The sequence below is a fragment of the Diceros bicornis genome, chromosome 18, assembly GCF_020826845.1.
Source record: "Diceros bicornis minor isolate mBicDic1 chromosome 18, mDicBic1.mat.cur, whole genome shotgun sequence".
Taxonomy (NCBI): domain Eukaryota; kingdom Metazoa; phylum Chordata; class Mammalia; order Perissodactyla; family Rhinocerotidae; genus Diceros; species Diceros bicornis.
The window spans coordinates 42210175-42353477 of record NC_080757.1 but is presented as its reverse complement, the minus strand read 5'-3'; the positions used below and the strand labels follow the sequence as shown (position 1 = coordinate 42353477).

General features: G+C 47.6%; 2 protein-coding genes and 1 long non-coding RNA gene across 8 annotated transcripts; 1 reads left to right on the top strand and 2 right to left on the bottom strand.

The window, feature by feature from the left end:
- Nucleotides 1-39802: 39802 nt before the first annotated feature.
- Nucleotides 39803-44911, bottom strand: LOC131417556 (uncharacterized). Its single transcript, XR_009222722.1, has 4 exons — nucleotides 44833-44911; nucleotides 44530-44702; nucleotides 41699-41839; nucleotides 39803-40847 (listed from the first exon to the last, which is right to left on the bottom strand). It is a non-coding gene; the product is annotated as an uncharacterized LOC131417556 (long non-coding RNA).
- A 1829-nt stretch (nucleotides 44912-46740) lies between these two features.
- Nucleotides 46741-61576, top strand: ETV4 (ETS variant transcription factor 4). 6 transcript variants are annotated; one of them, XM_058561107.1, is made up of 13 exons: nucleotides 46741-46912; nucleotides 47447-47557; nucleotides 47749-47842; nucleotides 48065-48112; nucleotides 54959-55012; nucleotides 56235-56358; nucleotides 56841-57002; nucleotides 57228-57496; nucleotides 59284-59358; nucleotides 59514-59582; nucleotides 59762-59934; nucleotides 60198-60299; nucleotides 60675-61576. In XM_058561107.1, exons 2-13 carry the CDS (start codon nucleotides 47498-47500, stop codon nucleotides 60897-60899), a joined length of 1455 nt encoding a protein of 484 aa, XP_058417090.1. In that variant the 5' UTR covers nucleotides 46741-46912; nucleotides 47447-47497; the 3' UTR covers nucleotides 60900-61576. The 6 variants fall into 6 exon arrangements, with proteins under 6 accessions (XP_058417090.1, XP_058417091.1, XP_058417088.1 ...); XM_058561108.1 differs by having other exon boundaries at nucleotides 56232-56358; nucleotides 56859-57002; XM_058561105.1 differs by having other exon boundaries at nucleotides 56232-56358.
- Nucleotides 61577-62652: 1076 nt separating this feature from the next.
- DHX8 (DEAH-box helicase 8) lies at nucleotides 62653-94405 on the bottom strand. Its single transcript, XM_058561104.1, has 23 exons — nucleotides 94197-94405; nucleotides 89607-89692; nucleotides 88988-89060; nucleotides 88590-88675; nucleotides 87613-87722; nucleotides 86866-87231; nucleotides 86293-86437; nucleotides 85996-86199; nucleotides 85234-85321; nucleotides 83421-83518; nucleotides 82017-82164; nucleotides 80755-80936; nucleotides 78769-78963; nucleotides 78060-78245; nucleotides 77728-77938; nucleotides 76908-77089; nucleotides 74592-74732; nucleotides 71512-71667; nucleotides 68508-68645; nucleotides 67623-67751; nucleotides 67246-67442; nucleotides 66605-66784; nucleotides 62653-65483 (listed from the first exon to the last, which is right to left on the bottom strand). The coding sequence occupies exons 1-23, from the start codon at nucleotides 94342-94344 to the stop codon at nucleotides 65264-65266; spliced, it is 3669 nt and encodes a 1222-aa protein (XP_058417087.1). The 5' UTR covers nucleotides 94345-94405; the 3' UTR covers nucleotides 62653-65263.
- Between the last annotated feature and the right edge of the window lie 48898 nt (nucleotides 94406-143303).

Below are 143303 nucleotides of genomic sequence, written 5' to 3'. Positions count from 1 at the left end.
CCTTCCCTCCTCCAACTGTTTGCCTGGAGTCCCCTGGGAAGAGAGAGAGAAGGAGATGAAATCATGGAACAAAGAGGATTAGAGCCACATTTCTTCCCTTCTCTACAATGGAAAACTCTAAGTTTGTTGGGAGAGGGGAGCATTTAGGGGAGCAGGGGGGAGCTTGATGAGGTTATGGTTTTGAAATGGGAGCCGTCGGGAACTGCCAATCTGACGGGTGACAAGGTTCTCATTTTTCTTTCTTCTAAGTAGGCGCTCTTCTTGGTTGACCCCAGTTTAGAGCCTCCTCTGCCGAGATGAGTCTGTCCTGTTATATCCCCAACCTACATGTGCCTCTTTCCACCTGGCTGCCCACTTGCCCGGGCACCCAGAGAGGAGCAAGTTACCACTTCCTAAAGGAGAAGGGGTTCCCCATGGCAAGAAGGGCGCCCAGCGAGTAGGAGGAGCCAGATGTGGGGTTGGAGGGTTTGATTTCATGTCCAAGTTCTGCCACTTCCCAGCTATGCAGACTCGGACAACTGCCTTGACCTCCCTGAGCCTCGAGTCTTCCTGTGTAAGTGAAAATGATCAGACCCAACTCGTAGGATTACTGTGACGACTAAACAAGATCGTGTCAGCGGGCGGATAAGAAGTGCTTTGGAAACCAGGCCCATCCCCAACAATTGCAGGGCCCAGAGCAAGAGTACAGATGGGGGCTCACCTGCACATGTCTAAATACCTAAGACCTAAAAATCAAGGTTAACAAACTCTGAAATGAAATGTTTTATCCTCCAACTTGACAAATATTCTCTCATAACAAACTGGAAGGCCAGGTCTGAATTCAGAGTTCCTGGACTGCTTGGACTTCACCGTGGAACACCACGGCATGGGGAAGCCGGCCTCTGGTCCTCGTGCCCACAGCCCATGCCCCGCTCTCTCCCCACCGCCAGCTCCATCTGCACAGCAAGGGCTTCATGCAGACGCGTGAGGATGGCCCAGCCCTAACGTCTAACCTGCAGACACACACATACACACACACACACACTGCAAACAGCTATGTACCTACAGGTACACACACTGGGGGCATCTGGGAAGGTTGGATTTGGAGGAGAAGCCCATGCAGATCCTGGAAGAAGACTCAGAAATTCCTGGGTTCCAGGTACGCCCACGTATTGTGGGGGGGGGCTGTTGGCTCTAGGCGGGCACATCCCCTTGGCCCCTCACGCTGTTCGCCCCGTGGAGAGGGGCATGGTGGGAGGAAGCTGAGTGCTCAGTTCAGGGGCCCCTTGTGCCTGATCTAAGGTGGTAGGAACTGCTCTAAACTCTAAAGTGATAATGAGTAGGAGCGATTATGATTCTCCCCCAAGGTTTTGGTATTTCTTTCTTAACTCTCTCTCTGATTCTCCACTCCTCTCTTTTCTATTTTCCTTCTGAAGAATTTGGGGATAATTTACACGCCAGCTGGTTAGAGAAGTGGGAGAGTAGCTGCCTTTGGGGACAGATGAACCAGGATGCCAGGAACTCTTGGGTAAAGTCCAAGGCCTCTTCAGGCCTCAGTGCTGCTAAGCATCTCTCTTCCCACATCTCTGGAAGACTTAGAGGCTTGTAATTTATTGTCTGAAAACAGAGAATCCTTAGAGCCTTAGACAAGAGCATGGCCAAAAACCTGGGGGGAAAAATGCTCTGAGCACTCACCAAGCACAATGAAAAATGTAGTGCTGGACAAGGACCTTTGGAGCAACATGATGATGCCCACCTGGACAGGAGATCCAGGCCCAAGGTTGGGCTCAAAGCCTTCCTGTCCCATGCCCCCAGGAGTGAGCTAGCACACCCAGGCCCTGGTAAGCCTGGAGTAGAGAGGAAGAGGCCACAGGGAGCAGTGCAGAGAGGATTGGATCTGGACCGAGAATCAAGAACCAGGTGCCTGGGCCTGGCTGGAGGGAGTGAGAATTCTGGGGAAGAAGAATATGGACTCTGAGACCCCAGACCTACAATCAGCTTTACTAATCCCAGCTACCAGCCGCTTGAGCTCAGGCTGTCCTTTCCCTCTGAGCCTCAATTTCCTCATCTGTAAAATGGGCATAATGGTGTCTTCCTCACAGAATGGTGATAAGGATTTAATTAGATAAAGCTGGAGATATGCTTAGCACTGTGCCTGGAATGGAGAAAAGGATCAATAAATGTTGACCATGCGATAGTTACTGTGATCACAGTGCCTGGAAAATGTCAGTCAGATGCTAGTTGAACTTGTATGACCTTCAGCAGATCATGTCCCATTTATGGGCCTCAGTTTCCTCATCTGAAGAATTTCTTTTATTCTCTAGAAACATTTTACTGTCAATGCCCAGAGTTTCCTGGACAGAAATAATAGCTAACACTTGCAGAGCACTTGCTGGGGGCCAGGCGCTGTCCAGAGCACTTCAGACCTATGACATCATTCCGTCCTCACAATCCCCTTTAAGGGGACTTCGATTCCCCATCTGGCAGATGAGGAAGCCGGGACACAGGAGGGTTAGGGAATTTGCCCCATGTCACCCAGCGAGACCCAGGAGGCTGACTTCAGAGTCCATCCTCCTGCTGTCTAATCTATGGTCCTTACCTGTCCAGATGGGCGCCATGCCTCTGCTGGAGCCACCAGGCGGTGCGTTTTGACTGATCCCGCTGGTCAATCCAGCCAGCTCACTGGTTTGGCTGATATTCCCCACACCAAACTAGTTATGGGGCCAAATTAGTCATTTCAGCCCTTGAGTCAAAGATCCTGCCTCAATGTGTTTACTTTCTGACAGTGGCACATCCCTTTGCCTCTGGGTTTGAAAGCATCAGTGGTAGGAAATGTTGAGTTCAAATTAAAATGGGAAAATGGGCATTCCTGCGATCATTTACATCTTAACCAAGCACATTGACCCACCTTGTCTCATGAGCACTCGCCATCACGAGGTGAGATACACAGGTCTGGGGATTGTTATCCCATTTCGCAGATGAGGAAACCCAGTCGAGGGCAGAGGGGTGCAGTCAGTTGCCTGGGATCTCACAGCCTGCTGGTGGAGGGCGCAGAGGCGAGATTTGAACCCAGGTCTGCCGGGGCACCATCCCGCATGTATGCTGCTGCCTGGACCATTCCGCCACTAACACTCTCTGAGGGGCTTGGAGCCCCAGCCACTCGGGGCATCACCTTGAAGGGTGGGAATGGCTGCAGACCATTTGGCTGGGCCTCTCCCATTTGCTCTGCCTTTTGGCAGTGATCTGCAAGGCTACATTAAGCGTTCTTTTCCGAGTTGTTTGTGGGCAAGAGAAGCCTGGAAATTGCAAGGAACGAAGGCACCTGGCTCCCCGCAGACGATTTCAGCGTCCGTCTCCTCACCTTGTTTATTTGTAAAATGGGAACACAGACACAACTGGTGTATGTTTTACATTAAACCAAATAGGAGCTTGCGGCATTTCTGTCTGCACCTGAGACATGTTTATACTGCTGGGTCCATTATGAATCTGTTTAATATCCTCCAAATTCTCTGAGTCCTTCCATCCCTGCAGCAAGGAAGTGGATAATGCCCACACAGGGAAGAAATTTCCAGGCGTTCAGACCTTAAGGTACATGAGTACTCTTTTTTTTTTTTTTTTTTTAGGGAGAAAACAGTCTGTGGCAGAAAAGTTAAATTCTTCCTGTTCAAAATGGTTTTTCCAATGATCCTTTCCTTGTAGGAAATTGGTTAGGTCCTAGAGAGATGCCAAGGAAGCCACCAGCTATGGGAGCCTGTGATCCACGCTTGTGGGAACAGTGTCCCTTTGCCCTGGGGAGCCTGGGATGGGGACATGGAGGTGAGTGACCCTCCAGGGCTGAGAAAGACTTCGGGGATCTGTATCCAGGAGCTTGAGGTCACCTGAGGGCTGCCTTGCCTGCTGGGGGCTCCTGGGAAGTCAGCATCAGACTAATCCGGCCGGATTGGGAACAGGCTTCCCACAAGCCTGCTGGCAGGAGCAGCTCCCTGCTTTCTGGCAGAACAGAGAGGTATTATTTTAGGGAGAAAAATGAGATTCTTGTTATTGCTTTATTCCTCCTGCAAAAATGTTGGTGTGTCCCAGCCAGGGCCAAGATGAGAGGTGAGTTGGTGCCAACAGAAGGGTGAGCTCATCGCATGTGGGGATATGAGGTGTTTCCAGCAAGGCACAGGGTGGAAAAAAAGCTCCATGCTCGGAATCCCAAATCCCTTGTCAAAGCAGAACTCTTTGACCCTCCCACCACCTCCCTCCTCTATCAGCTAGTCCCTCTGTCACCTTCCTTGTCCATCATCTTGCTCCTCCGTTATCTGAGCCCACTCCCATTTGATCCCTCTATCTTGTTGCATATCTGACCAAACACTCCCCCTCAGCGCCCTTGAGTGTCTGTGCACGTTCTCGTTTGGAGACTGCATGAAGGGAAGGGCCCAGGCTCTGGAGTCTAGGAGACCTCAATTCACATCCCATCCCCACCACTTACTGGCTGTGTGGTGTTGGACAACGGTCTTCACCTCTCTGAGCCTCTGGTGTTTCACCTGTTACCATATTATCTTGCAGCTAGATGGAAAGTAAATGGGAAAATATCTAGGGCATAGTAGATGCTCATTTAGTATTTCCTTCCTCCCTTCCTTCCCACAGAAGCAGAGGATATTGTATAATGAAGGAATTGTGAGACTGAGATTTATGAATGTCAAATTCCCACAGGACTCTGGGAAATATGTGGTCACAGGTTATCAGTTGTACTTGTCACCAGAGTCCTGGCATGGCCTAGGGTTGACACAGTCACTCTGAACCAAACCCAGAATTAAGAAGAGGGGTACCACGGAGCTAGGGGGAACTCCGCTGGTCTAAGCCGAGAAAGAAACAGTGTGGCCAGGAGCCCAGGCCAGAGAGGGCGGGAAACAAGATGATACTGGTTGGATAGAAGCAGCCTGAGAGTTGGGGAGCAAGAAACTCCATAAAGGGGCCACCAGGTTTCAGATTCAGCTTCAGTTTCAGCTGAAGTTGTACCAGCTGAAAATTCTGAAAGGTGAGAGTGCAAATGTGCAGGGCCCGTGGAATGAGTCGCCTGTGGAAGGACACAGAGCTCTAACTGGCACTTTGGCTGCCTCAGGCAAGGTCCCGAAACACACCCTCAAGCCAATTTCGATTTTCCATCTATGAATCACGAGAGGGGTATTATTAACAATGGGCCTCTGGAAACTTCCTATGAAAGAGCCAAATCCCTTTGTTTCTGTGTCGCCTGAAGGAGCACGTCTGCTATCAGTATGTAAATTTTGCAACATTTAAAATTTTATCACTTTCTGGAATTATCTTTTTAAATTTCACATCCTCTAAATATCCAGCCCCATGGGCAAAAACCCCAGTTGGCCTGCCCTGCTCATGGCTGTGGTAGGGGGAGGTGCCTCTGTGATAGAAACCGGATTGGTTTATGTCTAGCTTCCTGGATTTTATTTCTACTTTAACTTCTCTTTGTAGTTCATGAAACCTTTTTATTTTTTTTTCAAATCCATCCTGTCTCAGTTTTGCTAACGAAAATCAGAAAAGGGATTTGAATCCACACTTTGGTGAATGAGGGACAACGGGTAGACAAGAGGCCTTTAAGGGGCTGGAGTGGGGTGGCAATGGGACGAGTGAGTGACCTTGTATGGGTTGAGGTACAAGCTAAGATGCTGGAACAAACAAAAATAAGGCACAGGAGAGAATTTCATTTTTCTCTCATGCTATGGACCAGGGTTGGCAGGTAACCAGGGCAAACTCCAAGAGCTTGTCTGGACACCCAGATTCCTTCCATTGTGCTGCCCTGGTCTTCCTTAGGGTCTTGTCATCCAGGTGACCCCACATTCCAGCCCAAGGCAAAGAGGAGAGAGGAGGGGAGGGCAGGCAGCTTCCTCATACAGTTGTCATCGGAAGGTGACTGTAGCTTTTCTGCTTCATCTCATTGGCCACAGCTTAGTGATATAGCCACATCTAGTTGCAAAGAAGACTGGGAAATGTGGCACCCAGTGGGCCCCATTTGCCCACCTAAAACCTGGGGTGCTCTATTACTAAAAAGAAAAAAGCGGCAATGGATAACGGGGACAATTGTCACTGTCTGCCATAAACTCCAAGAGGAAAGTGATCAGGGTCACAAGTGGAACTCTGGGACCAACAGGCACTCTTGTAGAGATACTCACCGAGAGAATAAAGGAGGGTCTGGGCTTTGTTTTAAGGGAGGCTGTGGTAGAGCGAGGCAGGAGAGTGGGCAGAATATATTTCTCCACCCCAGTAACGTTGGGCTTGACCATATGACCAGTTTTGGCCAATGGGATGTGAGCAGAAGTGATAGTGCTCCAGTTCCAAGCCAAAGCCTGAAGGGGCACTGTGTATTTCTGTTCCTGCCATTCATCACGAAAGGGCACATCTCAAATAGTGGCTTGCCCAAGGAGATGAAGAAACTTGAGGAGCAAACCTGAGTCTAAGCCTGGAGCCAAGTACAAGTATGGTTGAGCCCCAGCAGAGCCAGCCGACCCACGGACTTCTGAGTAGGGAGACATATGAACGCTGGCTGTTTTGGGATGGCTCGTTAGAAAGAATTATTGCCGACAAACTGATTAGCACGGAGGATACGGCACCCTCTAATCCCTGATCCTGTCCCCTTCCTTCCTCCTACCCACACTTCTTCAGTTCGTTAACTCATTTAATCAACAGTCATTCACAATACCCCTGTCATGTGCCAGGCATGGCCCAGGTGCTGGGGCTACAGAAACCTTAGGGCACTTCCAGCCTAAGGAGAGGGAGAGATGTATAAATAAATGATGCTGCAACATAGCACGATATTGTGATTGATAATAAGAAATATATATTTGATCTTTGTCTCCTTCCTAGCACAGAGCTCCCAAAACCCTTGGAATTTTCTAAGTGATGAGAGTAGTAAATATGTCTTGTTATGTGAATGAAGTGACTTTTGGAAAGCCCCTGGGTCACCTAAGAATGGGGGTTGGTCACCAAAGGAACCGACTATGTTATTGGAGGGTTGGAACTTTCAGTCCCACCTCCCCTGACCTCTGGGGTGGGGGTGGGGGGGCTGGAGATTGAGTTCAGTCACCAATGGCCAATGATTTAATCAATTATGCCTATGTGGTGGAGCCTCTATAATAACCCAGAAGGACAGGGTTTGGAGAGATTCCAGGTTGGTGAACACGTGGAAGTGCTGGGAGAGTGGGGCATCTGGAGAGAGCACGAAAGCTCCTCTCTCCTTCCCATATACCTTGCTCTATGCGTCTCTCCGTCTGGCTGTTCCTGAGTTATAGCCTTTTATAATAAGCCAGTAATCTAGTAAGTAAAACGTTTCTCTGAGTTCTGTGAGCCACTCTCAAAAATTAATCAAACCCAAGGAGGGGTTCACTGGAACCTCCAATCTATAGCCAGTTGGTCAAAAGCACGGGTGACAACCCGGACCTGCAATTAGCATCTGGAGTTGGGGGGGTGGGGTGGCATTCTTGTGGGCCTGAGCCCTTAACCTATGGGATCTGATGCTGTCTCCAGGTAGATAGTGTCAGAATTGAGTTAAATTTGTGGGACACGTGGTCAGTGTCTACGGAGGATTGAGTTGTTTAGTGGTATGGAAAAACCCCATACATATTGTAAGGGTAAATACTGTAGTCAGGGCCTGTGCGAGCCGCTGGGTGAGGGGGAAGCTTGGCACAGGGCTATGCGGAACGGCAGAACCAGATCAGCTCTCCTTTGCTTCCTCTTGCTCCCAGACCCCACCCACAGCCCTCCTAGCCATCCAGAAACTTGAGGCCTCGACCAGAGTGTGTGCTAGACTCCAGGAAGTGCTACAGAAACAGCTGTGAATTGCAGACAGTTACTGCTCTTTCACAACAACAACCAATACTTTCTGGGCACTTACAGGAGCTACAGCGCCAGAGAGGAAAGGCACATGCCCTGTCGTCAAGTCGCTCGGTCTCCTGGGGATGACACTGAGCAGACAAGTGGTAATAACAACCAGACACAACCTAAAAGTGCGTCTGTGCCTCTGGGCAAATAATTTACCCACTCTGAACCTCAGTTTCCTCATCTTTACCGTAACATCCATCTCTCAGGGTTTGGGGAAGATTTGATGGGAGTGCACATGCAGCATGTCTGGTACAGAGCCGGGCACAGTGTAAGCCAGCAATCAATAGAAGGCATTCTTTGCTAACTAACTTGTGTGAGGCAAGTGGTAAAACTGTATGGAGAGAACACAGTCGTCGTGGAGTGGTTGAAAGAGTTCAGGCTTAAAGTCCAGCTCTGCCTCTTGCTCCTTGTGTAAACCCGGGCCAAGTGCCTACCCAGCGCACAAGGTCACTGTGAGGGAGAGTTGGACTAGTGTGACGTGCAGGGCAGATGGTTATTCTCATTACTAGACTTGTAGGATGTTGTTGATCAGCGTCACTACCATACCAAGGGACACCTTCTTGCCTATAGCGTTTTTTCTTCTTTTGAATTATTTCCTTGGGACAAATTCAAAATCCTTTCTCCAACCCTTTCTGCAGTTGTCAGATACAAAAAAAGCAGGGAGCAGTAAATCTCACAGCAGCTGGGGCCCAGAACCAAGTCATGGCAGCTCCCCTGCTAGGAGCTGCCTGCAGTGGGTGATCTGGAGCTGCTCATTCTAGCTGAGGCTCCTGTGCCAGAGATGACCTCATCAGGAAGGACAGTCCTCAGCATTGGGGACGGGAGGGGTAGGGGGTAGCAAGACGTTTTTAGCCTCTTGGGATTGCTACCTCATCCTAAGGGGAAGAAAAACTGGTACAAATGCAGAAGGCAGGCTTGCCCAGTAGTCCTTTGAGAACAGTCCAGAAAATTCCCACGGGAGTGTATGTATCACATCTCAGAGTGGAGTTAGAGGGAGGGCCAAGTGTTAGGGTTGGGGCCTCAGCCTTGGAATCTGCTGCATGAGAGGAAGTGCATGAATCAGTGTGGAGAAAGAAAGCAAAGGTCAGAGAAAGGGGCAGCGTCCAGGATGGGGGCTCTCCCCTGGATAGGCTTCAGGGGATCCTGGATCCCCAGAATTTTATGCAATATTTTGTGTGTGTGATCCAGATGTCAGCTAAGATCGATCCTTTGAGTTCCAATAAAGTCAGCGCCCACCCAATCCCACGTGCCCCCCTCCTAGCCCCTCCAGGGGTTCTGGGATCCGGCTAATGACTTTCCTGGTTTCACTGGCTCCACCGTCTCCCAAATTGGTTCAGTTTGTGGATCATCTCACCACCCTGCTTGTTTCACTCTGGAATGACCGGGACATGGAAATCAGCCCCTCTGCGTGACTATGACGCACACACAAAATCACTCATATACAAGTATGTTGCAGACTAAAGGTTCGAGGACAAGCAAGGTAGAGCAGACGTTCGTTTTGTTTCGATGTTGTTGTATTTGTATGTGTGTTGTGTGTTTATTTCTTATCTGCCCAATATCCCTTTCACCATCTGGTAAAAAATGGAGAACTGCTTTTCCCCAATTCCATGTTTTTGGAAGTGTCGCCATATACAGCATCCCAGCCCACCAACCGTGAGGGTGAGCACCTGACCCAGGCCTGGCCCAATCCAATTAAGGTGCCTCATCTCCCAGAGGCTGGGGTGGCTGAGCCGGCGTGAGGTGGGCCTGGGGCCATTTCCCAACTGTGTGCAAGAGGCCTCTCTACAGGAAAAAGAATGAAGCCAAGACCAAAAGAAGCCAAGCCAAGAGAGACCAGAGAAAAGGGAGGTGTCCTTTGAGTCCCTGAATTCACTTGAGCCAATGTGCGAGTCGCCCCATATGAACAGCGCTCCCTGGAGTTGTGCAAGTCAGGGGGACCATGGCTCCACTGTCAACTTCCCAGTTAGGGGAGTCAACATAGTCCATGTTTCCAGGTTTCTTTCTTAAGAAATTTGAGTTGAGGTTTAATCTCTTGCTACCAAAAGACTCAATACAGACAGGGTTTCCATCTACTCTCCCTTCCTGGTCCTCAAACCTCTAGCCAAGTTTGCAGCACGTTTTTCGGTATTTAAGTCTTGGGGAGGGGCTAATTTCCATGTCTGTCTGCCCATCCGTCAGTCCGAGTCAACCCAGAGCAGAAGGAAGGCAGTAACTGCCGGGTGTGAGATGATCCCAAACTGAACTGTTTTCTTGTGCAGAGCAAGTTAGTCACCCCTCTGTTCTGTCCCACCTTTCACAGCCTGCCCTGGGCCTAGAGCCCCATCAAGTCATTTTTCAAAAGAAGGCATTTTCTTTCCCAAAAGGAATCTGGATGCTAAAATAATTATATTTTCATAGTATGTGTGTATTTTTTTTCTATGTGTATTTTTCTGGAGAGAGGATTGGTAGTTTTCATTCAATTTTCAAAGAGCTCCATGACTCAGAAAACAAGATAGAAAAAAAAGGTGACAAGAGTGGGGAAGTAGAGAGGTCCCCATACTTTAGAGCAGGAGAGAGATGCACACTGCTGGATGGAAGCTGGAGTCAGACACTGCTGTTCTGAGGACAGAAGGGTCCTCAGAGGTTTTCAAACATCCTCATCCTTTTGTTCAAACAAAATCTTACAAGAAAACCCAATCTGTGAAACTGACAAACGGAGGCAGGGAAGGCAGTGAAGGGGAGGGGAAGCCTTGACTCTCAAAGACCCTAGAGAGGTCCTGAGGAAGGTTTTGTGAAATCTTTAAGACTCCTCGATGTACACTTTGTAAAATCCCTAATCTAGCCTAATTGACTCATTTTACAGATGGGGAAACTGAGGCCCACAAAGAATTGAGTTGCTCAAGTTGTCCAGCTAGTTGTGACATCACTGGGACTAGACTGCAAGACTCCCAGGCTCCAGTGGCCAGGACTCTGCTCTTCTCTCTGCCTGGGAAAATGTGAAAACCGCACTTTCTGCCCCAAAAGCTCAAGGTGGGCCCACAGTCCACAAGCAGGGGCCTGTCGCCAGTCCTGTCAAACGCCCCCCACTCCAGCCTTTCTGGGCAGGACACTGGGGTTCTCCTTCATCCAGGAGAGAGTTGTGGAGGAGGGGCCGGAAGACGCCTCCTCGCTCAGCTGGCAGCGCGTGTCCAGGCTGCGTGTCATCTATCAGGCCTGAGGAGGAGCCAGCGTGAACCTGGGGCCCCGGGGAGCAAGATGTGCTCGGGGCAGAGTCCCAAGACTTCTCACTTTACAAGGATGGAATTTCACGTCTTGTGTATTTTAATTAAATTTTTATTTTTATTGAATTTTAGCTAAAGTACCCCCACTCCTGCAGCTCACTCATTGTTATTAAAAACCATGACAAGATGAGGAAAAAAAAAACGCTGTCCGAGCGGCAAAAATGAGGCCACGTTTTAAAAAAGATCTGACCGCATTGTACACTTGAAACCCACTCCCAGCCTTCGAATGCTGATTCCGCCCCCGTGACTTCACAGATCGGATTTTAAGTCTGTGGCTTATTGCTTTCTGAGCCTCCTGGGGCTTATAGGATTATTCTGGATTTAATCCTTTAATAATTTTTCCTCCCTGCTGTCTGAGGCCTGGTTTTCCAGCTGAAATCAGCCTGGGTCAAACAGATTGCTTCCAGCCCTGATGGCCTCCCCTCTCAGACTGCTGTCCTCCATTACTGTAAGAAAGTTAAGGAGATCTGTGGAAAGATGACCACTTCTGGGACTTCCAAAGAGAAAGGTTAAGGTGCCCATTCTGAAGCTCCGGTGGAGAGGGGGAGGCAGGCATGCTAAGGCCTGTGCCTGAAGCCTCACACACGTTATCCTCTCTTCCTCACCACAGCCTTGGAGGTGAGTGTCATTATCCCCATTTTAGGACAAATAACATGCCTCAGTTGACACAGGTGGTAAGAAGCACAACTGGGCTTTGAACACTCGCCCGCTGATCTCGGGAGTTTCTGCTCTCTGAGCCACACCAGCTGCTGGGCACTAACCCTCTCCACCCCAACCGCTGTCCCTCTTAGCTGAGCATGTGGCTAGACGGGGACACCCCTGGAATGGGGAGTGGAGGAGCAGAGCCCTTGCTCAGCGAAAGCAGCCCTGGCAGCAACAGGGCGAGCGATGCCCCAAGCTGGTCCCCCTCACCCACATATTCTCCGGGACAAGCAGGTGCGACCCAGCTCTGAGTGCCCTGACTGAGCAGCCACTGTCAACCAGGCAGGAGAACAGACGTAGAGGAATGAACAAGACACCCGCCTGGGGCAGGAGCCTGACCCATTTGAACCAACATAACAGGCCGTGATGTTGCTGCCATGTGGGAGCCCAGGGCAGCCAACGAGCCTCTGACCTGCAGAGGTGGCCCCATTTGGACTCAGTCTTGAATGGATGAGTTGGATGTTGACCAGCAAAGAAGGAACAAGGGGACTGCTGAGCAGGGGCGACAGCTACAAGCAAAGGGGAGGAGGTATGAAAGAAATGGTGCATTGAAGAAACTATAGAAAACAGCTCTAAGTGTGGAAGAGGAAGGGGGAGCTACAGAGATGATTAAGGTATAGGATGAGTCCTCATAGTTTGGGGCAGGGGGTGAGATCTCGCCCGACTGTGTGGTTGGAGCATACGGTGGCAGGAAAGGCGACTGGTATTCAGACGTAGCTCAAAGGAAGGGACAGAGTCCCCGGTGTCCTCTCCTCATCTTGCATTCCCAGGTCTCAGAGGGAGAAAATCGAAATCCTGACTCCCCATTCCTCCTTCTGGCCTCTCTGCTGGCAGCTGAATCAGTGGCCCTCCTGTTTCTGGCTTTCTGGGAGGCCTGTAGGGAAAGGGTGGGGGGTGCACTCATTCACTTCGATTGAGGTGATCCCCACTCATGACCCGGAGAGCCCCAATAACCAGCCCTCCTGCCCAGCAGCCCCTCTTTGGAAGACAGCAGCCAGGTCCTTAAAGGGCAGGCTCTGTCTGCCACTCTCCTTCTTCAGCTGAGCTCTGCAGCCAGTAAGTCGGTTCTGTATTCACGGTTCATTCAATCAACAAACCTCCAGTGGGCAACTTCACTGTGCCATGCACGGTGCTAAGCGTTGCGACATAGAGATAAAAAAGACAGTCCCAGCCCTCCCTGCAGCAAAAGGAAAAGACAAATAAACAGGTCCTTGCAACCCAGCGGGATAAGTTCTGTCAATGGAGGTGCTCACAAGGGGCTTTAGCAGCACTAGAATTCCTGGGATCTCATTAGAAATGTAAATTTGCAGGTCCTGCTCCAGACCCATTGGTACAGAATCTGGGGGTGGGCCTAGCAATCCGTAGTTTAACAAACCCTCCAGGTGATTCTGATGTAGGCCAATGTTTGAGAATCAATGAGCTATAGGAATACAGAAGAGAGAGTGGTACTTAGCTCCGAATGGAGTGATGGGGAAGGCTTCCTGGAGGAAGAAATTCCTGCAGTGAATCTTTGAGAACAAGGAGCCATATGCAGGGATAAAAACATGTCCCAGATGGATGAAGCTGTGTGTGCGAGAGCCTGGGTGTTTTCAAAGAAATACAGGGTGGCAGCTTGGCAGCTGGGTGCCTAGAGATGAGGCTGGAGGGGCTGGGAAAAGAAAGAGACAGTAAGAATAAAAGATTTCAGAGTTTCTGAGAGAAGGAAGGGTGAGAAAGAGAGTTGGGGGTGAGCGGGTGGACCCCATGCAGTAAACAGCCCAGCCTGAGCCGTGCAGGACGGATACCCGCAGGGACCCGGAAGCCCCCCACCTCGCCCACAAAACTCCTCCGTTAACCAAAACGGCATGACCTCATGTGTTATGGCTGCGAAGGCGCGGGGGAGGCCAAATCCGGTGTTTGTATTGAAATTAATTGGGGGCTCCGTGGATGATGGAGGCTTTGAGGAATGCACGGGCCTCCGATGTGCTCCCGCGAACAATGGTGTCGCTTACGACCACCGCGGCCCCCGGTGGCTCACAGCTGCACGTCCACAGCCCTTCTCGATGAAATCATAATCATAGACAGAAACGAATATTTAAAACCCAAAGCAGATACCTACAGGGACGGGGGATGCGGAGGGCTCCCACAAGCACCCCAGAGCTATTTTTAGCCTAGGAAACGGAGCCCCCATTTTACCAGGGTAGCCGCTTGTCAATCAGGAAAATCCCACCGCTCACCCTCAGCCCTGATTTATGGTGATTCAGAGGGGAGATGCTGCCAGGAACAGGGCTGGGGCCAGGAAAATTTCATCTGTCTGGAATCCGACAGGAAAAAAGAGGCCTGGAAATTTCAGAGGAAGCTGGGATCTGTGCCGGTTACAGCGCCTCTGTTTGTGCTCGCTCAGCTGGCTCCTGTTAGCGAGTTAAGGGTCCGCTGAGGAAAAGCGTCAGGCCAGGTTTTTCCATCACTCCAGAACCTTGAGCTTGATCCCCAGGCAGCCGCTGCTCCTGCGACCTCCGACCCCAAACAACAGGAGCCTTCGCCAGGTTCCTCCCGGGGCCCCCAGCCCTGGGCCGCATCTTAAATCAACATCTTTGTTTTTTCTCTTTTCCCTTACCAAAAAAAAAAAAATGATAGCGAAGTCATTCTATCTTTTTTGTTGTTTGTTTAATCAGACTTTTAGCACACTCGAGAAGCCGGGTTCCATACGACCACTAATTAATTCAATTTAGTTTTCATTTCCTCCCCTGGAGTGGCCCAGCTCTCCCCAAGTGGCCTTCTCACTTGTCCTCCCCAGTGCTGGGGCACCAGAAGCCCCTAACTTCCAAATCTGATGCTATGAGCTCTAAAATGAAGCCAGGGATTCGGGCTCTGCTCAAAATCTTGCTGCGTAGCAAATCCTAAAGGGGCAGACAAGATTATGTCCTCTCCATTCGTGCATTCGCTCATTCACTGAGAGCCTATTTGTGCCAGGCCCTGTACTAGGGGTGTAGGGATGGGGTGGGGAGTGGGGGATACAAAATGGGCATGACCGGCCCACGAGGAGCCCAGTTTGGCGGAGGGCACAGCCCTGTAAATGAAGAACTACAATACAGAGGAACAAGTGGGATAAGCAGAGGAGACCCTTGGGCTGGTTCAGAAGGTAGAGGAAAGGGGACAAGGCCTCCAAGGGGAAGGAACTGTGTATGCAAAGATAGAAAAGCAGGAAAGAAAGAGGACCTGCATACACCTACGCCCTGAGGAGCCTGGTGCGCCTGGAGCAGAGATGGGATCCGAGGGCTGGGCTGGCTCAGGAATGGGCTTTGTTCAGGGCATTGGGACTTAAGCCAAGGACACTGGAGAGTTTAGCTGGGGTCAGATGTGCATTTGTCCAGGTGATTCCGGTGGCACTGTGGAAGCTGGGGTGCAAAGGGGGTGAGGCTGGAGGCAGGGGAACCAGTCAGAAGAAAGGCAGGGCAGTGGTGATGAAGGGGAGGGCAGGGTTTAGAAGACATTTAGAATCCCAATTCTGTTACCCTGGTGGCTGGCAGATGGGAGCTGTTCCACAATCAAACACCAGTGTGCGAGGGGAAGCCTAACTTCCTAAAGAACCCAAAACCTCATGCCACAACCTCCGAAGGGCAGCAAGTGTCCAGGCCCGCAGTTACTTCGTACAGGCTGCTTGGGCCTGTGGTCAGCCAGGGACGCAGAGGAAGTGAGCCCCCGGGGCCTGGCACTGACCTACAGCTGCCCATCTTGGGACCCAGGGTTTCGGGTACACTGGGGGAAAGCCCTGAGGGACTAGTGAGGCACTTGCCTGGGGCACAAAATTTAAGGGGACACCCCAAAACTCAGAAATCAAGAGAGAGAATATTTTAATGCAGCCTTTTTTAAAATCAAAATTAATGCAAAAATTCGTGATGAACAAAATAAGAAAATTTAAAATAAAGACAAGACCCAACCTTGCACTCAATCCCCTGCTCATCCACCTCACCCTAATATCAGCCCTGGTTCCAATAAAACTTGATTTTAAAAAGCAGGCAGCCAGCCCATGGGCTGTAGTTTACTGATTTTTTCCTAAATACTGTGTTAAATTTTAATTCTCTTGATTACCGAGGGCTTTGGTGCCCCCTTACCTTTTAGGCCCAGGAAATGCCTTACTCCCTCACCTTAGACCTGGGCCTGCCACAGAGGGTGCCTTCCTGGAATACAAACCACAGCGAAAAGACCTCTGGCCTGCAGAGAACGACGTGCCCACGTGCATTCAGCTTGAGATCACTCTGATCCCACGTGTGCTGAGGGCTCCATGCTGGGCAGCAACTCCAAAGCAAGGGGCCCCACAGATCCTGGCACCCTGTCACTTGGAAAATCTAACGTTCCTGGGCACCTGGGAAGAGTTGTGCAAGCTTTCTAAGTTCATCTGCAAAATGGAGAGACGAATGTTTATTTATTGCTTTTCATTTCAAAGAAATCGAAGTCGGCCCAAACCCAGGATCTTTTGTACATCCAGTCACCAACCCCATACCACGTGCCAGGCACTGCCCTGGGGAGATGGTGATAGGCAGCAAATGAGAAATGTATGTCCGACCCCCTACTCACCACTGCAGCTTATACCCATAGATTAGAAAGAGCTGGGTCCAAGCACAGACTGAATCATTCATTCATTTCTTCATTCATTCGTTCAATAACAGACATCCACTAAATACCTATATATGCCTGATGCTGCTGGGCATTGGTTGAATTGGAAGTGATCCTTGGTCTCAAGGTCCTTGTAACCTAGTAGAGTCAGACAGACAGAAAAATGCCTGCAATATGGAGTGATGTGTGCTCTTTAGAGACGAAAGAATGTGGGGATTTAGAGAGGACAACTCTTTAGCTGACAGCGGGGGAGCTTTTGCAGAGCAGGGCCTTGAATTCCATACAATTGTGCCAGACAGATGGACTAGCGCTTTTCACACAAGGACCTTGTCTTAGTTCGTTCGGACTGCTATAACAAAAATACCACAGACTGAGTGGCTTATAAACAACAGAAATTTATTTCTCAGTTCTGTAGGCTGGGAAGTCCAAGATCAGGTTGCCGGCAGATTTGGTGTCTGGTGAGGACCCACTTCCTCGTTCATAAATGTCTCTTCACCACGTCCTTACATGGCAGAAGGGGCAAGGGAGCTCTCCGGGGGCTCGTTTTATAAGGGTCCTCCTTCCAATCTCATCATGAGGGCTCTACCCTCATGACCTAATCACCTCCCAAAGGCCCCACCTCTACACACCATCAAATTGGGGATTAGAATTTCAACACGAATTTTGGGGGCACACAAACATTCAGTCTATGGCAAACCTGTACGTATGTGCTAAGGCAGAGCATGAAAGAAGGCAGCATGATTAGAGATGGGGAGAGGCATGGATGGCTGAGCAAAGCGTGCAGGAGGAACAGTGGTGGGAGAGGGAGGTGGTGACATATGCACAGCATAGACCATGAAAGGCCCTGTATGCTAAGATAAAAATTTGGATTTTATTCCATGGGCACTGGGGAGCCATTGGAAGCTTTTAGGTAGAAAATGACATTTTTGATCTGTTTTTAGAAAGAGAATGCTGGCAGCCGTGGAGAGGAGGGATTGAAGCTGGAAGTGTCTGGAGGTAGAAAAGTCAGTTGGGATATTTTGCAATAACCCAAGGGAGAAATGATGAAGGACTGAGCCAAGACAGTGGTGGTGGGGATGGAGAGAAGGTATGGAGTTAAGGAAATTTCTGATAAGAAGCTACACAACTTGGTGACTAAGTAGATATGGAGGGTGAGGAGAGGGAGGAGTCGAAGTTGATTTCTAAGTTTCTGATTTGGGCGATTGTACGTAGTGGCTACAGCAAACAAAACAGGGAAATACGGGAGGAGGAGCAAGTTGGGGAGCAGAGGACGTGCTCAATTTTGGACTTGTTGACACTGAGTGAATGGGAGACATTCAGCTGAGATGACCAGATGAGATATGATGGCCTCAGGGAAAAGTTCAGGCTGGAGATGCTGCTCTGTCAGCCAAGGGTATATGGGCTCAAGTGAGCTCAGCCAGGGAGGGTTTAGAGGGAGAAGAGAGCTGAAGACGAGAGGCCGGCAGAGGAAGGATGGAAAGAGATGAGGGAGACCAGGGCCAGCAAGCAGATCCGGGAGGAAGAAGAGCAGGAGAGAGTGATATCCAAGGGACGAGGAGAACTGATAAACTAAAGGAGGAGAAAGGCTTCCATGCAGCAGAGCGGTAAGGGCATGAAGACGAGAACCAAACCGTAGTTTAAAGACAAAGAGGTCATTGGTGACTTTAGTAAGAGCAACTTCAAAACCAACGAAAATCTGCATTTCCATTTAACCCATGGACTAACACACCCATTTCCATGGAATGGTGGGAAGAGGGTTGAGGAATCCATGAGAGGTGAGGAAGTGGACGGCTCCTTCAAGAAGTTCTAGGGATGGAGAGAGAAGGTAGTGCCGTGGGACAGGCCCAGTCTGGAGGTAGTGAGAAAGAGAGTAGGTCTTATAAAGCTAGAGCCTTAAGTAGAGTTTTAGGATCAAGCGGAAAGGCAGTGGAGAGAGCAGTGAGGTCCCAGCTGGGCTGCACAGGAGTGCATGCTCAGGCCCCAACCCCAGGGGTGCTTGTTAAACAGGTTGTTTCTAATTCAACACTCATTTTCTCACAGTCGGCTGAGTTTCCCCAACCAGAACCCCAAAACCTGTTTTACCCATAATCCACCAGAAGAATAGTGCAAATGATGCATGGAAAACACAGTCCTTGTTCCAGCTCAGAGCTCTAGAAAATATCTAAGGATGCTGGAAGGAGGAAACTGCATTCCCAGGAGTGGGCAAGATGGACCTATATTCTGATCTGTTTCATTTATCTGCAAAGAACAGAGACCCACTTAAGTCACCCCAAGGAAAGGAGAGTTTGTGGCAATGACACATGTAGTAGGGGTCCAGACCAGAATGCAAATGGGAAAGCCCCAGAGAAGGTGGCCACATTTGGCCCCTGTCTTGTGGTTGCTCTGTTTCTCTCCGGGCATTTGTTCTGTTGTCCTCTCTCTGCCAACCAGCTTCCTCCACTCCGTTGCTTCAGCTCCCGTCTAACTTTGGTTTGCGTGAGGCTTTGGCTTTTCATCCTCAACCTCACAGAATCCCCATCAGCTACTATCCCAGCTGCTATCAGGTCCAGCCTCTATTTCCCAGCCAAGAGTGAAGACAGGGGGCTGACTGGCCCAGCTCCTGGTTCGGGCAAGGCCTTGGGTCACTAGCCAGCCTATGGTTGCCTGTCTTTATGTGAGGGGCCCACCCCTGCTCCAGTCTTCGGGAACAGCAAGCAGGGACCCAGGGACCCAGGACGCCTCCACTCCACACTGGCACTTCCTAGAAGCTGGAATGAGGGCTGGGCAGGCAAGCACCCAAAACACATCTAGTACACTTAACCTCTGCTCCTGTCTAAACCAGCTGATACGGTCTGAATGGGGGGATGAGCGGGGATGAGAAATGATGAGGTTTCAAACCACCATTCAAGGGTTCTTAAGGCAGTGACCACTACTATGGACCTTTGAGATTATCACATCAAGACCAGCAAGTAGATTTGCAGCAGAGAATCACGAAGGAGATGGTAGTGAATGCTCCTTGCTCCCACGACTCACATCATGGCTCCCTCTACCCAGAGATGAAAAGAGTTGCCCCCTTAATGCGCTGGTGTCTGCGGGCTCAGGGTGCCCCTGTGCCCAGTGCTCTCCTGCCTGCTGACTTGGTGCTGGCCTCCTGCATGCCACTTCCTTCATAAGTGCAAGGCTTTGGGAGATGTGGAGTGGCTGCCTGAGGGTGTGCACTAGACCTCTGGCCTCAGGCCCACCCAGCAGAGTGTCCTGTCCCCAGCTGGGCGGGAATGTCACTTAGCCTTCTCTCCATCCTCAGCCTCCTCCTCCCTCTCCTCCCACCTCCGCCCAGCCCCTGACTGAAACAGACAGCCTGCCGAGGGCTCTACCAGAAATACTGGCAATCCTTTCAGAAGTCGGAAGCATTCCAAAACCAGACTCCAAATGCCTTACCTCCCACATCCTCCCACAGCCCCACCAGCCTGTCCACCTCTTGGAGCAAAGAGTTAGAAACCAGAAGTGCGGAAAATGACTTCAGCGGACATTGCTCAGAGACCTGCGCACCAGAAGGGGAGCCGGGCTGTGGAGGGGGCCAGAGAGCAGGGACCTTAACTGACCCCTCACCCTGCCTGCATTCCGGCTTCTTTCTCCCCCAGCCCTTTGGGCCTCCAAAGCCTTAGCTGCACAGGAAGATCCTGTCTTCCTTAGAGCAGGCGGAATGTTCGCCTCTGCTATTAAAAGAACATCCGGTAACATTTTAATTGAAAATTTAACTCTAATTATTCCAGCTGACCAGGAATGCAAGCAAAACCATCTGTGATGCTGCAAATAGATACACACGTGAAAAGATAGAAAAAAAAGACAGAGAGAGGCGAAGGCTGAGGACCAACGAACCAGGTAACCAGGACAATTCTCGTACTCACAGCTCAAACAGCATCTCTCTGCCTCTCAGGAGACCCGGGGCTACTACCCCGAGATCCCTCTTCCCCCTAAATCTCCCCTAAACACACTCGCATATGTCCTTCCCCCTTGCATGTCCCCAGCCCTGTACTGGCCCAAAGGTCCCTGTTTCTTGTTCAAATCAGACCTGCAGTCAGCAGATTTTAATGTTGTGAATCCAGAAGATGAGCTGAGACTGTCCTCTTCGAGTGGTGCTTCACTCCCCACAGGCACGCAGCAGGGTGCAAAACAGCCCGAGAAGCCACAAGAAACAAATGTGGTGACAATCATTTACTGGAATATTTGGCAGGGAGAACCTTTGTTTTCACATAAAATCAACCCAGAGAGATTATGAGGAAGAAAGCGACACTTGCACAAATTTTTAACCAAGACACCATCTTCAAAATCATGTGGTCTAAATACGATGTGGTATCCAGGGTTAGGTCTTGGAACAGAAAAGGACATAATGGAAAAGCTAGTGAAATACAAATAAAGACTGGAGTTTAATTACTAGTAAGACCGATGTTAATTTCTCCATTTTGATGAAAGTACCACGGTTATATAAGATGTTAACACGAGGGGAAAGTGGGTAGAGGGTATATGGAAACACTGTACGATCGTTGCAATTTTTCTATAAATCTAAATTACTCCAAAATAAAAAGTTTACTTAAAAAAAAAATCATGTGGCTGCTTCTGGCTCCCTGGCCCCTCACCGCTCCCCGGCAGCACAAGTTCACGATCACCTCCATCAGGGGTCCTGGAGTAGTAACTGCTGAGAGCCCCTCAAGGACGAGCTGGGACCAGAGGCAGGATGTGTGGTCATGGGCAGGACTGAGCCAGCTCCACCACAAGGGAATCGTCTGCAGAACCACAGACAGACCAAAGCCCTGGAATTCCAGATCATTCCAGATCTACAGGACATTTGTTCATTCAATAAGTGTTTATCATAGAATGTGCCAGGCATGGTGCTAGGCTGCTGTGAGAATGGGAATGTGGGGGAAGAGGGATGCAGGTACAAAGTTGAATGAGACCCGGAGAAACACACAGTCTCTGCCCTTAACGAAGCAGTGAGGGAAACAGATGTGCTCCCCACACAGTCACTATACTCAGCAGTGACTGGAGGGTGGGGATATGTGCAAAGCCTGTTGGGGTGATCAGGGAAGGCTTCACGGAGGAGGTGGTATGAGCTCCAGCAACTGTAGTCCAATTGCTCCCTGTGACCTAAAGACAGCCACACCTGATCCTCTGGCTCAGGCAGCTGGAAGGAGGAGTCGAGAAAAACGAGGGCCACGCTCTCTGCAAATATGAGTGTTGTAGGCATCATAAAATCATCACCATCATCACCATCAGACTCTGATGGCCCAGTGGGAGGCCAGGGCCCTGAAGGGAGCCCCTGGTGAGGGGAGAACAGGCCTGGAGGAGGCCATTGCCCAGGGCTGCCTGAGCCTGCTTCCCATACCGCAGCTAGCAGGGCCACTTGGGAGGCAGGCAGGGCGTGTTGACACAGCTGGGGAAGAAAGTCTTCCTCCGCCTCATTAATCACTTCTGCACAGGAGCTCTGAGAGAGGGGCACCCCAGGGGCATGGGCTAGCTCTCACCAGGGCTCCTGGGAGTGGAGGTGGGGCGGGGGGTGGCCTCAAGCCTGGAGCCAGGGGAAGGTCTGAAGAGGCCAGGATGGCATGGAGGAAGGCTGCCAGGCCCCAGGAACCCCCAGGCCAGGGGATTTCCCAGCCAGGATGTTTGTCCGAAGAGCAGCAGTCTTCCTGCCCAGAGGTTAAAAACCATTTCCAGCCACGGCTGGTAACCCCCTAACAGGCAGGTCCCAGGAGAGCCATAATTTTTTTTCTTTCTCATTTGGCCAAGCCAGAGTCAGCTGCTTGCCATGCGGTTCCTGACCCTCCCTAAACTCTGCCCAGGGTGTGTGTGTGTCTCAGAGGATAACATGAAGGCATCAAGTGTCACCAGCCTTTGCTCAGAACAGAGAGAGGACCCATCTGAACCGGAAAACTGTTTTGAACATGACAAGGGAGAGGATGGGGATCCAGTGGAATTGTTTCTTCACGCATTGTTTACTATTCATTCCACAAACACCTACTATGTGCCTGGCACTGTTCTGGGTGCCCAGAAGGCAGCAAAGAGCAGAGAGAAGGTCCTGCTTTTCTGCAGCTTCCCTTCTAGAGAGAGGGGCAGAGAATGGGAAAACAGCATGTTCACGGAGTGGTCAGGAAGGCCAACGCCATGAGCCCAGACCCAGTTTCCAGAACTGCCCTCCCTGGGCATTTTCTTCCTTTCTCCCTCACAGAGGTCTCTCCCCAGTCTGAACCTGGAGGCCTGAGGCTGGACTGGCAGCTGGAGGACATGAAAGCCTGTGTCGTCGGGACTCCCCTGGGGCCCTGCGTGCTAGAAGGGTGAAGGAAGGAAGGGCGGGCATCTCACCTCCAGTGTAATCTTAAACCCTCTGGACGAGCAAGTGGCCAAGTGGCCCAGGGTCTCTGCCCTCTCTCCACTGCCCTGGGGAGCCAAAGGGTGTGCCCTCTGCCTCTCTTTCTCTCCCTGCACTCCTCTCTCCTTCCCCCCTGCATTCTTTCTCTTTCTCCTCCTTTCTTTCTTCTCCTCTCCGCCACCCCCCCATCCCCTGTTCTCTCCCCCCTTTCCCTTCTTCCTGTCTCACATTTTCCTGCCCAGGAATCAGACCCCAGACAGTACCTAGGAAGTCTGCGGCCTTGCCTAATAGAACCGTAATAGTCCTCGGGGAGGCGCGATAATGACATCCTCCTTAAATAAAAGGACTTAATGGAGATTTCCCAAATTTGAAAACCACATTTCCACTAGCAACCTATTCAGCAAGTGACTGCTCTGGAAAGGAACTCGTGGGAAGCTGCAGCACGGAGGGGGCGCAGTGGGAGGAGGGAAGGAGTCTGTGCAAAGAACCTTCTGCTCGGGGACTTTCCATGGCAGGACCAAGCACTTGGCCTGAGGACACAAGTCATAAAAGTGGGCCATCTCAGTCCTCCCCCACCCTAGTGGGCCAACCCAGAAAGAGCAGAAGCTCAGAGTCTGGAAATCCTGTGTGACCCTGGGTGAGTTGCTTCACCTCTCTGAGCCTCTGAGCCTCAGCTTTCCCAGCTGTGAGTTGGGAATCATCACCATCTCCCAGCACCACCCAGTGAGGGTTGGGCCTTTAGCACTAACCCAGTTCCTAACATGTAGCAGAAGCCAAATCAAGTGCAGGCCAAGTCTTAACAAATCTAGCTAGCCTGGGGTCCTTCTAATCCCATGAAGGAGCAGGCACACCAGGGCCAGGCCACTCATTCACCCTGGATCTAAGAAAATTGGACCAGACTATTGCAGGGGGAGGAGGGGAAAATCATGGTTTTCTCATTGCCTCTGTCACTAGGAGACTAATTAACGGTAAGTGAGGTGCGGAATATATGATTAAGATCTTGGGGACTCTGGGATCCCACAACTTACTTTGGGTAATCGTGTAAAACTTTTTGGGCTCCCATTGGTGCCTCTGAAAACAGAGATGCTAAGAATGAACCGAGGGCTCTCAAACCCTTGTAATTCCCCCTCCCCAAGCAGAAAAAGGTGATGGAAAGAGCAGGACACAAAAGTGTTGAATGATGAAGCAAGTCTGGAGTCCTGGATCCGTGGAAACCCAGCTCTGCCACTGACTTGCTCTGTGATCTTGGGCAAAGTTCTCTTGGCCTCCATTTCCAGAGGTGTAGAATCATGAGATTAGGTGATCTCTAAAAGAGTTCTAAAAATAATTTAAATTGGAAGTAAAATTCTGCCTACATGGGCCTCTCTGCAGCCCATGGGATGTGGTATGTTTGCCAACACTGCCACCTTGTGGCAGAAACACACAACTCCCGGCTGAGGCCTCAGCTTGGGGCCCTTGTGGTCAAAGCCACCAAGGCCCTGCAGGTCCAGGCACCCCACGACCTCATCCCCATCGCACAAGGGAAATGCATTCCTATCAACAGTGGCTCTGTTTCTAAAAATTCCTCTCTTACAGTTTGTAACATAGGACACTTATTTTTGCAAATATGATCATGTCTTGGAAGAGGAAAGGAACTACCATTTGCCAGTGACACTGGTAAATATGTTAAACAGATGTTATCATGTTTGATCCTGAAAACAATGCTGTGAGGAAGATATAATTGGCCTTCATGTTACAGATGAGGAGACTGGGGCTCAGAGAGGTGAAGTGACTTGCCCAAATTCACACAGCTAGAAAGAGATTACCCTGAAACTCGGAGAAAGATCACCACACTCCAAAGTTCAGGCTGCCTCCCCAGGAATGAGTAGCTGATTTTTCTCAGGTATTTCGGACTCCATATTCACAGGCCTCTTAATGTGGGGAGTCATTGAGTTGAAGGGGATGAGGGAAAGAGGTCTCTAAGGAACATCCCCATCCTGCTCCTGGGATGGGAGTAAATGGATCCTCGCCCAAGGCTCTGGGCTCACCAGGCAGACCTGAGGCACATCAGAAGCTTTCAGAATGTCCCCTGAAATGCCAAAGAGAAACCTCCAGATCCTAAAGAAGGCACAAACTCATGACTCAGAGGAACCAGAAACTCAATTTGTGTGTCTGTGGCATGTTTGTCAATGTATTCTGTCACCGCTAGTGGAAACCTCCCCGCCACCTCTCAGAGGCCATGACCAACCTGAGGTGGCGAATGAAGACAGAGACCCGTCCGGTTCTCATGCTCTCAGGAAGTGGTTCTCTTCCTGGTGCATTCCTGCGCCTTGGCAACAGGACAAGCCCAGCTCCAAAAACGGCTCTGTCATAGAGTTGCTTATCGGTTACCTCCTCCAACACATTAGAACATCTTTCACAATCTCCACCAAATGTAACCACCCCCACCCCCATAACAGCTGACACCCATGAGGACTGTGGGTACCACCAGGAGAGATGGAAGGAGAGAGCTGCGTCCCAGTCTGGAGATATTTGTCTGTAATTGTCTTATCCAGTAATCTTATCTTATCCTTCTGGGCTTTGTGGCCTCTTGGGGCATAAACACACACCCACAGGCCCTGGAAGTGTCCCAAATAGACCAGGACACTGCCAATATCTCCCCTGGAGCCTGCTGACTCCAGGATGACATAAATACTGTGGCTCTATGACTCTACACCTTCCATAAGAAGACTGAAACGCTCAAAGATTAAACAACAGCAATAACAATAATAATAACATATAAAGGATGCATGTAGTCACTGGACACAGAGTCAACCAGCAAAAGGCTTTGTCTAAAGACAAAGGAGAGGAGGAAGAGCACAGCCAAGGTCTTGCTCCCTGCAGCCCTCTGCCCCCAGGCCATCCCTATCCGGCTCACCCCAGTTCCACATAAACATGCCCTCCTTTAAACTTACTCTAATGCTTTCCATTCACTCACGATACATCAGCACAGCCAAATGTCCTTTATTTAAGACATTGTCACTGTTGAGCATGATATGATAGTGACATTCCTTACCAGCAGCCCTCACTCCGTGAGACATGCCCAGCAGCTGCTCACAGACACAATATGTGCAGCCTGGCGCAGGTGGTGATGGTGGGTGTGGGACAAGGGCCCAGGGTGGGCTCTATAGCATTCCCGGAACCAGCACACACCATTCTGAGAGCTCCGTTCCTGCCCGTGTGCTCCCACATTTTTCTGAGTTCAACACAGCTTTACCCTGAAACCCACCAGCACACCACGATATCCGTCATCCCCCACCCTACTTGATCACAGGGAGCTTGAAGAGCCGCTGAAGCAGAGTGCAGGCCAGGACAGTTTCTTGGGGACAGCTTGCATTTCTTTGTAAACCCCAGAGGAGCAAAGCCCCAGCGATTGGCAGGGCGGTGTCAGCAGGCCTGGCCTTGGGTGAGGCATTGCCCTCTGGCTCCCCACACCCAGGTCAGAATAGCTGTTATAACTGAGGGAGCAGAGAGCCCCCCGCTCCTTTCCCTGTGGCCCAGAGAGGTGTCATCTCTAAGGGCAGCAGCCCTGACAGAGCCTCAGACCAGCCCCACCTGCTGACCATCTGGTAGGGAACACACGCACCCACAGGACCCGCTCCAACAGGCAAACTGCACAAAGAGCTCAGCACACCACGGGCTCCTCGGTACCGTCTGGGGAGACGTGGGGCCGAGCAAAGCTGCAGGAGCTGCAGGCTCCCGTGCTGAGTTGGGGCAGAGGCAAGTCCGGCCTCGAGAGGGTTAAAAACCCACTCTCAGTCCATGGCTCTGTTCCAAAGGGTCTCCGTTAACACCAGAGGTCTCCTGATATCTCACTCGCTTTAATAGATTTTTCCCATTGACGTCTCAGTTTATTGACTATCATTTCCTTTTCTGCAGGGGAGCTATTTTCTGGGTCACTGATCCAACCAACTTAAAAGGGGTTGCATTGATTAGGTTTTATTGGCGGTGACTTGCACAGAGATGAGCTGACTTGCTCCTACCTGCTAACGGCTCCTTTGTTCCCCCTCCCAGCCCCCACCAGTTCTGTTGACTTATGGGGGGGACACAGTTGGAGCACTTAGGTGCTGGGCTTTATGGAGTGATAGGGAACTTCTGGCCGCATTGCCCCAAGCTCTCTGCGGCATTAGGGTAAAGGCCATTAAACACACACACACAGAGGAATTCATGTTAGCAGAGCTTGAGTCAAGACAGAAGCAAATCCAGAAAGTCACCCATTCACTTAGTGAGCCTTTACTGAGCACCTAGTGAGTGGGATAATCATAAATAACGCCTTAGTAACATTCACAGGGTGTAAAACTCTTTTGGTTGTATTCTCTCACTTGATGCTCACAACTCTGAGCTATAAATAGAATGATTATTATCCCTACCTCAAGCATAAAGGACCAGAGGCTAAAAGAACCCGCCCTAAATCACACAATGAGCTAGAGCAACCTCAAAACTTTAAGCCTCCCATTGTCTGACTCCAGAGTCTCCATCCTCCTCTGCTGAGAGCCCAAGGGGATACCAAGAGGGATAAGGCAAAATTAATATTTAATGTAACATATGATCGTGTATGTACATGCAGTGCACATGCCACTAATAAACAAGGAAGGCAATGGGGCAGAGGCAGGACTAGAAAGGCTCCAGTGGGCATCTGGTTCAACTCCCCAACTACAGATGAGAAAAAATGAGTCCCCGATGTCAAATACGTGCCCAATTCATACAATGAATTCATTCATTCATTCATTCATTCATTTTCTGTGCATATACTCATGTGTTCTCACGAGAGCTTCCATGGCAAGCAAGTACTTGAGTGCAGGGGACTAGCTGGTTGCTTGTGGGAACACTCATCCGAGGAGAGATAGCATCTGTCCCCGCAGCCTTTGATCCTTCTCCATTCTGGGTCACTGATCTAACCGTCTTCCCCACAGGCCTTCCTACCCCAGCCTGTGACCACATGCAGAGCAGCCCATCTCCAGCCAGGACCCCAATGCACCAAGTCCCCCGACTTGGTCTTGGTCGCACACTGGAAGGCCCCTCCAGTCCCACCTTTCACCCTCATCTTGTGCTCTTGTAGACTCAAGTAGACCTTGTCTGAAAGGACAGCCACTGCTGCCCAGAGCCCTTCTGAAACAAAGTGCCAGGGTGTGTAGAACAAGAATCGATGAGAAAATTCAATTCAGCAGCCACGAGTTAGGGGTGCGTGTGTTTGCAGGGTGAATCTTTGTGTGAGGACTTTAGCAGGCGAGGGGTGGCATGGTGAGGGACCAAGTACGTGTCTGTGTGTCTGCGTTTGAGGCCCGTGGAGTTCGTCCTGTCTGTTTCCCTGCTTGTGTGCTCATTCATTCATTCAGGAAGCTTCTATTTGCCCGGCATCTCCTCTGTGGCAAGCATTGCACTGGGATCCGGTGATTCAGAGATGAACAAGACACAGTCTCTACCCAGGAGAAACTAGTGGCTGAATGTGGGAGAAAAACACATGTGCAAAGAATTACAGCTGCGTGTGGTGAGCACCACAGTTAAGATATTTGCAAGGGAGAGGAGACAGGAAAGTAGCTCATAAAACACATGTGAGCTGAGTTAAGGACAAATAGGATTCACCAACTAGGCCAAGAGTGAAGGAGGATGTTCCAGGCAGTAGAGAGAAACATGCAGGGGCATGGTGTGCTCTGGAACTAAACAGTCAAGTTCAAGGGAGGAGCCCGCAGAGGTAGTCAGGGGTGGATCTCCATGGGCAGGGTCTGCTGCTGAAGGCTGTGACTAAGGGAGCTCAGTCAGGAGGGGGTCCAAGAAGGTGACATTGGGTGGAAAGAGCGGAATGTTCTTTCTCAAATCTGGTTAACGAGATCAGCTCTTTTTCCCAGAAAGGCCCTGAAGACAGGCCCTTATCTTTTTGGTCCAAGTGTGAAACTCCTTCCAACGGAGAGAAGTTCTCTTCCAGCTCTAGCTGAAATCACCATTTTTCAACCTTCTTCACCTCTCTCTCTCCCCTTCAGGCCCCTGTAATGCAAAATCTGTGTTTTGTTCCCTGTGAATGAGAGAATTAAATCATCTGAATTAAATAAATTAAATAAATTTCTTCTCCTAGGCAGGAAGCTTGGCACATTTCAGAGAGAATTCCAGCAAACCCTCCAGAAACAAATAGAGGGCCTGAGATCCACCCAAATGAGCAACAACTAAAAGGGTCGGCCAGTTACCAGAACCCATTTTCTCTGCATAAATTTGCAGCAATCAAGGGACGTGCATTACAAAAACACATAAAGGCTGTTCTCCAGAGGAGCAGCGGCGGGTGTGTGCCAGGCACTCGTGCCAGAGAGCTGAGTCCCAGCATCTCCACGCGTGGCACACGCTACACACGTGGGTACACACAGGCCCCTGCTAGCCCCCATATCCAATCTCCAAAGGGAGAAGAAAGCTTCTGGGCCCTGTTTTAAGGTGATGCTCACACACACAAAACGTCTCACACATGGACAAACACAATCATACTCACACATATACACACATCTCACACATCACACATATAACATACACACTCCCAGTCACATCCATGCATAGGTACACACCCACACTGCATCTCTCACACACTTACAAACACAATCACATCCATGCAGAACACACACTTACATATAGACACACAACACATATACTCACACATACTCACTTATACACAATCACAACCACTTATACATACACACATCCCATGCCACACATACATTCAGTCACAAATACACTCACTCACACGTACACAAACATCTCACACACTCGCAGATACCTCCCACTCATACATTCACAAACACAGTCATAACCACTTGCACATGACACACCTCACACCACACAGATACTCATACACACACTCACAAGCACAATCATACTAAACTCACACACGTACACGTGGCCACACACACCCGCACATGTATACTCGCACACATTGTGCTCCAGGGAAGCAAGACTAGCACCTTCTCCGTGCAGGCAGAAGACGCGTATGGGCCGGCCTCAGCTGCACTGCATGTCCAGTGGTGTCTTTTGCTGCCCAGCAGAGCAATAGGGCTTGGGTGACGTCAGCATTGCCTTCCTCTTCCTGCAACTAGACTCACCAAAAGTTCACTGTTTTTCCCAAACTGCCTTTGGAGCTATTTTATGTACAGCTTATTGGAGTAGAACATCTGTGCCCAGGTCATAAGTACAGGTTCGATGCCTTTTCACAAAGATCATTCTCAGATCAAGAGGCAGAACATTTCCTGAACCCCAGAGGCCCCCACGTGCCTCCTTCCCGGGGTAACCACTCTCCTGGCTTCTAACAGCATAGATTAGATTTGCCTGGTTTTTAACTTATATAAATGCACTCAGAAGTTCACGTGGACGCCCATAATGACATCCACATCAATGACACCACAGGACAAAGAAAACTAGGACAGGAGTGTAGAGTAGCGTTTGTCACTCTGTTTAGACAAAGGATGAGGAAGGGCTTTGAAGAGTGAAAGTGCACTCTACAGATGCATGGAGTTCTCTGATCCATCACGCGAAACTGGCCGCCCAGAGTCAAGCCAGACTTCTAACTGCAAGACGTGGAAACGGGGACGCGAGGTACAAGGCTCTTCGCTCCTTGGGCATTTTTGAAAGTGTGTTGAAACCACAGACTCGGGTGATCTGGGTTGAAGTCAGCTTTGCCACTAACTCCCCGGGTAAGTCACTTTGCCTCTCCACACCTGTGCTTGCTCACCTGTACCACAAGGGGAGAGTGATAATAGCTGAACTTTCTTGAGCACTTGCCACGTAGTCCAACTCATTTAACCCTCTAGACTGGGGGTCAGCCAAACTCAGCCCCCCACCTGTTTGTGTACAGCCTGCAAGCTAAGAATCATCCTCACATTTTTAAATGGTTTGAAAAAGATCAAAAGGATGATATTTCATGACACATGAAAATGATATGATATTCAAATTTCAGTGTCCACAAATAAAGTTTTATTGGAACACAGCCATGCACATTCATTTATATCTATGACTGCTTCCGGAGTAGCTGTGACAAAGACCTTATGGGCCACAAACCTCACAATATTTACCATTGGCTCTTTATATTAAAAGTTTGCTGATCCTGCTCCAAACCACCCTCACCTTGGAAACTCTCTTTACCATCCCCATGTAACAGATAAGGCAGCTGAGACCCAGAGAGGTTAAGAAACCTGCCTGGGGGGCCCAGCTAGGAGTCAGAGGTCTGGGCTTAAGTGCAGGTGGGCTGGCTCCAGTCCACCCACTCCAGGGAGCTGCTCACCATATGTGAGGCCCTCCAAGGCAGTGGGCATGATGGTGTTGCCTGGTGAACTGCAGAGAAGGATAGAAACGTGAGATAGGGGTCTCCCTAACCTCCTGGCAGGCATCAGTGACTATTCTACACTCACCCCTCAGACCAAAATGCCCCAACGCTGCACACATAAAAACAGCCAGCCCAAAGACCCCCTGATTAATTAACTAGGAATTTTCTACAAACTTCTACCTCAGAGGCAGAGAGTTGAATTAACCATACTCTCCACTCATGGCCTGTTATCATAATTAGTCTTTGCAGGGCCCTCTTCTTGGTTTCATTCATTCATTCATTCATTCACTCTTATCCTCATAGCCTAGGTCCATATGATAGTCTCTCTCTCTCCATTTGCTGCGTTCTTTTTTTTTTCTCACTGAGGAAGATTCTCTCTGAGCTAACATCTGTTGCCAATCTTCGTCTTTTTTTTTTTTCTGGCTTGAGGAAGATTAGCCCTGAGCTAACATCTGTGCCAATCTTCCTCTATTTTGTACGTGGGTCACTGCCACAGCATGGCTGACGAGTGGTGTAGGTCCGCGCTCCCAGGATTTGAACCCGCGGACCGGGGCCAAAGCAGAGCGTGCTGAACTTAACCACTACACCGTGGGGCTGGCCCTGTTGGCTGAGTTCTTGCAGAGTGGATAGTGTTACTTCATACGCATGTGGTTTGTTATTTACATAAATGGTAATATGTCATATCTCCGTTTCCCACTTTTTTTCCCTTGGCAACATGTTTTGCTCTTTGCTCTCCTATTGAGGTATAACGTGCATACAGTAAAGTGTGTAACGTGCACAGGTCTTAAGAATGAAGCTCAATTTTTTATCTCTGTATACACCTGTGTAATCTTTCATGTCTTGCTTCTTTCACTCAACTTGGCTGGGAGATTCCTCCCTGTGGTGTGGGTTGCAGTAGTTTGCTCTTTTTTACTGCTGTGGAGCACTAAGTTTTTAAGATCTAGCCATGTGGCTCTGTGTACACCCAGTCTGGTGCTTCTCGCTGCTGCTCCGTGGCGCCTCCTCCCCATTTTACCTTTCCACTCTCCCAGGGATGGACAGGCAGGGTGCCTCGGGAATCATCCTCATCCATCTCCCCTTATGGAGCCGTGTGAACATTTCGCTGCGATGAATACCTAGGAGCAGAATTGCTGGGGCACGGGGTCCGGGCAGGCTAAAACTGACAAGTTCTACCAAAGCAGAAGGAGCTGGGAGAAGGAAGAGCTGGTGATCCTCCCCACCCCATTCCCCCTCACCCCACTCCCCCTCCAGGGAAAACTTTCAGCTCCTCCTAGATGTCCTCTTGCAGGACCCAGCTAAGCGCCTGGCTTCCTGAGTGTCACTGCCTCCATGGCAGCCCGCGCCATCCTGCTGCATTATAACAAGACGATAATCAATGAACTGCTAACTCTATTGCAATAAAGGAGTGAGCCCAACCTTATATAATTCTTTTTAATTGTTTTCTCACATTACAAGGGTTTTTTTTTTGCTAAACTTATTCCGCCATAAGTTATGTCGTTTAATTTCTCAGAGTGCTAATAATTTAATTGCTTCCTTCCTGCACACAAAGTGCCTGTACTGTCCTCCCTCCCCGGCGTGGAGATTATAAAACGGAGTTGGCAGGAATACCTAAGAGGGGAGTCTCTTCGGCGGCAGGATTTGATGGGAAGCAGCTTTCTCAGAAGTTAGTATGTGGGGCTGGGAACCTGGCTGAGGACTTCAAAGGGGCATGGGGCCCCGCCCCACCTGCCCCCCGCTAGGCTAGCTGGAGGGGGCTGGTGATAATCACAGGGGAGGAGAGCAGGAGAAGGAGCTGAGATTAGAGGGGCGGGATGAGGTAAGGCAGCACTGAACACAGACAGTGTCCCTGTACTGAAAGCTGGGATCCATCTGCAGCAGGAGGGATTTGATCAGACTCAGAGATGTTCTGGACAGTGAGGACTCTGAGGTGCTCACTGGACCCAGGGCAGAGTGGGGAGGTGACAGCTGATAACAAGAATTAGCATCTATTGAACACTTACTGAGAGCATGACACTGTGCTCCCCATATCGTCTCAGTTTATCTTCACACCCAACTCTGAGGTTATTTTACAGATGAGGAAACTGAGGCAAAGAGGGATTAGCTTGCTCAAGTCCCCATAGATTGTTGGTGGTGGAGTGCTTTCATCTACCACAAGGTAATGCCTCCGCCCTCTGTCTGTGTTGAATGATGGCGTCATGTCTTACGTGGTAAGAGAGGGAGGTATAGGCCTTGGGACAGGATCAGGGATGAGCTTCTCTTAAAGGTTCCAAGGCAGTGTCCTCCCTTCCTCCCTCTGCCCAAGGTCTAATCATCAAAGCTGCTTTCACACCCCTAACCCCACCTCCAAGACTCCTCCTTGACTGTAAGATACAATCCAAGCTCCAACACAAGGTCTCCAAAATGTTCACACTCCCCAGCCCTCAATACCCAAACTCGTCACCACCCTGGCACACATATTTCCTTTCGTGCTTCTGCACCTCTGCAAATGCTGCTTCTTCAACCTGGAAACTTTTACCCTCCCCTACAGATGAAATCTCACAAGGCCTAGCTCAAATACTTCCTCTCCACTCCCCTGGGTGGAGCCCCTCTCTCAAATCTCCCAGGACACTCCGAGCACATCTCTCTGGGAGGGAGACCTGGTCTGCTATATTGTTGGCATGAGCTTACTCAGCTGTCTCCCCTTGCTACTTACCAGCTCTGTGACTTTGGGAAAGTTACTTAACTTCTCTGAGCCCCAAATATGTGTGATGTGGAATAAGTGAGTGACACATGTAAAACGGTTAGCCTGGCACGTGGTGAGTGTTGAGCGAAAGTCACTGTTATTTTCAGCTGTCGTTGACTATGTATTCCCATCTCCTAGCACAGTGCCTGGTATGTAGCAGTTGCTCAATAAATGAATAAAATGGATAAAATAACTAATTAATTAATTAATTACCTGCCACCCCCTCCCAGCCCCAGAAATGCTGCTGTTGGTCCAAGCTTGGGGCCCCAGATGTAGCATCTATTTGCTGTTTCCATTAGCCTGGTAATTCCTCTGGAAGCCAGGGCCCCAAGGGTTCCACATAAATTAGCACCTTGTCCCCACCCAGAGAGTGGGCGGCAGAGGGCATCCTGAACAGCAGTCACCAGGCGTGGGCCCTGTCCAGGATGTCCTGCCTCCAGGTGTGGAGAACCCAGAGCTTCGCCACCCCAGATCACTTTCCTTACCACTTTCCATTCGCTGGCTTCAGTTACAATCTCTATTATCTGGAACCGGGAGTCCTCAGTTGGGACTCTGCCTCCTTGCCCTGCTCCTTGGGATGGCAGTGTCTGGGACAAGCCTCGTGTTGTCTGTTCTCAGTCTACTGAGTCCACTGATACAGTGAAAGAGCACTGGACAGAGAGTCAGAGGGGTTCAGACTCCAACTGCCATTCCTGGCTGTGTGACCTTGGGCAAGTCACTGAACCTCTCTGAATGCCCAGGTTGTGGTATAACGTAGAGATGGGTGAGACTCAGCAGTGTAAAGACAGAGATTATTCTGATGGTCCCCTTTCGCTGTGACAGCTGCCTGCCCTGGGAGACTGAATGGGGGGGTCAGAGGTAAATGCTTTGGGGTCTCTAGAGTTTGAAATCCTGAGGGGCCAGGAAAGAGGGGCGGAATACAGAGCCACCACCACTAGCCACAGAAAGGTGGGTGACTTGGAGGGCACGGGCAGACACCTCCTACCAGGGGTACCCATGGGACAAGGCACCGTGAGTGTGACCTGTGGCTGCCATGTTCCCCCTTCACATGAAGTTGCTGAAACTGGCTTTGAGCAAAAAGCACAACTCACTCCCCAGAACTGTCTGAGCAGAGAAAGTAAGCTTAACAACTCCTGGAGGAGGTCGGGGGTGGGAGGGGGTGAGGGCAAAGTCACCGAAGCCCCTCCCTCCATCCCAGGGAGGAAATACACATATCAGTGTGGTTCTGGATTCCTCATCCTCAGCAGAGAGCAGCAGAGACCAAACGAGGGCCTGACACCCCACCTGTGAGTGTGAGGGGCCCAGCACAGAAGGATCTCCAGGAAAAGCCACTGCTGAGCAGAGCGGGAGCTCAGAGCCTCTTCAGACTAGAATTGGGGAAGCCCCCTCTGGGAGAGGCTCCCCCACCGTTGTGTTGACACACACCTCACCCAGATTGCCTTTGGTGCCTCGAATTTGAGTTGTGAGAAGTGCTGTTATTATAGCATTACACTGCCACTCCTTACTCACCTCCCCACTAGACAGGAAACCTCTGGTGGGTAGAGACCTGTTTTACACCTCCGTGGACAAGCCCCTTCTCCCAGCACCCACTCACTCCTTCCTTCATTCACAAATATTTATTGAGCACTGATGTAGGCACCAGGGACCCAGGTTGGATGCCTGAGGTTCATTCTTTTGGGGTGTCAGCTGCTAAATCTCCAAAGTTTGGTCTCCCAGGTTCCCAAAGGTAAAATTTCACCACTTCATCTGAGAAGAGGGCAGTGGGTCCAGCCTGCTAAGGAGAAGCCACAAGCTGTATGCTTGCAGAGGAAACCAGTTCCCTCTGTCCTCCTTCCCACAGCACAGGGGTGTGATGGCCCCATGGAAAATTCACAAGCAGGATCTGGAATCTCAGCAGGGGAACAAGCCCAGGCTCCATTCAGGGGAATCCCTGCCACCCAGACTGAGCCTGAGCCCTGGGAAGGGTGTCCAAGGCCACTGGTGTGCACAGGCCTGGGCAAGGTCAGGGCCGACGGGAACCTCCCTTTCTCTCACACTGGCCTGGAATTTCTCACTCAGCTTTGTGGACAGCCAACGCAGACATCAGGTCTGGGGCCGCAGAGCCAAGATTCCAAAGAGAAAATTCCAAGGCAAATATCTCAGGGCTTTTTAGTCTCCCCACTTCCCACAACTCCCTTCCACGCCACCCTGGAATCTTCCCCTAATCTAGCCTTGTGCTTCCCACACTCCTGCCTTTGGTCCTGACATCCCCTAGGTCTGGAATACCCTCCCCTCCAGCCCCACACCTGAATCCTACCCACCTCAATGCCACCTCAATGTGTCTCCTTTGAACAGCCAAGTTCAGGCTGTGGTTAGGACTTTGGCTTCTGAAATCAGACAAGCCTGGATTCATAGGCTGGCTCTGCCCCTTCCCAGCTGGGTGAACTCAGACAAGTTCCCTCTTCTCTCTGAGCCTGTATGTTCCCATCTATAATAAGGGGATAATGACAATCCCCTCCTCCATAGCGTTTTTGAGAGGATTAAATGATTTTACACAGGCTTAGAATAGTGCCTGGCACCTAGTAAACCCTCAGTAAATGTTAGCTATTTCTATTTTACTTATCACATTCTCCCCATAGCAGAGAACGTCAATCTTCTCTACCCGAGGGAAGCTCAACCCACAGATGGAACTCCATGGCTATGTGTTGAATGAATGAATGAATGAACAAATGAGGAGGGATAGGGCCAGCACTGCAGGTGTGAGCTTTCAAAAGAGTTACCGTCAGTGCTGCTCAAGATGGTCTCCTGGGGTTGACTCCACCAGCGACCCTTCTCCCTTTGGTCCCGAGGAAGTGCCACCCAGGCACAGGGTCTTCTGCTCATCTCTCTGACTCTGGGCTATTCTTCAAGGCAGGTTCCCAAGTGCCTCTGGCTGCCTGGCCTCCGCCACGTGGGTGCAGGAAGGAAGGGGCAAGCACAAAGCATGCTGCTTGAACCCCTTCCTCGTAGGTGGCAGAGGGAGGGCAGGGGCCGACCCCAGTGGCATGGTGGCTGAGCCCTGCCCTGGGAGAAGCTGTCACTTCTCACCCTGTGGACTCGGGTCCAGAGCCCATGGTGATGGGCAGGGCTCTCCCCTGAGGATTCTCAAATCTGCTTCTCCATCTCGTTCTGAAAAAATCAGGCTTCAGGAAGGAAAGAGCATGGTGTATTAGGAGCCCCTTCTTTCCCTTGTGCGGGTCCCCCATTCCCACATCCCTGAGGGCTCTGGGAAGAAGCAGGGAACTGGAGCCAGGTGGATATGTCACATGGAAGCAAAGTCCCAAGCCCCTGCCTCTATGTCACCTAACTCGCCACCCTCCACCGCTGGCTCTCCTGACCTGGGAAGATGTATCTCCAACCGTCCTTCTCAGCCCCCTGGGCAGGGTCCTGCTGGTGAGAGGGATCATGCACTGCCTTTGCTCCTGACTCACCCAGAGATACTCGGCCACTCCTTAGGGCTGCCCTTCTTTCAATACGGACTCCCACTACCTGTGAATTAGGTCCTCCACCTACACTTTAGAGCAGTGCTCGGCGAACTTTTTCTGTAAAGGGCCAGAGAGTAAATATTGTAGGCTTTGCAGGCCACACCATCTCTCCTGCAACTGCTCAACTTGCTGTTGTAGCACAAAAGCAACCACAAACAAATAAGCACGACTGGGTCCAATAAAACTATTAACGGACGCTAAAATTTGAATTTCTTATATTTTTCATATGTCATAAAATATTTTTCTTTTGATTTTTTTCCAATCATTGAAAAAGGTAAGAACCTTCATAGCTTACAGGCCCTACAAAAATATACTGTTTTTAATAAACAGGCACTGGGCCCGACTTGGCCCACAGGCTGTAGTTTTCGAGCCTTGCTTTTGAGGCTCCCGTCCTTCTATGTCTCTCCAGAGAGCATCCACCCTCCACAAACTCAGTTCCAGGGGCTGCGCAAAGTAGCCATCTTTGATTCAGCCTTAACAGGCCATTTGCAAAACCCAGACTGTTCCAGGGGCTTGACTGGGTACCAGAGGGATGTACAGAAAAGGAGTAAGGCACTCAGCCCACCCTCAGGGAACTTCTAATCCAATGGGGGATCCGAGACAAGACAGAACAGGATTCTAATACAAGGTCGAGGAAGATGGACATCAGGAGACAGATCTCACCTTGTCTGGTGAATAAGTAAGTGCTCTGCAACTTGCATTGAGATAGTGAAAGAGAGTAACTGGCTCCCTAGGAGAACAAATGTACCAGGAAAGATTTCATGGAGGAAATGGCATTAGAGATGGACTTGAAGGAACAGGAACTCCAGGACTGCTGCTGTCACCCCTGGACCCTTCCTCCAGGGAAAGGGAGCCCTCTGGCTTTTGCATTAAAACATTGAGGTACAGTACAGTTAGAGTATAGTTACTCCCCACCAGGTAATGGGCTCCTCTGGGTAGGGGTAGGGGCCTGACTCAGTTCTGAGCCTCTGGACCCCAAGAACATGTTTTTGCACAAAGTACATTTTGGTAAATGCTTGCTGAGATTGAGTTGAGGTTGGGGTTAGGGGAAAGGATGACAAAGAAGATTTCTGATGGAAATTAGACCTAATAGATTGGGTTGTTGTGTCTATTTTATGCAGCTCCCCGGGCCCCTGGAAGACATTTCCCACGGAATGTGCCAGCTGTCCTGGGGACAACCTTAGGGTCTCTTAGAGGGGACTCCTCATGCTGAAGAAATTACTGCAGCCTTCTGACTTCTTGGAAATGAGAGTGAAGCAGTCACTATTACAACCTGTGTATATGCGTGCGCACGCACACACACACACACACACAAGGACCCACAATCCTCCCTCCCCCAACAGCCACCACCTGCCTCTTAACTGGACCCCCCACTTCTCTGCAGAAGAAGGTGAGGCCCCTTGTCCCTAGAAGCTTGGACAGCCCAACAGCCACTGCGGACTGGGCCCTGGGGGCCTCGAAGCCACCCCCCCTAGAATCTAAATTAGCCTGGCCACCAACACCCAGTAAATGAGAGAGGCCGCTGCCTCTAAGCTGGCATACCAGCACCGTGGTTAAGCAGTTGTCAATGCTTCCCCAAGACAGCAGCATGCAGAAGTGGGGTGGGAGGGACTAGTCAGGACAGGCTGAAAAGAGCCACCCCACCCTTACAACCTGTACCCCACTTGCTTTCTCCCTCTCACCCTGGCAGCCTTGCCTGACTGATCTCCCTGAGAGGAGTTCTCAGGATACTGGAACTCAGCCCCTCACCCCATGGGTGCCTTTGACTCCATAGCTAGCCCAGCACTGCCCACATGCCCTATGTCCCATCCAAACATCAGCCCATACGCTGGGAGCAGGAGAGGCCTAAAGTGGAGGAGGCAGTGAAGTGAGGGTGTGCAAGGGGAAAGGGGCAACCACAGAGACCTTGCACATTTGTGTGGGTGCACCCGCATACAGAGAGAAATTGAAAAGGGGGCTGGTTCCTGTTAACTCAGCATTTACGACACATTATCTCTAGTCCCCTAGCTCCTGCAAAGTAATTGAAATCACGAGCCAAGGTAGAAAGTATTATCCCCATTGTACAGATGAGGAAACTGAGGCTCAGAGACGTTGACTCACCCGGATCATGAAACCAGTCAGAAGCACAACCAGACTTTGTCCGTCTCAAATCCTGTGCCAGGTAATCAGACTAAGATTGTGTTTAGGGGTCCAGCAAAGCAGAGGCACCAAATTTTTTTTTCCACGGAAATACTTTGTTATTGGTAGTCAGGAGAAAAACAAATCTTGTCTGGACTTCCTCTAATTTATTCTATTTGTTTATATTGTTATTTTAAATTGTATGGGAGGCAGAGGAGTGAGCACGACTATCTTAACAGTACATAGAACAACCTCCAGAAGTTCTAGTCCAACTGCATGAATTGCTTCTTGAACTCCTTGCTCTCTGGTTATGCCAGGCTCCATCGGGACAGAATTTCTTTGGCTCTTGATCCGTTCATGCCATGGTGCTCACAGTTCTACACCCTTTTTATGAACAAAGGAGAGGGGATTAATGTATGTGTGTGAGGTCTGCAATTGTTATATGCATGGTCTGTGTCACCAAGAATGCGCAAGAAACTGAACATCTTGGCTGCCTCTAGGAAGAGAAAATAGTTTCCCAGGGGAGAGATTCTAAAATTTCACCAGAGGGGCCAGCCCTGTGGCGTAGTGGTTAAGTGCGCGGGCTCCGCTGCTGGCGGCCGGGGTTCAGATCCTGGGCACGCACTGACGCGCCGCTTCTCAGGCCATGCTGTGGTGGCGTCCCATATAAAGTAGAGAAAGGCGGGCACAGATGTTAGCTCAGGGCCAGTCTTCTTCAGCAAAAAGAGGAGGATTGGCATAGATGTTAGCTCAGGGCTGATCTTCCTCACACACACACACAAAAAATTTCACCAAAGAGCGTTATATGACTTTTAAATTTTGTACCATATGAATGTCTTACCTACTCAAATAAATAAATATAAGTTTTACAACATTTATAACATCGTTTTAAGCAAAAGAGACATAAAATAGCTTCTGTTTTCAACTCTGCAGATATAGCTGGGATAAGAAAAACAAAAGTCTGGTTACTACCTTGTAGTGAGGCAGAGACAAAAATACAGAGAACCAAATGCAATTTAAAATCTCACCAAATGAGATTCATGCAGAATAAGGATCCAGCCTGGGAAGCCAGGAAAGCGAGAGGGAGGGAACTGGGTAGAGAAGTGATGGTACCGACTGGGGAGGTGGGGGAAGGGGCTCCAGAGGCCAGGCCCCTCCCAGCATGAGTGTGCACTGGGAACTGGGGCGAAGGGAGACAGTTAAAGGGAGAGGAGCAGAGCTGAGCGATTCTTGCCCTTGAGATACGCCAGGAAGTTGAAGTAGGGACAGAAGGTGCAGCCGTGAAGAACCAGCCCCTCACACATTACTGGAGCTTCAGGGGTCCCTTCCCCAATGAGACTCAGTTTCTTTGTCTATAAAATGAAGGGTTTGGCCCAGAAAAATCTCCAGGTGCCTCATGGCTCTAATATTCTCTGATTTGATGGCTGCAGCCTTTCTGCAAACGTGCATAAAACAGATTAGTTCTAGCAGTAGTAAAAACAAAACTGAAAATCAGATTTATCATTTTAATTAAATATACTTTACATTCTCAATTTCTAGGGAGCAAAATGCTTCCCTCCCATCAGCTTTCCCTTTGTCGGAGACATTCATGTCTGATGCGCAATTTAAGAAAATGCCGAACCACCCCCTAAGAAGACACACAATTAACAAGACCCTAACAGGTATTTCTTAACAGGAAAGTGGGACTTGTAGGGGGAAAAAAGAACATAAAAAGGAAATGTCAGGGAGGGGAGGGTCAGGTGGGGTCAGGCTATCAGAGGACTGGGGATCAGGCTGGTAAGAACGACCTGCTTTTGTCTCTGCTCGGCTCCCAGAGGCAGCTGGGTGGAGTGTGGACAGGGAATCAGGAGGTGGGAGTATGGTCCCCTGGCCACGCTCTCACCCCCGGGTGACATAAGGCAAGTTGCTCTCTGAACTTTAGAGTGCTCAACTATAAAATGGAACTAACAATACCTACTTGGAGGAATGCTGGGAAAATGTAATAAGATAACATATCTGAACAGGCTTAGGAAAACAATAAAGTGTAAAGCATATGTCCGACACCATATTTTGGAAACTCAATTTGGGATCCAGACGTCTGGTCCCCATCTGCTTAGGTATTATGTCCTCTCAGCATGCGTCCCCCTCACATCCGTCCTTCCTTTCTGCCGTGCTCTTCCCGGCCCAGGCGCTGGGTCCCCACAGAGCAAGAAGAAAGCAGCGCCTTCTCCCAGGAGGAGCGTCATTTCCTGGGCTCTGGGCTCCACAGCCCAGGCTCGTAAATTAACAACTATGGCTGTAAATTACCAGATAAATCCGGGCTGGAGTCGCCAGCAGGATAGATGAGAATCAACAGGAGAAATAAATCTATGGCAGCAGCTCCCTGAGTCCCGGGACAGTGGGGGTGGAGGGAGTCAGGTGGGTGGCGACAGAAGGGCGAAAGAGTTTCTGTTGGGGGAAAAAAACACTCAGAAATAAAACCTGGAATCCCCATCCCTGCCACCACTTCCCCCCCAGAAAGAGTCCAGGATGAGTCAAGTCCCCAGGCTTCTGCCAGCTGTGGGGTTCCCTGCCGCTGCCTTAGCGAGCTGGGGCCTCCACTCAGCTGCCCATTATTCTTGATGACAAGAGCAAATACAGGCACTCTCGCAGAACTGAGGAGAGACGAAGGGGAATACGGCGTTTGATCTTTAAAGAGAGCAACTGCCTTCCCTTGGCAGAGCCCCGCCCAGTGGGAGCTGTGGCCCCTCATAATTCAAGTCTGCACTTAATTAAAAAGGGGAGCATCCTGGACTCTGCCCAACTGGCATCTATTCCACGCGAATCCTTCAGCCTGCTGACATTTGTCCGTTTGTCTCTCTTTGAGAGAAAGGGAAAAAATTCAAAAGGAAAAGCAAAATCTTATATCCTGCAGCTTTCAGAGACAGCCTGTTCCTGAGCTGGGGCGCTTCGTCTCCAAGCAGAGGGTTGAAATCTAAATGAACAGGGGAAGAGACGGAACAGGACAAGGAAGGCTTTGCATTTGGGGGGAGACCTGAGCGGCTGCAGGCAGCAAATATGACAAGCTGAAGTCACCAGCACCTTCTGAAAATAAAAATTACTTTCTTTGGGCCCCCCTTGGTCTCTCTTTGGCCTCCCAGACTCTTTTCCCAGCTTTAGGCTCAAGCTTTCCTCCTGGACAATGTTCCAGATGAAAGGAGGGCACATTTATTCAGCTTTGTTTAAAAATATTTAAATGCTCCTCACTGGGTTTCTGATAAGTTCCTATTACAGCTCCCCAAAGGTGACTCCCCGGCAGAAATCCTAAAATCAGCCCCTCGCAGGGATTGGCTTGGTCCCACAGAGGTCACTGCATTCACCCATCTACTCCTGAGAATTTCACAGCTGTCACACCCAGATGAGGGTCTCTGGGGAATCAGAACCTCCCACCTCAGATTCCTGACTGCGGGCCCTACCTGCAGTAGCAGACCCCTGGGGAGTGAAGCTGGGGTGATCCTCTCCTCCTTGTTCTCCCAAGGTTCTTGAGGACATCCCAGCCCCACAACACTCAAGGGAAAGACAGGTCTGGTCCCCACCCAAGGCCTCCTTTTTCGGACTTTTCTAGTGAGACAGCTCTCCTCTACCTCTGGAGTTGAGCAAGACATCAGCTTTAGCCGTGCCTTCCCTCTGTAGCCCGACATGCTCCCAGCCAGCTGGCTGGAGGGAGGGTCCCCTTTTCTGTGGGGTCTCGGGAGAGGTCTCAGGCTAAGTGGAAGGGGGAGAGGAACAAGAGAAGCAGTTGCTTCACCCTCCTCCAACCACATTCTCCAAAAGTGGTGCCTTTCCAACCATTTTTAAGGTAAGATCTATTGACAAGTTCTATGATCTTGTAAAGACATCTGTGATAAAAGACATTAGGACAGTGGTTCTTAACTCCGGGGTTGGGGGGTGGGGGTGTCACAGACCTGCTCTGTGATGACCCTGACAAAAGCTAAGGACCCTCTCCTCAGCAAAATGCACACACACACATACACACACACACCAGGTCAGGCAGTTGGTTTCAGGGGTTTGCACATCCATAGATGCCCGGTTCAGAACCCCTGCAGTTTAGAGGAAGCAATGTGAAAGTGGGCCTGTGAGACAAGACAAAAGGAAATCCAAGAGTGGCACTGTTTTTAGTGGTCTTGACCCACCAGCCCATGGGGAAGACCCATGCTCCCCGACCCCCACTGCCTGTCCCTGCTCCCTGGTAACAGCTCCAGTCTGGGAGACACTAAAGGGACATAAGACACCACTTAACCCTGTTGTTTCATCTATCTGGTCTTCTGAGCTGTCTCCCTGGGCTGCCCTCTGAGTCCCACCCCTCAAGCCTCTGGGACTCTCAGCTCCTCCAGAAGCGGAGGAAGCCAGGCCTTTGAAGATGTTTCTGTCCTCCCCTCACAGTCCGGCTGGACAGATCACGCAGCCCCCTGCCACTACACTCTCTGAAGGCCGCCGTGAAGAGCCTGCTTTTATGATGGCTCCTGGGTCTCTTGGTCTGCTCCAGATGCCTCGAAAGAATAGCTTCCTTTCCCTTCCCAGTGCTCCAAACTTCCAGCTCCCTGAGCAAGCCCCAGGCCGCCTTTGAATGAACATTTGCATATCTAAAACCCACATTTACATTTTATAACTTAGACTCCTGGAAACCAGGTCAGAGTCCAGCCCCAATATACTACAGGAAAGGAAGTGTTTACCTGTGCAACCCCCACCAAAGGTGTGTTGGGGGGTGCAGGGAGTATGTCGTGCGTGTCCTCCATGAAGCTGTGTGTCCAGCAGGGGACTGTGCGCATCCTTAATCCGGTGTGTCCATGTGTACTCTCCTCTATCCGGCATGTTGTATGTGCCCTCAAAGTGTACTGTTTGTGCCTATGAGTCTGTTTGGGGTGCCCTCAGTCTGTTCAGTGGACCCTTGGAGTAGACGTGTGTTTTTGAGGCCTCAGTTTCCTCATTTGTAAAGTGGGGATGCCGCCTCACGGGACTGCTGTGAAGGTTGTGTGAGTTAATGCAGGCCGAGCACTCGCAGAAGTGCATGGCTAGTGGATGCGCTCAGTAAATGACGGTTATTGTGATGTGATTTCCACAGAAACCTCCAGCCCCTCTTCCTTCCTCTCCCCAACTACCTGGAGCCCTGGAAGAGGCTCGAATGTTCTCCCTGGAGATGTTACTGCTCTGAGCCTGGGGGTTGATCAGAGGCCAGGTGACAGCAGTGGCGGCAGCAGCAGTATCTTCTCTCACTCAGCCTGTGTGCTGAGCCGAGCCGGAGCAGGAGGAGGAGGGCCCCTCAGCCACGACCCTGGATGGGGAATGGGGAGGAGCACTTACTCTGCAGGGAGCCAGGGGCCCTTCCAGAGAAACATAAGAACTCAGAACCAGCAGGGCACCCCGAGAGAGCCCCCAACTGGAGTGCCCAGTCCTGGACTCACCGGAATCTTCTTCATTGTCATGGAGACTACATCAGTGCTGCCTTCCCGGAAGAACTCTCTGTCCTCCTCCCTCACTTCTCTTGGCCCTGAGACACAAGCTCCTCCTTAAACTGGTTGCAACCAGCCCAAAGCTGGGATTTGCTTGGGCTTGCCTCTCCCTCCTTGGGCAGGGTTCCTGCTAAGCTCAATTAGTTTGGTCTTTATTGTGCCTATTCACTGAACAAGTATTTCATGGGGCCCTCATAAGCAGGAAGCAGGCTAGGGGAAGACTTACAGAAGCAAAAGAGACCTCCTCTGGGCCCTGGAGAGCTCTCAATACACAGGGATGATTATACCATGAGGCAGAATGAAAGACATATGCACCAGAGACAGAGGCAAGAATGTTGTGGGGTCCTTAAGGAACTGATTCAGGCAATCTGGAAGGCTTCCTGGAGGAGGGGCAATAGTCATGAGCCTGAAAGAATATTTCAGCAGAGAGGAAAGGGAAGTTTATTTTCATTTGCCCAAGATGATCTCATGGAATGAGCCCTAAACAGCTGTTCTAGTCCCAGTTCTGACCCTGACCAGCTGAAAGAGCTTACAGGTATCATTTCCTTCTCGGAACCTCCACTGCCTCATCTGTAAAGTGGGGTGTTAGATTAGATGAATTGAAAGCAGCCCCTACTGGCCTGGGCTTTGGCTAGTCTCTTGTGTTTATCACAAACAGACAGGAAGCAAAGTCAGGCTCTCCTCAAAGGAGTGAACAGACTGTAGACCCAGAGAACTGTCTCAGAGAAAAGGCCTGGGGGATTTTGTGTCCTGTGCGTCCCCATGGCTGCAGCCTAAGCAGCCCAGCTCCCGTCAAGTTCCTGTCTTGGTCACAGCTGCCTGCCTGGCACCCAGCACTGTGCCTGGCACAACAAATGTTTATTGAATGAAGTGGTGAATGAATGAGGTGACAGAGACTATGATCAGCTTTTTGGCTAGAAATGGAACCAGTGCTGCCCCCAAATCATCGGATCCCTGAGGCTTTTGCTCTCTCATACCATGTTTGCGCTCAGGATAAGAGGAAAGATGGCTGAGACGGGCTGTACTTTCAGAGGTCCATGCTGGGGCCTCTGGTTTCTGCTGCAATCAGGAGAAAGTAGGTCACAGAACAGCTCTGCAGAGCACAGACCCTTGAGGAAAAGCCTGGATTCTGTGCCAACTTACATTTATTGAGTGCCTACTGTGTATCAGTTGTCACACAGCTTTAATTCATTTAATTGTGGCCACAAAGGGCTGTACAGGAGATTGTGGGGGATTGGGGGCTGTAAACCTTACCGTGCTGACTGAGTGACCTCAGCCAAGTCACAGCCCCTCTCTGAGTTTCATTTTCAATCTCTGTAAAATGGAAACAATAGAGCCACTTCGCCAGGTTATGGGAAGGAAATGAGCAGGTGGAAGCGGAGCGCTTCATAAATGCTAGTTATGATTGTTCCTCTGGGCACACAAGTCCGCTCGCCCCAGGGCGCACACATAGACACGTTCACACTTTCACGTACACGCAGAAGCGGAGACGTGTGCAGACGTCAGCTGGAGGAGATCGCCGAGCCTCGGACCCGGGGCCACCGCTAAGCCCCGCGGAGAAGCCGTCAGGTCCTCGGCTTCCCTCCTTTTCTCTCAGCTCTGATGAATGAACTCCGGCCGCGAGGAGTTTATTTTTTTATGAATGGGAGCCCAAACCGTGAATGAAGCCGGGAGCCAACCCCTGCGTTCTGATTGGCCCCGACGTCTGGGAAACTCCGCCTCCCGGCTCGGCCGGGCGAGTTTCCGGATTGGCGGGCATGCCTGGCCCTGGGGTTTCATTCACAAAAGTCAATGAAACAAAGGGAAAGGGGTGGGGGGGCCAGAGAGAGCCGAGGCCGAGGCGAAGGAAATGCACCAATCAGCGGCTCCCCCGGGCTCACAACTGTCGGCGGCGGCGCCCGGAAAACAAGCCGGTGCGCGGGGGACCCGGGGCCGGGGCCGTCTCGCTCCCGCCTAGCCCTGCGGCCCTCGGTGCGGCCCCGGAGTATGCTCGGGACCCCCCGCGACTCCAGCACAGACGCCCCGGCCTCAGGTGAGGCTGCGGGAGGGGGAGGGAGGGAGAGTGTCTGTGAGTCCCCCCTTGCCTCCAACATACACCACACTTTCACCGCCGCCTCCGCAGATTCCAGAGTCGGGGTGGGAGGCGCTGGGATTCAGGGTTGGAAGGGGCGCGGGAGTTGTGGGCGTGCGAATGGTGCGCGCCTCGCCTGCTCCTCCGCGCGCGCGCGCGCGCGCGCGCGCGCACACACACACACACACACACACACACACACACACACACACACACACACGTCTTATGTAACCGAGCCTGGGCATAGCAGGGCTGCAGAAAGCAGCCGAAACGGCGAGTCCGGCTCCCAGGAGCAGGTGGGACCCCCTTTGGCGGCAGGGGAGTGGTGGCGGCGCTCAGCACCGCAGGCGGAAATCTCCCCATCGCCGAGTGAGTCGGAGAAGTTTTGCCGTCGGACCCAGAGCCTCGGGACTGCCCCCTCCCTGCCGCCCTCACCCACCCCCACCCGCTGCCTTCCCAAGACGGTGTGCGAACATAGCCGCCCCCTCCCCCCAGGTCTCTGCCCCCGCGCGGGGCCCGGGCCGTGCGGCCGAAGGGAGCGGCCGGATGGAGAGAAGGATGAAAGGCGGATACTTGGACCAGCAAGTGCCCTACACCTTCTGCAGCGTGAGCGGCGCGCCGGCCTCCACGCCCGCCCCTGCCCTGCACCCCGCCCCTCCCCACGCCACAGCCCCTTCCCCACCGCCCCGGCGGGGTCCAAGGCGGCCCGGCCCTTGAGTCACCCCGGGACCCCAGCCCCGCCCCCGAGACCAGGCGGTTTCAGGGTGACTCGGGGGCATTCTTCCCCTTCCTCGCAGAAATCGTCCGGAAATGGGAGCTTGCGCGAAGCGCTGACGGTCCCGCAGGGGAAGCTCATGGACCCGGGCTCCCTACCGCCCCCCGACTCCGAAGGTAAAGAGCCAGAGAGACAAACTGCGACCCTCTCCACCACGCACACCCCAAGGGCTGATCCTGGAGCCCTCGCCCTTTTCCCAAAATGACTTGTCCTCCAAGGGATTCCGATCATTCTCCGTCCCTACCCCCCAAGGCAGGGGTCACCAGGGTCGCTAGGGCTCCCTCTCTCTCACTATCACCCCCACCTCACCTTCTCCAATTCCATTATTCACCCCTCAGATCTCTTCCAGGATCTAAGTCACTTCCAGGAGACGTGGCTCACTGAAGGTGAGTAGTTTTGAGACTATATCTATTATTGGGGTGTGCATGCTCTCTGCCCCAGTATTCCAACCTAGCCCACTTCCTCTCTCCCTGGCCTCCAGGAGCTCTCCAAGGCCCCCTCCCCAAGTCCTCTGCCTCTCTGTTCTCCGTTCTCCCCAGCTCCCAGTGTGGACACTTATATTGATATTTATTTTCTCTGCCCTGAGCCAGGCTTGTGTAACTAGGCCTGGGGATGAATCAGACCATTGTGTGGGGTATTTGCTTATTTGAATGGAACTTGGCCCCAGGCCCATTTTCCTGGTTGAAATTTTCATTTGCAAAGTTTGTTTGGCAGCGGCCACAGAGGTGTGTGTTGGGGTGTTGGGGTCGGGGGGCAGTGGTGTGAGGGACAGGAGGATGAGAAGAAGGAGCAATTAATTTGTTACCTATCTTCAGGAGTTGCCAAAACATTGATTTTTTTACTCCCTTGGTTTCTCTTCTTCCCAACTCCCAGCGCCAACCAATTCACTGTCTGAGCCAAAAGAACAACAAAAGTTTAAATAATTCTTTTTTGCAACACTTTGGCAAAGAGGGCGCAGGGCTTCCCCCCCAAATAGCCTTGATTGTAATTCTGATGGCAACTGATCCCCCCACCTCCTTCCTTCCTGAATTCCTATGCCCCAGGCACATTCCTCCTCCTGTTTGCTGGGGGGTTAGCTTCAAGCTGGCCGCGGTGGGGTCGGTAGCTGGGCCTTGGCTGGGTGGGGAAGTGTGTTCTGGGGGTCTGCTGGTTGGATTCATTGGTGTGTTTTGGGGGGGCCTGAGGGTGTCGCTGGTGGGGCTGCAGGTGGGAGGCCAATGGTGTTTAGACGGTCTCTGAGAGGGAAGGGTTAACATCCCCATCTTACAGACTATTTATTTTAACACTCTGAAAACCAAAAATCCACAATACTAGGAACACCTTTTTAAGGACTTTTTCTCTTCCTTAGGATCTCCCCATCTCTCCACTTGGGTATCTTAGGTGATTTTTTAAGCTCAAACCCAGCTCTTCTGGAACCCTCTATAAAAGCTTGGGGTAGAAGGGAAAGACCCCTGACTAGATCTTTGGAGTGAGACTAGATCTGTCTTGACTACTGTGGTATCCCAAAAATATGTATGTTAACAGGACGACTATTTAGCATAGAGCGAGCACTTAAGACATCTTGTGGAATTCATGGCTGACTGGCTGTGTGGGTCCTGGAGAGATCTTGGGGATCTGGGGATATTGTGTACATCTTCCCCGACTCTAAGCCCTGCGTGCCCAGCTCCGAGTTACGGGCAGAGCTATGCCCAGTCTGCCCATCCTCCTCCTGAGGTTCCGGAGCTGGGCTGGAGCTGAAGAACGCAGAGGTGTCAGTTTCCAGGGTTTCTCAAAGACTTCCTTTCCCAACGCCTGATTTCTTTCTGGCTTGCCAGGCTCCTTGTCTGTCAGCTGAGGGTCCCTGTGCTCCCCACCACGGGCAGCTCCTAGGACTGTGATCTAGGGGTAGGCTCAAAGGCTGGCATTTTGGCAGCAGCTGGTCCATTTGTGCCTGGGTTTGGAATGGGAAGGGGAAGAAAACGTTCTCATCTCTCAACCTTGGAAGCCCCACCCCTTGGCAGTGGGGGTCTAGAGATTGTATGTGTGTCTATCTGCATGTGTCGGTGTGACAGCGAGTGTGCGTGTTTCACGCTGCTGCCCTGGAAGTCCCTGTACATTTAAATCTAGTGGGTGGGGAGGTGGGGGTGGGGATCGCAAGGCGGAGGGGTGGGGGCCTGGGATCTCCTTGGTTCCCTCTCCTTCCTTCTGAGGGAGCAGCTCAGGTTCCCAGCTGGCGATGGATGGCCAGGCCTGAGGGGGGGATGCTGAGGCCGCTCGCTCCTTCTCACTCTCTCTGCGGAGACAGATGCAGCTGCCGGGGCCCTGTCCCCCTGCACCATCCCAGCACCACCCCAGCCTCCTCGCCTGCCTCTTCCCACCAGGTCAGTGACCCCTGCAGCCTAGGGGGAACTTTGGGGTGGCAGGGAGGGACTAGCTCCTTTGGAAACTTGCCAGTGGTGGGGCGCGTCAGTCGGAATGGGGGCCGGAGCCCAACCTCCCTCCCTGAGCTTGATTTCTTCCTAAAACCCCAATTTAGAGAGAAGCAGCGGGTCCTTGCAGTGTGGGTGGGGCTGTGAAGAATTTGGGGGATGCCCAGGTTGTATTCGGGCGGATGTGGTTGTGGTTGTGGTTGTGGGTTCAGAGTCCGGTGCCTGGGCATCATTGGGGGTGAGTGTGAGTGGGGCTCTGTAGAGGCAACTCAGACATCTTTGGGGTTGGGGTTTTTCTAGACAGAGTGGGGGGGTGAAGTGATGCCGAGAGGGCATGTCTGATTTTGGGGTGCCTGGGATCTGTTGAGTTGCTGAAGGAAGGATCAGGCTGCTGAAGGGAAACCCAGGCTCAAGCAGGCTGAACCCACGCTGTGCCTATGGTAAAAGATGTGCTGCTTCTGAGTAAGGGTTCCTTTCCCTGCTTGCCAGGAGCCCTCAGGAACCCTCAGAGACGATGACTTTGGTCTATTTGGTAGGAAGGAACATTGACTGTGCGCCATGTATGTCCTTTGTGTGAGGCTGGGGTCCATAACCTGGAGTCTGTGGATAGTTTGCAGGGGTCCCTGAGTCCTCTGATATTGTCTGTAAAATTGTTGCGGGTGCACCATACACAAAGATGGATTTTTCTAGGCAGAGAATGATCCATACCTTTTATGAGATTCTCACAGGGGTGGGTCTGTGCTCCTCTTTTCCTAAGAATCCCAAATCCTGTTTGCTCCCAAATCCTCCACCAAGGTCTCCAGCCCCCTTGCCCTTTGATTTTCCCCCATCGTATTCGTAAGTCCAAAAAGGGACCCAGTGTGTGAAGGGTGTGCATGGAGGATGTGTTTCACTCGGGTGCTGCCGTGAAGTAAAAGGAACTAGGATGTGTATGAATTCATGTGTATGCACGCTGGTGTCTCAGCACGTCTGTGGGGAGAGGTGGGGTTAATTCCCGCCCCTAGTCTTAGCTACAATGCCTCCTTCTACATCTTTCTGTCTCTTCCCCTTCCAGAAGGCTCTTGGGGACAAATGTCCCCTCCATAGATAGAGAACTGGTTCCTTCCAGTACAGAGGCTGCCAGGGTGGGGGCGGGGTTAGGGTGAGAGCCGAGGCCAGTGGTGACACAATGGAGCAGAAGCTCGGGAGAATACCTCCCCTCTCTCCACTGGGAGTCCTTAAGAGGCCCCTTCACACTGGGATTGGATCCTAGGAAAGGGAGAAGGTGATGGGGCATATATGGTGTAGGTGGGTGGCTAACCTGGGGGTGGGCTTAGCTGCTTGGCTGTTTTAACCTCCCAGTTCTCCTGGAGCCCATCCTCTTCTACTGACCCCCCTGTCTGAGGGACATTCCTTAAAATTCTCTTTCTCTGGGCATTATGCTGGCTTGGCACTTTTCCCTTCCCCTCCTTAATCATCTGCCGTGTCCCCAGGCAGATAAACTCCACCTTAGTGCCAGGATGGAGTTGGGGGCAGACCCTGGCACACTGGCTTGGCAGCCAACACTCAGCCAAGTCAACAAATAAATAAAGAGTGGCGTACACTCAAGACCAAACATGGTAATTAGAAATTCTCCTGCTCTCCAGGAACGCAAGGCTCACTGTTACTGTTCCTATTTCTATTCTTGTTGACAGTCTCTGAGCGACTGAGGCCCTGTCCTGCCCTTTTGGGAGAAGCCAGTGTTCTGGCGAGGGACCAAGCAGGGACTCAGGTTCACTCCACCACCCATTTTTGCCTTTGCTGATTTCTTTTGGCCCTGGGAAGAGGGTGGCACCACCTCTTTTGGGGTGTGATCTGTGTGCTGGGGGTGGCCTCATCTGGAACTCCTGGGGAGGGAGGGTTCTGGTCAAACCTTCAGGCCTGAAGTGGGAGGAGAGGCAAGAGGACCCGTAGGGCTCTCCAGTGTCATGTGAACTGGCCCGTGACGCCAGCAGGAGATGCCCCCAGCCCATTACCTCAATGGAAACTGGCAGTTAATGAAGCCCCAGAGGGGGCCCAGAGTGAGTGAGCCTCCCCAACGTTCTGCACCCCCCTACCCCTCAGGACCCTCCTTGCCTAGGCAGCAGGGAGAGAAATGTTGCTCACCCTGCTCCCACCACCCCCATCCTGCCACCTTTGGGGGTGTCACCCATGGTTGGACCAGAGGGCACAGCAGCATGAGCTTGGGCCTTGGCCCCTGGGCAGCTGAGCAGGTTTTGCTTCCTTCTCTTCGTCCAGTGTTTCCCAGCCTGCCTATTCCTAAGGGCCACCAGGGGCGCTGGTCAAAAATACAGACACCTGGGCTCCACCCAGGGCCTATGGAATGGGACTCTCGGGGGTGGGGACTGGGTACTTTTCACAAGGCCCCGGGGGTTCTTGGGAATGGCTGCCTTTGTCCCTTGTGCTCCTGAAAAGATGTGCACTGCCTATGTGTGTGTGTTTTTTGCAGAGGGATTTCAGGTCCTACTGATTTATTTGATCACTCTAGAATTGTTTTATGCTGACTTTTCATAAGTTGTTCTTTAGCTGCTGGGGCTTCTGATTCTTAAACCCCTCAACCCAATCCTCTGTCAAGAAGTCACCTATCTGTAAATGTTTCTTTAAAAGCCCTTGGCACCTCTGATATTTAAAGTAAGTTGAAAGCAATTAATCACAGCCAAAAGTGTCCCTTGTGAGATGTGCTTTCCCCAGAGGCCCTGCCTCTGATGGTACCTGGTGAGAGGAGAGGGGCCCTCCGCATGAGGGAAGGGCTGCTCAGTGAGGATCTCTTCAGTTCTTGCCCCCAGACCCACAGTGCTGGCTCCCACCAGCCTGAGGACAGGGGTCTTTTTATGTTTATTCACCTAGTCAACAAATAATGCATTGAGTGTCTATTCTGAGCCAGACCCTGTTCTGGGTGCTGGGAAATCAGATGAACAAAACAGATAAAACCTCTGCCCTCAGGGAGCTCGACTTTCTGGTAAAGGAGCTGGACAAAAACATGTAAACAGAAATTAATAAGATAAGTTCAGGTGGGGCCGGCCCCGTGGCTTAGAGGTTAAGTGCGGGCACTCCGCTGCTGGCGGCCCGGGGTTCGGATCCCGGCGCGCATCAACACACTGCTTCTCCGGCCACGCTGAGGCCGCATCCCACATACAGCAACTAGAAGGATGTGCAACTATGACGTACAGCTATCTACTGGGGCTTTGGGGGGAAAAAATAAATAAATAAAATCTTAAAAAAAAAAAAAAAAAAAGATAAGTTCAGGTGGCCACATGTGCTAGGGAAAAAATAAAACAGGATGCAATAGAGAGCCAGCAGGGACTGCTTTGGTTTGGGTGGTCAGAGAAGGCCTCTGAGGAAGTGACAAAGGGAGCTAAGACTTCAATGGCCAGAAAAAAACAGGCAGGCAAGGATCTGGGGAAGAGTGATCAAGGTGATCAGATTTGAGGACTCGAAAGGAGACCAGAGCTCTGGAGAGTAAGGGGCAAGGAGAGGCAAGTCAGAGAGTTAAGTGTTTCCAGACCATGCAGGGCCTTGGAGGCTGAGGGAGAGTTTGGGGTTCATGCTGTAAGCAAGGGAGAGAAGTGATTCAATTTCTTCCAGCTGTGTGGAGAACCCCCGAGTGTAGGAGGTGACAGGGGAGTTCTGAGGCTGTGGCTGAAATCCAAGGAAGAAACCATGGAGCCTTGGCATGGGAGGGAAGCAGCAAAGATGGGGGTGTGTACTTGTACAGGCTAGGAGGAGCTGAGGTGTTCTCCAGCTGTCTCTTTGTATCCTTCCCCCTTACCAGCCGTTCTCAACTCTGGTCATTTTGTCCCTCAGTTTCCCCACTGTCCATTCTGAGAGCAGTCTCCAGGGAACAAGAGACCCATCTCCTGGGGTTCGGTTGCCTCACCTTTGAGCCACTCTCTTCCTGGACTATCAGGATGTTCTTGGTGTCTACCTTCCCCTTCCTGCTGTGATCTCTTTATTCTTGAGAGAGGGGCAAAGTGGGCAAAGACTCTGGGGTCAGGGGAGGTACTCAGTTGTACACCCACCTGAAGGAGTTGCTGAAATGAGGATAAGAACTAGGAATCAAAGCCCGGATATCCAGGTTGAAGGCCGTGGATGAGCCGCTGTTCTATTTTAGTTTTGCTGCCTAATCCCCAAACCCAACTCCACCCACGCTGGCACTCTGGGAGTGCTCCTCAGACTCCAAGCTTGGGAAGCCCTCCTTTCTCCTAGTGGCACATCAAAGGAATGAGGCACCCTTCCCTGCCAGTGTCCCCAGCCTCCTCCCCTCTCCCATTGCCATCCTCTTCTAACCTCTCTTGAACCACCCTCTTAACTCCATTCCACCTCCTTTCCCAGGCTCCAGATTTCTAGATTTCACCTGGGAGGTTGTATACAATGCAGATGCCTGGGCCCAGGCCAGATTCAGAATCGTCTCCTATGATTCTAAGTCCACAGGATCTCACTCCTTATAACGCCTGCCCATCTTGGATGTGACTGCTGTGCGCTTGGAGGGAGTTTTGTAAACTCTGAGGGGGCAAGACTGTCTTCACTTCAGGAAAATGGAGGGAATAAAGACAAAGCATCTTGGAAAAGATTCTGGAATCTGCTCAGACAGGTTCTGGGAACTTACAGCCTTCCCTCCAGGGTCTTAATGGAGCCCAAAGATGGAGGGCACTAGGACCTGGGGTGGAGTTGCCTTCAGTCCTTGGAAGGCTGTTTTCCCCTTGGGCTGGTGCTAATCTGCAAGGCTGCAATAATGGTGTCCCCCAGGGGCTGCCATCCCAGGGTTCCCAGCCCAGTCTCACCTCTGACCTCTCTCTCTCTCTGCAGCTCAGGTACCGGACAGTGATGAGCAGTTTGTTCCTGATTTCCATTCAGAAAACTGTGAGTAGAGGGCACTGGGTAGAGGGAATGGAGACTTGGGGAGGGCAGGAAATGAGTCATGGGGATGGAGAATCACAAGAACACAACTTGTTCTCTCCTAAAGAAAAGAGTGAAGGGCAGGGCTCCCCATTCTTGGTTTGGACTCAAAGACCAAAGCAGCAACTGGGAGATGAAGATCTTGGTTCAAATCGGGACTTGCTCCGTCCTGTATGACCTTGGAGCAGATACTTCATCTCTCTGTTCCTCCATTTCCTTATTTCTGAAATGTGAGACTTGGACCAGTTCAGCAGGATCCAATTCTCCCATTCTAAGTTAGTTTCATGCAACTGGGGTGATTTTCCTCCCCAGGAGACATGTGGCAATGTCTGTAGACATTTTTGATTGTCACAACTGAGGGTGGGGTGCTACCAGCATCTAGTGAGTAGAGGCCAGGGATGCTGCTAAATACCTTACAATGCTCAGGACAGCCCCACAACAAAAAATTATCTGGCCCAAATGTCAGTAGTGCTACTGTTGAGAAACTCAGCTTTAATGTCAGATACTTTGCTCTCAACTATCTTCACCAATGAAATGAAACAGGACACAAATAATCGAAAACAGCCAATAACAGAACAGTTGATTGCAGGCATTTGACTCAACTGCAGTCTGAGACAAAATTTCACACTCGCCCAGCTTAGAACCAGCTCTTTGCTGCTCAGCCTGGCAGCTGGAGTTTTGTGGACCCAGCAGGGGCCACAGGAAAGGCCAATGTTCTTCACAGATAATTAGGAGCATGTGTATAATGTTAGTCAGCTGAAATGCAATTGGGCTAATATCCAACCTTAACCAGAAAAAGAGATTCTTTATAGCCCCAAATAAGAAAATACTTCTCTTCCTTGGAATTTTCCAGAGCACTCAGGAAAACCACAGGCCCTAGGTTGGAGGTACTCACTCCTACAAAGGTGTTTTTGGGTTTGAGGTTGCGTTAAATGTTGAACTTTAGACAGTTTCTTTGGTTAAAATTGGACATTCGCCTGATGTATAAAACCAGACATAATGTAAATAGCCAAACTGCTCTTAAAAGTGTCTGACTACGATTCTCTGAAAACTGAGACCCAGAGAGGGGATGAGGCTGCACCGGTCACCCAGCTGGTCCTCCAAGAGCAGAAGGTGTCGGAAGCTCTTCTTGCCTCTTCTGAGACGCATTCTGGCCTTGCTCTGCCTCCCCCCACTCCCGCAGTAGCTTTCCACAGCCCTACCACCAGGATCAAGAAGGAGCCCCAGAGTCCCCGCACAGACCCGGCCCTGTCCTGCAGCAGGAAGCCGCCACTCCCCTACCCCCATGGCGAGCAGTGCCTTTTTTCCAGGTGAGCCTCGGCCCAGCCCCCGTGAAGGGTGGAATGAGGGTGTCGGGAGGAGGGAGGCACCATGAGCAGAGGTGGCAGTTGAGGTGCAAGTTAGACCACAGAAAGGATTACCGAGCTCCTATAAGGGAACAATACAGCTCAGGATTTCCTCTGAGTAGTCAGGACGAAAAACACAGCAGGGAGCTCAAGGGATGTGTGTTAAGGCTGGGGCAGAGTCTGTTTCCACTGGAGAAGCCACTGTCTAACCCAGCCCAGTTGCTCTGGGCTGGGGAGAGGTGTTCTCAAGATTACATCCAGTTTCAGGATTGATGAAAGGAGAAAAAGTTCTCTTGGGGCTGAGTCCGGCTCATGCATTCCTTTCCTGGCCCTCTACTCTTCCTTCTCCCATAATCTTTGTGACCTCACTTCCCTGGGGATGAAGGGTTCAGAGATGCTCGCCCAGCTTCTCTGCCCCCTCACCCCTGTCTCCTCCTCAACTCCAGTGCCTATGACCCCCCTAGACAAATCGCCATCAAGTCCCCCAACCCCGCTGCCCCCGGACAGTCGCCCCTGCAGCCCTTTCCTCGGGCAGAACAACGGAGTTTCCTGAGATCCTCTGGCACCTCCCAGCCCCACCCTGGCCATGGGTACCTTGGGGAGCAGAGGTAAGGTGACCCATAGAACCTGTGGGCCCAGGGCTCACCAGTTTTCCCTCAATCCGGAGTGTTCTCCACTTGCCCTTAAGAGACCTGGCTTGGGGGTGGTAGGGAGGAAGGGATGTTCACATACCTCCACACCAGAGCCCACTCTGCAAGCTCTGGGAGTGGCAGGCACGAGGAAGCCTTAATTTAATATTCTGTTCTCTTCCTTCTCCATCCAACCACATCCAGCTCCATCTTCCAGCAGCCCTTGGATATTTGCCACTCCTTCACATCCTCTCAGGGAGGGGGCCGGGAACCCCTCGCAGCCCCCTACCAACACCAGCTATCGGAGCCCTGTCCACCATACCCCCAGCAGAGCTTCAAGCAGGAATACCTTGACCCCCTGTACGAACGGGCGGGCCAGCCGGCAGTGGGCCAGGGTGGGGTCAATGGGCACAGGTACCCAGGGGCAGGGGTGGTGATCAAACAGGAGCAGATGGACTTCGCCTATGACTCAGGTAAGAGATGCTCCCGGAGGAGGGGTGGGGAGTTTGGGTGGGATTGCTGGGTGGGGTGGCATGTGATCAAACCCAGAATGTCTTCCCACAAGTTTTTTACCTTCCCATCCCTTTACCAGTTCATATATTCGAACCACCTATTCACTTTTTTTCACAGATTCAAAAGAATTGTCATTTTTCCATCAGCAAACTTATATTCAGAAAAAAAGGATAAGTTGGATGTAGGTCCTTGCCCTCAGGTAGCTTGTGACTTAATAAGAAAGTTAAGGCATTTCTTTCTATTTCTATTTAGCAAGTGTTTGGGGTTTTAATTACCTACCAAGACCAAAGTACTGTGCCAGGAACATAAGGATGTGTCATTGGTCCCTGTCCCCACAGAAGCTTAAAAATACAACGGGATTTGAATGAAGAGAAATATGAGCTTGAAACCAGCCAGGCTCATAGTTCCCAATTGGAACACAGGGTTAATATATTTCCACATCCTGTTCAGGCCTCCAGGTTGATGGATGACCCACCATCCCAGCCAGAGCTGGGTACCAGGAGTAGGGGCTTCTTTAAATTCTACTTCCACCTGGCTATTGACAGGGGTGAGATGCACTCAGCATATTGATAAATAGCTATAGTTCACAGCCCCAACCGCTGAGGGAGGGCCATTCTCATTTAGGAAGTGCCCAGAAAACCTTGGCTTCTGTTACATTGTTACCATCCCCAAATTTGAGTTTAACTGCAAACTTGCATGAGAAAAATAAATTCAGAGATTAGAGCAGGCTCAGAGCTTGGCTAGAGCTTTCGAATTTCCCTTTTCCTGGTGCCTAGTCTTTTAGGGGCAGGGGGGTGAACCTGTCTCAAACCCCCAGGCTGCCCGAGAGAGAACCAGAATGGTGCGCCTCTCCTCAAACCCGGGGCTTAAGCCTGAGCCATGCCTGGCAGTGAGATGGAGGAAGGAGGAGGGAGACGCTCTTGCCGCTGACCTTCAAAGGATGTAGACCGGAGGAGATCCTGTTACATGCCCTTGAACTCCTGCCCCTCCCCCTTCAGCTTCCTCCGAGTGGAGTCAGGAATTCCATTCACAAAATGGAGGCATGAATGAGCCCACCCTCCCGCCTCCTCCCGGAGGTGTCGGGTTTCACCATCTCATTCGTAGGTGGGAAGGGAGGCGGGAGGGCGGGAAGGGGCTGGAACTTCAGTGGGTGGCTTCACACAACCACCTCCAGGTGGAGCGGGGAGGTTTCAATCCTACGGAGTGGAGTGAAAGGGAGTGTGGAATGTGCTCTGCTGACAGACCTGAAAAAACAGGGCCCAGTGCCCACTGCCTCTTCCCCAGATAGAAATACATGCATTCTCTCTCTCTGTCCCTTCACCAACCCCTTTCCTCCCTCTCCCACTTCCCTCCCTCACATGCACTGGGCTGGGAACCTGACCTGCTGACCGGACATGCACCCATTCCAAGGGAGTCTTAGGCAGGGACACCGAACCCTTTCCCCGGAGGTTCATCCCTACCCACCCCCCTCCTAAACTCACAGGAAACAGCTGCTCCCTGGAATCTTGGGCCTTGTGGAAAGCTTTGCCCAGTCCCAGCTGCTGCCATCCATGCCCTCAAGCTGAGGGGTTCAAGCCTCGTGCTCCCTCAGGGCGAGCTTCCCCTGGGATTTGGCAGTAGGCAGGCAGCTGGGAAAAGAACCAGAAGGCAGGCTGTCAGGAAGACGTTCTTGAATGTGTGGGACTGCTGCCCCCACCCCGACCCCAGCCACCTATGACATCACACTTGCTTCTTTCTTCCCCCCCAGACGTCCCTGGGTGTGCATCAATGTACCTTCACACAGAGGGTTTCTCTGGGCCCTCTCCAGGTGACGGGACCATGGGTAAGGCGGCCCTCTTCTTCCTGCCAAGCCCTCCAAGTTGAAGGAGGGAGTCCTGCCATGGGGGAGGGTGTCCCAGCCGGGAGTCCCTCTGGACTCTCTGGGGTCTCATATCGGTGAACCCCCAGATCTGAGTGACTCCCAACTTCCTCCTCAAGGCTATGGCTATGAGAAACCTCTGCGACCGTTCCCAGACGATGTCTGCGTAGTCCCTGAGAAATTTGAAGGTTAGAGAAGTTACTGTTCATGAGAGGGTTGGGGTCTTATCCAGGCCCTCTGACTGTCCCCTCAGGAGTCACACTACATTTCATGAGAAAGGGCCTGGAGAGACACTTTGGGGGCGGGGAAGGGGTTGCTTGGGGGACCAGAAGGCACAAACCCTACACCTGTTTCCCGTGTTGCCCAGGAGACATCAAGCAGGAAGGGGTTGGAGCATTCCGGGAGGGACCGCCCTACCAGCGCCGGGGCGCCTTGCAGCTGTGGCAGTTTCTGGTGGCCCTGCTGGATGACCCAACAAATGCCCACTTCATCGCCTGGACCGGCCGGGGGATGGAGTTCAAACTAATTGAGCCTGAGGAGGTAGGCCTCTCAGATGTCCCTACCTCTCCCCTCAACAGCTCTGGGGCTGGAGATGACAACTTGGGAACTGGTGGCACGTGCCTTCACCAGCATCATTACCTAACCTGAATTCTTGCCAAACCTGGGTCTGTGGGCTGGTGCTTAGTTGCAGGACCTGCTTAGCATTTTGTGCCAAGAATCTCAAGTGTTCTTTCTGACCTGCCCCCCATTGTTCTTCTGCTGAGCTAGCATCACCATCCCAAAATTCTATCTCCTGTCCCCAGGTCGCCAGGCTCTGGGGCATCCAGAAGAACCGGCCGGCCATGAATTACGACAAACTGAGCCGCTCACTCCGATACTATTATGAGAAAGGCATCATGCAGAAGGTCAGGGGCTAAGGGTCCAGGGCAAGGCTAGAGGGGCAGTGGCTGTGGGAAGATGATGGGGGCAGAGGTCAGAGCATTTCTCAGCAAGTTTGCAGGAGCAGATAATCAACCAGAGTCAGAGGGGACAAGAAATTATGGACAGTCCCGAGATTTCCCTCTTCAGAAAGTGCAAAACAATAACTGAAAAGCCCAAAGTATGGAGAGATTGAGATCAGAGGGGAGCAAGAACTGTGAAGGGAGTTGGCTTCTTAGAGGAACCAGCATGAGAGAGACACGTGCCCCATGCATCTGCCTGGACCTGGGGAAGGGCTGCATTCCCCATCCCTACGCTGACCTGGAGGCAGAGCTAGGCTGACCCAGCCCCTCTTCCCACAGGTGGCTGGTGAGCGCTACGTGTACAAGTTTGTGTGCGAGCCTGAGGCCCTCTTCTCTCTGGCCTTCCCGGACAATCAGCGTCCAGCTCTCAAGGCTGAGTTTGACCGGCCAGTCAGTGAGGAGGACACAGTCCCTTTGTCCCACTTGGATGAGAGCCCCGCCTACCTCCCAGAGCTGGCTGGCCCTGCCCAGCCCTTTGGCCCCAAGGGTGGCTACTCTTACTAGCCCCCAGCAGCTGCTCCCCTGCCACGGTGGGTACTGCCCTGTGTACATATAGATGAATTTGGTGTTGGGGAAACTTGCACTCTGAAACCCACAGATGTCTTTGGGGCAGTCCCCACTGGCCCGTCAGTCGCCCTGGCCCAGACTCTGAGCTGCTCACCAGAGCGGATGGGAAGGAAAGGTGGAGACACGGAAATGCAAAGATGGAGTCCCGGAGACTCCTGCGGGGTGCATCTCCGGCCTCTTCTTAGGTCCTACTTAGAGGCCCAAGCTCTACTCCCTCTCCCCCATCACAGAGAACAAGTTTGCTCTGTTCCGGGGGACAGAGAAGGAGCTTCCCCACGTTATCCTGGCAGAGAGGGGTGCATTGAGCTCCCTAGGTCTCTCACCACGGGGAGACAAAAGCCTGGATCCTGCACTCCGCTCAAAGCTGTGGCCCTGGAGGGTCCTGCTTGTCAGTTCTTGGTGCTCTGTGTTCCCAGAGGCAGGGGGAGGCTGGAGGAAGGAACGTGGGTTGGGGGTGGAGGGTGCTGGGTGGAGGCAGGGAGGGCTGGGCTCCTGCTCCAAGGGCTGCTTGCCTCTCCTCTGCGGTTTCCTAGGCCCAGGCCTGGGATTTCACCTCCACCTCCACCTCCACCATGTCTACCAGACCCTAATAAAGGCCCCTGCTTCTCCTTTTAGTGCTCCCGTGTCCTCTTTGCCGCCATGGGAAAAGGACTTGGGGTTGGAAAGAGCTCTGGCCTTAGGGCTGATGACCAGAGTTTGGGGCCTGACTGACACTTAACTTCCCACATGGGTTTGGGAAAAGACAGTTCACCTCCGACTTTTTCCTCTGAAAAATGGGCTCAATGATGCCTACTCTCTCCCCATCCCAGGATTATTTTGTGAGGATCATGAAATAATGGAGGGTACTTTGTAATGTGGCCCGGTGCCCCTCGGCCTCCTGCAGCCATCTCCTGCCCGAGTGGGGCAGGTAAGGCTCTGAGCTTTGAGGCAGGCCCTCCTGGGACTTCCTCAGGCAGGGTTTGCCCTGTGGTTTCTGTAATCACAGTTGCTTCCATGACCATGTTACACACATGTACCCCAACTCTGTGTCCCACCTCCTGCCGTGGCTCCAGGTTGCTGTTGTTGCTAAAGTTGGGGACAAGAGTTTGTATGGAGAGGATCTGGAGAATGGGAAAAGACGAAAGGCACCCAGGAAGAGGGGTCAGAGGACACCTTCTAGTGTCTTCTGAGGCAGAAGGAGACTAGATCTTCGGGGGTGAGGGGATAGGGAAACAGTATAAGTTCTCTTTGCCCAAATTTGGGGGAGACCAGAACCCTGGGGCCAAGTTTCCTGGGGGTGGGTGGGAAAGGTATGGCCGAAAAAGCAGTGACACCTAGAGAAGAGAGTATGACAGTGGATGTGACAGGGATGGTTGTGGAGGTGGGAGGGACAGAATGAGCCGTTCTAGATCCAGCACCTGTGTAAAGAGCTTCCCAGGAGCCTGGTTCAGGTAAAAAGGCACTCTCCAGTTAAACTGGAACCACAGCCGGGCTGAGGCTGGGCCAGCACCACCCTCAGTAATGCCTGGACCGCTCAACCGGCCTGGTACTAACGCCAAGACTGCGGCAGCCCTCGCAGGCAGGGATGCCTCTCAACCCACAAGTAAAAAGCAATATTAATTTTTTTCCTAGAAACAAAACATCAATGTACTGACTTCTACAATTTAGAGCAAGGAATAGAAAATTTTAAAATACATGTTTTAAAAAACATATATGATTTAATTCCACATGAAATCCAGGATATCACGGTGGGAAGAAGGTATAAAAGTCGGGTGGAACCCTGAGGCCCTGAGTAGTACATACAAGAGAAAGCAGCATTCTGGAATATGTCTCCGCAGGCTGAGACTGTGACCTCTGCCCTCTGAAACGTTCATTAACAAGCCACTCCTCATAACTCTTGGTTCAAATCCTTAAATTGGAGGGGACTGCTCCGAGGACAGCTACAGCAACAACTGGAGGAAATTCTTTGGGCTGAAGGAGAGAACCAAAACCAAATCATGCTCCTGACTGGATGAAGGTGAACCTGGGACTAGGGAGCCTGATCCAGCAGTAGAGCCTACACATGCCCCATGGGGATGGTGCCCCTCCACACACACAAAGGAGCACAGACTAAGCACATGTGCAGGGGCAGGAAACTCCTGAGCTAGGCTCCTACAGGGATGGGGTAAACAGTATACTTTAAGCGCCGAGAAGATTCCAGCTTCCTGCACGAGACCCACATCCTCTCCTGGGCTGTCACTCAATCTTGGGAAATATTGGTTCAAGGAAGAGAAACAAGGGCCTCACTGTGTGGGAGCAGCAGGCCAGTCCTTCCGAATCTCGCTGGGAGCCCCCTTCTCCCTCTGAGCAGGCTCAGCAATGCTGCTTACATGCCATTTCCCGACGCAGAGTCAGAAGATCAGACCCCAGCCATGTTGTCAGAGCAGAGAAGTGACCTCAGCTCTTGGGAAAGATGTTCAAGGAACACCCACAGAGCTGGGGTCCTTCTTTCTGCTCACCTAATGCAGAAAGATGACCAGCCCTGCTGTCTCTCACCTTGGCCTATTAAATATCCTCTTCTCAACCGCAGCTTAAATCCCAAACCTCCCTCCCTGGAGGTAATGATCTCAGAGGTGCCAATGCCGTCAGTGCTGGTCACTCAGCTGGGACAGGCGGGCTGCCAAACCCAGAGTTTGTTCCTGAACTAGAGAGACCTGGACTGGAATACAGACTGGGGAGCTGGGTGCCCAGCCTGCTTCCTTTTGGGTTCTTGCAGGCCCCTGCACTCTCTCTCCCCAGAAGGCCTTAAAGGTTAAGATGCAAAGATCCGCTGACCTCAATTACTGGCCTGGGCTTCCTGAGGCGCACACTCAAACAGAACTGGAGGCACCCACTCAGCTCAACGACGGGGCAGGGACCTCAGTCAGCAGACTCCTGGCCTGTACTCCTCTCCACTGGATTCTCTCTGAATTGTGCCTTCAGGGTGGTTTCTTTGCTGCCCAATGACAGCCTACCTTCCTTCATATCCTAGAATGTCATATAGTCTCTTTTAGTGTCTGGCGTAAAATTTTATAGTAGTTCTAACATTTACATCGTTTCAGAACTTACTAGAATGGGGATGAGGAGGCAGTGTGGGCCATAACATAACGATGTGCCCAATCCCCCAGGGGCTTCTCCATAACCAGGCGAGGTTCCAGCCTGGCCTGGCAGCATCTGCCTGATGTTCCTCCAAGTCAGGAGCTTCCTCAGAACCTTTGAGAGGGGCACTAGGAGGTGGCCATTCCCCAACCGCTCTAGGAGAAAACCTAAGCATGAGGCCCAGAGCACAGATGCTGGGGAGCACAAATTGGCTCTGAGAGGTGTTAGGTTGGTCTTCTGTTTGGGGTGGGGGAGGGGAGGCTTTGACCATAAAAACCCTTTGTTAAAAGCCCATCGAGGACCTCAGGGGAAAAAAATAAAAACAAAATAAAACAAAAGCTGTGTCATTATTTGCATGTTTCAAAAGGAAATAGGACACACTGCACACTGTGAGCGTGGTGGACGGGAGAGGGAGCCAGGGAGAGCCTTCTGTCCTCAGTATGCGGCATCTGTAACCACTCAGGCGCCCAGACTGGAGCGCCTGTGCAGTGGATGTGGTTAATCACGGGGCGATCCGCGGCAGAGCCAGGCTAGCGCGGGTGCTGAGAGATAAAGCTGGAGGTCTGGGCTGTGCGTCACTTTCCAGCCCAAAGAGGCCCCTGGCTCTGGTTTCAGGGGACTCTCCACCATGTGCACCGAAGCCACAGATACTAAATCTCCCCACCCTGAGCCCAGGCCAATATCCTAACTTTTCAGCTAAAAGAAACAGCCACAGAAAACCATTTTTGTTTCCTTAAGAAAATAAATATTTCCAGGAGGTTAAGCGAAAGTACAAGGGCTGGACAGGGGCAGGAAGTGGGGTCAACACTTTCAATGAGCTTTGTGGCTCCCTCCTCCAGAGAGCACCAGCTAGGGCATCAGGGCCCTCATCGCATAGGTGTCAGATGCTCACACCTCCCCTTCCCATCCTAGGGCTGCACGAGTTGCCCCTTTCTTGGAGATGATGCAGCATACCTCGTGCTGGCTCTGAGGCCCAGCTGGCCCCAGTGACTTGGAGTGGGGGGTGCTGGAGGTTCTGGTCAAACCAGGCGTAAATCCCTGTTTCTATTTTACCACCAGGGAAGAAATGAGAGTCAAGTTTAGAAAACACCCAGTTAAAGTATTCAGCAGCTGGACAGCTGTATCCACAGGACCAGCTTCTCATCAATAAGAGTGAGTCCAAGTCCCAGGCCGCTGCTGCAGGAGAGGCAGATAAGTCTTGCTTTTCAGCGCCGCCGGAAGGCCCGGGATATTCTCCAGGCGTTAGGCTCCTCGTAACGGTTGTACAAGGGTTCAAGACGCTGCTGCTTCTTCTGCTTGCTTAGCTTGGTTGGGTCAGAAACCTTGAAAAAGGCAGGAGCAAACTCCACAAGCCACCTGGGGTCGATGGTGGTGACTTCACGCATGTACTCCTTCGTGGTCAGCACCAGCTCGTGGTACACCACCCTGCATGGGGACAGACACAGGGCTCAAGTCTCCGGTACAGGCCCCACTCCAGTCCCCCTGCGCCCTGGCGGGCCTCAGCTAAGCTTGCATTTTACCCTCTTCTCTTTCCTGCCTGACCCCTTAGGAGACTGCAGTCTGTTCATGACAGCCACACCCCACTGAAGAACCTGCACACCTCTAACTAACAGAAAGCTGTCAGGATAATGTGTTCTAGTTCTGGCTCTGGCTCTGACTAGTTGAGTGACATGGAGCCAATCACATCCCTTCTCTGGGCCTCAGTTTCCTGTTCTGTGAAATGGGAGGGTGGTTTTTCAGGCTCTCTCCACAGAACTCCAGGGCCCTGAAAAGGAGCCTCAGGGGTTGCCACAAGGGGATGGAGATGGCCAAGGCTCTACATCTCCAACCTTCTTCTACCATGATGGCATGGTGGTTTTACATCAGTTTTGTATCAGGGTGGGTAAGATTTCAATTTTTTTAAAATGCTACTTGAAAAAAAATTTTTTTTTTTTTATGGCTCCTGCCAGTGTCTCAGTCCAGGGGACCGTCCCAACCCGTTCCTGTGTCTCTGGCAGAAGCTTTTTTTTTTTTTTTTCTGAGGAAGGTCAGCCCTGAGCTAACATCCGTGCTAATCCTCCTCTTTTTGCTGAGGAAGACCGGCTCTGAGCTAACATCTATTGCCAATCCTCCTCCTTTTTTTTTTCCCGGAAGCCCCAGAGGATAGTTGTATGTCATAGTTGCACATCCTTCTAGTTGCTGCATGCAGGACGCGGCCTCAGCATGACCGGACAAGCGGTGCGTTGGTGCGCGCCTGGGATCTGAACCCAGGCCGCCAGTAGCGGATCACGCACACTTAACCACTAAGCCACAGGGCCGGCCCGAAAAAAAATTTTTTTGAACCACCTCATAGATGATCTCTAAGGTCCTTCCTAGCTCTCACCCCTATGATTTTATTTCTCTCAAAACAACCTGATATTGTGCCAAATTCAGGCTTCTGCTGCTCTAGAAATATAAGCAATGTTAGAATTAGAAGTGCTGGGGGTGGGTGAAGACACAAAGCGCCAGAAGTTTTACAGGTTCTCTCTGCCCAGAACAGCCCCCAGACCCAGACCCTGCCCACCTACCATTCCGGCTGTCTGTTGAAAAGAGCACTGGAAGGATGGATGTAGACCACCTGCTGGTCGATCAGTGTCCGGTAACCCTCCTGCGGGTCTTTCTTGGCAGCGTTTCGGAAGAATCCACTGCAGATGGCCTTCTGCACTCGGACTGTGGACTTCCCACAGGAGACCACATCCAGCTTGTGTCTATCAGGAGAATAAATCAAGAGAGGACAAAGATGTGAGACTACTCCGCTTTCAGAGGTTCTATCTTCCAGAATGACGACACACAACACCCTATCTAGAGTCCCCAGAGTAGGCACCAGGACCCTCCTTCCAGCGCTAAGTGTGCTACAGGGACAGCTCTACACACTGGGCAAGATGGACGCAGTAAGACCCAGAGATTTAATTCAACTCGACTAATAGTGTTCCAGATGCTTGCAAACAAAGAGCATTTTTCAACAACAAATAAATCCTCCTCCTCTTAGGAACTTTCTGGAGTGATTCTCAGCTGCACCCTTGCCTGGGAGGAGTATAACAAAGATGGAAAAGCTGGAGGAAAGGGGTTATGTGAGGAGTCTTTAGCTTCCCAGGTACATAAAGAGATGAAGAGACACGACATTCAAGGAGGTTCAATTCAAACATGGGGAAAAGTCACCAGCTGTTACCTGTCCATTATGCCTAACATCTGCTTACGAATGTCCTGGGCCCGGCGCAAAGAACGAGCCTGGATGAAGTTCTCATAGCACCACGGGTTGGAGAACTTGTTGTTCTTCCAGGAGTTGTACACGGCCAGCAGGGTGAGGTGGTCCCCTTCGGTCTGGTGGAATTTGGCCTTCTTCTGATCTGCGAGGGCTTGTTTATCCTGTCAAGCAGTGCGACAGAGGATCATTTTCTGCCCAACAGCTACTAACTGAACATCCAGCAATTCCAAGGAGTCCTACATGGCCCCATCAGGTGTCCACATTAAGCACTGCAGGGGCAACAGGCTGATTTCACCCTGCTTCACCGCACCCCTATCTGCACGTGGGTCTGAACTCCCTACCTTGGGCCTGTAGAAGACATTCTGCACAGACAGCATGGACACGATGGTCAGCATTTCCTCACTGCAGCCCAGATGCACAGACATGATCAGCATTTTGCACAGCATTGGCTCCAGAGGGAACTCTGCCATCTACAGGGAGAAGAAGAAATTACAACGGTTTCCCCATGGAAAACCCATCTGGACTCACCAGTGTGAGACACGGGTCAGAGTAGGGAACAGACCACAGGAGGTTTACCCAAGCAGGATGATGTGGGATGCCTGTCTCTATCAGAAGAATGTTGTTGTTGTTGTTTTTAATCTGTTTGTGTGTGTGTGAGGAAGATTAGCTCTGAGCTAACATCCGTTGCCAATCCTCCTCTTTTTGCTGAGGAAGATTGGCCCTGGGCTAACATCTATGCCCATCTTCCTCCACCTTATATGTGGGACGCCTGCCACAGCATGGCTTGATAAGCAGTGCGTGAGTCCATGCCCGGGATCTGAACCTGCGAACCCCGGGCCGCCAAAGTGGAGCGTGCAAACTTAACCACTACACCACAAGGCCAGCCCCAAGTTGGTTTTTTTAATTTCCCAAATAAATCTCAACAAAATGTATGTGACCAAGAACATAACTACTGTTGGTATAGGTGGGAATTTTGCAGACATCCTTTAAAATCAGGGCTAGATTCAATAATATATCCTGAAGTAAAACTGACAGTGGATAGAATTTTTTTCTATAAAAAAGAAACTGTTTTAAGTGATAGTGAAAAATCCAGGTTAAAAACAGGCATCTAGAATTCTACTTAAAGCCTATCCAGGGACTCAGAGCTTGATTTTGCACAGAACAGAGTCTGGAAGGCTGGCCGGGGCATCTTCCCAAAAGCACTGGAAGTTAGGTCTGTCCCCTACCCTGCGGCCCAGGCGAGTAAGCAGGCCCTCGTCGTCCAGGGCCCCCAGCGTGTACAGCTGCTCCATGGCTGTGATCAAGGTTTCCATTGGTGGGGCATCCATGAAGTCAAAGGACAGCAGGTCATTGATGCCCATGGCCTACAACAGAAAGGAAGAAAGTGTGTGATTGATAGGCAAGCCTCACCAGTGTTAAATAGGGGGAGGCTACTTGTCACTTTCTTTCTTTTTATTTTATTTTATTTTATTTATTTATTTACTTCCCCCCTCCCCCAAAGCCCCAGTAGATAGTTGTATGTCATAGCCGCACATCCTTCTAGTTGCTCTATGTGGGACGCGCCCTCAGCATGGCCGGAGAAGCGGTGCATCGGTGCACGCCCGGGATCCGAACCCAGGCCACCAGCAGCGGAGCTTGCGCACTTAACCGCTAAGCCACGGGGCCGGCCCAACTTGTCACTTTCTTTCCTTTTTTTTTGCTGGGAAAGATTCACCCTGCGCTAACATCTGTTGCCAATCTTCCTCTTATTTTCCCTCCACAAAGCCCCAGTACATAGTTGTATATTCTAGATGTAAGTCCTTTTGATTCTTCTATGTGAGCTGCCGCCACAGCATGGCTAATGACAGATAAGTAGTGTGGTTCTGCGCCTGGGAACCAAACCCGGGCCGCCGAAGTGGAGCGTGCCGAACTTTAACCACTAGTCCATCAGGACTGGCTCTACTTGTCACTTTCTTTCCTGTTTCCTCAATTGCAATTAGGAAGCCACCAGAAAGATTATCAGTAACCTCCAGGGCTGGGCCGCACAAAACTCAGGCTAGTAGAAAGCATACACTTTCTCAGGAAACTTTAAAAAGCAATCCCTCAAAATGACAGTACATACAACTCAACAAAAAGACAATTAAAAAATAGGCAAAGGACTTCAATACACATTTCTCCAAAAAAGATATAAAGATGGCCAAGAAGCACATGAAAAGATGCTCAATATAGTTATCCTAATAACTAGTAATTAGGGAAATGCAAATCAAAACCACAATGAGATACCACTTCATACCCACTAGAATGACTATAATAAATAAAAGAAAATAAGTGTTGGCAAGGATATGGAGAAAAAGGAATCCTCATACATTGCTGGTGGGAATGTGAAATGGTGCAGCCACTGTGGAAAACAATTTGGTGATTCCTCAACAAGTTAAACATAGAATCACCATACGATCCAACAGTTCCACTTCTAGATATATACCCAAAAGAATGGAAAGCAGGGACTCACCAATTGCACACTAATGTTCACAGCAGCGTTATTCACAATAGCCAATAGCTAGAACCACCCAAATGTCCACCGACAGATGAATGGATAAATAAAACAGGGTATATACATACAACGGAATACTATTCAGCCTTAAAAAGGAATGAAATTCTAAAACATGCTACAACATGATGAACCTTGAAACATTATGCTAAGTAAAATAAGCCAGAGACAAAAGGACAAATATTGTATGATTCCACTTACATGAAGTACCTGGAATAAGAAAATTCATAGAGATAGACAGTAGAATAATGGTTACCAGGGGCTGGAGGGAGGGGAGAAGGGATAGTTTAGTTTAATGGGTACGGTGTTTCTGTGTGGGATGATGAAAACGTTCTGGAAATGGATAGTGGTGATGGCTGCACAACACTGTGAAGGTACTTAATGCCACTGAATTGTACATTTTAAAAAGGTTACAATGGTAATGTGTTGTGTATTTTACCATAATGAAAAAAAAAGATAAGACACCAGCTTGTCCTGTCTCTTGCATACTTAATTTCTACCGTGCATCCAGGAAGTGCTTCATATCGTGTTAGGTGGTAGGGATATGAAGGTGACTAAGATATGGCCCCTGCTCTCAAAGAGTTCACAATGGTGAGACACATGGACACAAAACCATGGCAATTCAGTGTGTGCCTGGCCCAGAGTAGGCATTCAATACATTTGTTAGCTAATTTGATGAATTGAAGAAACGAATGATGCACTACCCAAGTGTGTATAAAGGATGATGTGGGAGAACCTAAGCTTTCTGTGTCTTTCCCATAAAGTCATCGTGACAATAAACACGGCAGGTGTTCAATAAATGCTTATGGTATGAATAATAACTATCAGGAATTATGTTAGCAATCAAGGAGCCCTGTGCCAAGTGCCTTTACCTGCATTATCTCATTTATCTTCACAACAGATACGATTAACAGGCCCCCCTTGAGAGGAGAATACAGAGCAGAGGGCCGAGCAGATACATTTGTCAAGGACACACAGCTCGGAGCAGAAGTGTGAGCCACACATGCCTCTCAGTTCTCACTCCAGAGACTGGAGCAGGTTTTTTTCTGAAGCTCTGTTTTAGCCTCTGTTACGGGGAATGAATAATAAACTACCACAGAGCACTCCGCACCAAAAGTGCCAGGGCTCCAGGGTAGCAACAGTGTCAGGGGCTGGGGATGTCATCATCTGGGAAATTACTCATGCGGCTCCCCTGCCAAAAGAGGATAAGGGTGCTCACTGGGGACTGAGAAAGGAAGAGACATGATTCAGAATGAAAACCAAGCCCCCAGAGGGCCAGTTGGAAACCTGTACTGATGGTTCCCTTGCAAAGTTTTTGGACTGGGAGTTTTGCTTCCGTTCTAAAAGAACAGAATTGGATCTGAAAGCTAAAGGGTTGAGGGAAGTGTGTTTGTCCACAGTTTGGCACTGATTAGATTTTTCTAACATCCTTTTAGAAAATGCTCTTAACTAAAATCTTTTATAACCAAATATCCTGCTGGTTATTATGGTAAGAAAAAAATGTGCATTCACAGCAGACATGCCAACTTAGCCCCAGACCTGCAGTGGGGAGGCCGTTATCACAGCCATTTGCATTTCACTCAAAGGGACTGGTTCCAGGTTACTAAAGTATTTAACAAGGTTCATAAAACTGAGATTCATTTGCTAAGGCCATAGGACTGGGATGTTCCACCAACCCATTCCAACAAGACAGTGATTGCTACCTTGAGCGACAGCACAGTGCTGGCTAAGTTGGTTCTCTGGATTTCCGGCACGTTGGTGGTCAGCATTTCATCTCTGTAGGCACGTTCCGTGTAGAGCCGGTAACACTTCCCTGGGCCTGTTCTCCCAGCTCTGCCAGCTCGTTGCTTTGCCTGAGCCTAGAGGGGTGGGCATATAAAAGTAACATATCTGTTAAACATTGCTTAACAGCTTTACCCAGGAAATCAGTTAAAAGGGATACACTAAGCAACTGGCAAATCCGAAATGGGGTTTATTTCACTTCCTTTAGGACCATTTCCAAGACTACCAATGCTCTTACCATCCTCTCTCCAACACTCAGCATTCAGGAAAGTTTGCTCAAGTGAGGCAAATACAAGCAAGGTGAATGGAAGAAATATTGTAAAGATCACAGAAATATACCTTCAAAATAGTGTGGCACAACATAAAAAAGAAAGCATAAAACAAGATGGCAAAACACCATCCCCACAGTTATGACCAAAAATGTAAGTGAACTAAATTAATGTCATGTTAATCATACCAGTGCTGACTCCAGCCATTTTAAAAATCAGGTTTGAAAGACTCAATGACAAAAGGAAATGTTCACTCACACAGGTGAAAAAGCAAGCTATAAAACAATACGATACTAATTTTGTAAAAACAATCTTTATGCATATATATAAACTACCAGAAGGAAAAAACTAGAGAAAAATACCCTAAAATGTTAACTCTGATGGTAGGCTTGCAGATGAAATCTATTTTCTTTCTTTTTTAATTTTTTTTTAGGTGAGGAAGATTGGCCCCAAGCTAACATCTGTTGCCAATCTTCCTCGTTTTTGGCTGGAGGGAGATTAGCCCTGAGCTAACATCTGTGCTAATCTTCCTCCATTTTATATGTGGGATGCCGCCACAGCATGGCTTGACTAGTGGTGTGTAGATCCGCACACAGGATTCGAACCTGCGAATCCCAGGCCGCTGAAGCAGAGCAGACAAACTTAACCACTATGCCACCAGGCTGGCCCCTCAAATTTTATTTTCTTTACTTGATCAAATATCCAATATTGAACATATATTATGTTAATAATTAGGAAAATTAAATATTTAAACAAAAAATATACGAAACTGCATACTTACTAGTATTGCAACCATGAAAGAAACAAATGTGAAAAAAGATGGGCAAGAAAAACATCAAAATGATGACAGTGGTGGTAGCAGGATTACGGGTAATTTAAATTTTTTCTCCTATTTCCCCAAAATAATGTAATATTACTTCTGTTATTAGGACAGAAGGGTGCTGATTTTTGAAATTAAAAAAATATATAGTTTAGGGCTGACTCCGTGGCCGAGTGGTTCAAGTTCCGCGTGCTCTGCTTCAGTAGCCTGGGTTCACAGGTTTGGATCCCATGCACGGACCTACTCCACTCATCGGCCACGCTGTGGTGAAGACCCACATACAAAATAGAAGAAGATTGGCACAGATGTTAGCTCAGGGCTAATCTCCCTCAAGCAAAAAAAGAGGAAGATTGCCAACAGATGTTAGCTCAGGGAGAATCTTCCTCACAAAAAAAAAATATACACATATATATATATAGAGAGAGATTAGATATAGATATAGATGGTTTAGCCATAGGTTGCTAGGAAGCAGTGAATAGCAATCTGAAGAGGGCAATTTTCTGACAAAACCACCTAGCATCAGGATTCATAAATTTCTAAGTCAGCTTCAAACCAAAGGATGACTCGAGTACGAAAGGTCACTAACCACACGAAGGCAGGCAGCAAGGACACATGGTAGCAGACTCCACAGCAATCTAGAAGTTTCTGTCCAAATCAGGGAGGGAAAGCACAACTCATTTCTTAATCACTGTGAGTTGCACACATCACCCCAAGAAGTGGTACAGAGCACACACGCTGGAGCCAGACTGCCAAGGTTCAAATCCGGGCTCCACCAGCTGTGTAACCTTAGGCAAGTAGCTTAAACCCTCTGGGCCTCAGTCTCATCTGTGAAATGAGGCTAAGAATAGTATCTACCACAAAGGATCGATGCAAGAATGTAATGAGTTCGTGCATGTGAAAGTACCTAGGACAGTGCCTGGCACTTAGTAGGCACCCTGCCAGTGTTAGCTATTATTACTTAAGTTTCAAAATGAAAATAGCCTTATGGTTTTTAAAGATTACGAAATAATACATGCCTCTTGTAAGATACTAAGACAATAAATGAAAGTATAAAGAAAAAGTGCACTTCATCCATCAGCACAGTAACCAACAGCACCACCAAGAAATCACCTCAGCCGACATTTCGACTACATGCTTTCAGTCTCAGACACACACACTGCACAAGTGCACAGCATCTATTTTTAAACAAAAATTGGATTATATTATTCATGCTATTTTGCAGTTCACTTTTTTCAAGTAATATATCACAGGTATATGCTTATGTCATTAAATATAGATATACACCACCATGTTAATGCCACATAACATTCTGTGGCATGGATATACTATATTTTATTAAACTATTTCCCTTTTGGAGCTTATTTAGAATTTTTATAGGTTTCCTCTAATATAAACAATGCTTCAATGAACATCCTTTTCCATTACCTTTGGATACATGTCCACTCATTTCTAACTTTCACATATATTTCTAGAAGTGGAACTGTTAGGTTAAAGAAATGAACTGTTAAATTTTGGATACATTGTGGCCAAACTCCTCAAAAAGGATGATCAGGTTATTCACTTTTTAATATAATTTAGGCAGGAAATTATTCCACAATTATCTTATAAATTATTACTAGATATCTGTGGCCAAATACAGTATTTTAAAAAATAGTTCTTACCACTTGAATTAGATAATCCAGGGTGCTAAAATTCAAACTTTTTTTTAAATTTTAAGTTTTATGAGGCTTTTTAATGTGAAACACTAAAGATTAAGAACAAACAACACAAAATCTCCCTTATCTCATGAAAGCACCAAGTATCTTGAAACTCCACCTTTGAAAACAATAAAGTTCAAAATACAAAACCACAGAAAACTTCAGAAAGCCCTAACCAGGATTTTCAGCAAAGCTGTTGGTAGAAGCCGCCACACCTGAGAAATTGGAGTCACCACGAGCTGGTCGATCCCTGTCTTGGAATTGTAAACTTTCTGTTTCACGAATCCAGGGTCCACCACATAGTAAATGCCATCAATAGTCAGCGACGTCTCGGCAATGTTGGTGGCAATCACGACCTGCAGGGGAGAAGGACACAGCTGGATAATAATACTATCCCGCCCGGGGTACACAGGCTCAGCCCTAAGGTGTGAAATGGGACTTCTGAACTCAGACAACTTCCCAAAGGAGTGTGCCGTTCTCTCCCTCTCTAGGGAGTTAGATAGCATTAATCTCAGCCTCAAATGGGGAGAAGGGGAAGCACCTTCATCTTAAAGGTTAGGTTGGGGAGGGGGTGGTACCTGAAAGGAGAAGTGGAATAAGAAAAAGCTAAGGCCAAGCAAAGCCAATTTCATTTGGTGCAAATAGCTACACATCTCATTCTCTAGATCCAATGTTGATTACCACAATTTTAATTTTCTAGCACGCTGGGAAAGCAGAGATTTCCTGGCATCACATGTGCCAGCGCAAAATGAGATTTTTCTTCCCTCACGGGGACATCTGGACTACAAAATGGGCTGTTTGTGTATGTGGAACAAGAGGGAGATTTTTTTTTTCTGATCATATAATGAACCACGAGGCGGCAGAGGAATTTTCATGGTTTGTGTGTACACAGTAGTATATGTGATCTAGAATATTATTGGTCTCAGCTTGGCACTGCCACTGTTCTTCCACCCAGAGGTTCAGCTATTAAACACAACTGCTTGGAAAAATCATTGCTAGGAGGCACCAGAACATCTCACATCATGCCAGCACCTTACTGGCCCTGAAAGGCTTCTACCTGCCACAGAGCTGCAGAAGCCCTGCTTAGACAGAAGTCCAACCATCAGGAACAGAACAGAAGAGGAATCACCATCTTTTCCCCAACACCTGCTTCTCCTCCATGTTTCCCTCCTCAGCACCATCTTCTACCCAACTGCCCAAGCCAGGAACCTGGGAGTCATTCCTGACTTCTCCCCTCCACCTCCTGACACCCGCTATGTCCTGTTCATTCTAACTCTTTAATGTTATTCAAATTCATCTGTCTTCCATCCTAAGTATACACTCTAGAGAAATAAAAACATACGTCCACACAAAAACTTGTAAATAAGCATCCATAGCAGCATTATTCATAACAGCTAAAATGTGGAAACAACTCAAACGTCCATCAATAAACATCCTTTGGATAAACAATGTGGTACATCCACATTTTGGATACAGAATGATATTCTACAACAGAATATTATTCAGCAATAAAAAGAAATGACGTATTTGGGGGCCGGCCCGGTGGCGCAAGCGGTTAAGTGCGCGCGCTCCGCTGCGGCGGCCCGGGGTTCGCTGGTTCGGATCCCGGGCGCGCACTGACGCACTGCTTGGTAAGCCATGCTGTGGTGGCGTCCCATATAAAGTGGAGGAAGATAGGCACCGACGTTAGCCCAGGGCCGTCTTCCTCAGCGAAAAAAAGAGGAGGATTGGCGGATGTTAGCTCAGGGCTGATCTCCTCACAAAAAAAAAAAAAAAAAAAAAAAAAAAAAAGAAATGACGTATTTATACATGCTACAACATAGATGAACCTTAAAAACATGCTAAGTGAAAGAAGCTAGTCACCAAAGACCACATATTATATGATTCCATTTATGTGAAATGTCCACATTAGGCAAATCCATAGAGACAGAAAGTAGATTAGTGGTTTCCAGGGGCTGAGTAGAGGGGTGAATGGGGGGGGGGAGGTAGTGACTGCTAAATGGTACAGTTTTTGAGGGGCTGATGAAATTGTTCTAAAATTAATTGTGGTGATTAATGGATTAATCACCATTAACAATGATAATTAATGGCCACACAATTCTGTGAATATACTAAAAACCACTGAATTATATGCTTTAAAAGGGTGAATTGTATGGTACATGAATTTTATCTCAATAAAGCTGTTATTTTGAAAAATTCACCTGTCTCCTTTTCCACTGTCTCATACACACACTCACACACTCAGTTCTAGCTACTGGAACTGCAAGGCTCCCTGAACTGGCCACACTCTCCCGCCTCCAGGAGGGAGATGGCAAAAAGGAGAGGTTTGTGTCTAAGATTTTCAGCTTCTATTCTGCTTTAGGTGGGCTACACCATTCGATTTGAGGACTGCACCAGCAGTGCAGTTGTGTACCCCGCCTGTGTACCCCGGGCGGGATAGTATCTCCATCTTAAGCAAACCCCATGAGAGCCAGCTGCAGTCACCACGTGGTTTCAGAGCACAGGGGAGTTTCATTTCTGCCCAGTGTTACCTTTCTGCTGCCAGGTGGAGCTGGGTCAAAGATTCGGGTCTGCATCTCACTGGGAAGAGCAGAGTACACTGGGAGGATAATCAACTCTGGAACATCAGGTCCCAGGGATTTCATTCTTTCATACAGGATCTCACAGGCAGTATCGATCTCTTCCTGACCAGTCAGGAAGACCAGGATATCACCTGAGAAGAGAACAGGAGCATTAACTTGCTTTCTGTGTGTGTATTCTATACAAAGGTCACGGTGACATTACAGAACTCCAAATGATGGAACACACACTCAAATTTCGATCTCTAATAAATCAAGAGGCTTTCATCTATGCATGTTTATTCTGTTGTTTTTTTTTAATTTTTTTGTTTTATTTATTTTTAATTTGTGTCTATGCTTAAAAGAGGCATTTAAACCCTCCACATCATTATTTATATTTTCACCACCATTTCAAACATGCAAACTTGAGACTTAGAGAGACCAATATTTAAATAGCATTTTTAAAAGATGAGGGACCAGCCCGGTGGCATAGTGGTTAAGTTCGCGTGCTCCGCTTCCGAGGCCCGGGGTTCACAGGTTCGAATCCCGGGCACAGACCTACACACCACTTGTCAAGCCATGCTGTGGCAGGTGTCCCACATATAAAGTAGAGGAAGATGGGCAGAGATATTAGCCCAGGGCCAATCTCCCTCAGCAAAAACAGGAGGATTGGCAACAGATGTTAGCTCAGGGTTAATCTTCCTCACCAAAAAATAAAAAATAAAAATATGAGCAAAAAAGAACTCACATTAGGACTTCTGGCCTAAGAGGAAAAAATACTCTTTTCCCCCACCTGGTGGTTCTGTTAAATGGATCTGCATGACAGTGATCAAGCTGGCATCCAGATAGTCTGTCTCAGGCTCCTTTGTGTACAATATTTCCACTGGGTATGTTCGACCTGGGATGGTGAAGATGGGAGCTTCATAGAAGTATTGAGAAAACTTCACTGCATCCAAGGTGGCTGAGGTGACAATCAGCTTCATGTCCTGCCGTTTCTGAACCGTCTAAAGGGAAAGGTGATGGGCTTACTAAAAAGGACTACCCACAAAGGCACAGGTACTCAAAGCCAATTCCCAGAATTCAGTTACCAACAGGTAAAATAGTCACCAAAGAGCACCTAGTTACCTTTTTCAACAATCCAAAGAGCACGTCAGTGTGAATTGTTCTCTCGTGTGCCTCATCCAACATGATGATCGCATACTGAGTGAGGTCGGGGTCAATCAGGCACTCTCGGAGCAACATACCATCTGTCATGTACTTGATGACTGTTTCGGGGCTGGTGCAGTCCTCAAATCGAATGGTGTAGCCCACCTAAAGCAGAATAGAAGCTGAAAATCTTAGACACAAACCTCTCCTTTTTGCCATCACCAGGCAAGATTTCTGCCCAGTGAGACTGCTACTCATAACCCTTTTTTTTTTTCCTCCCTTTTTCTCCCCAAAGCCCCAGTAGATAGTTGTATGTCATAGTTGCACATCCTTCTAGTTGCTGTATGTGGGATGCGGCCTCAGCATGGCCCAACAAGCGGTGCGTCGGTGCACGCCCGGGATCCGAACCTGGGCCGCCAGTAGTGGAGAGCGCACACTTAACCGCTAAGCCACGGGGCCGGCCCCTCATCATCTTAATACATAAGAATTGGACCAAAATGTACAGTAATTTCTTCACAGTAAAATCTGCCTTGGACTTGATCCTGAACAGATCAATGATGACAATGAGAACTCTCTCTCCCTCAAGAGAAACCTGAAAAAAGGTAGTATTATTCCTATTTTATAGATAGAGATCTGGGCCTTTACACTTTCTTCAGGCATTTCCAGAACAGCTTCACTACCCACTTACCTCCTGGCCTAAGCAACAACCAAATTCCTCTGACACTCTTTTGGCCACCGACATGGCTGCCACTCTTCTGGGCTGGGTACATCCAATCTTGCCCCTGGAAGTGTAGCCCGCCTCCGCCAGGTACTGAGTGATCTGCGTTGTCTTCCCAGATCCTGTCTCTCCAATAACAATCAGGATTTGATTGTCATGAACAGCCTGAAAGCAACAGAATATAAATACGGTCATTAAAGTTTACTGCATATCACTCTAGAGTAAGATAATTAATGTTTACGTTCTAACACTAAAGGAGAAAAAGGGGACAGAACAGTATATATATGTTAAGATTACAAATCAGCGTTTAAATTATTTTTAATCATGCATAGAAAAAAATATTAATGGTGATTTTCTATGGGTGATGCTCTTTCTTTTTTTTTTTTTTTTTTTTTTGTGAGGAGATCAGCCCTGAGCTAACATCAGCCAATCCTCCTCTTTTTTTTGCTGAGGAAGACGGCCCTGGGCTAACATCTGTGCCTATCTTCCTCCACTTTATATGGGACGCCGCCACAGCATGGCTTACCAAGCAGTGCGTCGGTGCGCGCCCGGGATCCGAACCAGCGAACCCCGGGCCGCCGCAGCGGAGCGCGCGCACTTAACCGCTTGCGCCACCGGGCCGGCCCCTGCTCTTTCTTATTTTAACTGCATGTATAACTTAAAAACTTCAAATTTTATGGGTATTCTTTTTTTAACTGACTCATTTCTTTTCTTTTGTGAGGAAGATGAGCCCTGAGCTAACATCCGATGCCAATCCTCCTCGTTTTTGCTGAGGAAGATTGGCCCTGGGCTAACATCCATGCCCATCTTCCTCTACTTTATATGGGACGCCGCCACAGCATGGTTTGACGAGCGGTGCATCGGTGTGCACCCAGGATCCGAACCTGCAAACCCCAGGCTGCCGAAGCGGAGCATGCGCACTTAACCATTATGCCACTCGGCCGGCCCCCGGACTCATCTATTTTTTTTATTGGTTTTGTTAAATTCCTAAAAACATAAAGATGATGCTAAAAGCATAAACTATCACCCAGGTATCCCTGACTTTATATATACATATATATATATTTTTTAAGTATTACATGCACGTAATACTTAAGAATTCAACAGTAAATAAAAAAGGCACATAAAATGTTCTTTTCTACTGCCACTCTCAAATCTCCAGTACCTTATCCCCAAAAGCCATCTTATTTATACACTGTTTATAACACCAAAGGATTAGAATCAACCTACATGTCTATTAGTACAGGACTAGTTAGATAAGCCAGAGCACATCCACATAACAAAGCACTAAAAAAAACTAAGGAACAATTTCTGAGCTTTATCACTAAGGGGAAAAAGCAAGATGCAGAACAGTGTATATAATATGCCGCCATCTAGAAACACATACAGTACATATAAAACATATAATATGTCTGTGTGTATACATATAAATTTGTACTTGCTTGTATACATATAAGATATTACTGAAAAGAATTGCTGGAAACTAGTAAACTCGGTTCCCTAGGGAAGGTTTGGTGATCTTAAAATCAGATCTCCAGAAAAGGGAAATAAGTACCTGAAGCAAAGTCTTGCTTATAGGGGATCACTGGCCAAGCATCCCTATTTTTCTTATTGACCGGAGCTGCTGGTCCATGCAACACCATACTCTGCCCGCTTGGAACTGCTCTAGAGTCCCCCAGTTCAAACAGATTTATTTCCGCATAGGAAAAAAAAAATGTGTAAACTAATATATATATATTAGAAGCGGAGTATGTGCACTTAACCGCTTGCGCCACCGGGCTGGCCCCTATATTTTTAAAAAGTACTTGGAAATGTTCTGTTTTTTTTCCTATCCCCTTGGAAAAGCCATTTCAACTGTGCACATACCTGTCCAGCTAATTTCAATTAAAACATGTCATCTTTCTTTTAGAAAACATCCCCACTCCCTCACCAATACATCATAAAGGGGCTTCTGACCTGGACCAGCTGCTCCTTCAGTTTGTAGATGGGCAGACTCTCTCTCTGCTCAATGATTGACATCTGTGTCTTTTTTCCATAAGAAGCTTTATTGCCCCCAAAGGCATGTTTCTTCCACTCAGGAATGTCATTGGGCATCATCCCAATACCCCTCATATTGGCAGCAATCTGCCTGCCTTCCGCTGCAAAGGAAAACAGGTGACTTAGTATTATCCTCAAGCTACCTCACTGCCCCCTCCCCCACATTCAACAAATCACATTTCTCCAGTACATTTCTCCTCTCCACTACCTCCCTGTTCAAGCCACCATCCTCTCTCCTCTGAACTACTATAAAAGCCTCCTAATTCATCTCATGTGTCTACTCTTGCCCCATCCAATCCACTCTGCAGGGCACCCTCAATAATCCTTTGGAAATGCAACTCTGATCATGCCACTCCCCTGCTTAGAATTTTGCAACATTTCCCAGTGAACTTCAGAATTGAGCCCCAATTCCTAATGTGATCTAGAAAGTAAAGTCTTGGCCTGCCACTCCTCATCCCCCACCACTCGCCCATCACTCTCTGTATTCCAGCCACACAGCTCTTCTTTCCCACCTCATAGCCCCAGCACAGGCTATTCCTCAGCCTGGGACACACTCCCCTACCCCCACCATCCCCTTTGATAGACTAAGCCTTATTTATCCTTGGGGTCTCAATTTTCCCAGGGAAGTAACCCACCATAGCCCACTACATGACCTGTACCTCTTCATAAGGCACTGGTCATGATTTAACTAATTAGTTATTTAGTACTTATTTGATTAATGTCATCTTCCCCACTATACTGGAAGCCTCACAAGAGCAGGGATCATGTCTATTTTCCTCACAGCTGTATCCCGTTGCCTAATACATATTAATAAGTATTTGTTTCAACTGTATCCAGTAGTTAGTTAATATTTACTGCATAAAGAAGTATATGAAAAGGGAAGTTTCAAAGCTGTATTATCTTTAGAATAAAAATTTTTAAGTTATTCAGAAGAAAAAGTCAGCCAGTCTAATGATTTGACCAGGGTTACTAAAACATTTTTGGTTTTAAACATTTGTTTCAAAACAAAAGAAACAAAAAACATGCTTTAACTGCAGGGAAAAACCAAATCACCAAAGCCTAGACTGAAGGCTGTATGTTTTAGCCAAGGCTAAATGTATGTGCTGGCAGTGTCCCCTCCCTTTGTACTCAAAGGCTCAGAATTTTTTTGAAAAGTCCACACCCCCCTCCCAGTGTCCTACCATCAGGCAGAGGATCAACCCAGTGTTTGTTGAGTCCCATGGGAATAGAATCCATCTCGGCTTCCCGCTGGGCCTGCTTGAGTTCCCGTCTTTCTTTGGCCAAAGCACTCTGCATCATTGCTGCTTGGGAGAGGGAGCCATCAGGGTTCTAGGGCAACAAAGTACAAAGCAACATCAGAATGGGATCTCAGCAAGCACTAAATGTCCGGGAAATAAAATGTAGATGTTAAGCCACAAATCTAAAAAATGAGACCCACCTGGAAAAAAGTTGTTATGAACGTACAGATTACATGAAAAAAGTGGATAAATTGTAGCATATTCAAGAATGTGAATGAGGACAATGACAAACCACTGAAGGAACTGGGGATGTCTGGTTTGAAGATGAGAACCCCAAGAGAGATATGCCATATAAGAAAGGGATGAGAATTCTTCTGTATGGTCCCAAGAACTAAAATTGAGACCAATGTGGACATCTCAGTAAGACAGATTTTAACTCTGCCTAAAGAACTAAAGATCAGATCCATCTGAAGAGGGAACGGGTCTCCTTAAGGGCTGGTGAATTCCCTGCCACCAATAATGCCAAGCAGACGTGAGAACACCACATGGGAGGAACACTGCAGAAGGATACATGGGTGTATTACAAGCATTGTATGGGTGGCTGAGCTGGGAGACCTTTAAGATATACTTTTCCAAATCTAAAATTTTATCTTAACAGTTCTATGAATTCTCCTCCTCACAGCTCTGCCTTCCACAACACCCAGTGCTATAGTTTCCTACTGGGGGCCAGCCCAAGATCAAGTGAACCTCTCAAAACTGCCTTTGAGGGCCTGCCTGGTGGCACAAGTGGTTAAGTGCACGCGCTTCAGCAGCCCGGGGTTCGCAGGTTCAAATCCCTGGTGTGCACTGACGCACCTCACGTCATGTCATGCTGTGGTAACATCCCATATAAAGTAGAGGAAGATGGGCACGCATGTTAGCTCAGGGCCAGTCTTCCTCGGCAAAAAAAAAAAAAAAAAGGAGGATAGGCATCGGATGTTAGCTCAGGGCTGATCCTCCTCAAAAAAAAAAAAAAATTACAAAAAAAAATTGCCTTTGAATTTGGAAGGTAATGATTCAAGCCCTAAGGCCGAGGCAAAGGCAGTGATGGTAGATCCAGCCCTCATATTTATCTCTGTTTCCTCCCAAAACACACTAAAATGAGAGCCAAAGAATTAAAAAGGCAAAAGCAACAAAGCCAAGTCAACCTCCCATTAAAACAAAAATATTCTAGACCCTGACCAACAGTCAACACTACCTCCGTGGCCTGAGGTACTTACACGGCTCTAACAACGTGCTCTGAAAATGGAATTGTTACTTTTTAAAAGTTCCCTGTCACGTGCAGGTTAGAGTCCCAGCATTTCTCACCTTAACGATTTTAATAGGGCTCATGTCCATGCTTTGCTTGGTGTGTCCTCTCAGGAATGGAGGCTCTTCCTCAACCAGTTCGATCTCAAGGTCCTCATCTACAAGTGCCCCCCAAAAGAAGAATTTAGCCAAAAACAAAAGAGAAAAATGACCAATCATTTTCACCAAAACTATTAATTTCCACAGGCACCAGCAATCTTTATCAAAGAGAGCTCCCGAGGTGAAAAGCACACAACGCAAGTGAAATTCTACAGCAGGTGACTGCTTCCCCCGCACCCCCCGCCATTCCTAGGGCATCTGTGCTCCAGCCCAAGAACTGATCGGTGCTACCTTCAAAAGAAGTTAAGCCTGTGGAAAAAGTGCTGTCTGACATTCTAAATGGTACTAAGGCATTCGCCAACTAATTTCATTATGGAATAACTCTTAACCCACAATAGATTGGCAAAAAAAAATTAAGGTGGCAAAGACGTGGAGCAATAGGAACTCACACTTATGGTAGAAGCGTACAAAAGTCGCACAAAAACTTTAGAAAACAATTTGGACTGTGTGGTAAAGTTGAATATGCACATTTCCAACTACCCAGTAATTCTCCAACATATTTAGGAAAAAGAAAAGATCTTGCACATGTGTATTAAGAGACAAATATAAGAATTTCATAACAGTATTATTCATAAAGGTAAACAAAAAACTAGAAATAGCCCATATGCCCATAAAAAGTAAAATGGATAATTTATGGTAAACTTATATACAGAAATACTCTACAGCAATGAAAATGAATGAAATACAACTATAAAACCCAACATAGGGCCGGCCCCGTGGTTTAGCGGTTAAGCGCACGCGCTCCGCTGCTGGCGGCCCAGGTTTGGATCCCGGGCGCGCACCGACGCACCGCTTCTCTGGCCACACTGAGGCCGCATCCCACGTACAGCAACTAGAAGGATGTGCAACTATGACATACAACTATCTACTGGGGCTTTGGGGGGGAAAAAAAAAGGAGGAGGATTGGCAATAGATGTTAGCTCAGAGCCAGTCTTCCTCAGCAAAAAGAGGAGGATTAGCACGGATGTTAGCTCAGGGCTGATCTTCCTCACACACAAAAAAAAACCCAACATAGATAACTATCAAAAGAATGATGGTGAATAAAAAACAAAAAGAATTAAGTTCAAAAACAGACTAAACAACATGATGTTTTGGGATAGATATATAGATGGTAAAACGCTACAGAAAAGCAAGGAAATGATTAACACAAAATTTAGGACGGTGGTTATCCAGGGGAGGAAGGAGGAAGAGCTCTTCAGAGGGGGCATGTAAGGGCTTCAAAGGCGCTGGTAAACTTCTACTTAAGCTAGGAAATAGGTAGGTATGTTAATGTAGGTGTTCATTTATTATTGTTATATAAATTATATATGTTCCAGTATAGGATTTATTTTATAATTTTTAAAAATTGTTGGGTGCAGTTAAAAGTTGTTTCCAGGGCAACTCAGAGGTAATCTAGGTGGATCCAGGGTTTTCAGAACACTTACTAAGAACATGGGATCAAATTTACTCCCCGAAATACAATGATAACTTTCTATATCCTGAAAACGTATTATAAACAACACGTATAACAACATATAAATGTTTGTCAGAAAAATGAATGTTTTTGCTTTCATCATGGAGGGAGCCCCGTTCTTTGAGATGAGTGGTGAGACCCAGGGAACAAATGAGCTAAACCACCGGGTTAAACTATAAATCAACACCCCTATCCGATGGCTCTCAACATGCCAACTGTCTTCCCAATCCATTATCCTGCTCAATCCAAGTGGCTAGTTACCTTCTTCATCATCTACTTTAGGGAGAATGCCGGTCTCTTCATCAAAGTCTGGAAACTCTTCTTTGGAAAGGACATTGGCAGCAATCATCTAGCCAAAGGACAAAAGGCAGCATTTGTAACCAGCTAGGATTAAAACTGTCCTTTTGTAGGAGAGTTAGTAGAGAGGTTTCATATAGGAAACCAAGGTTTTTTCCTCCTCTGACCCAGGATTGCAGGCCTCAAACATCATATATCCCATGCCTAGGAGGCACAACAACATGTGCCAACAACATGGCCCAAGGGTCTCATTCCCAGGAAGATTTATCTGCTCCTTCCCTTGTTTCCATAGCATTCCGTACATTCCTTATCATGTAATATGTAAATCTTCACAACTATTTGTTTCAATCTATCTCCTCCACTGGACTTTGAGTTCCTCAAGGGTAGGAATTCTGTAGCCCTAGCATCTACACAGTGCCTGACACATCATGGTTGTTTACCTTGAATGATGAAAAGAACAAACATTTACACAGCACTTACCTCATGCAGGGACCAATCTAAGAGCCTCACTTCTATTAACTCATTTAACCCCCACGATGCTGCCACTGGCCCTGCTTTACAGATGAGGGCACTGAGGCACAAAGAGCTAGAGTAACTTGGCTCAAGATCACACAGCTGGTAAGCGGCCAGAAGTCACCCCAGGCTGTCATGCTCCAGAGCCCGCACTTCTAAGGACTATGCTACATGTTGAATGACTATGTGGCCACAAAAGCAAATGGCCCCAACCTGTTTGATCTCCCACTTCTCTGGGTCAGAGATGCGGGTGAGGCGCTTGCGCTCCAGTGAGTCATCCTCTACTTCGGGGGCACTGACGAGGGAGAGGTGAGTGGGTCTGTCAGGATTCCTCATTGAGGTCTCCTCATTGGTCTCCCCAACAAGATTTCGTCGTCGATTTGGGTTTAGATCTTCTCCGGTCTCTTGATCCACATCCTAAGGCACAAAAACAAGGGAGCCAGCTCACGTGCCATCCTCTTATGTTTCCTTGGCCATCAGATGTGGAAACACGCTGGATATCTCACCTACCTTCATGCTCAGGCTGGTCTTGGTCCCAGTGAAAGACAGCACCTTGACCTTGACCCTCTGGCCTTTGCTCACCACATCAGCCACATTGGCCACGCGGCCTTCCCGCCGGAGCTCAGAGATGTGCACCAGCCCTTCCCACCGCTTCCTGAGGGAGAGGCAGACACATCTGCAGCATGCCTAAAATACTTTATCCCCAACAGATTTCTACCCTTGTTGGAACTGAACAAAAGGAAATGATCTTACACAAAAGAAGAAAGTACCAAAAGGCAGTACCAAACAATAAAACAGTGTCACCACCCTCCCAAAGAAAATGGATGGGGGAGGGAGGACATGACACATTCTCATCTGTTTCAACCAGCAAAAGGCAACCAGCAAAAGGTTGAGATCTCCTGAAGGCAAAGGAAGGAATAAATGGCTTTATGACATTTCAAATAAAAAGTCAATTTATAGCAACCTGACATGACTGATTTGATTAAAGTGTCGTTAACCATTAACTTTTTAGAATGTGAAAATCCCCAGTGATAAAAGAAATTCTGCGCATCACTGGTGTGAAAGAAGAGCACCAGCCATTACCTCAGTCCCTCCAGCTGCACAAAGCACCCAAACTGCATGATGCTGGTAACTTTGCCGTTGTAAATGTCCCCGATGGCAGGCTCTTCTGGGGGAGGGCGGTCCACGTGCTTGTCTCGCCATCTGTCCACATTCCTCTCCCCATACTTGTCTCGGTCCTTCCGGTCTTTGAGGGGACTCTGACTTCTGCTCCTGGACCGATACCTAGACTTCCCTTTATTCCTCTCCCGGGTCCTGGAATGTGATCGAGAGCGGGACCGGTGTCTCCGCTTGTGGTCTCTACTGCGGTCACGGTCTCGCTCTCGCTCTCGATCGCGGTCTCGCTCTCGGTCTCGGCTCCGGCTCCGCTTCTTTTTCTTTGTCTTGTCCCTAACAAATCAACAAACACCTGTCTGAAAAAAAAAACCAGCCCAATTTCACCTTTGCACCCCCAAGCACCCAGCACATGGCAGGTGCCTACCGAGTGTTGAACTAAATTAGAGTTTCAACAACTATGACATCCATGCAGCCCAATAAACGATGAGGCCACCAACATATTCAGCCTCTTTCAACCCAGATTTCTATCTTCTGAACATCTCAGCATTTGCTGCATAAAAACTCTCCGCAGGGAGCAATGAAAATGGATCCAACAATATACTACATGGCCAGTCTAGATTCCGTCAACTTGCCCAAAATTTTGCTTGGCTGGTCCACAAAATTCAACTATCATGGTATCCTAAGCTTACGAAGGATAGGACACTAAGGACTAACCGGTGCTCAACGTCTCGTTGCTTCTCCTGGCCCGCTGCACTGGGCATCAAGGCCTCCAGCTCTTTGAGGACATCCACAGCGACCTTCACGTCATCCTCATCCAGCATGGTCTGCAGGGGCAGAGCCCAGCAAAGTTAAGAGGAGAGGGGAAAACAAATCAAAAAATCTGTACTTCAGGTGCATCTACAAATCTGACAGCCCCTCATCACTGACCACTTACGTGAAGGAAGCAGAGGGGGTGGAGATTTCCAACACAATTTGAGATAGAGAAGGAATGAGTGAAGGAATGAGTAAAAGCACGCAATGATTATACACAGAAAATAGATGTTAAAATTTTTAAAACGCAACTCTCCCTCTGCACTCCCTTCCCCCTTCACCTGCTTTATTTTTTTCTGTAGTTCTGATTGCTATCAGCTACATTATACACTTACTTATTTGTTTACTGCCTGTCTCCTCCCTACTAGAGGGGTTTCCATGTTTATTTCCTGCCCCCACCCCAATACTAGGATATAATCTCCAAGAGGGCAGACACTCCAGTCGGTTTTGCTCACTGCGGTATCCCTGGTACTTACAGCAGTGCTGGGCACATAGTAGGTACTCTATAAATACTTAACTAAAATAAAATTAAAAAATCAAAACACTTCCAAAATTAGACCTTCTAACATGTAACGGAGCAAAAAATCTAATTTCACACATTAGGCATCTGTTCCAGAACCTTAAGTTATTTCATACCTATTTCATATCCCTAATCACTGCTTCCCATAATTCTGAATCTCAATTCCCTTTAACATTGAACATCGTTCTCTGAACCTCTTAACACTATTCCATACACAGTATACACTCAGAGAGTGATCAAACACTTTCACTTTGAAAAATATGTTACAACGAAGGCGAACTTAAAATTAACAACTGAGACAAACACGCAGGGGTGTGGGAACATGCAGTTATAGCAGACATTCTCAAAATGGCATCAGTACCCGAACAGAAGGGTTGTCTGGTTGGCAAAGGACGGGGAAGAGCTCCTTCAGCTTTTCTTTTTCAGTTTTGGGTTTAACAACTGGATCTTGTTTCATTAAAGAGCATGAAGGGGTAAAAAAAAAAAAAGACACATTTAATATTCTTAATGGTTAACAAAAGAACGTCAATATTAGATTTGCATCAAAACCCTCAACAAACTATCTGGGTATGTGGCAGAGGGGTGCATCAATATTCATTTGGTTGGTTACATCTTATAATTTTAACTTCGTTTGAAGTCAAAATTTTACTAGAACATTTACTTGTTCAGCAGCTGTGGTAAGGGAGATAAACGCAATTTACAGGATGCTCACAATCTAAACCATTCTGGAGGCTGAGCTCATCTAAGCCATCTGCTCACCTTTGCTAGTAGAAGGCTTTGCTGGAGGCCGCATGGTTTGTATGAGACGCAGCAAGTTACTAATAAGAGAATCCTTTGAAAAGAAACAGAACAAAAATTGTCAGTCCCTGGATCAGTGCTTAAAAACACTAAGAAAAGGGATGTCCCTTAGAGAAGGGTGGTCATGCACCTGAACTTAGCTAACTGGAACAAATGAAGCACAGAATGTCAACCTGCCATGGCATAAACCTAGTAAAGTGGCTTCAGAGAAAGCTGATATTTAGGACTCTTTGGGGGAAAAAGTAATTTAGTTCCTTTCAACCATTTTATTTTCATAGTTTAGAACTACCTCCAAAACCTAGACTCTTGTTTTTGACTTTCTGATTCACAGAACAAGAATGTAAACACCCATAAAGACTGAATGATGGAAATCCTGTCCCATTTTCATAGAGAGGTGTCACAGGAAATCCGGCTACATCACCACTGCTTAGTGGCATGAAAATATTACTCACTTAATGGTTTATTTGATTGGTATATACACATTATCTCCTTTCTCTAGCAAAATCCTATATTAAATCTTTTCAAAATTTAAATTCGATAGTAACATTAAAATAAAACAGGGGTCTCCAGATATACACACCGTGAATTCTGCACCATTTTTGACCAGAGAAGCCTTAAAAGTATCAAAGCTGGTATTTTTCTCAGCAAGACTGATCACAAATTCAGCTGCAAATGAGAAAAGAGATTAAAACAAGAAGAATGAAGACATGAGCAAGAAATCAGTTTCAAGTATGTTAAAAACAAACCAATTAGGCTATCCAACAGTCATAAAAACCAAAGACCACCATCCAGGAAGGGTAAAGAAAGAGAATTTAGACTACTGAGATTATCCATGTGTGTTATAGTTAATTTTTATAAATGAAAAGAAGATATTACTACAAAATGGCTCACCAGGCCCTTGAGCGCATTTAAGGGAGGAAGACCTCCATATCCTAGATCATTGTATTCTCTTCTCGTGAAACTACTTGCTGTCACACTGCTATATAGATTCTAGAAGGAACAATGTCCAAAATCATGAGCATACACACACACTCTCACACACACACACACACAGACGTGCACAGTAGATGCTCTCTACAGTTTCTGGAAGGATAGACCCAATCTATATATGAGGACCAGGCAGCTGCTGGATGGTACAATCTCCAAGTTGATGAAAGACTCACTTGCCTCCCAAATTTTTCTCTACAAATCTGCCTAGTTCTTGAAATTTCTAATAGTAGAGCTATTTATTAATTAAGAGACTTTCAGGAAAGAAGTGCATTTTATGATAGGCTGAGATAATAAGCCTCACACTATGAGTCCCACAAGAATATATATTTTTTTCCAGTCTTTTTTGTGTGTGTGTGTGAGGGAGACCAGCCCTGAGCTAACATCTATTGCCAAACCTCCTCCTTTTTTTTTTTCCCTTTTTCTCCCCAAAGTCCCAGTAGATAGCTGTATGTCATAGATGCACTTCCTTCTAGTTGCTGTATGTGGGATGCCGCCTCAGCATGGCCGGAGAAGCAGTGCATCGGTGCGCGCCCAGGATCCAAACCCCGGCCGCCAGCAGTGGAGCGCGCGCACTTAACCGCTAAGTCACGGGGCCGGGCCCCCACAAGAATATTTTAATCCTAAAAAATGATAATAACACGGAAGAGCTGGATAACTAACTTACGAACTAGTACTCCATACCATTTCCATGCTGGAATTTGCCTTTACCTTTTTGATGACATTAAATGAAAGCCAAATGCCATCAGATGACGTGGACACAGCTTATGCATAACAAGTTAACAACAACAATGCCAAGGGTTAAGACTTGTTAACCATCTACTACATGCCAGGCACTATGCTCAGTGCTTCACATGGGTTATCCCCATGATCCTCAAAACAACCCTCATAGGTAGGTACCATTATTATCCCTGTTTTACAGATGAGGAGGCAGAGAGTTTGAGATGCTGACCTACCCAATAATAACTGGTGGAGCCAGGACAATCTGACTTCAGAGCCCACACTCTTTAGGGAAATGTGGAGGGAGAACTAAGTCACATGGTATTGGGCATGCAATGCCCAAAGCACTCAGTAGCACATTCACACTGCAGCCATCACTAATCAGGAATTTTTTTTTAATTTTCGAAATTATATGGGGGCATCATTACATTAATTGAACTGTCAAAAATAGATAAGTAGTTAAAAACAAGTTCATTGTTGAAAATAGGAAAAATAATGACACTGACTTAAATAATAGTACTTCAAGGTCAAAATCAAAAGAATCAAGTTAACAAATAAAACATAAAAGAAGCAAATATATACCTTTTGTAAATATTTATTTATTTATTATTTATTGTGCGTGTGTACATGAGGAAGATCAGCCCTGAGCTAACATCCGTGCCCATCTTCTTCCACTTATGTGGGACACCGCCACAGCACGGCCTGACAAGCCGTGTGTTACAGGTCTGCGCCTGGGATCCAAACCCGAGGCTACCAGCAGCGGAGCGCGCGAACTTAACCACTACACCACGGGGCCAGCCCCCTATACCTTTTGTTATTAAACCCAATTCTGACAACTTAATTTCAAGAAAATACTATCACATTTTTCCAATGTTAGTATTTCTAATGTTACTGGTTACGTAATTCTGTGCTTAACAGTGTGATACTGTGATTTATAAGAAATATACATTGGTCTTCATCCCCATTCCTGGCAGAGCTCCTAAAACTCTTGGAATTTCCTAAGTGCAGAGGATGAAGAAAGCATCTTTTGTTATGTTAATGAGACAACTTTAGGAAAACCCTAGGTAACTCTAGGATGGGGACTGGTTGCCAGGGGAGCCAACCAGGTGATTAGAGGGTTGGAGGTTTTAGCCCCACCCCTGACCTCTAGGGAGCGGAGACGGGCTGGAGATTGAGTTCAGTCACCAACAGCCAATGATTTAATCAACTGTGCCTACATAATGAAGCCTTCATAAACACCCTAAAGTACGGGTTTGGAGAGTTTCGGGTTGGTGAACATGTGAGATTTGGGGACAGTGGGGAACTCAGAGCGGATGGAAGCACCTCTATCCTTCACATATACCTTGCTCTATGCATCTCTTTCATCTGGCTGTTCCTGAGTTATATCTTTTTATAATAAACCAGTAATCTAGTAAGTAGATCTCCGATCTATGCTGGTGGGTCAGAAGCACAGGTGACAACTTGGACTTGTGATTGGCACCTGAAGTTGGGGGCGGGGCAGTCTTGTGGGCCTGAGCCCTTAACCTGTGGGATCTGATGCTCTTTCCAAGTAGATAGTGTCAGAATTGAGTTCAAGTGTAGGACACCCAGCTGGTGTCCAGAATTGCTTGGTAGTATTGGAAAAAACACACATTGTAACTGGTGTCAGAACTGGAAACAGAAAAAGCATATTTGTGGTTTATTTGCAAATTAAATGGGGTGTTTAGTGATATACAAGCCAGAAAATTATGAAGCTTATACCTCACTTTATTTTTGTATGTAATAAGGCTAACATCAAAACAATTTAACACTGAAAGGTCTCAATAATTTTTTTCTTTTTTTTTCTTTCTTTTTTTTTGTTTTTGTGAGGAAGATCAGCCCTGAGCTAACATCCGTGCTAATCCTCCTCTTTTTGCTGAGGAAGACCGCTACTGAGCTACCATCTATTGCCAATTTTCCTCCTTTTTTTTTTCCCCAAAGCCCCAGTAGATAGCTGTATGTCATAGTCGCACATCCTTCTAGTTGCTGTATGTGGGACACCGCCTCAGCATGGCCAGAGAAGCGGCGCGTGGGTGCGCGCCCGGGATCCGAACCCGGGCCGCCAGTAGCGGAGCACACGCACTTAACTGCTAAGCCATGGGGCCGCCCTCAATAATTTTTTTTTTCCTCTAAAAGGGGCCAAGGCATTAGTAGTTAAAACAAAAAGAGAAAGAAATGTAAGTTCCCTGACAGCAGGAATCTATCATGTTCTCTACCATATTCCTAATCCCCTGGTTCGATAAATATTTGCTGAATGAAGGAACATATTACCCAGACAAAGAGCAAACTGACAAGAGTGTCACCTCATTATCATCTACAAGAGGAGACTGAGGAAAGATGATACAGACAGGTACATCTTGACCAGGAGGCAAGAGAAAAAAGAACTAAAATATACTGGCTGCAGGGTGTTTTCCTAGGTGCTACACTGTCACCCCGTGAAGAGTCATTATCATCCCCAATGTACAGAGCAGAAAAACAGCTGCAGAGAAACTAAGCATCTTACCCAAGGTCACACACCTAACATCCCTGACCCCTCTTGTCACATGCCCCTTCCCTTCCATCTCTTCAATTGATGACTTCACTTCTTCATTTGGAAAACAGAACAGTCAAATGGAACTCTCTCTCATCTTCCTACCACCAATCCCTAAACTCATTTGCATCTACAACCACATTCTCTGTCCTCCTTTCTGTTAAAATGGATGAAGCATCCCTGTACCTATCAAAAGCAATCCCTCCACTCACACCCTTGATCCCATCCATCTCTTCACCTACATAAGGACTCTTGCCTGCCTGTGGCCTTAGCTCTAGGACTCTAGCCTTTTCCAATTCCTCAGTTTGGATTCTCCACGTGTACAGTTTGTCCCAAAATGTCTAATAACTAGTGTTTGAGAGACAGTATAGCATGAACGGTTATGAACACAGCTAAAGATACAGACTTCAAAAGACTTGGATTCCGGACCAGGTTCAAATTTGATATGTGATCTTGAGGGGGGTTACTTAATTATTCAGAGCCTTGTTTTCTTAATCTAGAAACAAATAATACTATCTTACATGGCGCTGTGAAGACCAAATGAGATAATGAACGTAAAGCACTGAGCATATCTGGCATGCAATGAGAAGCCAATAAATGCCTGCCATTATTATCACATCACCCTGTGGCTGCTGCTGTCGTTGTTAACGCTGTTTAAGCATCTGGCACGGAAAATAAAAAGCAAGCAGCGATGGCCGCTCCGGGATTCACTGACAGCTCTGAGAAATGGTTTCTAACAGCTCGGCCGGGTGGGCTCTCAAGCAGAGGTCACGGCCGCAGGTTCCCTGGGCCCAAGTCTCTGACAAAAAGAGAAAGAGACTCACACGGGGACACACACTCAGCCCATCAACCCCATTTCTCCTTCCGCTTCTCTCGCCCCAAACCCAGAGGCCGCAGGCACCTCCCCGGGCTCACCCAGATCCTTGTCGTTGATCCCCAAGTGATTGTCCAGCTCTGTGCACACCTTCGACACTAAAGACAGATACTCGAGTTTGGCGAGCTCTTCCGCGGGGCCTAGCTCCGTCCCGTTTACAGCTCCGACCCCAGCCACAGCCACCGCCATGGCTACGGCTTCCCTCCGCCTCCCCACTGCCGGCCTTAAGAGCTACTCCGGCCTAGCTCCAGCTTTCACTTCCGGGTCGGCGCGCATCCTTTTTGTTTACGGTAAATTGAAACCTCCAGGAACGACTCATGACGTAACCGGATGAGCATAGCGATCGGACAGGAAGTGCTTAGGGAAGGGACGGCCCAGTAGGTTACTCCGCTCTACGCAGGCGCCCTCTACAGGCCAGCGAGCCTCTTGGACCGCTCTCAGGCCCGGAAATGTTCGCTCTCCGCGCGCTCCCACCGTACGTCGGCAGAGGGCGACCGTGGCCTGCGCAAGGATCCGACCGTGGCCTGCGCAAGGATCCACCCGCGCCCGCGCTTTAGCAGCCTTGAGAAAGACAGAATTCAGATCTAAAAAAAGGCAAAACTCGCTTTACAGCGGATCCCTATATATCTGGGGCTTTGCCTCTTCGTGGCTCATGACGATCTCAAGCGACTCGGTAACAAACCAGCAAGCGATGGAGTCTAGTTGTGTTATTAACTCATTTTACAGATGAGGAAACTGACAGGTCCACTATCTAGCTGAGTAACCTTGAGCAAATTAATCTCTGGGGCCTTAGTTTTCTCATCTGTAAACTGGGATAAAGTTGTTCTAACTGAGTTTAGGTGATGAATAAATGAGATAACCGTGCAAGGGGCTTGACACATAGTAAACGCACTACAAATGGCAGTTAACTGTAATCCCACAGCAGAAACAATAGCCACTGTAAAGTCCGTCTGTCAAGCACAGATCGCTTCAGTCCGAGGCCCCTGAGAGCCACGTGGTTCCTCTCTTGTGAAAACTATTTTTCAACCCCGATTTTCTCTATGACAATACCCTAAGTCCTCCCAGAACTTGTTTCCCCAAATATCAGCTGTGCTATGAACCCAAGGTCATAAGCTCAAGTCTCCCAACTTTTACTCCAGATCCCCTTTTTCTTTGTGGCAACCCTATGGTGAGGTGAGGATACACACCACACTGCTCTGTGTGATGAATAAGGAAACCGAGGCACCCCACAATGAGTGGCCCTCTAATTAATCAAAAGGGAGGAAATCAGACTCTTTGCTTTTAGCTTCAGGCTACATTACACTGCTGCACCTTTGGACTCTGTTCCTCCAACATCTCACTATGGACCAAAGAATGGCAGACGGAGAAAACCCCAGAGCAATAGTTCTCACTGCCTCCAAGAGCTCCATGTTTCCAGGTTCCTAAGGAATCAGTACTGTACCCTCTGAGTTCTTCTCACTTTTCCCCATGAATGGACTGAAAAATCCTCTACTTGATTCAGTGTGCTCAGCTTGCCAGCTTGGAATTAGGATAGCAGGGATTTATTCCGTTTGATTTCCTTTCTTTGTGCTTCTTTGCCTTTAAAAAATGTATATTTATATTCTGCTATTCTCCAATACGTAACTGGAAGCGGGAAAAAACATGGAGTCTGTTTTGTTTTAAAAGCTCTACGGGAAAAAGGGCTATAGAACCATAATGTGTAGTAGTACCAGCAGTAAACACTGTAAGAATGTTTTTAATTATTTGAGAATTATTGAACATACATCTCAATAGTAAATATTAACAGCAAAACAATAATTTTTATTTATATGTGCCATTAACTGCATGTTTTCAGAAGCGAAAGTTTTTTATGTGATACACATATTTCCTGTAACACCAAGGAATTTTTTTGAAGCCAAAGGAAAACAAATAAATACATAGATACTGATAACTTGACAGCCCAAACACAGATGCACATGGAGTCCTCCTATTGTCTCTCTTCATAAGAGACACTGAGCCAAATGCAGTTCAAAAGTGAATGCATTCGAATTGTCTTTTGGATATAGTATACATATATATACTTTTGATATTATATCAGATATAATTAATTGCCCATTATTATTGTATTGCTTTCCTTGGACAGCCTCCATGGCCCTTTTAACATAGGCATTGATAGTTCCCAGTAAATAATTTACCTTCACAAAAATGTATTGAAACAAATAGCCTATGCTTAGTCACTACCCACAGCACCACCCATGATGGATAAGAAATGATTTCCCATCACCCTCCATGTAGTAACAAGGGCTTTGCTGTTATGCCTATTCCTAGACTGATATACATGTTGGTCACTAACTGCAATTCCACATTATTTCTCCTCTGTCCCAGAGACTGGTCCCAGCTGGCATCTGGGTAAGAACTTGGGGATTGGTGGAAGATAGGAAGCAGAGAAGAAAGTACTGAAACTCTTAGCAACCCTAGATTAGATGGGGGAGGGCAGAAATCATCTAAGTGTGTATAACTGAAAGGTGACGTCTTCAGAGAAGTTGGTGAGAAAAATCACAGTACTTCCTGTCACCAAAACAAAATGGTGTTGCTGCAACCAAGACAGCCCTGGCTTTTTCTGCTGGTGTAAAACTGGGATCTTAGGGAAACGCCTCTGCTCTGGAAGGCAAAATCAGAACGATTTGCTTCTAAGAATGTAACTGCCACTCAACTGTTACTGCGATTAAAGCAGGGAGACTTCAGAAAAAATGGTTCCTTCCTCACTGCTCTACTGGGGCCCTGACCCAACCCGAGAGTGTGGGAACCAACCTACAGACATTGATGAGGGGCCAGCCTGGTGCCATAGTGGTTAAGTTCACGTGCTCCGCTTTGGCACCCTGGGGTTTGCAGGTTCAGATCCCAGGCGTGGACCTACGCACAGCTAATCGAGCCGTGCTGTGGTGGCATCTCACATACAAAAAATAGAGGAAGATGGGCATGGATGTTAGCTCAGGAACAATCTTCCTCAAGCAAAAAGAGGAAGCTTGGCAACAGATGTTAGTTCAGGGCCAATCTTCCTCACCAAAAAAAAAAAAAAGGACATTGTATGAGAATGGTCTGAGCCCTTTCATCTGAGGCCTTCTCTGATAGGGACAGGACCCCAGAGAAAGTGAAGTGAGAAACACCCCTCATTTTTCACTCTTCGACTTTTCCCACAATTCCTCTCCAAATTTGAATCAATTCATCAAACATGTGTTGAACATCTACTTTGTGCCAGGCACTGTGGATGGTTCTAGAAAAGATCATTAGAAGTCTGAAAGGTAGTAGAAAAGCATCAGGGAAGAACTAGAATACTCTAAATGCTGCACTCGTGGCTGGTGGTAGAGCTGTGTTTATAACTCTGGTCTCTCTGCTGCCTAAACATGAGGGCAGGTGATTGGAAGACAAAAAACAAAGCAGGTCTGCTGCCTGTCATCTGAGGACAGCTGGGGGAGGCGAGGGGGCAGACTGGGGCCAGGGCCACCTCACAGGGCCAGTCCTGTTGCAATCCACTGTTTGTCTGCCTTATCTTCTAATGCCCAAGCACAGCCTCAATTTTTCCCAAAATGTTCCTGACCTAAAATTCTCTCTCTTCTTAGGCCAACCTGCCATCAATAATAAGGGATGCTTTGGGCTCTAAATTCTCCAAAGCTTTCTAGAATTAGGCAAAAAAGTTTCCTCCTCAACAGGCCTTTTCTTTTTTGTCACAAATTTCCTCCTTTCTCTCTCTCTTTAAGGGCTGTCTTAAAAATGTCAGGAAAAAAGGAAAAATCAGATACCCAGACACCCTTATGATATGAAGTTGTTAAGAAAATTTATTCTCCCATCTCCACCTCCTCACCTTCTGTAGGAATGGTAAGGAATTTTCACATATTTATTTACGAGTTAATCATCCCTTAAGGGACCCTGCTTCAGGATCTAGTTGGTATTTCTTAGACTTAGTTTAGGTTGGTTTTCTTTAAAAAGAAATTTGTTTAAATCAATATTATAAGTATAGGTGACAAAGTAACAAGTTACATTGGGCTTCTTTTTTCTCTAGTGATATTTAGCCCCCACCTCTGGGGTGGAGTACTTTTGTAGCTTAGCTTCTGGTTTCTGTTTGAAGTAATTCTTTAGGAATTTTTAAGTCTTTCCTCAGGACAGACACAAAAAAGAAGCCAAACCAAGAAGTGTGTTGATGGGAAGACACCAGAGAAAAGAGGGCCTGACGTTCTTTTTTGCAAGTCAAGCATGTAAACAAGTTCCCCGGGGCCGAAGGTCTCTGTTAATCTGCACACTCTTGCCACTAACTCCAAAGAAACTGCTCCCTGGAAAACTCCATTTCTTCCCCCATGTGAAGGAGGATGAGTTTCCAGCATGCCCTCCGTCTCGAATCTGGAGTGCCAGGGGGAGCAAGCCTTGTGTGCCCTGAGCCCCAGGTGGAATTGCTTTGGTGGCAGTGATAGCTGCTGCCCTGGTGCCAGAAGAGCTGCCTCTCTGTTTTGGGATTACAGTAATTATGGTGATTTATGCCTCCAGAGTGAAAATTAGCAATCTGGTGAGGTAACTAAAAATGAATGCATCTCTTCCTAGAGTTCACTCCACCCAGCTGAGCCACCAAATAAAGCCAGCATATGGGGCAATTAGGAAGCCAAGAGCCTGCTTTCAGAGCCCAGCAGCAACAGACAGAGTTCAGGGGCCTGGGGTCCCCTGCCTGGTTCAGTAATGATCACAAGTCTTAACGAGCATCCCCTTTGCCTCTCAACAGTGCCCCTGGCCCTCCCGTAAACACCAGTTCGTGGTTTCACCTTCAAACAAACTCTTTTGTTCCAGGACATCGCCATTTTGTCCCCTTTTGTTGCAAAATTGGCTGAGGGAGGGAAAGGGGAAGTGAGAATAAGCCTCCATCACGTGGGTATGTGTGAGGCAAAGATATTTTTCTTCATAGTCATATATTTGCTTTTACATGACCCAGAAAGGTTCTGATCTTCCCTAACTCCCACAGCCCACTCTCAAATATTGGTGTGAGTAGAATTTATACAAAAATTTTTGAAAGCCGTGGAGATCCAGTATTGATTGTTGGTCCTTACCACTGAGGCACAGGCAGAAATCTCCATTCTGTTTTATCACCACGGACTTGGACCTAACGGGACTTCACGTATAACAGGATCGATTGGGGTCATGCCGTCAGCTACTTGGAAATCTGGATTTAAATGCAGTATTCAATCACTTGTGTTTCTCATAAAGTTTTAGAGTTGGAAGGAATTTAAGAGGTAATGTAATGAAATTCACTCTGAGATGTTCTGAGTTAATTGGGGTGGGTGTGACCGGGGCATCAAGGGTTTTAAAAGCTTCACAGGTGATTCTACGTGCGTGTGGCAAAGTTTGGGAAGCACCGCCCTGGTCCCCTAAGGCAAGGTTTCTCAACCTCAGCACCCCTGACATTTTGGGAAAGGATTGTTCTTTGTTGTTGGGCGGTTTTCTTGTGCTTCGTAGGGTGTTGAGCAGCTTCCCTGGCCACTACCTACTGGGATGCCAATAGCATCCCCTCCCCCTAGTTGTCACAAATGTCAAAAATGTCTCCAGAGATTGCCAAATGTTCCCGGGGGAACAAAATCGTTCTGGTTGAGGGCCACTGCCCTAAGTTTTCAGTTCTCGTCCACCTTGACCTGTCGGTAGCATTGTGAAACCTCTTCTTCAGAAGACTCTCCTTAATTTGGCTTTCACAACCCTGCCCTCTCTGACTCAGTAAGCAAGGACATGTTGATATTCAACACATGTTTATAGCGCGGACCTAGAAGTTGCTCAGTCTCTTCTACTCACCTCCCATTGGCCACTTATCTGCAAGGGAGATGAGAAATGTAACCTTTATCATGGGCAGCCATGTGTCTAGCTGAAGACTGGGGTTCTGGTCCTATAGTACTTTCAGGTCATGTCTTTTTCCCATTTTCCCCCCTTCCCACTGGCTGGAAGTGCAGGCGTGGTAGTGTGGAGTCATGCTGGACCATATGAACAAGGTCATGACCCTGGAGTTTGTGGAGCAAAAAGATAGAAGGAGCCAAAGTCTCTCATCTCCCGGAGATCAGAGTAGAGAGCTGGTAAGTGCTAGACTGCTTACTCCTGAATTATTACGTGAGAGAGAAAGAAATACACTTCTGTCTGGTTTAAGCTACCATTATTTGGGTGTCACTATTATATCGGCTGAACCTACATCCTAATCAATACAGATCCAATCAAGTTTCAACTATCACTTCCGGCTACTCTCAGATCTATATCTCCAGCCCCCGCAACTCTCCCAAGCTCTAATCCCACACTTCAGTTACCTTTTGGAAGCTCCAGCTGGATGTCCAACTAGGATCTTAAACTTAGCATATTTAAAACCAAAACCATCGTTCTTTTTCCCACACTAACTCTTCCTGCTATTTTCCCTAATGCTACTTAAGAGGCATCCCCTTCTCCCAGTCACCCAGGCTCCAAATCTGAGATGCCTGCCTCCCTGATGACCTCTATATCCAATGACTAGCTCCCCAACAACCTTAGCTACCCCCACTTCTCTACATGTCCCATGCACGTCAACCAAACCAAACCATTTGCTAGTCCCCCCTCCTAAATATGCCCTGTGCTTCCAGAACTATTGCAGATTCTGTGCTTACCTCTACCCAGCATGCCCTTCTCCTTAAAGGCATGTCTGAGTCATCCCACAGAAGTCCATCCCAAAGCCTCGCACATGGTAGGCATGAAAATGTTTTTCAAATTGAAGAGATCAAATGGCTTGTCCAAAGCCACATGGCTAGCTAGAAATGTTCTGCTATATGATGGAGACTGCACATTCAGATGATAAATTATATTTCCTGCTTTTTTTTATTGGGCTGACAAGGTCATGAGGATATGGACTTCTTAGGAAAAGGTAGTGATTTGAGAAAATCTAAACTACAATTTAAATAAGTGTTCCACTATTTTGAGCCTTCAGCATACCATGCACTGTAATTATATTCGTGTGTCTGTGTAATACGAGCTAACGTTGAAGCGTTTTCTATATTTGCATGAACTAGATGTGAATCTTAGTCCAAACATGCTTCAGCTTGCCTGATTCCTTATGGGCCAGGCAGCATTTAGAATATGGAGATATTTTTCAGATTAAGAATCACTGTGGGATCCTCTGGACCAATTTTAAACAAATCAGAGGGTACCATGGTCAATATTTGAGCCATGTGGCCTGCTCTTACAATTGAATGTCTTTAGTCAACCTTGTTTATATGGCCATGTTTTTTTTACAGATTTTTGAGCCATAGGAAAAAGAAAGAGAATTAGTAATTATTGGGCACCTGCTTAGGCACAGGGCTGGATGCTTGAGTCATTATCATCACAACCCCAGGAGGTAGGGAGAAACAGCAAAATACAAGGAAGTGAGGAGACAGGCAGCAGAGCCATTTGGCCAGGTTCAAATGGTGGGGCCTCCAATTTTGATTGCTTTTCAGGAGCAAGTTTGAGCAGGGTTAGTTTAAGCCTCCAACTCTTTCTAAGTGCCACATTGCTCCCAATTGCCTTGGCCTGGCTTAGTCATTCACAGCTACCTGTAAATTCCAGCTGGGTCTGTGATCAAGAAACTGTCCCCTTGGCCACTTAGGAGAAGGTGCTCAAGTTGCTATCCCTCCTGCTCACAAGGAAACCTTTATTCCTCCAGAGGACAAGGAAACATGCTGTTTGGGTGGCATCCAGTTACTTCTATAAGTATAAAAGAAAGACTGATTAATTGCACATACTCTTGTATATTATACATTGCATATAAAATGACATATATTATTAATGTATTTTTATTATAGTTTTAAATTCCTGATTTATTAAAAAAAAAACTATTCCTTACAATTTTCTAAATTTTACCTTTCTGTCTATTAGTTTTAAATCTGGTTTACATAAAACAGAAAGATTTCACATTCAATTATGTTCTTTTATGCCTACACTAGTGTTTTTTGTCTTTTTGTCAGTTCTGTAGTAACAGTCTTCAGAACAGTTTGTATTTTTTAATGTTCACACAGTTTCATTTAACATTTTTAAAGGTATTGTTCAATTAGACACTGAATTCCAGAATTTAAGTTTTGCCTAGGAAATAATTTAGGTTTAAGAGTAACTGCTTTACACACTTTTGGTATCTCAAAGTAGATATTGCATGTCACCAAATTTCTCTGCATTAAGACATTAAAGTTTTTCTGGTTTGTCCCATTATTTTTCAGCCCCCAGTACTAGCTAAATCTAAGGGCTAGATGAAGGTGTCAAAATGTGAGAGCTGTATACCTTGTTGTGGCGTTGGACAGTATTATTAGTCCCATTTTTCATGTGAGAAAACTGAGGCTCAGGGAGGTGAAGTAACTGCATAAGTGGGTTAGCTGCCTGACTCACAGTGAATTTCCCAATCTCTGGGAATGGTTTTGTCTCTGCTACATGACACACCCCCACCCCGCCCCTTACCACAGTTGATTGGTCTATGAACAGACACTTGACTGAAGCCAGACCAATCAGACTTCTTCTCCAGGATTCCTGAAATTGTAACTGAGGGAAGAGACCAGGCCCTCTCTAATGGTAAAGTTATGATCCATGAGACACAAGAGCTACCAGAAGCCATGAGCACCTCTCTGGGGAGAAAGCTGGACAGAAAGAATAAAGCAGTGGGGAGAAAAAAAAATCCCAGAGAGGAAAGAGTGCCCTGGGGACATTGAAATCCCTGACTTCAGTTATCCCTGATTCTCCATGCCCTAGGATCCTTCCACTAGATCCCCGTTTTTGCTTAAACTGGGTCTAGCCGTCTTCATACAACGAGTAACTGGCAGAGCAGAGAGGCCTGGATCTGAGGGTCTGACTCCAGAGCCCACGCTCTTTTTGCTGCAGGAGATCAAGATCACCTGATCACTCAGATCTTGTCTCTGACAACGTGGGAGTGAACAGCACGAAGGCACAGAAGCCAGCCCTTGAAGTTCACGTGATTCACACACATATTCAGCCTCAATCTCCCACAGCGCGTGGGAAGCTGGTGTTTACACTGATGTTGTACGTTTCAAATGACACGTGCACCTAAGGGCATGGGTTCGGAAGGAAATGCAACACCCCCAGCTATGTGTCTACATTGGTCTTGGGTGGCATGGTGAATAATCAGCCCCATGAAGCCACACCCAGGCGAACTCCAACAGACTTGGAAGGATGGGAACGGAAAACAGAGGAAGTGGAAAATCAGAATTAAAGGCAAAGGTAACAGGCCTCCATATGGTTATATGCTTTGCTTCTTCCAAAGTATTTTCCCACACCTCTTGTTTTGGGTCCCGTGGCAGCCCTGGAGGGATAGACAGTTACAGTACTAACTACACTTTATAGAGAAGAAAACTGTGAAAAGACACCTTACCACAGTGTCAGGAGCATAGCAGGTGTTCACTAAATTCATTCATTTATTCATCCATTCATTCATTCCATGTGCTACCAATGTCCAGTGACCATTTGATGAATGAACAAATGTGGCTCAGGGGCATGAAGTGACTCGTCCAACATGGCACAGTTAATAAGGGGCAGAGGTGGCACTTAAACTTGTGTTGTCTCACTCTACACTTCACTACACGACGTTACGTCAGAAACTGAGCATTTCTAACCCCTTCATGAATTCATATATCGCAAGTTCAGAGACCTTAATTCCTCACTGCATGAGAGAGGCACTTCTCATGCCTGCCAGCCCTGCAGAAAGTTCTTCAAATAAATGCTTCCTGGCCCTAGAAATTATTAGTTCTTCTAGTATTGAAAGGTCCTGCTTCGGGCAGCGTGGTGGCACAGCAGTTAAGTGTGCGTGCTCCGCCACGGCAGCCCCCGGGATTCGCAGGTTCGGATCCCGGGTGCACAGCAACGCACTGCTTGGCAAGCCATGCTGTGGCGGCGTCCCATATAAGTAAAGGAAGATGGGCACGGATGTTAGCCCAGGGCCAGTCTTCCTCAGCAAAAAAGAGGAGGATTGGCAGATGTTAGCACAGGGCTGAGCTCCTTACAAAAAAAAAAAAAAAAAGAAAGAAAAGAAAGGTCTTGCTTCTCCAGCAAGCTGTTTCAGAAACCTATGACTCAAGCACAAAAATGCTCGAGACAAAAAGAATGATTCCGGCGAATGATTTATGGATCAGACATGCAGTCTCAATGCCCTTTTTGCTACTCTCAATGGCATATGAAGCTAATTCGAGGAGGCAGGAGGACATTCCATTGCCTAAGTCCCGTGGAAGTGAACACTGCCCTTCTATGGTAGGCAATCCAAGCGGTAGAAAACGTGATTTCTCCTGCTCAGCACATGAAGATGATTGAGACCTGACACTGCTTTATTCCCTTGTGACCAGAAAAATATCAGTTCAGAAATCACATGCATAAATTAGATCAAAACTGAAACAGGGCAGAGGCGTTGCTGTCACTCAGGGAATCTCCCCCAGCTGAGGTTGCAGAAGCTCTTCCTGTGCCCGCTGGGAGGCATCTGTCACCAACTCCCCCGGTACTTGACAGATGCTTCTCTTCCCTTGGCAGCCAGAATCAGCTGGGTGTGAATCGCTAACTCAAATATGTCTTGGACATTCGGAGTTCCTGGCTAGATTCCACCCAGACCCAATCCTGGGGAAATAAATAGAATAATCCCCATGAGAAGATGATTTGCTCTTCAGGGCAGACTCTTCGGGGTCAGCCATGCTCAACCTGGGATCCCCCTGGGCTTTGGAGAAAATGAGAACTCAGTCTTGTCCCAGGTCTCAGGGTGGCTCTGGGCAATTGGTGATTCAAGCCAGCAATCCAGCAGAGCACCTGAGCAGGGCAGGCTAAATGCTCTAGCAGTGTGGCTACCCTTTGATTGATCACCTTAAACCTCAAGAAAAGAAACTGGGTTGTAAATTGCATCAGTCCCCGCAGGTTGGTGAGTGGTCTCCAGAGAAATTATTGACACTCGCCAAAGTCATCAAGAGACTGACTTAGAAATCAGAAGGCCAAATTGACTGCTTATAATGAGGAGGAAGCTTCCCAGTGCTGGTACTCCAGCTTGAAATTATGCAGGCGCCAGGACCACATGGCCTTTTCCTCAGCTGGATTGTCCTAACCGACTTACTGGATGGGGGTCTCTTCAGTTTATAGAGTCACAAGGCCCTGAGCAAGCTTCTCAAGAGGTCAGCAGCAATCTTAAAATTTTATCCTTCAGTATTTAGCAATATCATTCAGTTTTTTTTTTATAATTTTATTTATTTATTTATTTTTTCCCCCAAAGCCCCAGTAGACAGTTGTATGTCATAGCTGCACATCCTTCTAGTTGCTGTATGTGGGACGCAGCCTCAGCATGGCGGGAGAAGCAGTGCTTCGGTGCGCACCCGGGATCCCAACCCGGGCCGGGAGCAGCCGAGCGCGTGCACTTAACCGCTAAGCCATGGGGCGGGCCCATATCATTCAATTTTTAAATCTCGTGTCTAGGAGTTTATCCTATAGGCACGTGCACATAAGCATGAAAAACTACAAGCCCAAATGCACGAAAATGTTCATTGCCACACTGCTTGTAATAGTCAAAAACTACAAACAACCCATCCCGGGGGAGATGGTTAAATGAATCATGGTACGTCCATACAGTGAACATAGGCAGCCGTGAATCGGCAGAGTGGTATAAACAGTAAGATTCCATTATTGTTTCTTTTTTTAAAGACTAGATGATACAGATATATAAACATACTTGGAAACACATGCTTTTATACATATTTAATCTGGAAAGAAGCACAAGAAACGAGATAGAATTAAAGAGGGACAATTAATTTTCTCTTTATATCCTTTTATATAGTTTAAAATTTTTATAATGGAGCATCTACTATCTTTAAAACTTTTTACACTATTTTTTAAAAATTCTATCCCTCAATCTTTCTTCAGAATGATGTCAACCCAGCATCTCAATAGGCCTCAGCAAATTGTGACTGCAAGGCCCCTTCCCTTCCCACAGTTGTACAGGGGGACGATTCAATCACTTGACCCCGTTATAGGCCAGTGATTCATGTGGTTGTATAATCATTTCTTCCTACAAACAGTGATGAGCAGAGACCTGGGTCAGTTAAGGGGGGACAAAACCACATTGTTAATGCTCCTTCTGATCATCTTAGAACATACTGTCAAAAGAAAGGATAGAGAGTTATCGCTTAATGAGTTCAGAGTTTCAGTTTTGCAAGATGAAAAGAGTTCCTCGGGGCCAGCCCTGGTGGTCTAGGGGTTAAGGTTGGCACACTCCGCTTTGGCAGCCCAGTTTTGGTTCCCAGGCAAGGATCTACAACCTATGCCACTCGTCTGTCAGTGGCCATGCTGTGGCAGCAGCTCATATACAAAAAAAAAAGAGGAAGATTAGCAACAGGTATTAGCTCAGGGCGAATCTTCCCCAGCAAAAAAAAAAAAAAAAAAGAGTTCTGCAGACAGATGGGTGGTGATGCTTGCACAACAACAAATGTTCTTAATTTCACTGAATTCTACACTTAAAAATGGTTAAGATGGTAAGTTTTACATTATGCGCATTTTACCAGAATTTTTTAAAAATGCATGTAGATAGCTACTCTTCCATTCAATTTCGTTTACTACATCATACTTCACACATCCATTAAATCAGGGTTTATTTTTTTTTAAATGATAACAAGAAAATAAAACAAAAACAAATGCCCTACCCCCTTTTTAATGCATTCTATCTAAAAGCAGAATCAAGGACAGCCACTGGGATTTTGGCAAATTAGGCCCACTCCCTCCTCAAAACAAAACAAGAAGTCCTTCTTATGACTCAGCTCTAAAGAGATCTTTTCTCCCTATTACAGGGTATTATTACTTTTTGGGTGTGTGTGTGAGGAAGATCAGCCCTGAGCTAACATCCATTGCCAATCCTCCTCTTTTTGCTGAGGAAGACTGGCCCTGGGCTAACATCCGTGCCCATCTTCCTGTACTTTAAATGGGACGCCGCCACAGCATGGCTTGACAAGCAGTGCATCGATGCGCGCCAGGATCCGAACCCTTGAACCCCGGGCCGCCGAAGCAGAGTGCGCGCACTTAACCGCTATGTCACCGGGCCGGCCCCTACAGGGTATTATTTTTAAAGGAAAGATTTTTGTAGGACACCAAGAAGGAAGCCATTTGTAACTCGCTTGTAAAAGACCAGGACAAATGAAAATTAATTGTAAGCCCTTGAGAGTGACAGACGAATAATGCACCAAAGTGCATAAAATGAAACAGTGCCCTTCCAGAGGGGCCTGAGCACCGATATCGCAGCAGCTTCTCCTGCAGGTAATTGTTTCCATGTTTTCTTGTCAGTCACCCGTTAACATCCAATTGTCTGGCCAAGTCACAGAGGAGATGCCTGACTCTTGCCAAGTCAGAAAAACCGGGGGAGGACGTGTGGCAAGTTCTGCACATAAAAGAAGTTTACTGACTGCAGGATAGTAATCTGTTTGGTGAGTGAAAGGGACAGGCTGGCCCTCGGTCCTTATCCTGATTTCCAGTTTAAATCTGAGCAGACTACAGATCTGGAAAAAATGCTTCTGTCCTCAGACATTCTGGAAAAATTGTAAGTAGGAAACATTTTGAAAAATCTTTTGAGCCAAGAAAAGGCGCAGGTCCACATCCCCTTTCCCACCCAGAGGCCGGCTGCTTCCTTTGCTGCTGCAAGGATTCTCCTAACTTAACTTCTCTCAGCCTCAGTTTTGTCATCCATAAAGCGGGATGATAGCAGTGCCTACCTCACATGGTTGTGGCCAGGATTGAATGAGTTAACACCGGCACAGTGATTAGCACAGAACCTGGCACTTGGCGCACAAGCAGTGCTAGAGATAACACCACTGTCACCATCCCCACCTTCATTACTTCAGGTGTTTCCACCTGTGCCAGCTCTTTGCCAACGCCATTCTCTCTCAGTCATAATTTATTGTTGATTTGGAAATATTTCCCTTGGCCCTGTTTTTGTCCTTGTCATGGATTTTCTCCATATGTTACCCAGTTTACTTTACCAGCAAGATCCTGACAAGGTCATTTTCACGATCCCCCTGTCTCGTTAGTGATCAGCGAACTGGATGCCACACAGCCTAGAGGTAATTATGGCTTTACTTACAAAATAGCTGACCTTGAAAAGCTGTATCTGAGAGGCAGAAGTAAGGTGACCAATCATCCTAGGTTGCCTGGGACTGAGAGGGTTCCCAGAATACGGGACTTTGGGTGCCAAATCTGGAAAGTCCTAGGCAAACCAGGACAATTGGTCACCATGAGCAGAAGAGCACAATATAAGCTCTGGAGCCTGGATTCAAATTCTGATCCTACCACTTCGTAGCTATGTAACCTTGGACAGGGCACTTAACCTCTCTGAGCCTCAGTTTTCTCATCTGTGGAATGGAGATAGTAAAAGTACCTACATGGAATTGTTGTGAGGATTAAATGAGCTAATAATGTAAACAGCTCAACATAGTGCCTGGCACGTCAGTACTTGCATGATATATGTCACCTACTATTAGTGACCAGACACAATCTCACTTGGATCTTTAACTGAATTTTGTTTGTTTCAGTACTTCACTTTTAGCTGAAAGCCACAAAAGCAGAACAAACCAGTATCTTCTTCCCCGCAAATGTACAGCCCAGGCTCAGTCTTTGGTGTCACGTTGGTTTTAGCCCAAATCCCCTACATATCTTGGGTGTACATATCTACCATTGCCAGCCAGGAGCCATCATTGCTAACGTTGATCACAACCACTCCCAAGCAAGCCCCCTGGTCCTGAATCAAGAAACATCCAATCATCTTTATACACTATTCTAGAATCACAGACCAGGACAATATAGCCCTTCCCTAACCAGAAAACTCCATTATTCAGAACCTCCTCTCCTCCCAAACATTCTAGTGTATCAAGGTATTCCTGTACTAAGGAAGCCAGTCCTCGTGATGTATTTACATCACAAAGGTAAAAGACAGTTGTTATAGGTTGAAATGTGTCCCTCCAAAAGATATTATTGTTAGGATTCTGCACCCAATTACAATGTGTGGGTATTTTCCCGATACCACCAAGCGATTCTCTGATTCCAGCTGGGTATCCTACAATTTAACTCAGTTCTGGCACCATCTACCTGGAGATAGCATCAGATGAGTTCACACTTCAGACACCACTTCAGACACCAATCGCGAGTCCAGGTTGTCACCTGTGCTTCTGACCCATCAGCTGTAGATTGACCAGCTATAGATCAGAGGTTCCAACAACCCCTCCTTAGAGTGGATTAATTTGCTAGAGTGGCTCACAGAACTAGAGAGACGTTTTACTTACTAGATTACCGGTTTATTTTAAAAGGATATAACTCAGGAACAGCCAGATGGAAGAGATGCATTGGGCAAAGTATGTGGGAAGGATCGAGGAGCTCCCATGCTCTCTGAGCACACCACTCTCCCTGAATCTATAAGTGTTCACCAACTCGGAAACTCTCTGAACCCCATCCTTTTGAGTTTTAATGGAGGCTTCATTACATAGGCATGACTGACTAAATCATTGACCAATGGCAATTGAACTCAATCTCCAGCCCCTCTCCCCTCCCTGGAGGTGGGGTAGGATTGAAAGTTACAACCCTCTAATCACATGGTTGGCTCTTCTGGCAACTGATCCTTAGGTGCGATCCAAAAGTCACCTCATTAAGGTAACAAAAGACATCCTTGTCACTCTCATCACTTAGGAAATTCCAAGGGTTTTAGGAGCTCTGTACCAGAAACGGGAATGAAGGCCAAATACTGTGTATATTTCTTATTAAAAAATCACAATATAGGGCCGGCCCCGTGGCTTAGCGGTTAAGTGTGCGCACTCCGCTGCAGCCCGGGTTCGGATCCCGGGCGCGCGCCGACGCACTGCTTCTCCGGCCATGCTGAGGCCGCGCCCCACATACAGCAACTAGAAGGATGTGCAGCTATGACATACAACTATCTACTGGGGCTTTGGGGGGAAAAAATAAATAAATAAAATTATAAAAATCACAATATCACAGTAGTCTTAACCCCCAGTCCCGTGAACATGACCTGATTTGGAAATAGGGTCTTTGGGGACGATCAAGTTAAGATAAGGCCATTAGCATGGACCTTAGTCCAATATGACTGGTGTCCTTACAAAAAGGGAAATTTGGACACAAAAGCAGACACACACACGGAGAACTCCATGTGGAGATGAAAACAGGGATTAAGGCAGTGCCTTTACAAGCCAAGGAATGCCAAAGATCATTAGCAAATCACCAGAAGCTGGGGAGAGGCATGGAACAGATGCTCAGTCATTGCCCTCAGAAGAAATCAACCCTGCTGACACCTTGATCTTGGACTTCTAGCCTCAAGAACTATGAGACAATAAATTTCTGTTATTTAAGCCACTCAGTCTGTGGTACTTTGTTGTGGCAATGCCAGCAAACTAATACAAAAGTGAACAAAATCTTTTAGTACCTACCACGTGCTAAGCCCTTTATCTTCATAACATCTCCTACTATGTGCAGAGCTCCATGTTGGGCACCATGAGGAGAGAAAAGATAAGGCATGGATACCAAGGAGGTATCAGGGAAGGCTCCCTGGAGGAGATGGACCTTGAATGATAAGTAAGAAGACATAGACCAGTGGAGATGAGGAAAGGAATAATCCAGGGGCAGGAATAGAACAGACAAGTACATGAGACAGGATAGAAAGAGCAGGAATTGTCAGCATTTTGAATTTGGTGGGTCACAGCCTCTGTGAAGGGAAGTCGTGGGACAGATGGTTGGAAAGGTAGATTGGGAGGCAATCCTCCAGGGCACTGAATGCTGAGCAAACAATAAAGAGCCAATAAACCAGAACCCTACTACCTGGAGCCCTTGATAAATTGGATGTTTATTTTGTTGCCATGTTGTTTTTGTTTTTTAAAAAAAAAAGATGCAAAGTTTTAAGTGATATTAAGTTATTGGATAGAATGCCTCTATTGAGACACAACATATGTGAAAGCTCCAAGCACAGTGCCCGGCACAAAGTAGGTGATCAATAGATACATAAGCTAAATTTTTTTAGTGTTAGTGAAAGAAACCCTACAATCCATGCTTCAGGACAGGAAATGATTCTGGATTAATGGAAATAGTCCTATCACAACCCCAGCTATCCGTGCATCAGACTTCTCATTTTTTCCAAAAAAGTTGTTCTCTTTAAGCCGGACACATCTGTCTGTGAGAAACATGATCCCCAGTTCATTCATTAACCAAATGCTTATCGAGAATCTTTAAGTGTCAGGCGCTCTTGCAAGCACTGATGGTAGACACTGGAAAACAAGGCAGAAATATCTCTGCCCTCATGGAGGTTCTAATGTAGCCAGAGAGACAGACAACAAATAAGCGAACAGATAAATAAATAAGCAGGATGATGTGTGACAGCAATAAGCGCTACGGGAAATATCAAGTGGGGTGATTCATTCATTCAGTGTTCATTCAAACAAGATGTATGAGCATCTGCGATGGGCCAGGCACTGTGCTAGGTGTCAATGAGCAAAACCTGAAGAGATCCCTGCCCACTGGACCTTATGTTCCGGCACCTAGATGTGATAGAGAGTGTGGGGGTAGAGAGAGGGATTCTATTTTAGAAGCAGTTGTCAGGGGAAGCCTCTTTGAGGAAGAGACTTTTGAACTGAAGGGGAAGTCTCTCCAAGAATCTGGGAAGAGAACAGCAGATGCAAAGGCCCTGAGGCAGGAAGGTGGTTTCCATGAACAGAAAGGAGGCCAGTGGAGCTGAAGCAAAGCAGGAGGGAACTGATACTTTCTGGAAAAATCCACAGGTTCGCACACTTCTGAACTGCAGTTGGGCAGAGGAGTCCTGGGACACTGGATGTGGGAGTGGGGGTGGAGATGGGATGGTTTTTTCTTCCTTCTTCCACTCGCCCGTTTTTCCCATGCCTGGAACAGAACCCTGAAAGGGACTCATCCAGCTTCCTAATCCAAAACTCCCAGGGAAGTGAGAGGGCAGGTGAGGAGGCACTGGAGTGCCACACCCACCAAGCCAGGAGCCAGTCTTCCTTCTCCAAACTCTGGAGGCTTCCTCTGCCAGATGCATTCTCCCTCCCTTGCTGGGGGAGTGGTGGCACCTAGGGCAACGTGCTGTAATGGTTATACTAGATTTTTCCAGCCTCCAAGCTCCAACGACCTCTCACTTCTTTGCTTTGTTAGAGCTCAGAATTTACATGTGCCCCCAGGTGCAGAACAATGTGAGATAAACTGCGTTTTGATCTGCTTTGGTTGGGTCTGTTTGTTTTCTCCACCTAGAGAATTCCCTCCACCCCCAAACAGCCCAGACAAACCCACTTTCATTCTTGTGTATTTCCCACCTCTGGGTGTGAGGCTATCAGCCCAACAACTCGCAGAGAAAGGCGTCTGTACAAGAGCAGCCTCGCTGCAAAGGTGTAACAGGATGCTTTTGGGGGTAATTTACACTGGAAGTAGATGTCAGAAGGTATTCTTAATTTGCAGCTCACCGGCATTTCACACAATGACAAAACTCAGTGGTCCTCACGGTAAGGGGCCAGGTCAGTAATGCCTTTTGCATCTCTGTCTCTATCTTTCTCACACACACACACACACACACACACACACACACAGTGATTTGCCACCTTTCCTTTTACTTGAAAGGAAGAAAAGGAGTTCAGAGCCACAAACCCAGAGCTGGCAGGCAGGGACAGGGTGGGTCAGGACCTTCACTTCCACAGTCCTGACACTCACTGTGGTGTAAGAATGAACCATCCTCCCTCGCCCCGGGGCTCAGCACTTCCTCTGCTCCCCAGCCACTTCTGGGAAGGCTCTCCTACCCTGGGTGCTGAGCAATTGGCTTCTTTCTTGAATTGCAAGAGCTCCTGCTGGGGATAGGGCCTCCCTAGGTGAGAACTTGGAAGAAGCCCAATCTTAATTTAGGTTGGACAGATGCCTCTTTGGAAATGCAAGTTTCTAGAAGCTGGTGGAGTTAATATTGTCTGTCCTGATGAGCATCAGGATTCCCAGCTCAAAAGGCTTAATATCTCGTCGCCTCTGCTCCAAGTAACCTCAGATCCACCCGGATCTTGGTGGTTGGCAAACGGAGACCACACGTGCTTAGGTTGGCCAGGGAAGACGGAGAACCAGCTTTCCCACCGGAGGTGGCAAAGCCGTGCTCTCAGTGACAGCCTCGTTACAATGATTAAGTCGTCCTGTGTCTGTGACAGATTGGAAGATTGGGAGGCAGGTGGACTATGAACCTGAGAGTGCCTCTGGGACAGCCCAACCACTGTAAGCCATCCATCACGGGGAGCTGGCAGCGACCTCCATTGCCTCTAGGGACAAGACAGCCGGGGTGGGGGGCGGGGGGGGGGTGCCTTGATGAGCTAGACATTATCTACCGCCATTTGCATCTAAAATTCCTCATTTCTTGGCATGAATTGATGGAGGAGGCACAAAGGGGTGGTATAATGGGGTTGGCACTTTCAATTCCTTTCTGACCCCCATTTAGGGCAGCCTCAGGGGGGCAGTTGCCCAAAGGTTAAATGACTTTAGGTGCTGAGGAGGAATACAATTAGACGACTTGGCCAGAAGTGTCAGAGGCCTGTGGAGGGCAGTTTGGCAGAATCTATCAGACTTTTAAACGAATGAATTTATCCTACAAATATATTCTCTCATGAGTCAAATGAAGCATTCACAAAGGCATCCATGGTAGCATTCGTTCCCATATTGAACAAAGAGCTATGAAGCACTGCAGGTAGAAGGAAACCTGCCGACGTAGCTGCCCTCATGAGCTTTCATTCTAGAGAGGAAACATTTATTCACTCATTCAATAAATCTCTACTGAACCCCCACTATGTGCCAGGCATTGTTCCAGGAGGGTTGCCAAAAAAATACAGGCTGCCCAGTTAAATGTGAATTTCAGATAAGCACAATATTTTTTTAGTATAACTACATCTCAAATGACTTGCCCTCTTCGGATATAAATATGGGACATACATATACTAAAAAATTATTCATTGTTTGTCTGAAATTCACATTTAACTGGGAAGACTATTTTAATTTGCTAACTCTGGCAACCCTATTCTAAGAACATTGTTCGTAGGAGCAAAAGTTCAGAAACAATCTAAGTGTCCACCAATAGGGGACTTGTTCAGTAAATTACAGTAAATCCAAACAATGAGAAATTGTTACCAAAAAAATAATAAGGTAGATCTACGTATCGATTTGGAATTATTTCCAAGATGCTTAATTAAGCGAAAAGAGGAAGGTTCAAAATAGTATAGAAGTTATTCCACCATCTGGTAAAGGAAAAGAAATATGGAGATATGTACGTGTATGTTCATCACAGCATAGACTCTCTGGGGAAGGTGCCGAGATGGGTAACAGCGCTTGCTTCTGCAGAAGGGGAACAAGAAAACTAGGGGATGACAAGCGTGCCACAATGTACACCGTTCTGTACCTTTTGAATTTTGAAATATATCCATATATTACTTATTTTTAAACAAATTCTTTATCTGTGTGTCTTTTAAGACATCTTGGCTGGTAGGGCTGTAAGATTCTTGGACAGAATCACCTTAGCCTCCCTGAGGGTCTTCACCAGTCAGGATTTCAGGATGGTCCCAGGAGCAGGAGAAAGGACAGAACGACCTTGGAGGGTCACTCAAGGTTAACATCAAGAACCACGGCACTCGCAGGACTGGATACATAATTTTCAGGGCCCAGGACAGAATGTTGACCCCTTGTTCATAAATTATTAAGAATTTCAAAACAGTAACAGCAGAGCATTAAATCAAGCGTGGGGCCTTCTAAACATGGGGCCCTGCTCGACTGCACAGGTCACATGGCCGTGGAGCTGGCCCTGCACACACATGGTGGCCAGTCAGGCAGAAAAGGGCAGTTTTGCTGCAAGACATCCCAGCGCTGCAAAGCAGAGAAAACCCACGGCAGCTGGTAAGTTTCCCCGAATCGGGACACCCGGGAACATAATTCCTCACAGAGCCATTTTCCACGCTCGCCACTGCTCTGGTCATGATCTCAGAAGAGAAACCACAGCAATAAAATAAACATAAATCAAAGCCAACCATGTTAATAAAATGGATCCGAAGGGTCAGCGTGGCAGGCAGGACATTAGAATTCAGACAGCTTTACTATCTTCCTGGACAAATGACTGAAATTGCTGTCAGAGGTATCCCAAAGTTCACACAAAATATGCCTCCTGGCTCATCGAACTCCCATTTCTCCAGCAGTAAATTATTAACTGAACAAGCTCGAGCTGGTACAGCTGTTGTCCCAACATGGGCCTGACGTCCACACAGAAACCACTCAATAATTTGTACTAGAAGTGACCCAGTGCTAAATCCATCTCTCCCTGAGCAGCCCCCGGCTGCAGGGCAAGAATCCTCCATACAGCATCCTATTTCCTTTTGGAGCAGAGAGCAGAGTCCCCATGAAGGGGCCGTAGGCAGCCCTGCAGCCTCAGAGCAGCGGTCCATGACCCAGTAGTTAGCAACCTCACAGGGCCAAGGGCACCAGAGGGGCCCACAGCGGCCTCCGTGGGGGAGAGGTAGGGAAAGGAAGACTCTGTGTGAGAAGAGAGCACAGGCTGGAGAGGGAAGAGAGTGGAACGAGGAGGAGAGAAGCAATACAAGCTTTGGGGCAAAGCATATGGCCCCAAAGAGCAGCTCCTACCTCTTCATCATCCCCATCTCGGCTTCTGGAAGTCCTTCCAGTCCTTGAGGCTCAGCTCAAAGGACAAAGCTCCCCTCCAGGGAGCTTTCACAGATTGCCACAGAACAATATTGCTACAAAAAGAAAAAATAGTAGCTAACATTGGTGGAGAGTTTACCACGTGCCACCTGTATCATCTCATTAGTCCCCCCAATCCTTTGAGGTGGGCGTTGTTACTGCCCCAGTTTTGCAAACAAAGAAACCAAGGTACAGAGTGGTTTAGTAATCTGCCCAAGGTCACACAGATGGCAAGTGTCCAGCTGGGACCAGACAGTCTGACTGAAGAGCCCTCACTTTTAGCCTTTCAATGCTACCATTTCCCTCTTCTGCCTCACTGTGTGCCCTCAGGTGGCACAGACTTTTCTGCTTGTGGTATGGACGTCGGTGTTCAAGCTTCACGGCTCCACTCCCACCCCTGGGAAAGCCGCCTTGAGCACAGGGACTCTGTCTGACTCCTGCTATTCCTCCAGCAACCCAAAACAATGTACACATAGTAGGTACTCAAAAAATAGTAATTCCGGGTCGGCCCCGTGTCTTAGCGGTTAAGTGCACGAGCTCCACTACTGGCTGCCCCGGTTGGAATCCCAGGCGCGCACCGCCGCACCGCTTCTCCGACCATGCTGAGGCCTGGTCCCACATACAACAACTAGAAGGATGTACGACTATGACATACAACTATCTACTGGGGCTTTGGGGAAAAAAAAAGAAAAGGAGGAGGATTGGCAATAGATGTTAGCTCAGAGCCGGTCTTCCTCAGCAAAAAGAGGAGAATTAGCATGGATGTTAGCTCAGGGCTGATCTTCCTCACAAAGAAAAAAAAATAGTAATTCTGTTCCTTTCTCTCATCGGACACATGTACAAAAAGTATTGTGTCTCAGCTACAGACTGAGAGAGAATATTTGCAAATCACATCTGGATTTGTATCCAGAATATATAATGAACTCTCATAACTGAACAAATAAGAAAACAGGCAACTTGATTTAAAAATGAGCAAAAGAGGGCCGGCCCTGTGGCTTGGTGGTTAAGTGCGCGCGCTGCGATGCTGGTGGCCCGGGTTCGGATCCCGGGTGCGCATCAAGGCACCACTTCTTCGTTCATCCTGAGGCCGAGTCCCACATACAGCAACTAGAGGGATGTGCAGCTGCGACATACAACTATCCACTGGGGCTTTGGCGGGAAAAAATAAATAAAATCTTTAAAAAAAAAAAAAATGAGCAAAAGACATGAGCAAATACTTTACCAAAGAGGATATAAGGATGGCAAATAGCACATGAAAATATTTTCAATATCATTAGTCGTCAAGGAAATGCAAATGAAAACCACAATGAAATATCACAACACAACTATTAGAATGACTAAAATAAAAACTACTGACAATGCCAAATTCTGGCAACGATTAGAGCAACAATTATCAGCGCTCTGGAAGACAATTTGGCAGTTTCTTATCAAGTTAAATATGCACAGGGGCCAGCCCTGTGGCATAGTGGTTAAGTTCACGTGCTCCGCTTCGGCTTCCCAGGGTTCACAGGTTCAGATCCCAGGCGCACACCAATGCACCGCTTGTCAAGCCATGCTGTGGCGACGTCCCATATAAAGTAGAGGAAGATGGGCACAGATGTTAGCCCAGGGCCAGTCTTCCTCAGCAAAAAGAGGAGGATTGGTAATGGATGTTAGCTCAGGGCTGATCTTCCTCACATACAAAAAAACGTTAAACATGCATACATTTACCCTATGAGCCAGTAGTCCCACTCCTGGGCATTTACTTTTTATTTATTTATATATTTATTTTTATTTATTTGTTTTTGTGAGGAAGATCAGCCCTGAGCTAACATCCATGCCAATCCTCCTCTTTTTGCTGAGGAAGACCGGCCCTGGGCTAACATCTATTGCCAATCCTCCTCCTTTTTCTCCCCAAAGCCCCAGTAGATAGTTGTATGTCACAGTTGCACATCCTTCTAGTTGCGGTATGTGGGACGCCACCTCAGCATGGCCAGAGAAGCGGTGCATCGGTGCGCGCCCGGGATCTGAACCAGGGCTGCCGGTAGCGGAGCACGCGCACTTAACCGCTAAGCCACGGGGCTGGCCCCTGGGCATTTACTTTGGAGAAATGAATATTTATGTCCACATGAAAATCTGTTCATGTATATTTATAGCATCGCTCTAGTCATAATTGCCAAAACCTGGAAATAGCTCAAATGTCTTTTAACAGGTGAAATGGATAAACTGAGGTACATCCATGCAATGGAATACTACTCAGCAGTAAAGGTATAGCACAAGGGAGTTTTTTGGAATGATGGAACAACCCCCTATCCTGATGATGGTGGTGGTTATATAAATCTATATATGTGTCAAAATTCATAGAGCTACCCACAAACATGGCTATAATCAAAAAGACGTTGATGTTGACGAGGCTGTGGTGAAATTAGAACTCTTGTACACTGCTGGTGGGAATGTAAAATGGTGCAGTCACTTTGGAAAACAGTCTGGCAGTCCCTCAAAAATTAAGCATAGAGTTACCATATGATCCAGTAATTCCACTCCTAGATATATGTCCAAAAGAATGAAAACATACATCCCCACAAAAACTTGTACACAAATCTTCATGGCAGCATTATTCACAGTAGCCAAAAAGTGGAAACAACCCAACTGTCCATCTAACTGACGAATGGGTGAACAAAATGTAGTACATCCATACAATGAAATATTATTTGGCGGTAAAAAAGGAGTGAAGTACTGACACATGCTACAACGTGGATGAATCCTGAAAACATTATGCTAAGTGAAATAAGCCCCCCACAAAAGGCCACATATTGTGTAATTCCGTTTATCCGAAATGCCAAGAATAGGCAAATCCATGGAGACAGAGAGTAGATTTACGTTTGCCAGGGGTTTTGGGGAGGAATAAATGGAGAGTAACTACTAATGGGTATAGGGTTTCTTTTTGGGAATGATGAAAATGTTCTGGAATTAGATAGTGGTGATGGTTGCACAACTTTGTGAATATACTAAAAGCCAATGAATTGTGCACTTTATTATTATTTTTTTTATTTATTTATTTTTTCCCTCCAAAGCCCCAGTAGATTGTTGTATGTCATAGCTGCACATCCTTCCAGTTGCTGCACGTGGGACGCAGCCCCAGCATGGCCGGAGAAGCGGTGCATCTGTGCGCGCCCGGGATCCGAACCCGGGCCGCCAGCAGCGGAGCGCGCGCACCCGACTGCTAAGCCACGGGGTCTGCCCGAATTGTGCACTTCAAAAGGGTGAATTTTATGGCAACAAAAAAAGTTCATAGAACTGTACAGGAACAGAAAAAAGTAAATTAAAAAAATTAAATTTAAGTATTGTGTATTAAGTATTGTGTCTAGAGGACAGGAACCAGGTTCTCACCTGGTTTGTGTCACCTAAGGTGCCTCACGCACTAAATGTTTAGGACAGTGGTTCAAAGCGTGGCTACACATTGGAACCACCTGGGGGTCTTGGAAAACTTCTGATGCCTTGGGCCGGCCTGGTGGCGCAAGCGGTTAAGTGCGTGCGCGCTCCGCTGGGGCAGCCCGGGGTGCACGGGTTCGGATCCCAGGCGCGCACCAACGCACTGCTTGGCAAGCCATGCTGTGGCGGCGTCCCATATAAAGCGGAGGAAGATGGGCACGGATGTTAGCCCAGGGCCACTATTCCTCAGCAAAAAAAGAGGAGGATTGGCAGATGTTAGCACAGGGCTGATCTCCTCACAGGAAAAAAAAAAAGAAAAACTTCTGATGCCTGACAACCACCCCCAGATATTCTGACTTAATTGGTGTGGGGCGTGACCTGGGTACCGAGATTTTTTTAAGCTTCCAAGGTGATTCTAACATGCGGCAAAATTTGAGAACCTCTGGCTCAGCATATGGTTGATGAACCACCATTGCAGAGGGCCAAAAGCTAGCCCCCCTTCCCCTCCCTTTACCTCAGAGCAATTAGATTAGATTTGTCCTTGGCAAAGAAAACAGCTACAATCATTCTCGCTGTTCACCACGTAGGCCAGAAACAAATCAGAACATTCTTTCCAGTTCCTTAAGAGCCACTGCTCTCTCGGTAAACGTGTGGTCGATGCGACCATCAGCAATCCTGAAGGATGATCTGTTCTGCAAGGCTCTGCCTCCTCCATCCTCCTCAGGCCCTCTCTGGCTGCCCCCATTTGAAGCTGGGGATGCAGAAGTGGAGGAGGAGGGAGGAAGCCACTCAATAAGCACACTCTCGGGCCGGCCCGTGGCGTAGCGGTTGTGTGCGCGCTCCTCTGCTGGTGGCCCGGGTTCGGATCCCGGGCACGCACAGATACACTGCTGGTCAGGCCATGCTGTGGTGACATCCCACATAAAGTGGAGGAAGATGGGCACGGATGTTAACCCAGGGCCAGTCTTCCTCAGCAAAAAAAAGAGGAGAATTGGCATGGAAGTTAGCTCAGGGCTGATCTTCCTCACCAAAAAAATAAATAAATAAATAAGCACCCTCTCAGTCGGGTGTGGTGGGCTTTCTGTGTTACCTTCCCAGGGACATTCATGCTTTCAAAGAAGAGCCACTGCTAACCAAAGTCCTGATGGCTCATGATAGAATTTCAGATGCTAGCAGGGGTGATTTTGAGGGAGAGGGTCTCTTCCCTTGCCTTCTCAGGCACACGTCTAGACTGGTCCCGATTGTCTGCTTGTCTGTTTTCTTACAACAGAGAATGAGATCCTAGCTAGCAGCATTCCATTCACTTAATGACTTGTGGGGTTTGAATTGAAATTTCCTCCTGTTATGATTAGGCACCGTATTGTCTGTGGTGTTTATGGTTTTTGTAGGCCAAGCAATCTCACGCTTAATTGAAAGCCCTTTTGTATTAGCCACTGTTGTTTCGTGCAAGTGGGTCTTTTCTCCTTGGCTTAGTTATTAAGGCTTTTGGTTGCAGATTACAAAAACCAACTCAAGCAAGCTTAAATAACAAGAAGAGTTTACAATAAGATTACAGGTGGGACTAGGAGAAGTTAAGCCTCAGGGAGAGCAGGAATCTGGGCGTATATGTCAAGATCAGGCAGGAGAAACTGGGGCCCCACCCCAGCAGATGAGGAAGTAAGATCTCAGAGAACAATAATCATCTAACACTATTGAGCATTTACCACGTGCCAGGCACTTTTCTAAATTCTACATATATTAACTCATTTAATCCTAAGAATAACCCTATGAAGTTATTCTTACATTATTATTATTATGAAATGTTACTATTACTCTTCCTGTTTTACAAATGAGGAAACTGAGGTACACAGAAGATAAGCAACATGTCCAAGGTCTTCCAAATGGCATTTGAGCTCAAGAGGTCTGGTTTCAGAATCCACATATTTAACCACAATGTGAATGGTGCACTGCAGAGTTGTACAGCAGGCAAGCTGTACATCCATACATGGCAGCCCCAACTATAGGGTGTCAACTAGATCAGTGTTTCTCAACAGGGGCTCTGTGGGCATTGTGGATCAGATAATTTGTAGTGCAGGACTATCTCAACCCCATTTACTAAATGCCAGTAGTAGTAAACCCCCTAACTGTGACAATCAAAATGCGCTCTGGGGGAGAATATCAGCCTCAGTTGAGAACCACTGGGATAAATGAACACCCCCAAAAGGTGTCTACCTCTCTATTTTGGGAGCCCCTTGAGACCTAATACCTAAGTGCCTTCTTTTCCTCCTCTCCCAGCAGCTGGCCCCGGGGAACTGTGCATGTACTCACTTCACAAGTGCAGAATGTGCACTGTCCCTACAACCTGGAGGTGCCCAGAGTCCTCAGCTGGTGCTCCCTCCCCAGGATTTAGCTGGGCATTGAATGAAGGGGGGTGTCCAGTCTCATCCACCTGGGATGATAGGGATGAAAATCTGAGTCATACACAGTAGATTCACTTCCAATAAGCCTTCATGAGCAGAAAGTACAACAGTTTTCACAGTTTAGGAATTTGCAATTTTTGCTATGAAAAAGATGCAACAGTAAAATTTTTCTTTAATTCTGGAAAAGAGGAAAGTACCTATAATCCTATCCCCTGCGTAACTACTCTCAGTTTTGCATGTTACCTCCATTTCTTATCTACACTCATTCTCACAGTGTACACAATTATGGTCAAAGAGTGAACTCTCTGGGGTTCTGCTTGTTTCACGTCACACATAAATGTTTTCCATGTTGCTATACGGTCTTCATAATGAATGATCTTTCTTCCTTTCTTCCTTTCTTCCTTTCTTCTTTTCTTCCTTTCTTCCTTTCTTCCTTTCTTTCTTCTTTCTTTCTTTTTTGTAAGGAAGATTAGCCCAGAGCTAACAACTGTCACCAATCCTCCTCTTTTTGCTGAGGAAGATTGGCCCTGGGCTAACATCTGTGCCCATCTCCCTCCAATCCTCCTCTTTTTGCTGAGGAAGATTGGCCCTGGGCTAACATCTGTGCCCATCTCCCTCCACTTTATATGGGAGGTCGCCACAGCACAGCTTGACAAGCAGTGCGTGTGTGCACGCCAGGGATCCCAACCCCGGGCCACTGCAGCGGAGCGTGCGCACTTAACCACTATGCCACCGGGCTGGCCCCTGAATGATCTTTTTAATGTCTGCATAATGTTCCATTGCATAGATCTACTTTAATTTTAAACAATCTCCCAAGTGTTAAATATTTAGCTAATTTCCAGGTTTATTGTTTTTTGGTTTTTTGCTTTATCAGTAATGCTGCAATACACATTTTTTATTTTTTTAATTTTATTGAGGTCATATTGGTTTATAACATTGTGTAATTTCAGGTGTACATTATTATATATCAGTTTCTGTATCAACGGCATCATGCTCACGACCAATAGTCTAGTTTTTATCTGTCACCATATGCATGTGCCCGTTTACTCCTTTCACCCCCACCCCCCAACCTCTTCCCCTCTGGTAACCTACTAATCTGTTCTCTTTATCCATGTGTTTGTTTATCTTCCATATACGAGTGAAATCATACTGTGTTTGTCTTTCTCTGACTGGCTTATCTCACTTAACATAATACCCTCAAGGTCCATCCATGTTGTTGCAATTGGGACAACCTAGTCTTTTTTTATGATGCTGAGTAGTATTTCATTGTGTATATATACCACATCTTCTTTATCCATTCATCAGTTAATGGGCACTTGGGTTGCTTCCACATCTTGGCTATTGTGAATAATGATGCAATGAACATACAGGTGCATAGATCTCTTTGTATTGTTGATTTCAGGTTCTTTGGATAAATACCCAGTAGTGGGATAGCTGGATCGTATGGTATTTCTATTTTCAATGTTTTGAGAAATCTCCATACTGTTTTCCATAGTGGCTGCACCAGTTTGCATTCCCAGTTTGTATCAGGGTCCCCTTTTCTCCACATCCTCTCTAATACTTTTTATTTCTTGTCTTGTTAATTATAGCGATTTTGATGTGTATGAGATGATATCTCATTGTAGCTTTGATTTTCATTTCCCTAATAATTAGTGATGTTGAACATATTTTCGTGTGCCTGTTTGCCATCTGAATATCTTCGTTGGAAAAATGTCTGTTCATATCCTCTGCCCATTTTTTGATTGGGTTGTTTGTCTCTTTGTTGTTGAGTTATATGGGTTCTTTATATGTTTTGGAAATTAACCCTTTGTCAGATATATGATTTGCAAATATTTTCTCCCAGTTGGTAGGTTGTCTTTTCATTTTTTTCATGGTTTCCTTTGCCTTGCAGAAGCTTTTTACTCTGATGTAGTCCCATTTGTTTATTTTTTCTCTTGTTTCCCTTGCCTGAGTAGACATGGTATTCGAAAAGATGCTGCTAAGACCCATGGCAAAGAGTGTACTGCCTATATTTTCTTCTAGGAGTTTTATGGTTTCGGGTTTTACATTCAAGTCTTGATTCCATTTTGAGTTAATTTTTGTGTATGGTGTAAGATAATGGTCTACTTTCATTCTTTTGCATGTGGCTGTCCAGTTTTCCCAACACCATTTATTGAACAGACTTTCCTCCCTCCACTGTATGCTCTTGGCTCCGTTGTCGAAGATTAGCTGTCTGTAGATGTGTAGTTTTATTTCTGGGCTTTCAATTTCAATACACATTTTTATGCATATAAGTCTGCTTCTGTTTTAATTATCCAGATAATTCCCAGAAATGAGATTATTGAGTCAATGGGTGTGGACATCTTTATGACCCTTGACGCACAGTTCCATATCACTTTCCAAGAGGTATGTACCAGTTTACAGTGTTTCCAGCAGTCTCTGAGGGCACCAATTTCACTACAACTTCACCAGCATTAGGGATCTCATTTTTAAAAATAATCTATCCACATATGTGAAATGGTGGTATTTCAAGTTGACTTAAATTTGCACTTCTGTGATTTCATGCATTTTCCTGGTGCCGTTTATTATTTGTCCTCCTCCTTACGTTAATAAATTGTACATAGTGTCTAAAATGGGAAATTACTATCTTCATTTTACACATCAAAACCCCGCTCAGAGAGGTTAGGCAGAGTTGCCCAAGTACACGGAGCTGGTCGAACTTGAAAATTTTTCGAACTGCTTAGTCCAGTGCTCTTTCCGCCCCACCCCGTGGCTTCTCCCAGCTCAGATGCTCTCAGTGCTGAAATTGGCTTGTAGGACCCAGTTCCCACGCAGGAGCAAATGAAGGCTGCTTCAAAGGGCCTCTGACCTCCAGGTAATCCACCCAGGTCTAAAGAGGTACCCGAAGGCAGACCCCTGGGAGGGATCCACACACCTCGGCCTCTTTCCCTGCTCTTACTCTCCAGGTCCTGGAGAACAAATAGGGGATCTCCCAGTATTTCACCTCTGGTAAGTTCCTTAGGTAGTGATTCCCAAAATCCCTTGGGAGAACCCTTCCCACTTCCCACACACAGATTCCTGGCCTACGGAATCAGAACCTCCCGGGGCTGGGGCCTGAGGATCTATAGTTTTTCGCCCACTCCAGATGATTATTAGGCTCCCCTAGGTTTAGTACCCATTTCCTAAGGCTTCATAATATCACCCAGGGGTGCCTGTTAAAAACACAGATTCTCAGCCTACCTTGGGTCTGGTGCAGGGCCAGGGAATTTGCATTCCAACAAGTGTGACATCCACAGAGCATACAAAAAGGGGACCTTTGGGGACTATGAAAGGGCCCCTGCAGCCACCGCTTTTCCAGTTTAATCAAAACATAGACAAGCCTCAACTGGAAATGGCTCTTGCTTCTACCCAGAGGAACCAGCTAGACTTCCTGTAAATCCAGTTTTCTCGTCTAGCTCAAAGCATTAGCATAAAAGCATTGGAGAGCGAAGGAAAAGGAGAACAGCTTTTCTGCCCAGGAGAAAACTCTCCCCACAAGCAGAAGGGGGGCTGCGGTGGACAGCGTGGCAGGTGGTGTTTATCTGCAATCATGGGCTATTCACCAAACTCCCAAACCGCCTCTTAGATGCAAATTGTTCATCAGCATCATCACTTAGCCATTCATCCTGGGAATCGATGGCAGCGACTTAAGTCGCCTTTTTTTTACCCCCTTTCCCAAATCAAACTCCTAAAGAGCCAGCAGAGCCTGGAAGCCACACAAAGGCACCACTTCCTGTGTGACGGGACAGGACATCACCCCGGCGGTGGACCACCAGCCCCTGGACTTAAAACAAAGAGTCAGATTTGTTTGCTTAGGCAAAATCACTAAGATGTTTTTACATAAGTTCCAAAATTTCTCCCTTTATTGGAGGGGAAGAGGGAGGACATTTAACTTCAGGCTTCTAGCAATCTTCCTGCTTTACTCTCCACCAAATCCCTGATCAGGAATCCGGGGTTTCAGCCCAGACTGAGTCATTTGTTTATCTAACTGTCCTTATTGCGGGTTCACAGCGCGTCAAAAGCCAACAGCCTTGGAGACAAAGGCCTGGTGAAACCACAATGTATCTCTATATCATGACATGCAAACATTGGTTTTGAGGTGGCAAAAGCCATTAAATGTAGACACCATGGGATTACAGTCATGGTAAAAAATCTTTCTAAAAATCTATCACGGGACCGACCCAGTGGCGCAAGCGGTTAAGTGCGCGCGCTCCACTTTGGCGGCCCCAGGGTCTCAGGTTTGGATCCCAGGCGCACACCGACACACTGCTTGTCAGGCCATGCTGTGGCGGCGGCCCACATAAAGTGGAGGAAGATGGGCATGGGATGTTAGCCCAGGGCCAATCTTCCTCAGCAAAAAGAAGAAGATTGGCAATGGATGTTAGCTCAGGCTGATCTTCCTCACAAAAAGTAAAAAATAAAAATCTATCAAACTGACAAAGACTGAAAGAAATTTTAATACCTGGTGTTGACAAGGATGCAAGAAGTGGGCAGCCCTCTCTTCTGTACTTCCTGGAGGGCAACTGGGCAATCTGTGTCACAAGCCCTAAAAATTAGACAAATCCTATACCCGAGCAAGCACACTTCTAGGAATTTATTCCAAGAAAAAAAAAGCAAAGGTGCATAGATGTTATTTGCAGGAAATTTGTAATATTTAAAAATGGAAATGACTTAATGTTCAAGAGTAAGGGAATAGGGCCTGCCCCGTGGCGTAGTGGTTAAGTGTGCGCACTCCACTGCTGGCGGCCTGGGTTCGGATCCCGGGCGCGCACCGATGCACCACTTGTCAGGCCACGCTGTGGCGGCGTCCCATATAAAGTGGAAGATAGGTACAGATGTTAGCCCAGGGCCAATCTTCCTCAGCAAAAAGAGGAGGATTGGCATGGATGTTAGCTCAGGGCTGATCTTCCTCACAAAAAAAAAAAAAAAAAGAGTAAGGGAATAAAAATTGTAGAGTAGACATACAATGGGATCCCAGGAAGCTTGTGAAAAATAATACTATAGACTAGGAGTCAGCAAACCACACCCGCAGGCCAAATGGACCTGCCTCTGGCTTTTTTAAATAAAGTTTTATTGGAATACAGCCTTGCTCATTTGTCTAGGTGCTGTCGTGACGGCTTTCATGCTACATGACAACAGTAATTGCAACAGACTTTATGTCCTGCAAAGCCTAAAATATTTACTATCCAGACTTTTACAGAAAAAGTTTGCCAACCTCTGCTATAGAAGAACATCTAAAAATGTTTATGATATATTGCTAAGTGAACATGAAAAATTGGGTCACTGCGTAATACCAGTTTTGTTATACATTGAAACAAATTCAAATAACAATGGTTCTCTCTGGGTGGTGGGATTATGGGTGGTCAGATGCATCTGGATATTTTTGACAGGCTTTTTGTTTTTCACATTGTCCACACTGAACACGTATTGCTTCTCTAATTGGCAAGAGGGAAGAGGAAACGATAAGAGTAACTGGGAATTGCATCATCCGTGGGTCTGGCTTCAGTGCCACATTCCACTCTCCCCTCCTGACCCTCATCCCAACCTCCACCCCCATCCCAATCCCCCTCCAAATTACCTCCCCGCCCTCACCCCCCATCCCAATCTTGCCTTGCCTTGCAAAATCCCTGCTGGAAAGAAAAAGGAGGGGATTCCTTTTATTCTAGGCAGGGGCCACATCAACATTTGCATTTGGGGATATGGGGTGGGAGGGGGGGTGGGGCCTGTGGTTTTTTTACTGGTTTTTGTCTCTGACCTAAAAAGCCTTAATAACAGGTATTAAAGGCCCTAGCCCATTCTCCAAACCAAGAATTCTTCAGTGTTGCCACAGTCTAGGACACTGGTAAACCATTGTACCAAGGTTGCAAACCTCAGTACTGTGTGGCATTGATACCAAACCAAGTGGGCTCACCTCCTGGTGAGTTAAATGAGACTACACCAGTGGAAGTTGTCTCACAAAGTAAAGTGTATTTGCAGCAAATAGGAGGCCATAAGGAATCGTTTCCAAAGTCATGGCATCCCTGAACAAAGGGAAGCAGGAACTTTTATTTCAGTTGGGGAATGAATATTCAAAAGGGAGAGGCAGGTACCCTGCAGATGATGGTAATGAGGCTTAATCTCCTCCTGAAGAGATCTTCGCATTAAAAATAAGGCAAGGTCAGGGGCGTAGCTCTTGTAGAGAGGCTTGGTTAGCTTCAGGGTGGTTGTGGGTTGTGTCTCCTTAACATAAAAAAACAAGTCGGAAAAACAGTTAAATGTTTCCAAACCTACCCTTGAGTTCCTCAGGGCACTACCCGGTGACAGCATTACAATATTGTAAGGGACCTCCTCCATGTACTCATTCAACAGACTGTTCCCGAGCCCTCACTTGTTCTGAATATAGTTCCTACCTCCAAAACAGCAAAGACAAGCTCGGAACTTGAAAACAGTAATAATAAACTCTTAATAATAAACCTCTTAATAATAAACTCTTATACTGGCACAGCACATTACAATTGTCAAATCTCTTTTACACACTTATGTCATTCTACTTCTCCTTAGTCAGTGTATAAACCAGTAGACATTATTAAGCACCTCCTCTGCATGTGGCCCCATGGGAAGTGTAAAAAAATATAAGCATAGCACAGCAGCCATCAATCAGGTTGCACACCAGAATCACAAAGGGAGCTTTAAAAAAAACACAGATGTGGGGCTGGCCTGGTGGCTCAGCAGTTAAGTGCGTGTGCTCTGCTTTGGCGACCTGGGCTTCGCCGGTTCGGATCCCGGGCACACACCGACGCACTGCTTGTTAAGCCATGCTGTGGCGGCGTCCCACATAAAGTAGAGGAAGATGGGCACGGATGTTAGCCCAGGGCCAGTCTTCCTCAGTGAAAAGAGGAGGATTGGCATTGGATGTTAGCTCAGGGCTCATCTTCCTCACAAAAAATAAAAACAAAAAAACACAGACGTCAGAACTTCCAGGGATGCAGCCCCGGAATCTGATCTTTATAGCTCCCCCAGTGAGCTCTCCCATATGCAAGGTAGTAAGTCCAAATGATTTCAATAGGTGGTTCTGGAACTTGGCTGCACGTTAGAATTACCTGGAGAGTCTGAAAATCCCAGAGCCCAGTCTGGCACCCAAACCAATTAAATCAGAAGCCTTTGGGTGGACACAGGCACTGGTATTTTCTAAAGCTCCCCGGCTGGCCCCAGTGTGCAGCCAAGGTTGAGAGAACCACTGAACTGAAGGAATTCAGAGGTGATAAGGGGGTAGCCTAGAGCAGCCAAGGAATGTTTCTGCAGGAGATGGGATCTGAGCCATGGCTTCAATAATGAGCAGAAAAGAAGAAGAAAGGAATTTGAGGGTGGAGAACAGCATAACAAAACATTTGGCTTAGGCAAAAGATTCATAATGAGAAATAAGGCCGGGAGCACAGGGCGGGGCCAGATCCTGAGGGGCCAGAATGCCAAGTAAGGGGTTTAACTTATACCTAAGAGGGAGTCATAGAGGATTTTGAGCAAGGAGTGACTGAGTTAAGATTTGGGGGAAGATAAATCTGGGAGTAGATAGCAAGCACACAGAGATAGGTTGGAGCCGGGGGGACCAAAGAAGAGATTATTAAAGATATTCTAGAGTAATAATACTGAGTCATGGAGAGGGTACAGAAGGAAGCACATTCTCACATACTGCTGGTGTGTGTATAAATTGGTACAGCCTTTCCAGAAGGTAGGGCAGCTCCAGCCCGTAGGGTGCCTTAGTGAGAATGGAACAAGATGCCACTACCTCTAAGTAGATACAATGCCACGCCACAGTGCACGGCTTGGCAAGCAGAGTCGAAGCTGGATTTTCAGCCCCGTCTTCCTCCCCTTGACATTGGCCTCCATGTGCAACAAACAACCCTCACAATCATCTGTAGCAGCCCTGCTGGAGGGCAAGTTCACAAAGTTATAGGACTACACATACTCAGCCTCAGCTATGGATCATTAAACATGAAGCATTTAGGGATTGTTTCTGCACTGGGGAACAGAGCTACATGCATCTTGGAAGTGCCCAAGAAAGAGGGTTCTGGAAGCACTTGGACCAGGGCAGAGTACATCAGTGACAAGCCTCGTTGATCACCTATCCAGTAGACACTCCCTGATCTGCCTTAATTCAGAACCCTGCTTTTGTCACACAGCAGTGCGCCCAGCACCCAGCACGACTCAGGATTGGTCTAAGCCATTCCTGGTCATTGCTGTTCTGTTTGCCAGCGATTGATAGTTAACAGTTCTAACTACCAATGGGGTGAGGATTTGCCTCCCTCAAAAGAGAAAAGTATGTGAAGTGGAAGCCCGTTTGCTGCCACCATGACCCCCCATCCTTGTTTCCTATTTGGAAGGCTGTTGTGTGAGGATGTGATGTTGGAGCTGTGGCAGCTACCTCACAACCATGAAGAATCTCAGAGATTCTCAGAGATCTTGAGCCAAGAACATCTCAGAGATTCTGACTCAGTATCTTGGCCTTGCTAAGCTACTTAACTAGTCCTGGAACCACCTACCTCCAGACTTCATGTTTTGTGAGATAATTAAACACCTTTACACTTTAAGTTAACTGTTCTTTAGGTATTGTATCACTTGCAGCTGAACACATCTGAACATTCACAAATTAATTTGCCCAACAAGAACCTAATGAGCTCCTACTTGATACTAGGGATTTAAAGATGAATAAAGATGAGGCCGGCCCAGTGGCATAGCGGTTAAGTTCATGCGCTCCGCTTCAGCAGCCCGGGGTTCGCGGGTTCGGATCCCGGGTGCGGACTGACGCACTGCTTGTCAAGACATGCTGTGGTGGCGTCCCGTATAAAGTGGAGGAAGATGGGCACAGATGTTAGCCCAGGGCCAATCTTCCTCAGCAAAAAGAGGACTGGCAACGGATGTTAGCTCAGGGCTAATCTTCCAAACAAAAAAAATAAAGATGAATAAAGATAAGTTTCCAGCCCTCTGGGAGTTTCAATTCTAGAAAGGAAGACAGTTAAAACCAACAAACCCATGGAATCAAGTGCTCTAGCAGAGGTTTGAATAAAGTAATGCAGGATGACAGAAAGCAAACTGGCTTTGTCTGAGAATAAGAGGATATGCAGACGGGGTTTTGTTTTAGACATCAGGTTTGAGGGATATCCAGGTGAGGATGTCTGTGATGCTATGGGCAAGAGGTCTGAATTAAACATGGGAGCCGGCCCCATGGCTTAGCAGTTAAGTGCGTGCGCTCCGCTGCTGGTGGCCCGGGTTCAGATCCCGGGCGCGCACGGACGCACCGCTTCTCCAGCCATGCTGAGGCCGCGTCCCACATACAGCAACTAGAAGGCTGTGCAACTATGACATACAACTATCTACTGGGGCTTTGGGGGAAAAAGATAAATAAATAAAAAATTTTAAACATGGGGGACATCAGTGGAGAGCAGGTAGTTGAAGTCTTGGAGGATGTTATCATCTCCCATACATCGGTCAGGGATGCTTTCAGCAGCTTAGACATGAGAACAGCAGGGCCAGGCCAGGACTGATGCATTCATTGGCTTAACAAGGTCAAAGCTCCGGGGCAGCATCGCTGTGTTGATCCCGTTGGTCTTCTCCCTGGTCTCACACGGCAGATGCTGCAGCTTCAGGCACCATATCCCCACATCTTGTCAAAGGCATGAAGGGCTGCTTCTCCTCACACATTTGTTCCCTGAAATCCCTCCCACTCAGACTTCTACTCCTGCCACATTGGCCAGGACTATATCCACCCTTAAACAAATCACAGGCAAAGAAAAGCTATTTACCATGATTTCTTAGACCAGTTATGATTCATTCCCTGGCAAAGGGAAGGGGTCACCTTCCCTGAACAAGAAGGAAAAAAGAATGATAGTTGAATGGGCGGCCAACAGTATCTACCACTCCCTGTGGGAGCCAAGAGAATAGAAAAAGAACCAAGACAGAGGACTGGAAACTCGTCAACATTTGCAGGATCGGGGCGGAAGATGGAGATGGAGAAGAAATGATCTGAAAGCAGGAGGAGGGAGTCCCAGAAGACAAGGAAAGAGTTTCCAGAAGGAAGAAGTGGCCAACAGCTTCAATCATTATAGGGAGGTCAAATAGATGAGGACAATCCTGGTCGCCATTAGTCTTGGTGAGTAGGAGGCCACTCTTGCCCTTGGTGGGAGTGTTGCCAAGAACATAAAAACATATTGAAAAGAGCGAGTGGGAGGCGAGGAAGTGCAGTGTGTGGGAAAGGGGGGGAGCAAAATATATGGCCAGAGGGAGAGGACTTGGGGGGAAAAGCTGCATTGAGCCCAGCCTGCCAGAATCCAAAGGTGTAGCTGGACCTGATGGGAACTAAGCAGGGAGACTGACCAGCTCCCTCTCCTGCATATTCATCAGGCATCTTCTTGCCAGCTTGAGAAAGAGGATGAGACAGAAGAGCCCCTCCCACCCTGGCCCCATGATTAATTCCCGTCTCTCTTGGGGCCTGGCATAAGGAAGGATTAATTGTGCTCTCTCACCATCTGGGCAATTATGGTCTCCCATCAGCTGGTACAAAATGAGAGGTTTGTAACACTTAGTGGCAACCCTGTCCCCATCACATCTGGGCCTTAATCTCTTGAATTAGTCAAATCAAGGGAAGTTCAGAGATGTGTTGTGATCCAGGTGATGGAATAAATAACCCCTTGGCCAGGCTGCACTCCAAGTCTCCCCGCTGTCGTGATGCTTAATGGGACAAAGCTAAAACGGCCGACTGGCTCTGCAGACGCCTTACAGGGAGACACAGGAGTCTGGGCAGCAGGATTACAGCAGGAATGTGCCCAGCCTGGGTTCTTCCCCCTCTGCTCCACCCTGAACCCATGAGCTAGAGCAAAGGGATATCTCTGGTTGGGCTGGGGGAGTCCATGCTGGGCAGACCCCCCCATACTCAGGAAGGACCCATATTGGGATTCTGTGATCTAGAGCCCCCACGTGTCCCTCTATCCTGGCACCAATCACACAGCATTGGAATCCTCCAGGACTCTCTCTGTCCCATAGACTGTTTGCTGCTTGTGGACAAGGACCAGTTCTGCCTTCTTCACACCACTCTGTGCCCCGTGCCCAGAATAGGGACTGGCATAGGGCAGTACTCAAGGGGTGCTGGCCGCATGAACGAACAAATGAAGGAAAGAAAGAGAGAAAGTTCGGTGCAGAGAATATACTCTGACCATAAAACACTCCTCAAAGGGCGTTTCTTCAGGAACCACCACGTGTTTATGGGGGGACACCTGTCACTGGGCTCATGCCTTCTGACAGGAAGGTAACAGTTTGGGCCCCTCTCCTGATCCCCTTTGGAAGCACCTTCACATCTGGTAACTCATGCGATATTCCCAGTAACCCTGATAGGCTGGGAAAGAAGCGGAAATAAGGCAAGTGAAATCCTAAAAACAGATTCAGTAGGGCCTCTCTTGTCTCTGTCAGGGATGCTATTAGGGCAGAATCCCCTACCCACTTGGGATTAATTAATCCCGCAACAGAGCTAATATTTCCCATTTTACAGATTAAAAAGAAAAAAAAACTGAAAGCCATCCCCGATGGTTAAAGTTCTGCACGCTCTGCTTCAGCGGCCCGGGTTCGGTTCCGGCGCAGAATCACACCACTCACACCACTCGTCTGTCAGGAGCCATGCTGTGGCAGCAGCTCACACAGAAGAACCAGAAGAATTTACAACTATACATAACTACGTACTGAGGCTTTGGGGGGTGGGGGAGAAGGAAGAAAAAAAGGAGGAAGATTGACAACAGATGTTAGCTTAGGGCAAATCTTCCCATGCAAAAAAAAAACAAAAAACAAAAAAAAACCAGCTCAAAGAAACAAAGTACCTACTTGTGTTCTCACAGCAGGTCAATAGAAAAGCCAGAACTGGAACCCAAGCCAAGCCCAACGCTTTCGCTGCTACCTTGCCGCTCTGCCTGCCCCTCACTCACTCACACAGGGGGTTAAACAATTAGTGAGGGCATCTTCCCCTCTGAATGGGTAGCACAGCCCGAGGAGGTGCAGAACTGCTGAGCAGAGAGTTTGAGCCCATCCCCAGGCCAACCAAATGCCCTGCCTGGGTTCCCTTATTCCCAGCCCAACCTGCCAGGCATTCAGAATAGAGTCTGTATCTGGCCTCAGGCTTCCAGATGTCATGTTTGCCCGTCCTCCCAGGAAACACTCCATTTGGGGGCAGTGGAGTCAATTCAAACACCACCGAAGAGCAAGGGCAATGGGCTCTTAGGGCCCAAGCCTCTTAGGGCAGATACAGCTGGAGGAACAGCAGGTCCCATGGAGAGGCCTTGGCACTTGCCACTGTGTTCCATTTTTCTTTTCAACTTTATCTACCTACTTTAAATTTTTTTCTTATAAAAATAAACCTTAACCATCAGGGAACATTTGGAAAAATACAGGAACGCATTAAAAAAAAAAAAAAGCAGCCATCACCCATAACCTACTCCCCAGAGAAAACCACTATGAACATTTTAGCATATTTCCTTCCAGTCTTTTTCCTTTGCATTTGTTACATGGTTGACAGTGTGTTGCATGTACAATTTTGCTGAAGTGGATCAGCTTTGATTTTTATTATAATAAAAGCAGTTCATCCTAGGCCTATGTATACCTAGAAAAACCTAGGAAGTTCAGACAATGCAGAAACTAACAGATATTTATGTGTGCCTACTGTATTTTAGATGCTTGGGGTGCAAAGTTGAGCCAAGCGTTTCCTTCCAGGCAGGGGAGAAAGACAACAAATAGGTATACAAATAAATGAACAGGAAAATTTCAGATTGTGGTAAGGGCTTTCAAGAACAGGGTAATATATCAGAGACTAATGGGGGTGGGGGACACGTAGATAGGAGGATCAAGGAAGGCCTCATGAAGCAGGTGACATTTGAGCTGAAACAGACTCAAATGTTACTCCCACAGCCAAAGAAGACCTGCTGGATGCTGTTTCCACAGAGAGCCTGGCACCATCCCACAAAGTCCCAGGGCTCAGGCTCAAGACAAGCGCTCGTCCAACCTTCAGCGAGTATTTATTGAACTTCTGCTATGTGCTGGGCACTGGAGATACAGTGAAGCACAAAAGAGAAGTGGTTCCTTTCCTCATGGCACTTATTGCCTGGTAGGGAGTCAGATATTAAACAAATAAGCCCACCATTATATAAACACACATTTGTTAAGGGCCGTAAGGGACGGGCTGGGGAGAGGAGGGACCGATATTAAATTGGGTGATCGGAAAAGGCCTCTCTAAGGGAGTGACATTTAATAAAGAATTAAAAGGTGAAAAGGAGCCAGCAAGGAGAAGAGTAGCAGTGGGGAGCATTCAGATAGAGAGAGCATGTGCAAAATCTCAGAGCAGGAAAGCCCTGGAAGTGTTTTGTTTTTTTTTTAAGGTATTTATTTATTTATTTTTTGGTAAGATCAGCCCTGAGATAACATCCATGCTGATCCCTCCTCTTTTTGCTGAGGAAGACTGTCCCTGGGCTAACATCCGTGCCCATCTTCCTTTACTTTATACGGGCCGCCACCACAGCTTGGCGTGACAAGCAGTGCCTCGGTGCGCGCCCGGGATCTGAACCAGGTCCGCCAGCAGCAGAGCACAGGCACTTAACCACTACGCCACAGGCCGGCTCCCTGGAAGTGTTCAGGGAACAGAAATGAGTCCCATTTGGCTAGCCGCCTGCGATTCAGAGGGAGGGTGGTCCTAAATAAGGTTGACAAGGTAGGCAGGAGCTAGGAGAGCCCAACAGGCTAGAGTAGGAGGGCAGAAGTTGTTATTCAAAGTGATGGGAAGCCAATGGAGAGTTTTCGGCAGGGGAATAACAGGATCTGGTTTATACATACTTGATCGCTTTGGCTGCTGTGTGAAAAGTGGATCATAGGTGGTATGAGGGAAAGCTGTAAGAAACAACCGCGGCTTGGGTCAGGGAGAGAGGTGGATGCAGCATAAAGAAAGTTAAGACATGGAATTGACAGGATTTGGTGTCAAATTAGAGGTTTCTGGCTTGGGCACCTAAGGAGACGAAAGCGACACTTACAGGTGCAGACCCTGAGATCCCTCATTTCCTGGGATTGGGGATGGGAGGAGGGGTGTACTAAGAAGACTGAACCTCTCCAGGACCCTAAATAGCACAATGTCACCTTGATAGCTAATAATAGCTGCTAGAAATGCCTCAAAGTTCAGCTTTGATCTCAATATACGACCAAAATTTGCTCTTCCACTTTGGCTTCATCCTTGGCCTTTGGAGGACCAAATTGTGAAATGTCTCCTTCAACAGCATTTCTGAACTTGTACGTGGTCGGTGATCATGTGGCCACATATTCTGCCATCATGTCTTGCCAGCATAACATCAGTAATACAAACAGGGCGTGTCATTCCAGTTTATCGGTCTATGTGAATAGTCCATTTCTATGTAGGTAAGCATTCCCCATGTAACTTGGAGTGAAAATCTCCTTGAGTGCTCTATATGTCGAAATTATTGTCTCAAGGTTAAAATGCCCTAGTAATTAATGAAGAATGTGAAAGCTGGCAGTTCTATGTAAAACAGTGTTGAACTTTCAAATGATGATATAACAAAATAGATGGACAACTATGTAAATGTCAGAAGAGTACGTTGGCTAGACCAGTGCTTCTCAAACTCGGGGACTATCAGAATCTTCTGGAGAGCTGATTAAAACACAGATTCTAAGGGGTTCATTCTCCAGACATTCTAATTTAATAGGTCTCTGGACTGGCCCAATAATTTGCCTTTCTAACAAGCTCCAAGATGATAAAGACGCTGGTGGTCTGAGGACCCACATTGAGTAACACTGAGCTAGAAAACTTTACGGAAAACATTACGGCCTTTTTGGGCCATGAAACATTTATGAAAATTTAAATGATAATATAAGGTAAAATGATAGTTATTATGTCATAAATCTAGTCTTGTAGAGTTACTTGGTGAACTAGCATTTGTAACCTTAAACAAAATAAACTTTGAGAACTGTAATTCTTATTTAATGCCATTTAGTCCAAGAGTCTTTCAAGAAAAGACTCTAAGAATTTTCTTATTTTGTGAGGACACTTTAAAAGCAGAATGTCAACTTTGCTGCCTCAAAATTTCAGGAAGAGGAAACATACGACATCTGTGATATGTTACATTCAATCCACTCATAATAAAGAAAATAAAGAAATGAAGAAAATGTTAGAGAAAAATGAGGTTGCCCCTCCACCAATCCCAGATGAAAGTGAGCTACTCTTTCACATCCTAGACGTGCCGTGTGGTGACTGCAGGAGCGATGCAGCTGCTGAACATACCGAGAAAGTATTATTTCTGCATTATGACAAACATTAGAAATTTGGCTACTCAATTTTTAAAATAACAAAATTGCAACAGTAGCTAAATCTTTAAAAATTGTAATATTTATTCTTGTTCCTGAAAATTCCATGGTAATATTTGTCTTCAGCCTCAGCCAAATATTGATTTAACATTTGTCCAAAAATGTCCATTCGATGTGCCTCCAATCGACTGATTATTGGGCACAGATTGCGTGCCAGCCCCTGTGCTGGGTGTCAGCTCAGTTAACCCTCACAAGCCTGCGAGGTTAAGTATTCCTATTCCCAATTTGTAAATGAGGAAACTATGGCTCACAGCGATTAGTCCAAGCTCCCCAGCAAAGGAAGTGGTGGAGTGAGAATTCAAGCCTAGGTCCTGCTGGTACCTCAATCTACATTCTTAGCCTCTCAGCAGCATCCTTGCCACACTTTCTTCAAGAGGTCTGCTTCCCAGCTGCCCCCAGAGCCACCAGGGTTGCAGCCAAGGCTGTGGCAGCAATGAGAAGAGCCTGCCTAGGACCAGCAGAGGCTTCCTGTCACCTGAAGGGAAAATGAAAAGAATTGTGCATGACTGCTGAACCCGAAACTGAAGTGAGAATTCTCCTTGATTATGAGGCAGCCCGAGATGACGAAAGGTTTCTGAATTCAGGTAAGGAGGCCTCTACTGAGTCCTGGCACTGGTGTGTGAGCCCTGGGAATCACTGCACCTCACAGGGCTTCATCCTGGTCTGTAGAATGGGGGTGGTTAAAAGCAGGCTGCCTGTGTCAGGGGTCATGGTGAGGATCACAATGAGAAAAAGAGAGATTCTGAAGTTCTCTGCAAACTCACGCTGGGGCAGGGTTGGGGGCGCAGGAGGGAGAAGTGAGGTACAGCATTTTTACTTCTTCCTAAACTGGAGTTATGTTTGACCATCCTGGAGACAAAAAGACAGTTGATATCCCCAGGGGAAAGCACTCAAGAGTTTTGGACCCAAACAGATCTGGGTTTGAATCCTGGCTGTGCTGCTTACTTGCTCTGAGAACTAGGGTCTCAAAGCCTCAGTTTACCTAACGGTAAAATGGTCATAACACTCATGTCCAATGGTATGCTGTTAAATGTTTAACAACTGGCTCTCTGGAAGTAAAGAAAAGCCCTGCCTTGTACTGTTTGCTAGTTTCCATGGTGTAAATATTCCCACCGTAGGAATTGTAGATTTCAAGTTATTAACATGATGTCAACCAGCTCGCAAGATTCCTGAAAGTTGGCTCTCACCAGCCAAGATGGTATGAGCTGGCTCCAGCACACCACTGCTTCTGCTTAGGGTGGATGCAAGACTTAGATGAGAACAAGCATGTAAGTGTCTAGAATGGGAGGCTGTGGAAGGTGATTGAAGAATGTCAGATTCGAGCAGCTCTGTTCCATGGACATCCTGCTCCTCCACATGACTGTGGACTAGACTCAGCCTGCTGTGAATGCCAGGCCCCTGGGACGCCCATCACCTCTCCTAAATGACTATCAACCTCCTCAAGCCCTGAAACTATCATTTCCAAGAGCCACAAGCTATGAATAAAGACCTCGCTTTATCTCCTTTCACATCAACTGGACCTGAGGTCAGCTTGTTCATCACCTTTCTACCAGTCAGTGAAGAAACCGCCTTTAAACCACAAACTCTGGGGGCCAGCCTGGTGGCGTAGCGGTTAAGTTCGCATCCTCTGCTTTGGCGGCCCAGGGTTCGCGGGTTTGGATCCTGGACCTACATACCGCTCATCAAGCATGCTGTGGATGCATCCCATATACAAAATAGAAGAAGAGCTAACAGATGTTAGCTCATGCCTATCTTCCTCGCCAAAACAAAACAAAACAAAACAAAAACAAAAAACCACTAACCCTGATCCTTTTGTGGAAAAAATCCCCTACCACCAGGTAGGAGAAAGCTTGGTACTAAAATCCAAGAGCCAGGCTTTGTGCTGGGTGCCATCCACACAGTATTACCTCACTTCATTTCCACATTATCCCCATTATCCCCATTTTACCGATAAAACCGAGAGGTGGAGAGGTAAAATAAATGTTCTAATGTCACACAATAGCTAAGTAGCAGATCTGGAATTGACCCCAAGGCCCTGCTCTCTCCTCCATACCCACACCTTAAAGGGCTACTGGAAAAAAAGAGAGGGAGGAAAAAATGATTTTACAATAGGTATTGTCCCGACTTTTGAATATCTCTTTTGGGAGTGCTTCTGGATAGGATGGAATAGGTCACAGCAAGTCAACACTTCCTCTGGGAACGACTAGAAAAGCCAGGTAAATTGCAGAACTAATATTTATGGAAGCATCAGAGAGGTACAGAAGTTGTCAAGAGAGACTAACATTCTGGGGGGTGAGGAGGACTGTTTAGAGATGATTGGAGATCTACAGCCCCTTTTCCCCTATGAGTATTTTCTAATTCTGGCCAGGGCTAGACACTGATAATCTGGGCTTATCTCAAACAGAGGGCATTGCTGCAGGGCAGAGAAACCAGTAGAGCTACTGACAGTCACATGGGGACTGGAAAAACAAAACAGGAGACTTGAGGGACCTCAAATACGCAGCCAGTTTCCCCTCCAAACAACTGTTGAATCTGAAGCTATGCAGGGAGGAAAGCTAGAGAGAAAAGCTGACAAACTTCTGAAATGCAGAGGGAAATTCTTACATTTCTCCTGGTGTTGAGGACACAATCTGCCAGGCCTTCAGCTGGACGCGGAGGAGGGTCACATCCCAAGAACAGGTGCAAACCCGAGGTGCACCGAATCTCGCCAAGTCTGAAATACAGCCTCCAGCCAGCTGAGATCCTGACTGGAGTAAAGGGATCAGCCACACTTTCTGTCTTGCAGAAGACAGCATGAACTGTCTCTGGTGGAACATAACCATCTTGTGGAGGCTCTACAGTGCTTTTATACATAATTTCCAACATTCAATCAAAAATTACTAAGTATGTGAAGAGACAGGAATATATGATTGATAATCAAGTGAAAAAATACGTAATAGAAGTAGATCCACAGGTGACATAGACATTGGAGTTAGAAGACAAAGATTTTTAAATAATTATTATTAATATGTTCCTAAAATAGAGGAAAAGATGTACAAAATAGATGAAAAATGGAGAATTTCAACAGAGAATAGGCATTTAAAAAATCAAATACTTATTTGATAACAACAACAAAAAAAATCAGATGGACACTCAAAATAAGAAATCAGTAGATCGGTTTAACAGACTGGCTATAGCAAAGACAGGACAAAAGACAGGTGCTGAAATACAAGTCAATATTTATTTTGAGAGGAACAAGGTAATTGGAGAAGAATATTCCTAAATATCTCTCCACCTCTCCTCCCAACCCCCACATACTCTCATCCTCTCCCTGCCTTATAACTTAGGTGAATTTTCTTTTTTTTTCAGGGAAAGATTTGCCCTGAGCTAACATCTGTTGCCAATCTTCCTCTTTTCTTTTTTTTTTTTTTTCCTTCCCAAAGCCCCAGTACATGGTTGTATACTCTAGTTGTAAGTCATTCTAGTTCTTCTATGTGAGCCACCACCACAGCATAGCTACTGACAGATGGGTGGTCTTGTTCCGAGACTGGGAAACGAACCCAGGCCGCCAAAGCAGTAAGCGCTGAACTTTAACCACTAGGCCATCAGGGCTGGTTCTGGATGATTATTTTTCAGGGATAGTTGCAGCAGCTATTGTTGTTGTTATTTTTATTTTGAAACAATTTTAGACTTACAAAAGAGTTGTAAAGATAGTAGAGAGAATCCCTGTAAAGCTTCACCCAGTTTCCTCCAGGTGATTTTTTTTTCTTAATTTTTTTGCTGAGGAAGACTAGCCGTGAGCTAACATCTGTGCCCATTTTCCTCTATTTTGTATGTGGGATGCTGCCACAGCATGGCTGGATGAGCAGTGGTAGGTCCATACCCAGGATCCGAACCTGCAAACCCCCGGCTGCCAAAGCGGAGCACGTGGACTTAACCACTATACCACCAGGCCAGCCCCCAGGTGATATTTTTTTTTTCAAGTATTGTATCCTTGGGCAAGTCAAATGATTCTGGGTTTTTATTTGCTCATATATAAAATAAAAAGAGTGGACCATATTCTCTAAGATCCCTTCCAACACTAACATTCTATGACTCTAAATCTAAGATATGTTTTAAATCTTGGCTAGTGGCCCTCAAGAGATCCTGAAGATGATGATTAAGAGTTTCTATGTATGAGCTATTACTATGTGTCTATCAGTTTCCATACATTATCTGTCATTTAATCCTCACAAGGCTGAACCTATGAAGGTTCTACTATGATGTCCATTTGAGAGATGTAGAAACTATTTGCACAGAAGTTGAGTGGCTTGCTGAAAGTCCTCCAGCTCTCTATGCTGCAGAAAAAGAACTGGATTAACTCAAACAACCCAACTTTAATGAGTATTTACCTGGAGAGGTAGAGGAGAGAGATCAAAGAGAGGAAATGGGAGGAGGAATTAGAGCAGTAATGGTGTAGAAAATGGCCCTTAATTTAGAGTAAGCAGTCCCATTTTAAGGTCCAGCTCTGGGGCAGGCCCCGTGGCCTAGCGGTTAAAGTTCCTCACGCTCTGCTTCAGCGGCCTGGATTCAGTTCCCAGGCAAAGATCTTACTCCACTCATCGGCAGCCATGCTGTGGCGGTGACCCACATACAAAATAGAGGAAGATTGGCACAGTTAGCTCAGGGTGAATCTTTCAGGCAATTCACTTAAATGCTCTAAACTTCAGTTTCTTCATCCCCAAAATAGGGAAAATCCTGTATTAATAGCTGCTACAGACTGAATGTTTGTGTCTCCCCCCAAATTCATATGTTGAAACCTTAATCCCCAGCATGATGGTATTGGGAGGTGGGACCTTCAGGAGGTAATTAGGGTTAGATTAGGTCATGAGGGTAGAGCCCTCATGATGGGATTAATGCCCTTATGAAAAGGAAGAGACACAAGATCTGTCTTTCACTGTGTAAGGATACAAGGAAGAGGGATCTCGCCAGGAATTGAATCAGCCAGCATCTTGATCTTGGACTTGCCAGCCTTCCAAACTATGAAGAATAAATTTCTGTGTCTAAGCCACCCAGTCTATGGTATTTTTGTTACAGCAGCCTGAACTGACTATAACAATAGCTAATGCGTATAGTACATACTATGTGCCTGGTTTGTTCCAAGCTGCTTCATTCATTGCACAAACATTTGTTGCAAACCTCTCTGTGTCAGGCACTGTCCTAAACACTCCAAACACCCAGCAAACAAAACAAAGATCCTTCCTTTCTATAGTTTATTGTCTAATTTGGAGAGACAGATAACAAACAAGTAAACTATTAGTCCTTACAAAAAGTGTAAAGAGAAGGTACTATTATTATCCCCACTTTTTAAATGAGGAAACTGAGGCACAGAGAGATTAAGGGATTTGTGCAGTTCCACAGCCGGGAAGCAACAGAGACAGATTCAAATGCAGGCTGTTTGGGGCCGGCCCGTGGCTTAGCGGTTAAGTGTGCGCGCTCTGCTACCGGCGGCCGGGGTTCAGATCCCAGGCGCCCACCGATGCACCTCTTCTCCAGCCATGCTGAGGCCGCATCCCACATACAGCAACTAGAAGGATGTGCAACTATGACATACAACTATCTACTGGGGCTTTGGGGAAAAAAAGGAGGAGGATTGGCAATAGATGTTAGCTCAGAGCCGGTCTTCCTCAGCAAAAAGAGGAGGATTAGCATGGATGTTAGCTCAGGGCTGATCTTCCTCACAAAAAAAAAAAACAAATGCAGGCTGTTTGGCTCCAGAGGCCACACAGTCCACCTCCTTGCTATTCTGACTCTCCAGTAATGGCCTCACAAGGTTCTTGTGAGAATCAAATGAGAGAAAGTGTGTGAAAGCACTTTATAAACTGTAAAGCACTCTACACACATTGGAGCTGATGATGTGGCTGGCCAGGATCTGCTGAGACAGGGGCTGTGGTGGTCTCACCACAGTGACCGCTAGTCTCCCACTCACCACTAGGCCAGGGCCTCTTTCTCTGCCACCCTTCAGCTCTGGGGTTCTCCAGGACACTTCTGATGGGAGTGGTGGGGACTGGGGGACATGCAAAATAGTGAATTTGGCTCCCTTTCTGGTTGCTCAGATGCCCCACAGAGACACAGCCTGGAACACTACTACCTCGCTCTTCAGCTGTGTTTTTATTTTGGGTCATCATCTTGTAGGAAGAGAAGTCCTGTAGGCAGAGTGACTAAGGCTGGTGAGTCACGCACCCTGCAGGCCTCCTCCGTGCACCAGCACCCATCCGCTGA

What these genes read in the sequence shown, in the direction of transcription:
- ETV4 (XM_058561105.1), top strand. Translation starts at nt 47,498, where the DNA reads ATGGAGAGAAGGATGAAAGGCGGATACTTGGACCAGCAAGTGCCCTAC. An exon ending in GGAGACGTGGCTCACTGAAG is followed by an intron (nt 48,113 to 54,958) that starts GTGAGTAGTTTT and finishes CTCTCTCTGCAG; the next exon opens with CTCAGGTACCGGACAGTGAT. An exon ending in TCCAGGTGACGGGACCATGG is followed by an intron (nt 59,359 to 59,513) that starts GTAAGGCGGCCC and finishes TTCCTCCTCAAG; the next exon opens with GCTATGGCTATGAGAAACCT.
- DHX8 (XM_058561104.1), bottom strand. Translation starts at nt 94,344, where the DNA reads ATGGCGGTGGCTGTGGCTGGGGTCGGAGCTGTAAACGGGACGGAGCTA. An exon ending in CAACGAGACGTTGAGCACCG is followed by an intron (nt 87,232 to 87,612) that starts GTTAGTCCTTAG and finishes TTGATTTGTTAG; the next exon opens with GGACAAGACAAAGAAAAAGA. An exon ending in GTTGTTGCTTAGGCCAGGAG is followed by an intron (nt 78,246 to 78,768) that starts GTAAGTGGGTAG and finishes ATTCTGCTTTAG; the next exon opens with GTGGGCTACACCATTCGATT.